The sequence below is a fragment of the Quercus robur genome, chromosome 5, assembly GCF_932294415.1.
Source record: "Quercus robur chromosome 5, dhQueRobu3.1, whole genome shotgun sequence".
NCBI lineage: Eukaryota > Viridiplantae > Streptophyta > Magnoliopsida > Fagales > Fagaceae > Quercus > Quercus robur.
In genome coordinates, this window is record NC_065538.1 from 68,213,480 (window position 1) to 68,356,425 (window position 142,946).

Consider the following 142,946-nt stretch of genomic DNA (forward strand, 5'->3'; position numbering starts at 1 on the left):
CTGTTTGGACTTTGGGTTCAACCTAGGCAATCGATAGTGGGTCCATGCATTTTAAAACTAATCTCTTAAGATTTGAGTGTTTGGCTTGACTTTACTCATCCTACCCAACCATCCTTGGGCTTCGTTTTCGGTAAGATATTCACCCTAATTTGGCATAGATCTTGAGATATTTGCATCTCCTCCTTGCCACCAGCCTCAAATCATGTCATTGTCATTGGAAAAAGTATTTTTTTTTTATTATTATTAAAATCTAATAAATAAGATATGTATGTGCAAAAATAACTCAGGTAGTTATTTTTTGCAGACATATCTCATATTAATTGGATTTTGATACTGCTGACATGATATCATTTGATACCAAATACCTTCTCTTGTCATTGGATTAGCGGTAGGTGTTGCCCTACCTCACTTGATCTTGTTGATTGAGCCTAAAATTAACGCCACTTGTGGATTATCTCTATATTATACCATATTTTAGATTAAGTCAAAGTTTTTATTTTTTTCCAATTAAAGCCCGAAACTTCCGAATCTATTTCAATTTGAAGCCTCCACCTGTCTTTGTTATTCTAGAAACTATATATATATATAAAAAAAAAAAAAAAACTTGACCCATTAATAAGCTTTGTATTTCACTTGGATAACCAACTTTGAACATGTCAACATGGACATGCTATAGCGTTTTGAGTGTTGTACTTCTTAGATAACAAATTAATTATAGGGTACATACTTATAGCACATTGGCATGCTTACAGATGTTATGCACATATACATTATTGCCTACCTTGAGTTTCTTATCCTATGCCTTGGAATTATTGTCTAGGAAAAATTTTGTACTTATGAGAATGATTTTGAAATTTGGAGGTGCACATACCTAGGAGTAACACATTGTGTAAGCATTCTGAATCGTGTATACAAACCTGAAGGTGTCGAGGCTCAAGAAATGGAACCTAGGTTTGAAGCATTCTTGAGGTTAAATTGTCCTACATGGTCTTTAATCTCAAACTTAACTTTTGTTCTTAATGATCGTACTATTTTTATATTTGATAACCTGTATTACATGAATGCAATGGGAGGCCGTGGTGTACTGAGAATTGATGTTGAAATGGTATTGGATCCTTGAACGACTAAAAGTTGTTGAAGCATTTTGCCACTGATCATGGTCATTTCTTTCGTGCATTTTCCACTGCAATTGTTATGCTCTCTGGTCTAGGCATTCTAACTGGAAATCAAGGTGTTAATGTAATTAGAAAGCACTGAATGTATTAATTGAGAGGTTTTGTCGTTTTGAACTACAAGAGACGGCAATTTACTATCTGCTTATTTTATGATTCTCCTGTCATTAATTGATGTAGAGAAACATGGTCCATATATTTTAAAGTTCAAGCCTATGTTTCAAGAAGCTAACAAAATTTTTTTTTCATGCCCAGCTCATTATAATTAATGTTGTCACAACACCTTGGATTACAAGAAGTAATGCTAAAGACAATTTTTTCTGTAAGTACTAATATGGTTTGTTGTTATTAGATAGAGCAACACCAAAAAAAAAAAAATTAGCAACTTACTTTTTCTCAAAACAAAATTACCAAATGAAAAAGTGAAAAGAAGAAGAAGAAGAGAAACTAGCAAACTTGCTAGCACTTTGAGGTTTATATATGTACCATTGAAAAGTAAGATTTCAAAGCAGCAATGAAACAAGAAGCAAACATCTATCTTAGAATTTTAAATTGTATGCAATAGTTACAATATATGACTCACTCGCATTTCACATTCGTAATATCCATACTATATTGGTAACCAAACGGTACGGTGCACCTAAATTCACCTTATTAGCCTAAAGTTATAGGCCAAAAGTGTGAATTGATTTTAAACAAACATTGTTTGAGAACACTAGATCGCATAATACATCATACGAATTATATAAATAAACTCATGAGACTTTCAGGGTCGTTGTGCTGCATGCATGCATGTCATTTGCAAAGCACACTGCCAACAGTTTCTTCTACTTGCTAATGATCAACTTCATAGCCACACAGGTAGCCAATGGGAGCCATCAATGTAATCTATGGATAGGAAGGGAGCAACTTCTTCTTCAGTGAGTTCTCTTGACCAAGCAGCACGCTCTTTTGATTCAGATCCTGGTCCATGGCACTTGTACTCCGCGTGGAATAGATTTCTGTTAAATTTACAATATTTTCAATGTTAGAACCAAATAAAAGTTTGTAGCATAGAAAAGAAAATAGAGAAGATTAGCCCTTGAAATTGTGTGACCTCAGAGCACACTATCTATGAGTTTATGATTTTATTTTAATATCCTATGTACTTGTTTATAAATCAAGTATGATTGGAGAATGAGTAAGGGCAAGTTAGAGCTTGAGCATTCTTACTCGGTGGAGCCATCATAACTCCAATTGGTCCAGCCTTTTGGTGCAATGGTCTTTGAGAGGTATGTTTTTGCAAAAAGCACTCTGGAATGGGGTCCTTTAGCTCTACCCAAGTAAACACTACCAACACCATAGACCTTGCCTTTGACAAACACAAACCCACTATAGTCATTTTCACTTTCCCTGTTTTGAGCTGTGACAGATCCACGAATCTTTACCCTCTTGTCTCCAATCACAAAGATCTCACAGCTCTGCATCCAAAGTTGCACCAAATATTACCATATTAGATATAGATAATCTAGATGATAGAAAAAGGTACAAATCAATTCCAAGATTTAGATTAAATATTACAGATTAAAAATGTGTCTAGTGTCACGACATGTAGATGTCGTGTAATCATGTATATTGTTAGATACAAGATATAAAATTTTAAAAGTAAAGTTTATTTTTTTATAAGTCTAGCATCTAGGTACATAGCCAAAATTTTAGAATATATATATAAAGAAATAAAAGAGAATGAGTTTAGTATAATTACATGGAAGACGGATCTGCCACGGCCAAAGATGAAGTCAACTGAACCTTGGATGTAACAATTGTCATAGTAATGCCTGCCTTTGTAATCAAAGAGAGTGTTATGTGTACTGTAGAATCCGCAATGGTAAAATGCAATTTGGTCTGCGGCAACAAATGCAGCCACCGATTGATTTTGTGAGGTAGAAGCGATTCCAGTGGGAGCATCATTCTGCATTGTTGAAGACAAAAAATAAAAAATAAAAATAAAATCAATACTGAACATTGAATGGCAAATCATTTCTGGAAAAAAAAGAGACAAATTTAAGGTTGATGTTGAATTAGCATATATATATATTGTTTTCACCAATTAATGCCTTATAAATGGATTATGAAAATATGACAAATTTTTCTTTCTAAAATATTAGTGTTTTATGCGAATCAAACGTTAGAAAACATCAACTTCCATATGTTGTTTTATAGCAATAGAAAGCAATTTGCCCCCCTTTTTGTGTCAAAACAAATTAACTGTTATTTCGAAAAACAAAAATGCAGATCAAATGGTTGAGCTCATTTGATTTTACATAGGGGTCTTGATAATTTCAAACCATATCATATTCATAATTCAGTTTTATCGTGTATCTTAAAAACGAAATTAGGATATGAGAATAAGAAATAATGGACCTTGAAGCTAACGCCGAAGGCAATGAAGTGAGGGGCTTCAGCCCTTAAAACTGCAGACTCCACATTATTTATAGAGCTTTCAGACCATACAATGGCTGTTCTTCCTTTTCCATTACCCCTCAAGAATATATAGGGCTTGTTTACTGGTATGTGTACCTTTTCTCTGCCATTCAAAATAAACAAAACTAGAGGTTAATATATAAGATCCTTATAGGTCACGTACGTGCATGGTATGACAAATTTATTACACATCAACATAGGTGGATTAATTACCTGTAAACCCCTTTCCTAACATGGATGATAGTCCAGTGAGCATTGCCTTCAGGAACAGAATCAATGGCCGCCTGAACAGATCTGAAGTCCCCATCGCCATTGATATCAACCTTAATAGTGCGGTTGGTGCCAATTTTTTGTGTCAATAAAGGAGAGTCTATGACTTTTTGAGCATCCAAGCCATGGACAGGATTTGAAAAGTAGATAGAGATGACACAAGTGATTGCAAAGGCAATAGGGAGAGCTGAAGAAGGCCAAGAAGAGGGAGGCATGTTTTTCTTGGGTGGGCTATTTGCTTTGTTGAATTTAGAGTATTTGGAGAAGTAATGGTGTGAAATAGAAATTTGATAAGGCCAATGGGAGGTCCTTAAGTGAAGAAACTTTTGTTCATTTTTGGGGTGTGGTTGTTTGGAAGGTAGAATTGGGTGTTATTGAATTCAAGCGAAAGAGTTGGTTAGGAAGGTCCTCTCTATTTTGAAGGGCCTCCAATGGATTCTTGTGTGGTTCATATGCATGGTTTTGGTTTAACAAATTTTATAAAAAAAGAAAATGATAAAAGCCACAAACTATTTTACAAACAGATTTTTTTGGTAAATGGTTAATGATAGGTAAAAATGTAATATTAGTAGTGAGTACAGCTGAAAACCGGTAAGAATTAGTCACAATAATAGTTTATAATAACTAATTAAAATAGTTTGTGCATATATATAGCATTGCTTTTATAAAAATATTATAAATTACTATTTTTTATTATGAAAAATATTGAACTTGTAGAATTAGGATAAACTTGGACATAAACTCTCAATTTTGAAACATATCCAGGACAAGAAAAGAAAGTGGTAAGGATTTGAATGTTCGGTCAAACTCAAACTTAGGTAAAAGGGAAAATGCTAAAATATTATAAATTTACTACATAAATGTTATAAACTGATATGATAATAAATGTGAATGGTGAGTTTCAACCACTTCATAATTGAATTTTGAATTGTTTATTTCTAATTGGTGACACATCAATTTGTAAGACTAATATAGTAAAACTTGTAGTACCTATAGTAGCAATATTTGGGAAGAAGATATTTTGAATTAAAAAAAAAAATTAAGGGGTATGATTACCATTGGATGATACACGTGGAAAACCAGCACACTCCCAAAACCGAAATCAAACGGGTACTCTCTTTGTCTACTCTTTCTAAATCAAACCTTATATATTTTAGCTTCTTTTTTTCTATTAAAAAAAAAAAATTGTTGCGCTGTTTCCCAAGAAATTGTTGCAAAAAAACGAAGTTAAAAAAAAAAAGAAAAAAAAAAGAAAAATCGAAATGTTGAGATTTTAGGACAAATTTTTTCTAAATATTCTGGATAAGATTCGAATCTAGTGCAAAAGTTAATAGCATGTGATAATGAACCAATGAATGTGATTGAAAGTTGAAAATTCATTTTTAATCTAAATCTTTAAATTTTTAACTTTTTTTTAATTTTTTTTAATTTTTTAATTTTAATTTTTTTTTTATGTTTTAAACTTTTACATCTCACTTTGCCAATAAGTTCTAGTTATTTCAACTGATAAGGTCATTGATAGTTAAATAATAGATTTAAAGTTCAATCTCTGCCTATACCAAAAACCGATTAATATCTTAGTTTAATGATAAAGAGTTATCATCAGAAGCGGACGCCATAAATTAAAACTCTCTTGAAAAAAAAATCTCACGTCACCAGGGTAATTATGTCATGCAATAATTGCATGAGATCCAAATCATTGTTCACAAACCTTGATAATTTGCAACTTCAAAATTGTCTTGTATAATGTTAAAGAGTGCGTTTCTGTTTTGACAGATGGTTGTTGCCACAAGAGGGGTATGTATACATGTAAGCTTTTCTTGCCCTTACTAATGAAATCTTCTTCTATCTATATGGTATAACTGTACAAGTATTAAACAAGGATAAGGTTATTGAAATAGATCCATAAACTCGATCCCAATTAATTAAACTCGAATTAAGGTTTAGTTTTTTTTTTTTTTTTTTTTTTTTTTTTTTTTTTTTTTTTTTTGAGAATGAAACCTGTATAATTTTATTAAGGTAAATGAACTACATCTGAATGTAAAAACAAAACAACATGTGATGGGACATCTTCCATCCAAACTTGAAAATCTGGTATGCTTATAGCATGTTTCGCCAGATTATGAGCTACACTATCACCGTTTCTCTTAATGTGAGAATACGACAAACTAACAAAATTACTTGCAGCCAACTTGACATCCTCTACCAATAGACCTAGTGGAGATAAATTATGGTCGTCTGCCTTCAAAACTTTTATTAGACCAAGCGAGTCCCCTTCAAGTATGGCGTTTTGGAAACCCAGATCGAAAGCCAACTGTAACGCTTTAAGTGCTACCAACGCTTCTCTCTCCTCTGCCTTGTAAGTTTGGTTTAATTTTTCTGCACAAGAGGCCATAACAGCTCCATTATGGTTCCGTATTACAGCTCCAACACCCAACGAGTTTGCATTACTGAACACGGAGCCATCAAAATTAATCTTGACAAAACTAGCTTGCGGAGGACTCCACCTTGTTCCTCTGATGCCGCTGCTCCCAAGTTGCAATTCTGCAGTCTGTGTGGTCATCTAGTATTGCGCCAACATGGCTCTAGCTTGTTTTGCCACTTGATGAAGCGGACTGGACTGAAGGTTCACGCGGACTTTATTCCCCTGACTCCAAATCCTCCAAGCCGTAAATGCAAACAGCTCCAGGGGCATTCCTTTCTCCACCATCCATGACAGCAACTCCTTCACACCTGAGAAACCAACTTCATGCCTGAAACTCCACGGTACCTGATCAGCCCACACCACATCCAACTCCAGACATGACCATAAAGTGTGCTCTGCATCTTCCACATCCAATTTGCATCTTTCACAAATTGGTTCAGCAACTATTTTCCTCTTCATCAGAGCTTGTTTGGTCGGCAAAACATTGTGACAAGCTCGCCAAATAAAATTTCTAATCTTCGGTGGGACTTGCATCTTTCATATTGCTTTCCAAACCTTCTCATCACAGATTGGTGGGGCTTGTGCATGAGCAAGTGACTCTGATTCCTCTTTAAGGAATCTATAACTTGACTTGCACGTGTAGTGACCAGAGGTTGAATAAGGCCAATAAAGGGTGTCTTCAGCTGCACTTCGACTCAGGGGTATTTTCTTAATCATCTCTGCATCCTCTACCCCAAATAGGCCATCTACCAGCTCCTTATTCCAGCTTCTTGAGACCGGATCAATAAGTGAATCCACAGTGTGATTCTCAAAACTTTCTAGGGGACAATTCAGCAGCCATGGAGGGTGTTTTCTTGGCAACCAGCATTGCTGCTAGATGTTAATTTTTTCTCCACTTCCAATCCTCCATATTGCTCTCCTTTGAATAATATCTCTCCCTCTAAGGATACTCTTCCATGCATAAGATCCCATCCTTGAATCAGCAGCCTCCATAAGTGAAGAATTTGGAAAAAAACGAGCTTTAAAAACTTTATATAAGAGTGAGGATGTACTATTCAATAGTCACCATGCTTGCTTTGCTAGGAGAGCATCGTTGAACATAGCAAGATCTCTAAAACCCATACCTCCGATAGTCTTGGATTTTGTCATCTCCTCCCATTTAACCCAATGGATTTTCCTACGGTCACCCCTTTGCCCCCACCAAAACTTCTTAATTAGGGTCTCAATCTCATTGCACAAACCTACGGGCAATTTGAAGCATCTCATAGTGTAAATTGGGATAGCTTGAATAACCGCCTTTAAGAGTACTTCCCTTCCGGCTTGAGAGAGTAATTTGGCTTCCCATCCTTGAAGTTTCCGCCATACCTTCTCCTTTATGTAGTTGAAACTTTCTTTTTTCCTTTTGCCCATAAGAGAGGGCAGCCCAAGATACTTCTCATATTGCATACTTTCTGGGACACCAAGGGCCACCTTAATTCCATGCTTCACATCCTTCGGAATAGAGTTGCTAAAGAACAAGGAGGTTTTACTTCTATTTATTTTTTGTCCCGATGCTTCCTCATACACTCTTAGTATGTCCATCACCTTATTACACTCCTCCAAAGTTGCCCTGCAAAAAATAAGACTATCATCTGCAAAAAAGCAGATGCGTTAGTTTCGGGCCTCTCCTACAAAGGGAGTAACCATGAATGTCTCCTTATAATTTTTCTTTTTTAATTAAACCATTCAACCCTTCCGTACAAAGGAGAAATAGGAAAGGGGAAAGTGGATCTCCCTGCTTAATTCCCCTTGTAGGGAAAATCGTCCCACATGGTTCACCATTTACTAAAACAGAATATGAAACTGTTTTCACACAACCCATTACAAGATTTATCCACCTCTCCCTAAAACCCATCTTCCTCATTATCCCTTCTAAGTAATACCACTCCACCTGGTCATACGCCTTACTCATATCCAATTTTAAAGCCATATATCCATATGAACCCCCCTTATATTTTTGCATACTATGTAAGGTCTCAAAAGCCACCAAAATGTGGTCTGAAATTAATCTATCCTTAGTAAAGGTAGACTGGTGTTCAGTGATAATGCCCATATATAGTGCCAATTTGTAAAACCAACACTTAATTAAGTGGTAATTACTAATTACAGGTTTCTCCACACACACACACACACACACACACACACACACACACAAAACAACAACAACAACAGCAGCAACAACAACAACAACAACAACAACAATTGGATGGTTCATATACTAAGGAAAATTGCAAAATGTAAATTTCTATCTCATTGCAATTTTTTCTCTGTGGAACACAATTTCATGAGAAGAAATTGGTGGCAGATGTCAAGAGAATAGCTAAAAGAAATGAGGCAAATTTTTTGTTCCTGCTTTAATAATTTTCATATTTTCATACACCAAAGAACGTAAGTTGTTACCTCATGGTAAATTGGGATGAAACCATAGTTCTCAGAACTGGACCGAATCGGGAGGTCGGACCTTGAAAACTGGGAACTGGGATGAAAACTGGTTTTTTAAGCATAAAGAACTGGGCATATGTGGCAATTCCGTGAACCCCTAAAACCAGGGTTGGACTGCACGAATTGGTGGCAAGAACCGTGCGGTCCAACCCTTAACAATTTTTTTTTTTTTTTTTTTTTTTTTTTTTTTTTTTTTTATATAAAAACAACTTAACACAGTTTTATTCTACTGAATTAAATTATCCATCTCTTACAAGGAATAAAAAATTTTACAATTAAAATCCTTCAAAGATATTCAACTTTACTTCAAAAATTAATCATAAATTTTAATGTTTTCATGGTTATTATTTTATTTTATTAACTTTCTTATTTAATTATTAAATATATGCTTGAAAATCATTAAATTTCCCTTACATATATAGATATATTAGTCAATTTTGCTAGTTTTATAAATTTAATATCTATATTTAGGCTTTAATTAATTATTAAATTAATTATGACGTCATCATAGTTTGACTCCGGTTCGATCTCGGTTCGATCTCAAAAACCTTGAACCTCTCCATTTTACGGTTCAATGAACAGTCCGAGTCTGAAAAACTTGGATGAAACAGCTAGAATTTGTCAATCTAAATGTCAATGTTAGTGAATTCTCAAAATAAACAAATGAATAATAAATAAAAAGTGAATGTTAGTGAATTTAACCTCGTACCAATGCTTTTCTCCACACACACACACACAAAAGAAAAAGAAAAAGAAAAAAAAAAAAAAACCTTGTATCTATATAATACCGCTTTATGAGGTGTTTTAGATGTATCCTTGATGATCACTTTATGTTGAAGTAAACTAAAAGGCAAGTAATGGCGGAGCTAGGGGGGACAATGGGGCCATGCCCCCCTGACTTTTTGATGTTCCTATCCACAGTGCTATTAGATTTTAAAATTATCTTAAGTTCTCTCTAATTTTACTTATTGGCCCCCCTCGATTTTAAAGAAAAAATAGGATTGGTTTTACTTACTCATTTGCATAGACTTAGGGCCCATTTAGTATGTATGTTTAAACAACCGTTTTTAGTTTTTTTGAAAATACGTGTAGGTGAAAAAGTGTGTAGAAATACGTGTAATGTTGTTTAAAAACTGAAAACACATGTTTAAAATTATGTACTAAAGAGCCCCTTACTCTTCCCTTCAATCCATTTGGGCCTCTCAAATTTTAAAATTGTTAAGAAAAACTTTTTTAGAAAAAGAAAATGATAAGAGGAACCCAAAAAAATCCAGCCCATTCATTGTCCATAGCCCATCCAAATTTCATAATATAAAAAATAAATAAATAAAAAACAAACATACAAACAAACACCAACAAATCTCAAATCAGCAATATTATCCACCAAATTTTTCTATCAATTAGAGCTGGTATAAAAATTCAATTATTTTGTTTTTACTAAAAAAATCTCATATTTGTTTAAGAACAAAATTTAGCTTTAAAAATAGTTGTAATCGAAGACTATAATCTTACTCAATAAAATAAATATTATTACATATTTTGAAAATAAAACCGTTAAATTGCATGTTCTTTATACTTTTAATATACATGTCAAATTTTTTGTCAATCGGATATTATTTACTATATGATCTATAAGCTTATATTTTATGCATAATTTTAAACTACAAAACCTTGCAATTTAAAATTTTTTTAATGACATAGCTATTATTTTTTAATTTTCTAAAAATTTTGTAAGCATGAATAATATAAAAAGAAACTATAATTCAATGATGGATTTGTTAAAATTCATCTCCAATAAAAAGATATTAAATAAGGTTGTAGCCTAAAGTTACAACCAATTTTGTAGCTAAATTTTGTCATTTGTTTAAATATAATTAGGACAAAGTTTAGTTACAAAATTGATTGTAATCTTAGACTTCAACCTTATTCAATATCTTTTTATTAGAAGTGAATTTTGACACAAATCCACTGTTGAATTACATTTTTTTTTTTATATCCTCCATACTTGTAAGATTTCTAGAAAATTAAAGATTAATAACTATGTCATCAATAAATTATTTAAGTTGCAATTTTTTGTAAATAAAAATTATGCATAAAATATAAGCTTGTAGATCATATAGTAAATAATATCTAATTAACACAAAATTTAACATGTATATTGAGAACATAAAGAACATGCAATTCAAGTGTTAAATTTTCAAAATATGTAATAATATTTATTTTATTGAGTAAGGTTATAACCTTATATATACTATAACTAATTTTGTAATTAAACTTTATCCATATATTTATATCTTTACGCTGCCGTAGTCTCCAACTTGAATTGTCTGTTTGCCTCCAAAACTTGCCGGCCTGCCACTACCAATCGCTACCTATGCCACAGTGAAACTCAAATTTTCACTTCGTGGTTCCAGTCGTACTCATTGTGCAGAGATATTTCTCTATCTGTGTTTATGCTTTTGAATTTGAGTCTTTCTACAACTTTCTATATGTCTTGCTGTGCTTTACGACTTGGATATGTTAAAATATTATATTATTTTATACTGTTTTGATTTTTTTGACACTTCACAGTCATGTGTGTTTTGTGTTTAATTGGGTATATGTTTTTGGGTTTAGTGTTTACATCTTCCACCTTGACTAGGGATCTTTATCATCATTAACCATAAGTTTTTCTTATTCATTTTAACTACATTTGGACCTGATTCTCCCCTAAAAAAGTATGCAGCAATCTGCCAAATGTCTGGTGCTAATTATGCACATCACCTTAGGTTAGAATTAACCATAGGCTTAAAATAGAAATATTTGACTTTTTAATCAATCAAAAGATCTCATAGCCGTAATTAAAAGTCACAAAACATCGTGAAAACATAGAAACATTCAATTGTCTAGTTTTAAACATATCCACACTAGAGGCATTCTCCCATTTGTTCTATCTACAAGCATAAATCCCATGGCACATACAAAAAATTCAACATGAACAAAATTCATAACACGCAAAATTGTGCACGAACAAAAATTCTTGTACATTCAAGGATAAGACAATTCAATCAAAGCCTACCCTCAAAAACTAACAATCAAAAAATTTTTTGGACCCAAAGCCCACCTTCCCCAAAGATAAAAATACAGAAATTCAGCATAAACGAAATTCAAAACACACAAAATTGTGCATAAACAAAATTTCTATGCAAACAAAAATTTCTGCACATTCAAAGATAAGACACTCCAATGAAAGCCTACCCTAAAAAATAACAATAAAACAAAATTTTGATCCCAAAGCCCACATTTCCAAAGATAACTCTTAACAAAATATTTGCATCATATGCCTAACTTCGAAACAAACCTATTTTCAAGAAGCATTAGGCCCAAAAGCCCAGAGTTTTTCCAAACAATCAAATCTTGGCCTAAGGACCCATTCTCTTAACCATATAAGTATTTAGATACTAGGCTCCAAGGGCAAAAATGGCCCATTACCATCAATTTTGGAAATAATTTGCCTAGAAACACTGTTTCTGAACTATATAGCAATGTACCACTTTTTCTGGTACTCGAGCTTGGTGAGCTCGAGTACCATGTTTTTTTATCCACTGTCGCCCCATATTCAAGGAGCCCTATAGTGGCGTTTTTAAGCCCTATAGTGACGTTTTCGGGCCCTATAGCGGCGGTTTTAAGCTCCCATACCAGGTTAGGGGGCCCTATAGTGATGTTTTCGGGCCCTATAGCGGCGTTTTCCTGCAAAATTTTTTTTTAAAGTCCCCATAACAGGTTCAAGGGGCCCTATAGTGGCGTTTTTAAGCCCTATAGTGACGTTTTTGGGCCCTATAGCGGCGTTTTCTTGCAAAATTTTTTTACAAGTCCCCATAACAGGTTCAAGGGGCCCTATAGTGGCGTTTTTAAGCCCTATAGTGACGTTTTTGGGCCCTATAGCGGCGTTTTTTTTTTTAGAAGATGTTTGACCATTGAAAAGATGGTACTCGAGCTCACCAAGCTCGAGTACCAGAAAAAGTGGTACATTGCTATATAGTTCAGAAACAGTGTTTCTGGGCAAATTATTTCCAAAATTGATGGTATTGGGCCATTTTTGCCAGGCTCCAAGACTCTAAAAGTTTTCACAAAAAAAGAAAACCTCTGGCCTAAGAGCCCAATGGCCTTTTTCAAATGATATATTCTATCAAAGATTAGTCCAAAAAGTCCAAAAACATTTTTCAAGTGATAGGCCCTTTTTGAAATTAAGGCCTGAAACCCAAAATCATTCACAAATAAAGAAGTCCTTCAAAATTTCAAATCTATAAACTTGAAGTTTTATAAAATATCAAAATTTTCCGAATCAGGCCAAAAGCCCAAAAGTATTTCCAAAAAATGCCCTAAATGCAAGATTTTCAAAAATACCCCACAACCAAATTTTGAGAGAGAGTCATATCCCTTTCACAATCATACAATTTCAACTGCCCCAATTTCAAAATTCCTCACAATCAAATCAAGTGTCATCACGAGCCATACAAAGGTTTTTAAAAGAAAACCTCTGAGGTTGGTTATTCCATTTCAAAATGAAATAGAGAAAATACCTTAAATCATCATAAAATCTCATTCTCACTTTCAATTCATATGACACTCATTTTCAAAATCTGTCTCCAAAATTCAATTACTTCAAGAGGTAAAATTTACCTTCAGTGGTTATAAAACCTCATTCACACTTTCAATCTCAACTTCAAGTCAATCTTACTTATATGAAATTCAATTGCATTTACCAAGATCATACACCACCATGCCAATGGTGCTTGTAAAAGAATCAAAAAGTCAATTTTTTTAACATGTCAAAACATGTGAAATAAGATAACATTAGATAGGACACAAATAAGCAAAAGCTGAACTTCAAATATAGAAATTTGTTTAGAACTCAAAACACTCAAAATGAATGACAAAGAAAAAACTAACTTACATCACAGGTATATATGCACTCAATGAATTTTTATATTTCAATATTTTTCTTTAATTTATATTTTTACATAAGATATTTAATCAATTCAAACATATCACGTTTACTTTTCATATATTATTTTAAAAATCCTAAAGTGATAGGATAAAATAAGTAACCATTTTTATATATAAAATTTTATAAAAACTTCATAAACATAAATAAAAACATATATGTGGGGCCCAATAATTTATGGGTCAGGTCCACTTGCTCGTGGGAAGTCCAAAGGCCCAAGCCAAAGAAGACTACGGCCCAAGCTCAATAACATAAAGCCCAAATGGCCCGGAGATGTTGCCGAGGACAGTTCAGTCCTCGGTAGACCCGAAATTCCACCGAGAAGAGGGGCAAAAACGGTATAGGACCAGACTGGAAAGGGGACCTAAAATATCTTGGGAAAGTTACCCTTACTACCCTTCCCAGATAAGACTCTGCACCTAACAGAGCCGTACTCTTCAGCTTTATCAACCACCCCCAGTGATTCTGGGATTAGACTGACGGGACAAATATCAGTCTTGGAAAGGTTGACCCTACACGTGGACGAAAGACAGCGAGCGTCAGCAAGTATAAAAGAGAAAGTAAGTAATCTGGATGAGGGAGGGAAACAATGGACAAAAAAAACCAGGGGCTCCCATTCTACCTCCAGGAGAAAAACTCCATGGGTGAAAACCCCTTAACAATGTATGCACTCCACATAAAAAAGAAAAACCCACCGCCGGATAACCGAAGGAAGACCTCAATTGTCCTCGGACTAAGTCCGAGGAGTCCAACCCCTCAGGATGTGACGCTATAGGGCTTAAATGTTCAAATCCAACTCCTTTTTTCTACATGAATTCCTCTAAAAACAGGACCGGACCACCGCCCCGTGATCAAAGACAAGCCTTTCGAGCCCACTCTCTACAAATCATATTGTGAGGGATCATTCATGTACGAGCCCAACATCATTATTGGGCCGTTAAAGAAATCGTGTCCTTACAATATACATATACATTAAATATTTATAGGCTAAATTAAAATTATACCCTTTAAACTACCCAAAATTCAATTCATTTTTGTAACTTTGATTTTGTTCAATTTAATCCTTTAACTTTTAATTTTATTCAATTTCATTAGATGATCACCATTAAGCAACTAAGATGTTAAAAAAAAAAAAAAAACAAATATTACACTATAAAAATTCATAAAATTAATTTAATTTTTTAAAAAAATATAAGAAAATTTTTACATCGTGTTGATATCCTTTTTTTGTGTCTCTAGTTGGTGCATTTTCAAAATACAAAAGAAGTTGGGAAAGGTGTGTTAAGCATTGTCATTGGAATATCAAGGACGGCAATCCCACTCTTTATATCAAAGGGGATGCCAAGGAAGTTCAAATATGTTTGCATGCTTATTAATAATTTATCCATGACGCTAAGGGCCTTCTTCAATTACCTGCTCGTTCTCTTTTCGAACATGATGCGGCAATCTATATGATCGAGACAATCCCTTTCCTTTTGAAAAAGTGAAAGATGTTACAAGCCCCAAAAGAGGCAAAACTATTTTTTTTAAAAGGGCGATATTGAGAGAGAGAGAGAGAGAGAGAGAGAGAACATAAATAAGCAAAATATGATCTTCAAATTTAGAAAATTTTATAAAATAAAAATAAATTGATGTCCTAATTCTTGGCCTAAGGGCCTATTTCTTTTAACTATTTAAATATTGGGCTCTAAGACCATCTGTTATTCATAAAACAGGAAAATCTTGGGCCCAAGAACCCAAACACCATTTTCAAATAATATATGACCTTCAAATAGAGAAATTTGTCTAAAACCCAAACACTCAAAACAAATGGTTAGCCTAATGGATTTTAATTTTTCAATATTAATTTAAAATTTTTAAATTTTTTATCATGCTTAATTAATTCTATCATGTTTACTTTTCACATACCATTTATTAATCTTAAAAGGGATACAATGTAGAAAATTAACAACCATTTGCTTTGAATACAATATTTAATAAAAAGTTCACAAACATAAACTTAAACATATACATATACATTTTATTGGCTTAATTAAAATTGCACACACTAAATTTTCCTAAAATTCAATTCCATTCAATTCTATCACTTTAATTTTGCTCAGTTATCCAATGTATTTTTTTGTTGTTGTTATTTTTTGTTATTTTAACACTGAAGATTCATAAATTTAATATAAACTATTTTTTGAAATAATTTAAAAATATAAGAAAAGATATTTAAATGTAAAATTTTATAAAAATATTTCAGATATTTTTTAATAAAAAATTCAATACCAATTTAAAAACTCCAATGACAAAATTGTATCCCAATTCAAAAATCCATCTACAGACTGTTTAATTGGAACTTGCAAAGATTGTAAATAATCTTGAATTCCAACAATCAAAAAGTTGATAAATTGTATTGATTGCAACTACAATCATAGATTCTGATTGATGAACCATACTTTTAACAAAATAGTTGGTATATCGTACTAGAGAATGGAGCTTAACTGAAAATGCAATTAATATGGTTAGTATGGGAGATTAAACATGATTAGACATCCTATGGAGGTATGGGTCAAACTCAAAATCAAACCTAAAACAATAGCTAGTAAGGATCAAGAAAATTCATTTTCCATTCATTTTTCTCTCAATTTTGTCTCAATGAATTGTTGTTAAATCATACTAGGTTGAACATAGTTTACCCTTTTTTATTTGGTTACCATGCATCTTTGTAGTATATCCAGCTTTCAATAACAACACTGAAGTTTATTTTGGTTTACAAATGTATATGAAAAAGTAAACATTATATGTTAGAAACAATCAAGTATCCTATGAAAAAAAAAAAAAAAAAAACCATCACAAAAAATTTAAATACATCTAACGAAAAAACAAATACAAGGGTTTTAAACTATTGACCATTTAAACTTAAATACTTGAATGTATGAATTTTAAATTACACTCTATAAATGGAAACTTATATGGATAATATTTTTTGAAAACGATAGATTCACTCATTCATTGATATGTAAACAATCATAATGCAAAGCATCTATAGCAGGTAAGGGCTCATCCTCCATCCAATACAAAGCATTCACAATGTTCCTGGCAAATCTAGCTAAGAAATGAGCCACCATGTTCCCTTCCCTTTTAACACAGCTAAGGCCCACAAATTGCCAACCCGAAAAATAAGATCTAATGTCATCAACTACATGCCCATACAAGGAATTATTTACTGCAGATGCCGAAAGTGCTCTCATGACATTTGAATTATCTCCTTCAATTACCAGGTTTGAGAATCCAGCTTCCATAGCAAACTCCAGGTTTGAATTATATGGATAATATTTAAAATAAATAAAATTAGCAACTCACACTTTATTATTTGTAAATCTCTATTGAATTTAAAACATAAGTTGCCAAAGGCCTTGTAACTGAATTGACACCTCCCCATGCACAAAATGCTTGGGGGTCTAGGAGGAAAAGGGTTCGAGCTGCGAGGTTAACAACATGTTGTAACTATTTCTCAAAAAAATTTAAAACATAAGTTACAACATAAATATATATATATTTAAACATAATCATGAGTTTTTAATATATAAAAGTAGGCTTTATACACAAGTGAGGAGGTTAAAAAATCATATAATTACAATTATTTTTAAAAAAATTATTCCAATAAACAATTAATGAGTTACTAATTATGTTATCCAAAAAACTGAAAGGAAGATATCAAAACATATAAAATATTCTCATGATTACCACTAATACTTGGAGTATGAATTTAAATTATACCTCACAAATGGAAAGTTATATGGATAAATTTAAATAGATAAAGTAGCAACTCACTTTACTATTTTTAAATCTCTATTAAATTTAGAGCATAATTTCTAACATTAAAATATATTTAGGTATAATATTTAAAAGACTCATATTCTCATTTGAAAATAAATTGGACAAAATTTAGCTACAAAACCAGTTGTAGCATTGGGCTACAAACTGGTCTAATAAGATGACATGTGTAAAAAATAGCATGTGCATTGCACACGATTATTTAAGTAAACTTAACTCAATTAACCCTAGTTAACTACACCACCTATTAAAAAAATAAAAAATAAAAACTAAAAACTAAAAACCCTCAAACATTTTATATGTATGATCTCTCTCTCTCAACTGTAACCCAGAAGGTCCTAACCCAGCTCCAACCAATCACCCATAGCCTCCTATCTCCACCGCCGGCCGGCTAGCCCAAATCCTCCTGTCTCCATTGCCAGCCAACCTCAAATCCTGTACTGTCCCATCGCCGGCCAACCACCTCAAATCCTCCTCTGTCTCCGCTCACCGGCCAGCCCAAATCCTCCTCTGTCTCCACTGCCGGCCAATCTAAAATCCTGTATTGTCTCCACCGCTGGTCCACCTAGTCTCCGCCGCTTCACCAGTTAGAACTAAATTTCCTTTTGTTTTATTCATAGATAACTAAATTTTCCTTTTTAATTCTATTAATTTTTTTCTGAATGAATTGTGTTTGATCATTAATGTGAGTTCTGGATTTTCTGGGTTTTTTATTTTTTTTAATTTTTTAATTTTTATTTTTTTATAATTATTAATGTGCCTTTTTTAGTTTGATTGTTCATTGATAACCTTGATTCCTTCAATCCTCCTCTGTGTCCACCGTTGGCGCACTCAGTCTCCGCCGCTTCACTGGTTAGAACTAAATTTCCTTTTTAATTCCTTTTGTTTTATTCATAGATAACTAAATTTACTTTTTTAATTCCTTCAAGAACTGAAGAGGATTTGCTAGTTAGTTTTTTTAAGTTCAGTTGAGGTTTCAATTTGATTCCTCATCAGCTCTCACTTTCTTCAATTGGGTCAAGAATGATTTAAGTCTCAAACTGTCAAAGTCATTGTTGACATTTTCTTTTGAAGCTACAATCAAAATTTTTTAAACTTTTTTTTCTACCTTTTTATTCTATTTTTGAATTGAAACAAATCTAGAAGGTGTTGGAGAGATCCTATATTCTATTTACAAGTATTGCTTGTGTTTCCTAGTTTGCAAAAGGAGAAATTTTTTTGAATCTTTTTCTAGTCTGTCATCTCAAAAGAACTTGTCTATTTTCTTATGGGTACAATTAGAAGTCAGTTTTCATAAGATTAAAAAATAATAGCTTATATATTTGCTGTTCACAGGTGGCAAATTTGAATTTTTCGGGCTCCTTCTTACCATCTCTCATCTCATGTCAAGTTTCATGTATATCTAAAGAATGAGTTAAAATCTATGCTTAAATTTCAAGTCAAGAATGTGATTTTTTTTTTTTTTTTTTTTGGTTTCTCTCTTTTTGCACAGCAACCATCACTGACAACACTGAATTCAAGAGCTTATACAGAGAGAATATCTCTGTTTCTGTTCCTTCTGCACCTGGTTGCTGTTGTTGGGTTAGTTTGTTTTCTTATATTCAAGGGAATTCAAGGCCAAATACAAGCATCAGAATCTATTAAAACGAAAGAGAAAAGGGTGTTGCAGTTTTATCTGCCACAAGTTGAAGCTGCATCTTTTTTGAGCATTACTGTTGCATTGGCATGGCAAAAGGCAGTCAGGGAATGGGCTTTATTTATGGTTCATTTCATACTATGGAGCTCTTTTGTAATGTCCCTATCTGCTGGAACTCTCCTTATTTGCTTCCAAAAACCTGCCACTGAAGGCATTGGAGTATATTTATTGCCTTTGCAATTGGCAATGGATTGTATGCTTGTTGGGTCACAATGTGAATTAAGTTTTGTTGTAAGATCTTGATGAAAGCACTTGAGCCAAGTATTTAGTCCTTTACCTGAGTGGTACAATTTATTATTAAAATGGTTATTTCTTATCTACTAGTGCAGTAATTTGAATTTCTTTGACAATTATGTGGCAGAGGCATTACCTTGGAAAGTTGAGATGGTGTATAAAATTTAAAACCCAATCTCACTGCATATAGAGCTATAATAGACTGCTTGTGTAAAATAAACAAAAGTATGGAGGGTGAATATGTAATGAAAGAAATGGTTAAATTTGGTGTGCCACCTGATATAGCAATATGCAAGGCATTAACAAATGGATATTGCAAGGAAATGGATATCAATAGAGCAGAATTATTATTGCGCTTCTTTGCCAGGGAATTTCAAATCTTCCATACTGAAAGTTACAAAACACTTGTGGTAAACTAGGATTGCAGAACAAGTAAAAACTAGGACTGTAGAACAAGTGGTACCATTTTGAACCACAAACATCTCTCACAATAGCTAAAATAAAGTCAGCCTAAGCTATATTCCGCCTCACATGACAATATGATTAGTATGGAATCATCAATCTGCCAATGGTCTAACCATTAAAAATAGTGTTCAATATGCCAATGGCATCACAATAAAAAATACTAAAAGTTTAACAATTTGCCAATAGTCTAACAATAAAAAATAGTCTTCAATCTCTAACAAATAAAACTGCATGGTCTTCAATCTCCATCCAATAAAGTTGCACCCTAACTCCAACCTATTTAGTGCTTTTGCCAAAATGGTGCTCTTCTTGGATAACATCAGAAGTAGTTGTTGAAACCTGAAAACAATTGCAAAGAATAATTGTCACATAGACTGTAAACAAATTTATGTGCCTATAAGATTGATATATTACAGTGGAATGTAACAAATCTTACTTTATTTAGGCTTCCAAGTGATTCAACTTGTCTCGCCTCACAAGCTTTTTTTTTGTAAGCCAATGGCATGTTTTTTAGCATGCGTTGTTTTGCTTCGAGATTTACCATTTTTCTTCTCTAATGCAGATTTCAATCTTCTCTTTGGACGCCCAACGGTAGGTTTTGTTTTAATCCTATGCATGCTATCACCTTGTAAAACATCTGCAATAACATCACCATGGACCTCTATGCAACTCTCCATATTACTCGAACGACATTTTTTTTCTAATCTCTTGCAAATCCCTCAGTAATTTTTCAAAACATTCTTTGGTATGTTCATACATTATCTCATTCTCTGCTGCAAGTGTGGAAATTTCACGAGCATTGTGACTCAAATGAGAGTAGCGTTTTCCTATCGAATCTTGAGCATTACCTTTAATATCAATGCCATGATAGTCCTTGATAGAACCAGCCCTTGCATCTTGCGTCCATCTTTTCAATGCATATTGGACAGGAAGTCTTTTAACATTTTTATGTTCAAGAACTTTCAAAGCATGGGCACAAAGAATTCCTACAAAGTTGAACTTCTTGCAACTACATTCCACCGTTGTAGTTGAGGCTTCATATTTAACTAGGTGCTCTTGAATTCTTTGACTGTATTTGACCTTGTATTCTGTGATAGTATCAGATTTATTAGCCTTGTAAATAGTACAATCAGCAATCTTCATATATTCATCATGAAACATTTGAAAAATTTCTGGGGTGTACAGCTCTACAACATGTCTCAACATCTCTACATTTTGAACTCTGTCTGTAGTTCTTGATGTCTCTTATCAACCAAAACTCTAGAGTAATGTTCTGAAAAGCGCACACAATCATGTTTTGGTTTCAAGTATTTCTTCAACACATTGTTTATTGATTCACTACGTTGGGTGCTTTTCATATCAGCAGTGAACATATGTCGACCATATACCATAGCCCATTTTTCTTTCACATCAAATATGCTACATAACCATTTATTATCAGTAAGACCCTATTCCTTAAGCATATAATCCCATGAAATAAGCCATTCATCTTCATCTTCATACTCATACAAACAATCACTAAAATCATTTGCAAAATGCTTAGATGAATGAAATACATGATGTAGATTCTTAGCAGCATTCTGATAAATATGCCATACACACAAACGATGATTAGATTTAGGAAATACCTCTATTATTGCTTTAGCCATTGCTGCAGATTGATCTGTAAGTATAGTTCTTGGCTGCTTTCCTGACATTGCAGTTAAAAACCACTTAAATGACTCTATAGTCTCATCATAAAGTAAAGCTGCACCAAAGATAATTGATTGTTTGTGATGATTAACCCCAACGAATGGAGCAAAGGGACGATTATATCTATTTGTTCGATAAGTTGTGTCAAAACAAACAACATCACCAAAGTGCCCGTAATCAACTATTGATCTAGCATCAGCCCAAAAAATGTTCATGATTTGACCATCATCATCATCAACTTGTATTGAATAAAAATAAGATGGGTCTGCCAATTGCATCTTATGAAAGTACTCCATTATAGCAGGTCCATCTCCTTTCCTCAAAGCCATCCTCCTCTCATTATGTACATGATTCTTATAGTCAACATCCATAAACCCAAGATTTTCACGACCCCCAGCTTGCATGCTCAATAATTCAATGGTTTGTTTAATTGATATTACAGACCTCTCTGCATCATTTGCAATGGCTTTTTGAGCAGATGAAATTTTTCTCTTCGATCTTAACATATGTTTCATTGGTGAAGGAGCAAACTCATGATTATGTTGACCATGAAAAGAAACAACATGTAACATACCATCCTTTTGAAGATGATAGGTCATCTGCGCTAAACAACCTATTCGTGAAATTGGATGACGATAAGATGCATTTTCGCGACGTTTGTCAACAGCTCGTTCACCCTCTTTTGAACAACTAAATGTTCTCCTTATAATTTGCCCTGCATTTCCTCGCTTTACAAAATGTTTCCGTACACTAAAGCCAATTCGGTGAGCATATTCTTTGTAAAATTCATATGCACTCTCATCACAATCAAATTTCATGCCAATTGCTGGAGTATTTGATTTGTTTGGGCTTCCAAGAGTAGGTTCTACTTTAGTCTCCTCTTGTTGATCAGCTATCCAACCAATGAATTCATCTTCCAATACAATTTCTGGTACTTCTACAATTTCCTTGCTATGTCTACTCGGAGTATTCGAATTTTTTGGGCTTCCATGAGTAGGTTCTATTTGAGCCTCCTCTTGTTGATCAGCTATACAATCATTCAATTCATCTTCCAATAAAATGATTTGACTAGTATCCATCACCTGTAGTCAAGATACATATTCAAAATCAAATCAGAAAAAAGGAAAAATTTTATAAACAATTTAAAAAAAAAGTATTCCAATATTCAGGACCCATTAAAGAATACTCTCCATGAATTACTTAGAAAACACTAGAGTTTTAGAATGTATAAATCTAGAAGCCTAGAAAGTTTACTTTCAGTTCTTATACTTTTGAAAATCAAGTTAATATGAACAAAAACAATTTTTTTAGATGAATCAAAGATAAATTCAATACTAAAGAAAAATGAATACAATTTCTACAACTCAGCTAAATTTAGTATCATAACAATTACAACAAAACCATAGTACAAGACAGCAAATAACAATACTATTACATAATAGAGAAGAAATACACATAAATTCAATTTTCTAATAAGTAAATTAAACTAGATTTGGTAACTTATAAACAACCGCTAGAAAATCATCTTCAGTTCTTGAAGGAATCAAGGTTATTAATGAACAATCAAACTAAAAAAGGCACATTAATAATCAAACACAATTCATTCAGAAAAAAATTAATAGAATTAAAAAGGAAAATTTAGTTATCTATGAATAAAACAAAAGGAAATTTTGTTCTAACCGGTGAAGCGGCGGAGACTAGGTGGACCAGCGGTGGAGACAGTACAGGATTTTAGATTGGCCGGCGGTGGAGATAGAGGATGATTTGGGCTGGCCGGCGGGTGGAGACAGAGGAGGATTTGGACACAGAGGAGGATTTGAGGTGGTTGGCCGGCGGTGGAGACAGAGGAAGATTTGAGGTAGTTGGCCGGCGGTGGGACAATACAAGATTTGAGGTTGGCCGGTAGTGGAGACAGGAGGATTTGGGCTGGCCGGCCGACGGTGGAGATAGGAGGCTATGGGTGATTGGTTGGAGCTGTGTTAGGACCTTCTGGGTTACAGTTTAGAGAGAGAGATCATACGTATAAAATTTTTGAGGGTTTTCAGTTTTTATTTTTATTTTTTTATTTTTTTAATAGGTGGTGTAGTTAACTAGGGTTAACTGAGTTAAGTTTACTTAAATAATCATGTGCAATGCACATGCTATTTTTTACACATATCATCTTATTAGATCAGTTTGTAGCCTAAGGCTACAACTGGTTTTGTAGCTAAATTTTGTCCAAATAAATTTTATGATATTCGATACCTATCAGAGATTAAAGAACAAATATATTATGTTTGTACATGTTATTGTTGCATATATGAGTAAAATATTTAGATAGTTTTGGAAATATGTTTGCATATGTGATGATTAGAGTGAAAATTATTGTTGCATATATGATGATTATAGATGAAGGTGGTGCCATTGCCATGACAATTAAGCTAACAAGAACCTCTTGTTTATATCATAAAAATAATTTCAAGACAAAGATATGGTTATTATTACCCTATAATTATTTGTCGGCATAAAGCTAAATGTAGTACTAAAAAAAAATACTCATGCGACTTGGAGAGCGTAACATGTGGGAATATATTAACAATGACATGCGCCTTTTGGCAAAAATGCCATGTGGAAAACACTTGTCACATTGCATTGAAGATGGAGTAGTTAATTCCTACCAATGGCCACCCCTGCCTTGTTTTGTGGGGGTAGATTTGGGCTGGAAAAAACTTCCCTCCATGCCTACTAAATGAGGCTTTGGCAAGAAGAAGAAGACAACCAAACACATCAAAGACAAAAAGAGAACTTCAAGGCAACATGTCTTCTTTTTTCTTTTTCTTTTTTTGAGATAAAAGATAGAAATTTTATTTGATAAAATATGCAAAGAGTACATAAGAACCCTGCAAACAAAACAGGGGAACCTGAACCTTTGACCCTCTGCTAACAGCAAAACAATTATACAGAAAAACAAACTATTTCTGCATAGACCATACCATTACATCAGAATATTACATAGACAAACAGGGGTATTTAACCCCTGCTAACGGCAGAACAATAATGCAGAATTATGCAGAAAACAACTTTTGCAGAATTCAAAAACAAATAAATAGAAACCTATAAAACAAGCATTGGAGTCGGACAACTATTACAACATTACCAGACCTATATTGCAGAAGCAATAAATATGCAAAAAAACAAAATAGTTTCTGCAGAAACAAAAAATTATGCAGAAAAATAACACTATGCAGAAACACATCAGATATGCAGAAACTATCAGATCACATTCAATTGCTTGATTGAGCAATTACCAAATGTTGATACTCCTGCAAAAAACCAAGTGCTTCATCAAGAATAGACTTGGGTTGAATTTGGATACATTCAAAATAATATTTATTTCAAGCATTCCAAATTGCCCAAGCTGTCACCGCTCATCGTTCTAGCTCCTGTTGAGAAAGTTTGTCCATTAACCACCTAAAAAGCATGAATATATCTTGAGCATCATTTGAACATTTTTGAAGCTTCCCTCTGCAAAGGGCCCATACATTTTGTGCAAAAGGACATTCCCAAAGCAAGTGGGCAGCGGACTCCAAGTGCTAGCAATAGAATTCACATCTTGGATCAATGTTAATCTTTCGGCGATACAGATTATCCCGAGTCGGCAAAACATTTGAACATGCCCTCCATTACAAACATTCTTACTTTAGGCGGTACATTTAAGCTCCACAACTTCCTACAAATTTTACGTTCTGCCATCAAACCAGAGTGCTCAACTCGTTGTTGCTGCCCCATACGAAGTGTGACCTAATATGCTGTTTTAACAAAGAAACTTTGAGACCTGTTTTCCTTCCAAACCAATTTATCTCGTGAGGACAGCCTTGACAATGGCATCTACAGAATTTCCATGTGTGTCTTATGAGCAAAAAGATCAAACACCTTATCCCTATCCCATTGTCCAGTGGCATCATGAATCAAGTCCTTCACCAACAGATTAGGTTGAACTTCTCCCAAAAAAATTGGTTTATGTGTCAACCACTTATGATTTGAAACATTAATATATCTTCCATCCCCAACCTGCCACTTTGTATGAGAAAAGAATGAATTGGGAAAAACTAATTGATTTGATTAACTTACCTTCTGCCCTTATATACATCTACAAGATCAGTTAGGAACGGAAACAGAGCACAAGCTCTGATCTAAGCTAACAGAAACAGAATAACCAACTAACAACCTATCTCACGTGTAAGTAACTAACCTACTCACGTGTGATTACAAACGAATGAAAATAAACACTAAGCTACAAGTCGTATATTGCTAATGTAAACTAATACAACTACTAAACGACGAGAGCTTCAGATATGGCTTCTTGAACTTCTGCTATGCAGGTTGATCCGTGTTTCTTCTGCTCCAATTGCTTGCTCTGATCTTGATACTCCCCCTCAAGATGGACTGTAGGTTGATAAATGTTGATGAGTCCCATCTTGGATAGAAGTTCTGAAAACTGTTTATGGCTTAAAGCCTTAGTGAGCAAATCTGCTAATTGGGATTGAGTTCTTACATGGATAAGTTTGATAACTCTTTCCAATACTTTATTCCTTACAACATGGCAGTCAATCTCTATGTGCTTCGTTCGTTCATGGAAAACAGGATTAGAACCTATGTGGAGTGCTGCCTGACTGTCACAGAATAACAAGGCTTCTCTGCTGTGATGAACCTGAAGATCCTTTAGCAAATAAAGAATCCAGACTATTTCACAAGTGGAAACAGCCATAGCCCGATATTCTGCCTCTGCTGATGATCTGGAAACAGTGGATTGTTTCTTTGATTTCCAGGAAATTAATGAGTCTCCAATGAATATGCAATATCCAGTAACAGATCTTCTGGTATCTGGACATGAAGCCCAGTCAGAATCTGTAAAACCTTTTACATGCAACTCTGAATTTGCTGAGAAGAAAATGCCTTTACCCGGTTCATTCTTCAAGTACTGCAAAACCTTAAGTGCTGCTTCAAGATGTGGTTTTCTTGGTTTAGCCATAAATTGGCTTAATTTGTGGACTGCAAAGGTAAGGTCAGGTCTAGTGATGGTTAGGTACAGCAACCTTCCAACCAGTCTTCTGTATTGCCCTGGATCATCAAGTAACAAACCATCATGTTTGCTGAGTCTCAAGCTTTGATCCATAGGAACTTTTACAGGTTTGCACCCAAGAAGCCCTGCATCCTCCAGAATCTCAAGAGCATACTTCCTTTGACATAGGGAAATGCCTTTGTCTGTCCTAGCTACTTCCAAACCAAGAAAAAATCTCAAAGCACCCAAATCCTTCAGCTGGAATTTTTGATTCAACATCACCTTAAATTGATCAACTTGCCCCTTATCATTGCTTGCTATGAGAATGTCATCAACATACACTAACAAAGCAATGAATGAATCTTCTTGTTGCCTAGTGAAGAGTGAGTAATCAGCTTTAGATTGAGTAAAACCAAGCTGAATCAATGTGTTAGAGAACTTGGAAAACCATTGTCTGGAGGCCTGTTTAAGTCCATAAAGTGACTTATTTAATCTGCATACAAGTTGGTTTCCATGCTCCCCCTTGCTGTGAAAACCAGGTGGAAGAGCCATGTAGACTTCTTCATGCAAGTCACCATGAAGAAAAGCATTATTTACATCAAGTTGGCTAAGGAACCAGCCTTTCACAGCAGCCACTGCAAGAATACACTTCACAGAAACCATCTTGGCAACAGGGCTGAAAGTCTCAAGGTAATCTAAGCCCTCTTTCTGAGTAAACCCCTTTGCAACCAACCTTGCTTTGTACCTTTCAATAGCCCCATCTGCCTTGTACTTAATCCTATAAACCCATTTGCATCCTATAGGATGTTTACCATGAGGCAAAGGAGTGATGGTCCAAGTATTATTGGCTTCCAAGGCAGCAATCTCAGCATCCATGGCATCTTGCCACTTAGGATCAGATGCAGCTTGTGAAAAAAACTTAGGCTCTGTGTTGGTACAAATTGAGCAACAAAAGGATTTGTATGTGGGAGATAAAGAAGCATAAGAAAGAGAGGAAGAAAGAGGATGGGAAGTGCCTGATTTGGATTGGTTGAATATGATGGTTGATGAAATTTGGTTGCAATGATAAGCCTTAAGGTAGGAAGGAGGTTTAGGCACCCTAGTAGACCTCCTAGGAGCATCAGGAAGCACAGCTGGAGTAACAGAAGCATCATGATCAAGAACATCAGTAGCAACATGATCAAAAACTTGATCATCTGAATCAAGATCATGATGAATCTGAACAAAAGAATAATCAGTAACAGGTGGGTTAGGATCAAGTAAGGCATGAGGAATGGAAGGAATGCTAGGCAAAGGAATGAAGGCAGATGGAGGAAGGGGAGTGTGTGAAGTAAAAGGAAACACTTTTTCATGAAAAATGACATCCCTAGAGATGAAAATAGAGTGAGATTGAAGATCAAGCAGCTTGTAACCCTTGATATTGAAAGGGTATCCTAAGAAGACAGACTTCCTAGCTCTAGGGGTGAACTTGTGTTTATGGGGATTGACATTAGTAGCAAAACAAAGGCAGCCAAAGGTCCTGAGGTGAGAGTAAGAGGGGATATGATTGAAAAGGACCTCATAAGGAGACTTATTTTGCAGGAAAGGAGTAGGAAGTCTATTGATCAAATAGATAGCTGTGAGGATGCAATCTCCCCAGAAAACAAGAGGAATGTTGGACTGAATTTGCAATGCTCTAGCAGTTGCAAGGATGTGCTGATGTTTCCTCTCCACAACCGAATTCTGTTGTGGAGTGTATACACAGCTTTGTTGATGAATAATCCCATTAGAGTTGTAAAAATCAACCATGTTAAACTCTAGAGCATTATCAGTTCTAATGGACTTAATGGGGGTTTGGAATTGAGTATGGATCATTTTGTAGAATGAAGCAATCAAAGGCCTAACTTCAGATTTGTTTTTCATGAGGAAAACCCAAGTGGCTCTTGATGCATCATCTACAATAGTAAGAAAGTATTTATGTCCAGCAGTAGTAGGAATAGAAAAGGGTCCCCAAACATCCATGTGAACAAGATCAAATGAATGAGTAGCTCTTTTATTATCAAAAGGAAAGGGTAGCCTCTTTTGCTTTGCCAAAGGGCATACAATGCAGTCTTTAGTACAACAATGTTGCAAGAAAGGAAAAAGATGACTCAAAGCATGAACTTTCATGTCAGATGGATGTCCTAGCCTAGAATGCCATAGAGAATACAAGCTGGCATGAGAAACAGAAGAAGAAAAAGCAGTGAAAGAGCTAGACTTATTCTTGAGAAGAAAATCATCAAGAGACTTGGAGGCTTGAGAAAGACTAGAAGCTTGTAACAGATAGAGACCATCATGCATTCTGCCTATTCCAATCGTGTTCCAACAGGTAAGGGCCTGTATAAAACAATAGTTGGACAGAAATACAAGACAAAAGGGTTGAGATTGAGTTAAAGCACTAACAGATATCAAGTTGAAAGAAAATGAAGGCACACAAAGGACATTTGTTAGGGTAATGTGAGATGAAAGCTTAATTGTACCAACATGAGTCACAAGTGCAGCCTCTCCATTGGGTAATTCAACCACAGAATGTGAAATTGCAGTAAAAGAAGTCAATAAATGCATGGAACATACTATGTGATCTGTAGCACCAGTATCTATAACCCAAGTTTCAACACCAAAGGCCTTTCTATTCACAACCTTAGCAGAAAATACTGAATGTGGTGAGCAAGGAACAATACCTGCAACTGTATTGGATGGTAATGACACAGCATTAACCTTGTGAGGCTCTTGAACTGTTGGAGTTTGGTGAGCTCCAATCAATGACAGAAGCTGGTGATATTGATCAGGAGTGAATGCAGGTGCTTGAGCAGTGATAAACTGATTATATTCAGTAGTTGGAGCTAAGCCATGCCCTTGAAACTGATTTGGAATGGGATTATGATCAGAAGTAGAGACTAAGTGATGGCCCTGGAACTGATTATGTCCCTGAAACTGATTTGCAACAGTTGAAACCTGATTAGCCATCATATTTCTGTTCTTGAATTTGTAGCCAGGTGGAAAACCATGGAGTTTATAACATTTCTCCACAGTGTGTCCCAACTTTCCACAGTGAGTGCACAATGGCCTTTCTTTTCCTCTTTGATTTGTGCTTGAGCTTTTGGCAGCCAAAACCGTAGATTCAACTCTAACAGAATTAGTAACTGATCTTTGCATTTCCTCTTGGATGAACAAGGAATGAGCCTTATTAGCAGAAGGCAATGGATCCATGAGTAAAATCTGTGTTCTGACTTGAGAAAACACATCATTGACTCCCATGAGGAACTTCATTGTTGCTTCTTTGATTTGAAGATCCTTCAACCTCTGATTAATATTGCACACGCATTTACCACAAGTGCACTGAGGGAATGGACTAAGATTCTGAAGCTGATCCCACAAAACCTTAAGCTGAGTGAAGTAATCAGTGAGTGACTGTTCTCCCTGATGGAACTCAGCAATTTGCTTCTGGATGTTGAAAATCTTGGTTCCATTTCCTTGACTGAATGTGTCTCGAAGCTCAGTCCAAATCTCAAAAGCAGTATCTTTGTAAATGATACTACCCTGAAGTTTTGGTGATACTGAGTTGATGATCCAAGTACCAACTATATTATCAGCACGAATCCATGCTTGAACAGCAGTTGGTGAATTAACGAGTGGAGAAGAAATGGTTATAGAACCATCTATAAAACCAAGCTTGTTTTTACCAATCAAAGACTTCCTCACTGATCTTGCCCAAGCAGAATAATTTTCTTCTCCAATCAGAGGCTGAGAAGTAAGAACAGCCCCTGGATTTTCTCCTGGATGTAAGAACAGAGGATCGTTGGGATTATATGAATCTTGCGAAGAAGATGAAGATTCAGTGGTAGTGTTAGCTGTTGTGGCAGCCATTAAAAAAAACTTGAGAAGAAAAGAAGCTTGAGAAGGTTTTGAGAAAGCTTTGAGAAAGCTTGAGAAAGGTAACAATGGTGGATGATGAAAGAGAAATTCCCAAATCTGTAAAACCCTAGAATTTCAGACTTTCTAGGAGCTCTGATACCATATGAGAAAAGAATGAATTGGGAAAAACTAATTGATTTGATTAACTTACCTTCTGCCCTTATATACATCTACAAGATCAGTTAGGAACGGAAACAGAGCACAAGCTCTGATCTAAGCTAACAGAAACAGAATAACCAACTAACAACCTATCTCACGTGTAAGTAACTAACCTACTCACGTGTGATTACAAACGAATGAAAATAAACACTAAGCTACAAGTCGTATATTGCTAATGTAAACTAATACAACTACTAAACGACGAGAGCTTCAGATATGGCTTCTTGAACTTCTGCTATGCAGGTTGATCCGTGTTTCTTCTGCTCCAATTGCTTGCTCTGATCTTGATACTTTGAACCTTCCTTAATTAGATCCCTAGCTGCTAGAAGACTTCTCCACACATTGCAAGAATAAATTCATCAACCAAGAATTTATTTTTGTCAAATAAATAATTGGCAGCCACAGTGACAGATGGTATGCCAAATTGGATAGGTTTTTAAGAGTTGCACTTGATGCAATCTATGGCCGTATTAAAGAAAACATGGCCATATTAGATGAACATGAAGAAGAAGAAGAAGAGGTCAGGTGCAAGTGCAAGAAAAATTAAATTAAAGAAAAAGTAGCCATATGGAACCTGCCTAAAGGTTCAACTTTGTGGATCATCTTGACCCAAATGAAGTTTTTGAAAGAAATCGAGAACATTAATCATTCCAAAATTATATGAATATGAACGTAATGAGATACTATGGAAAGAATTTCATGAGATATGTCAATGTCTTCATGAAATTTCACTAAAGGTTCAAACTCAAGAATTAAAATTCAGGGGGCGTGAAGTGTCCCTTGATTTTAATCTTAAGAAGTGCAATTTTGAATGGCAATAAATTGCCAATGAATCAATGGATCAAAACGGTCCATTAGATTCGATGTTCTTATTCGAAGATAGGGAATATGAAAAACTATTGATGTCAAACCAAGTTTCTATCAATTCTCATATCTTTGAAAATTGACATCCATCTTGAGTATTTGGATCTCATGATCTAAAAACTTTTTCAGAGTAGTTGATCATGTTCAAAGATAATGATGACTCGATTGTTGAAACAAATTCTAACCATTTAAATGGCCATATGAGCCATTTGTTTTAAAATTCGGTCACACCACAAGTTCTAGTCTTATTCAATTTGGTCTCAATTTTGAGACCAATCTATTTCGACTTTAAGACCAATATGGGTATGCAGTGTGAAAGTTCAAAAACGTGTACAAAAACACTTTTGAACGTTTAGACCCCTAAAAACCAATTTAATCAACACACGCAATATGTTAAACAACTAGTGTGCGGAAACTTAACATATGCTATAATAAGGAATTGATTAAACAACTATCTATGCCACAACAAAATAAACCACAGCAGATAATGTAAAGGCAGAGATAGAGAGGAAGGAAGATGCAAACACAGCGATAACACCAGATATGTTATCGAAGAGGAAACCGAAGACCTCGGCGAAAAATCTCTCCGCCGCCCTCCAAGTGGTAATCAATCCACTAGAAAATACAGTTGGGATACAAGGACAGCAATAGACCCTCCAAGCCTAATCTACCCAATGCACCTAAGCCCTCCAAGCTTCTTGCTCCAACGAGGTTGCGCCGAACCTTTTTCTTTTCTAGCTTTCCGGATTCCGCTACTACACCGTAGCATCAACCAATGAATATTGGCTCTTTCCTAACTGCTTTCCAGAACTCCAAACGTCTGTCTCACAGAGATGATAATGGTGAGAATCAGGTTTGGTATAATGCCTCTCAAGGATTTGACAATGGAGAGGAAGAGAGTGAGGGAATTTGATGAGACTCTAAGGTAGAGATTGTGGGTGAAACAATCTGGTTTTTTTTTAGGGTTTCTCTCTCAAAATTCTCTCTGGAAGCTCTCTTTCAATCGTGGGTTAAAAGGGTATTTATACTGGAGTGAAGAGGAATGCGAAACGTCAGGTTTTTCCAAAACAGGGGTGGCTCGCGGCTTGACCTCGCGGCTTGACTAAGTCGCGAGTTCCAGTCGCGAGTTAACCGTATGGCCAGTTGTCCTGTTTTGTCCTGTAGTGCTCCAGCTAGCATGACTGTTCATCTTCCAGCATGCTTGGCACGCGTGCATCTTCTGGCGGGTTGAAGCCGCGAGTCCACCCGCGAGTCCCAGCCGCGACACTCTGTTTTCTTGCACACTCTTGAGCAATCTTCACACTATCTCACTCACTACCCTTACAACAATCCCACCTAAATACAGGGTTACTAAATGCTGAATTACAAGCAAATTTGGCACGGAATAAAGCCAATTAGATGGTTGAATAAATTCAACCTTACAAAGTGTGTGGTTCCACTGTTTAAGAATATAATAAATCACATTGGTCTTGAATTTGAAGAAACTAAATAGTTTTTAGTGTAGGCGAGTTCGAAGTCCAAATCTCTTATTCGACAACTGATAGCACAAACAAATCACCAATTAAACTAAATACAGCAGAAATTAAATTTGTCACAGGTTGATTTGTTTACGAATGGGGAAAACCACCAAGGCAAAACCCTTCCAGGTGAATTTAAGGTTACCACTCCCAAGAATCCACTGTTATCAAAACAAGCGGTTACAAGTAAAAGGAATCCTAGTACCTAATACCAACTTACAGTTGAACCCTTACCCCAATACACAATTGGACTTGTAATGTAGTGACAATCTCTCCTTTCAATGCACGGCTCTTAGTACGTGACTAACCAATTAATGCACAGATCTAGATGTTGGTTACAAAGTTCTTCAGTTCATTCAGAAAATGAAGATCAAGAAGTTTCTTGGTTACAAAACTCTTGGCGCAAAGACGCAACAACTTCTACAAGAGAAAGATGAACTAGGGCAAATTGTCTCCAATCACAATTTGAGTGAATAATCACTTTGCATCAAGTTGCATCACCTTAGACGGTCCTTAAAATAATCCTTATATATGTCTAGGGTTGTGAGAAAAGAAACCCTACACAAATATTTTGGATATGCGTGAAAAACAAATCTAGAAATCTGAATTTCGTAATTCTCGATAAATATAGCTTCTGTTGAGAGTTGTCGAGAATTAAACATTAAACCTCAATAGATTTATCTATCGAGCTCTAATGAACAGCACTTCTTCATTTGTTTCTTAGACAGATTTTCATAACTTCAATACTAGACTTGAATTCTTGTTCCTTGAAGTACTAAATCTATCATAGATCTACCTAATTATAAGTAACGTGCATTTTGTCAAAGGATTAGCCAGTTTACAATGATATATGTTCTAACAAGTTCCACATATGTCCTAACAACAACAATAAAATTTATCAATTGAGCTAACTAGAACCCACAACAAGAGAATTTTTAAATAGTGTTATGTGACTTTTTTGTTGAATGTGTTGAGGTCAAAAAAATCATGACACCCAGGCCCAAGGAAATAACACAATGGGCCAACCTCATGACAAGTAATCATAAAAGGGATGAATTCAACACAAAGAAAAAGGATGGTAAGCCCAAAAGTTTTGAAGCCTAAAGATCCACGGAAGGAAAAGGCTTAGCCTGCCAGGATCAGGGAATTGAGGAGAGTCCAACAAAAAGAGCTAGGCCGGGATCCCCAGGGGCTGTCAAAGGCTCGGGATCCCTGGGACGCATAGCACAGTTGAGGTAGGATGGAGACAACTCGGAAGGGGTACCATGAAATACAAGAAACGAAGAACATATATGTCCTTCTCAAGCACCCAGTGGTGTAGCAAAGAACCAAAAAGCTTGGAGAATGACAATTCATGAACAAAAGACTGGTACCTCAAGAAACCCAGAATGAAGAATTATAAGGGGAAGTGGCTGGGAAAACCTTCAACCCAGCAGGAAATGATTCTGACTACTTGGGAAAAATGACAAGAAAAGGGACAGCCAAAAGCTGAAAAGGTAAAGAGCCAAAAGCTGAGGTCAGCTACGTAAGGGCACCTCGGAATGGAAAGTCAGCAAGGGACTTTTAGGGAGACAGCACCAAAAGGAAAAAATTATGAGGAATAAGGAAAGGACCAGCCCTCTGAGTGACTGGCACAGCACGAGCTCTAGTGCTTAGGGGAGCAAAAGAGAGAAGTTAGTGGTACTTCGGAACCTTACCATGACATTATAAAAGGGGAAGGCAGCCAGCGTTGAAGGGGCAAGCAGGTTGTAGTAAACCATAACAGAATCATTGAGAAAACCTTGTCAAAGCTTAGAGAAAGTAGAAAAAATAGAGAGATACTCCCCGGTATCCCGACACAACCACTATAGAACATACTCGGATTCAAAGAGATTCAAACTTTGCAAGTCTTGGAGGCTTGAATAACCATCCAAGTCTGTAATTTTTGAGCTTATTTGGACCTTGTAACATGTCTTAGTGAGCACATTGTAATCCATAATTAAGAAAATAAATCAAATATTTCATATTGACTTGAGGATCCCCAACAGTCTTTGTGTTCTTTTTTTTTCTTTCCTTGTTACATTGTTTTTTCCTTTTGTTGTTATCCTTGTTATTCAATATATATATATATATATATATATATATATAATATTCTTGCTTGCTAGTGTATACATGTTGTAGGATCCTTGTCCTGTGCACCACTTGGTTTGTAAACAACCCATTAGCTGCGGTGAACCAAGCCCAGTCCACCAAACCACAAGTATTTGGCCCAGAATTCTTGGGCCTAGAAGCCAAAAAAAGGCATCCACACAGAATGTTGCATTCTAAAAATTTATTATTGTTTAATATATTTGTAACGCTTTCAAATAATTTTTACCATGTATATATGACAAATAAACAATATGTTAGAATTCATCAAGTCATCCACAAAAAGAAAAACTATATATCAAAAAAAAAAAATTTAATAGAAAATAAAAAAATATTTTAGTACGCACATAACAAATGTATTATTTCGATTCTTTTATACCTAAGATTTAGAGTAGGCTCTAAACTTGTTTTAAATTTTGAAGATACATTTGGTTTCATCTTAGAGCCCGTTTGTTTCAGCTTTTAAAAGCTGAAACGTGCTTTTTGAAACCAAAAAAATAAAATGTGCGTTTTGTAAGTTTTTAAATGTTGCTTTTTCTAAAAAGCTGCGTTTTTATTTGTGAAGGAAAAACCTAAATTGCAAAAGTAGCAAGGAGCTCCATTGCAAAAAAGTGCAAAAGTGCATTTCATATTACCGTTGGAAGTTGCGCAAATTTTCCAAATTGCCCACTAATTTTTCTTAAAAACCCAATTTTATCCCTTTGTTTATAACACAATTTTACAAAGGAACCCAATAATGAAATCAGAACCAAAAAAAAAAAAAAAAAAAACCATCTGACCCATTTCTACCACATGTTGTTGGCAGTGGGGAAGAGATCAACCAGCGGTGGCGAGGAAGATAGGTGGTGGTGAAGGCAGAGTAGATCAGCAGACAACGGAGGCGATTTTCCTCCCTTGGCGATTTCTCCTTCTCTCTATCTTCGTTTGATGAGAATCAAATGGTGTGGTTGTGTGTGACCTTTAAGTTTGTGTGTTTTGATGGGATAGAGGGAAAAAAACTTATAGTCGAAGTGCTAAGAGAAAAGGGAGAAAGGAAGAAAGAAAATAAAAAAAGAAAGAGGAAGAAAGAGAGCTCTCAAGAATGTTTAAGAGTTTGGAGGAAGTGGTAGGAAAAAAAGAGGAAAGAAGGAAAAAAAGAAAAGAGTAAGGGTACATGTGTGGAGGAGAAAAAAAAAGGGAAAAAAAAAAAGGGAAAAAAGAAGGAAATATGGTACGTGTGTGGAGGAGAAAAAAAGGGGGTGGGGGAAAGAAGGAAATGCTATCACATTATTTTCACAATACTTTCACAATAAATCTTAAGTGGTAAGTTATTATTAACTGATATTGGTGAGAAAAAAATAGTTTTTATAGAAAGAGAAAAAAATAATTTTAATAGTACGTTCAAATTAAAATCAGTATCAATTTATCACAGATGATTTTTTGTGAAAGTGTTGTAAAAATATTATGAATGTAGTTTTTAGAAATGAATGAAGAAAAATTAATGAAAGAAGGTCATTGGGATTAGGGTTGTAAACGAGCCGAGCTTTGTCGAGTAGTGCATGTTCAAGTTTGGCTCATCAGGAAAAGTCAAAAGCTCAAGTTTGGTTTGAGCTCGTGACAAGCCTAAAAATAGTGTTTGAGCTTGAGCTTGTAAGAAAGTTAAAAAGCTCAAGCTGAGCTTGGCTTGATTAATTAGTCAAGCCAAGCTCAAGCTTCATATTAAGTTCAAACTCGAGCTTAGGTCAAGTTTTTGAGCTTGAGATCTAAATTAATTACATTATCAAATGCTTAAATCTCTAAAATTAAGAAGAAGAAAAAATATACTCATTTTATCATGTGTCTAGTCCTACTTATGATTAACCATTATTCAAATTAAAATTTTACATAATTAAATTAATTAATTTATCATTCCTTGTCTACTACAATTTTACCAAATATTCAAAATACAATTTTTACATTCACGTTAGATGGTGAAGAAATAGAAAAATACTTGTTTGTAACTATTATGAATAAGAAAATACTAACATGTTTTATAACTTTACTTTAGATGATTGATGGGGAAGGATCATATGCGGCCTACTTAACTAACTAATTTATTTTTAAATGTAACTATGGTCTAAAGTGGTTTTTGGTTAGTTTAGAGGGAAGGAAAAAATTAAGGTAATGGGTAGTGGTCCCATGTTGGTCATGACATTATTAAGATATGCGTAAAGATTATATTTAACTAACACATATAAACTTATAAATGAGTCTATACTTGAATTGTTTTGTATCAAGCCTAATAGCTCACGAGCTTATTTGTGAACAAGATTTTTTGCTTGGGCTTAGCTTGTTTATTAAACGAGCCTAAAATTAAGGCTCAAGTTTGGCTTATTTATAAACAAACAAACATGAACGAATTTTTTATCGAGTTGAGCCCGAGTTGTTCATAATCGGCTTGGTTCATTTATAGCCCTAATTGGGATTCTATTTTAATTGTTGTTGGTTGCGGAGAACTTCAAAGAAAGGGAGAAATGATATGAAAACAATGCAAGAGGAGAGAAAAAAAATCCAAACATGAGAGAGAACTCATTGATGAGAAAAAGATAGCATCAATATCAGCAGCAATGACAACTCTACTATAACTAGAAAGTAGAAATGAGTTTATGCTTGTTTGGATAGAAGCTTAGGTATAATAGGTTTTGATGGATCAAAATTACAATTTAACCCTTATAAAATTTTTAATTACACATTTTTCTTTTTTAAAATTTAAATGTAGGTTTAGATTTTTTTTTAAAAGGATATTTAATTATATGGGTTAAATGAGATCGTGTCAAAGAAGGTCAACCCACTTTGACTCAAATAATTAATTACGTTAATTCAAGTTGATTATGGGTTAAGAATGTCAACCTACAATTAATCAATTTCTTATTCAAAGCAAGACCATGAATGGCACGACCAGTGGCAACTGGCAAGGCCTCAAAATTTGGCTTCAACATGATCGCTAATGGCATTGTCTAATTCAAACCCCCCCCTCTCTCTCCTCTCTCCCCCCCCCCCCCCTTCCTAGACCCTAAGTTTGTCTTATCTTCTCAATCGGTTTGCAACAATTGGCTTTGTTTTTATTTTTTGTCCACGTTGTGCATGTCACATGACTAGAAAATTAGTTTATTAAACGATACACTAATAAAAATAACTATTTGACACATGTATGAAGTTTAGGTATTAATGCTTAAAAAAAAAAAAAAAAAAAATCAAGTGGTGTTAGTGTATCCCTAAAGTTGAGAGTTGTTTTAGGACATTCTTTCCAATTTTTTTTTTTTTCCTAAGAAAAACACATACACACACAGAAAGAGAAATAATGAGATTTTAGTACAAAAGCACACTACAAGCTAATTTAAAATAAAATAAATCCCAAAATCATTTAAAAAATTATCGAGAAAAAAAAGGGTAGACCTGGACACAGAATCACGATTTCCAAACACATCTCGGTCGAGAAAAGAAATGAGTTGGGTTGTGGGGTAAAGTATTTGAAAAAATTAGGGGTGGCAAAGTAAGCCCAAACCTATTTTCCCATTCAAACCCACCCACTCTAATTGAACCCCAATTATTAGTTGGGTTAAATGGGTATCAACCCAATTAAACCCAGTGATTATTGGGTTTTAAATAAAAACCCAATGAGGCCCATCTAACCCAAAAACAATTTACCCAAATTCAACGCAGCCCTTTCCATAAAAAAAAAAAAAAGGAAAAAAAGAAAAAGAAACCTCAGACGTTTCAGGGTTTCAAGGTTTTCATTTTCCTTCATTTTCTTGGCTTCCAAACACTTCTCTCTCTCGCTTGCTCTCTCCCTCTGATCATTCACTATTCTTCTCTACACAAAACCTCATAAAAATACGAAATAAAATACAGAACACAAAAATACAATAAACAAAGAAAAAAATCATAGCTTTTTACCACTGAAACTTGTAGATCTTCGCCATAATACACCGAAATCGAAAATCAAACCAACGATTTCGGCCAAACTCGTTGAATCAGATCTTCATAGAAACCAATCAAAATCACTGTAAAAGCAAAAACAAACACAGTAATGAGAATTAGAAGAAGAAAAAGAAAGTTTGGATTTTCGATTTCCATTTTGTGAGGATGTAGTGGAGAAGAAAATTACTGTGAAGGAGCTTGGTCAAATCTTGGGCAGCATTGGCGGAGGTAGAAGTCGACAAGGAGCCGCCGTCGATGCATTGGCCAAGATTGGAGCAGCAGCCGCCGCCGTAGGCTCTCTAGAAAGAAGAAGAAGATGAGGAGGAGGAAAGATCGTTGTTGATACAGCAATAAGTTTTTTTGCAACTGAGGCCATTGTAAAGAAAAGTTTTTTTTTTTTTCTCGAGAAAGTTTTGAGCTTGAAATGACATTTCTTTGTATTTGTTGTACTGTTTGGTTGCCAAGAAAGTGAGAGAAAATAAAAAAGAAAAGAAAATATTTTTTTATTTGGATTTTTAATATAATTGCTGATGTGGATGTTTTGGAATTTTTTAATCCCAAGAATGGAGATGAGAGAGAGTGGAAAAGGGAATCCAAGAAAGTGTTAGGGTTTTCACTTTAATGGTATTTTGGTAATTTTGATAATTGGGTGAGTTGGGGTTTACCCATTATAATTGAGTTGGGTTGGATTTGGGTTAGAAGTAATTAGTTAAATGGGTTTTAAATACCCAACCTAATTATGTCCACTCCAAACCCACCATTTGACACCCCTACTATGTAATACTTTGTGCAATTTGGATTTTATTTCATGAGAGTAACTTTCACTGCTAAAGAAATTGATTTGAAGTCTTCTACTGTAAAATCTGTTTTTCAATGGAGTTGAAGATGAAGCTATGATCCCGAGGAGTAAGTTGCTACAGGATTACATGTACAAGATTGTAATTTGGAGTTAAGTGAATCATTTCCTATTTCCATGTAAAAGATGTTCCTCAGACAGTTGGGATTAGTCAAGTTAAGTTCAGTTTTTAGTCTGGAAATGTTCTTGTCAATGAAGTAGCTCCTCATATGTCAGTTTTGCCTTTTCTTATATATTCATATGCTAGAGTTCTGACTCAACTGTTGCCTGCGAGCTTTGACTATTCCTCTCACCTATCTGATTCTGGAACGGACTTCTGTGTAAACATCAACCAATAGATCATGTAGTCACTCTCTTCAATAATAGTACCACCTTGTTTATAATGCAGCACCTTGCTAAGCAGCAAATGTTTTGGCATGCGACAAAGAGAACTTTTTAGTTGCTTTAGAGATTTAATTCACACCCTTCACTACTGCTTGGCCATTAAGGATTTATGAAATGGCCATATGAACAACCCTTAAGTTGTTGAAAAATAACCACAAGGCCAACAACAAAGAAGTCAGAGCTGGCTGAAAAATCAAAATATATCTTTTCCGTATTTGTCTGTCATTTTTTCTACCTTTCTAGTAGAATTGTAATAATCTAAAATGACGTTTAGCTTGCAGATGGCCCCAAAGCAGAAAATCAGAATTAAGCTTAGATCATACTGGGTGCCCCTAATAGAGGACTCCTGCAAGCAGATATTGGATGCTGCAGGGACTACAAATGCAAAAACCATGGGTCCTGTTCCATTACCAACCAAGAAGCGAATCTATTGCGTTCTCAAATCACCACATGTGCACAAGGATGCAAGATTCCATTTTGAGATCCGTACAGACCAGCGCCTCATTGATATTCTTTTCCCAACTGCACAAACAATTGATTCCTTGATGCAACCTGATCTTCCTGCTGGTGTTGATGTAGAGTTCAAGCTCTGAAGAAACAGTGCTGCGGCTTAGATAAATTTCTTGAATTTCCAAATTATGAGGTTAACTATGATTTGTAGATTGCTATTTGGGGGAAAAAAGTAGAGAAGAAGACTGTGATAGATGATATTTCTTTTCCTAGTTTGATTATTACTCCAACTTTCATCTTCATTAAGTAAAGCCATCATTCCCAATTTTTTTTGCAAAAAATTGTTGAACTTCCTATGCATTAAAGATAAAGAGTATTAAGGATGTTTGGATTGCTTACCACAATGTTGAGTTCATTCCTAAGAGGCTAAGACTAATTCCTTAAATTCCTAGTTGTGGACTTTCATCTGCTCTACGTTGTTCTTATTGCTTTTAAATAAACTTCTTAGGTTCTTATGAATCTACTGGGTTTGATCGACTAAGCTTCTTAAGTGCAAAAAAGTGGCTTTCCCGACTTTGTTGTTACAACACATCAGCCACTTTTAAAGTTACTGGAAAATGGCACCGTTTGGCTCTATCATGTAATTGTCTAACCAACGAGATGGTGAAAGCCGGACAAAGTGAGCAAGAGAAAACTAACTTTTGAAAACTAAAACTGAAATTGTGTAATATAAAAAACTAATGATTATCAAATATGATGGTTGCATTCTAAATTGAGAAGTTATTGGAAGAGAACTGATGATGGCTGAAGAAGGGCATTTTCAGTGGCAGGTAATTTGTTATCGTGATGTCACTCAGAAATATGATCTTGATAAGGTGTTATTTTGGACACTCAAAGTGCCCTGACAGCTGTTGGCCTTGTATTTCTTTCCTGCTTTATGTGTTGCATCCTGGGACAATGAACTTGAAGAGATACAGCAGAAGCAATTCTATGCTAGTATCTTGCCAATGACCCATTTGGTCTGATGGCACCTCCCTAGGTAGGGGTTGAGGGTGAGGGGAGGGGTATGGGTAGTAGCTTAGGAGATTTCTAACCATTTCAAAAATAAAAATAAAAATTCATGCGAGTATCTCTCCTCATTGTTTGACTATAAGTTCTTTCCAAATGACCTCTCATTGGGGCTGTAGTTCCTTTTCTGTTGCACTAGTATTTCAACTGAATTGATTAGTTCACCATTTTGCCTAAATATTTGAATATAGTCTGTCTTCTATGTAAAAAGTTTTTATCCATAAAATCACCAATATTCTTGCAACAAGATATCTAGCTTGTATTTTATGCTGTTCTTTCACATTTGTACTTTTCTTCTTAGGTTCTGGATTGCTTCCTAGAGCAAATATCCCTTAGAGATGTCATTGTCGAGATTTGCCTAGTAGAGGGGTGATCACGGGAACAAGTTCATTGAACAGTTGGCCTGTTCTCAAAAGTTTCTTTTGTGGATTTCTTGTAAGCAATATCACGTAGAAAATGAAACCGCTGACCTCTTGAAGAAAGGCATGTAGAGTTTCTCTGTGGCATTCTCATTTCCTTGTGCTTGCATTAGTTGTTAGAGCTAGATGAAAAATACCAAGATGCATGACGTCTTGAATGTTTAATGAGCAGTGTTACTATTTTCTAGTTCTTGTCAGATTAGTATGTGCTTTGACACATTATCTTGTCTTTTTTTCATAAATATGAAGTTTATTTAATATAAAAGGTAGAATGAGATGAAAAATTTACCACATGTTACTTATACACGTCTTGTCAAAGTCATGAAGTCCATTAGACTTGAGTGATGAGTCACCTGAATGTTGATTATGTATTTGGTCATGTATCTCAAAATTTACTTTGATTTCATTACCCTATAGCTGGTACCTCTGCCTCTTTCCAATGGGAAGACTGATAAGTGCCGATCTTGAGGCCTAATACTGCTGAAACTATTTGTAGGGGGAAAAAAACTTTGATTTGATGACATCTAATTATCTGATTTTGTACAAAGTTTGATAAAGTTTATTAGAAAAAACAAAGACACACTTTAAGATCTTCGTGACCAGATATTGATTTAACATGTCAACCTAATATTTTAACTCTAAACTATAAATCATAAGTCCCTTTTTTCGAATGTCTCGCTTGAGCTTGTCATCAAAGTATTATATGTTTAGACTTGGTTAATTCTCTTGTAAGGCGAGCTCGAACTTGTTCACAAGCAACATGAAGTAACTTATTATTTTTCTAAATATAGTAAACTCTTACCCCTTCACAAATTTAATAATAACTAAACTATAGTTGAAACTATATTGTTTTGAGTTAATCAAATAGCTTGATTTTCATTTATGAACTTATGAAATATAGATCCACCAACCTTGTATTGTTGAAAGTTAATTTTTTCATATAAATATTATGTAACTTTTATTATGAAATGGACTATTTATATTATAGTAAATTATAAATAATAATTTAATATCTTATGAATTTATTGACAAATTTACACGATTCAATCTTTAGTCTATATAAGTATATACACACACACACACACATACATTCACAAACATATTATGTATACTTAAATCGACTCATGCTCCTGAGCTTGTTTACGAATACATTATTTTGTTTCAACTTATTAATAGTAGAGTCAAACTAGACTTGAGTTTGACTTTTTTATTAAATAAACGGGCATATTTAAGTTCGTTCTAAAGTCAAGTTGGAACTGTTTAGCTATTCATTTCAGCCCTAGTCCTTCTTTGAACTCCGAGGCCTACTAACCAAAAGTGAGTGAAGGCACCATTCGAATACTTCAAAACACAAGGTTTTGGCCCAAAATCCTGCCTTCATCCAAGATGGCTCGGTCAAGTACATGTCTCCATTACAAGCGCTGTCCAAAACTGCCTTGGCACACCCTTTTGTTGTCTCAGATGGGAACCAATCAGCTTGAGTCTAACCATAAATCACATTAAGAAAATGAAAAAGATACCTCTTTGTTTTGAGAGAAAAAGAATCAAAGTGTAAATAGTAGCTAAGTTGGCAATAGAAATCACACATAGTGGGGTCATTACAAAATGGTTAGCACAATTATTGTTAGGCCTAGGCACTCATATTGTCATATACACATCCGGCAGGCCTTCAAACAACAACAATCTAGTCTTAAGTCCAAAAGTTTGAGGTAGGTCATGGATCCTAACTTTATCATCATACCAAGACATCAATTGATTTTTTAGTATAAGTAAGGATTGAACCTCAGATTTCTTATTCAATAACAAGAGACTTTATTAGTTGAGCTAATTGGAACATGCGAATTCGCATATGTAAAATCAATAATATAAGCACAATATTTTCTTGCACATCCACATGGGAGTTTTTTTTTTTTTTTTTTTTAATAATATTTTTGAGAAAGTTCACATGGGAATTGGAAGGGTTTTATTATTAGTATTATTATTATTATTATTATTATTATTATTATTATTATTTTAATTCAAGCTTTGGTTCAATTGATACTGACAGGCTATAAAGGAGAGCTCATTTTTGTCAACCACGAGGAAAAATAGAAATTAGGCATCATTATGTTTTGATGCTCTTCCAAAACCCCTCTCCTCCATTAACCATAGCCATAATACAAATGCAACATACACTAGTAGGGTAAACGATTAGCTATGTTTGATAATTCACATTATACTTTTTCTAAAGCCTACCTCTGATAGATAATCGCTTTGTGTCATTTCTGACTCAATCACTCCAGGATTCACAATTGTAATTCCAATATCCTGTCCAAATTCAGTCCTCAATGTCTCAAAAAAGGATATCAGGGCTGTCTTGCTTGCCTGAAGCCATCACAGATTTTATAAGCAATCAGTGAGAAGGAAAAAATGGGAATAACACAAATTAGGAGGTGAATTTCTTACATTGTAGAAGCTAAATCTTGGAGTACTTAACCATGCTCCAGTTGAAGCAATTACAACAACCTTCACTTTTCTTTTTCTTAGGTGGGGAACAGCATAATGGGTGCTGTACATTGAACCCCAGAAATTTATATCCTTAAAAACATAAAGTTTGTTCAGTCATGGAAAGTATGCAACCTAAAACTAAGACAAAAAATAGGTTAATTCTTGGACAAACACAACTTAACATCAAATAAAAATTTGAACTCTAAAGTGTGCAATGTTGTTGCAAAGTTTTTGTGTATTTGGATGTGAATAGCCAGTAGGATTTGAATTGAACCACCATGCCTATTTTATATTGACAAACACATAAACATTGGAACATGATCCTCTCAGATCTACTTAAATAGAGAAGGTCTATTTCATAGTTAAAATTTTATTTTTTGATTTGGCAGTGTACAAAGTGTCACACCATTTAATCTAAACTATAAAATAGATCTATTTTAAATAGAGAGAATCCTAACATGGTTAACGCTAGGCCTAGAGATGCAATAATATTGGATGATATTATCTAATAGACAATTGGTATCACCATTCATTTTTTAAATTCCAATAACAAGAACTGTTACAGTGTTATGGTCTTATTACCATAACTGAATAGCAATATTAGATAATTGGGATAAATCTTCAAACAAGCGTAGTTGTAGTATTCCAGCGTCATTCACCAAATGGTCCACTGTTCCAAAAACCCCATCCACCATACATAAGTTAAAAAAAAAACAAAAAAATTTCCACAAAGCCATAGAAAACCAAGGGAGATTATTCTTTTTACTATGTAAATTTACGTTGTAGACACAAAAAAGTGACAAATATTGTACACATTGCAAAAAGTGGTAAATATTATACACCTTTTGTGAATGTATACAACATTTACTACTTTTTATGTCTACAATGTAAATTTATATTGCAAGTATAATGTAAATATGTAAAGGTCCGCAAACCAAATTACATATCACACAATTTTCTTCATTGATAATTAAGTTGCACATTCACTCAATAGGTCTTGAAGTCATGATATCAATCTCTACATTACTTTTACAAGGGAAGGATGAGTTGAAACTCATGGTGAAAACATAAATAAAAAGCCAAACACTTACATCGTCCAAAGTGGCTCACTGCCTCATCAACAAATCTCTTACATTCTTCAACTTTGGAAACATCGGCGCATAACGCAATAACCTCTGGTGATCCTAGCTTGCGGGCTTTATTTGCGACTACTCGAAGACAGTCCTCTCTTCTTGCAACAAGGGCTAAACGAGCACCTCTCTTTGCGTACTCGTAAGCAACATGCTTCAAACTCACAAAGTCAATATGCAACATTAATACCCAATGTATAAGGGAGTTAGATATCTATATATTAACAAAGGCTAGAGCCATCACTACGTGAAGTATCTATTTAGTAGTATTTTTAAACTAGTTCCCCAAAAAAAAAAAAAAAAGTCGGAGCCAAGAAATTTCAAAGGGGATAAAGGCTATTTAATAGTACGAGAAATATATTATATACCCTCACGCTTCACATGGCCAAAAAAAAAAAAAAAAAAAAAAAAAGAGTTTAAGAATCCATTTCCTTAATATATAGTAAAAAAATGAAGAATTAATATAACATATACTCCTTAATTGGAGTCTTCTCAAGATATTATCTCGAGGAAGTGTGGGGTGTGCTAAAATTTATATATTGAGAAATTGTATTGATTATAATGAAATATAGTGAAACTGTTTTTTTCGTTTTGCTGAGTTAAATGAATGACATAGATAAGTAAATGTGGTTTAGTAGTGTTGGTTCTACATAGCTCATAGAAGTGTGTGTGATGTGCTAAAATAATTTATAAATTGATAAGTTGGAAAAAAAATTGGCAAATGCCCTTTTTGGGCAAAAAAAGAAGCATTCTGACCTATTTCCTAAACTAATTAGGAAAATACCCCTTTTTTGTAACTCGATAGAACGGAAGTCGAGATTTATTGAAGAACTCGATTATGTTATAGTCGAGTTTATAGTTGTCAAACCGTGAATCGTATCGTGAATCGATTTTTAATTTTTTTGTATCGTGTATCGTATCGTATCGTGTATCGTAAGATACACAAACACTTAATAAAATTTATAAAAAATTATAAATATACATATATAAAGGATATATTTATTATAAAATTTAAATATATTCAACTAATGACTAATTTATTCATCACTTATTTAATAATATCTAACAAACTAACTAAATAAATCAAACTAGCATGTGTTGATAACATACACATTAAAATTACTTAAATTTAAAAGTGATAATATATTACAAATGACTCAAAGTTAATAATTTATTTTCATCATATTCATCAAATTGCCTAATCAACCCCATCTAAGTCAACGCTATCATCATATTTATAATTTTGCAAATTTATTTCTTCATTAAAATTTTTTTCATCGTCATTCGTCATTAACATTTACTATCTCTTCTTGTTCTTTCTATTTCTATAAATTTTTTTTGGCATTCTAGTTTCTTGGACTTATAACAATAACGACAAAAATAAAAATAAAAAATTAAATAAATTTTTAAATGTTAAAGTAAAAGGTACGTGTGTACCATGTAGTCCAATTGAAGGAGAGAGGGGAAAAAAACTTATGAAATATGTTATTTTAGTAAGCAAAATTAAGTAAATTAATAATTTTGTGTTAAAAACAAGTCTAACAACTTGTTAGATTCAAATAAAAGTACAAATTTTAACAAAAAATTTCATTTTAAAACATTTGTCTATGTATCGTACGATACGTACAATTTTACGATACGATACGATTCATACGATACACACACTGTATCGTACGATTCATGAGCACTTACGATACGCCGATACGATATGAAACTTTTTACACACGATTCGATACGTATCGTACGATACGTATCGCGTATCGTACGATACTGACAACTATGGTCGAGTTAGCTTCAACCTTGTGCACACTGCCAAAGCAAACATGGCCTTTTCCAATAAAAAAAATGGTTGTTTATAAACGCATAACTCGGTAATTAGAAAATCGAATTTGCTTTACATTTTTCAAAACCAACGTCTCACAATGCCTGTTCACTCTTTCCCTATTCACTCTCCCTCGCTCTCTGCCATCACTCTCCCTCTACACTCTCCCGCTACACTCTCCCTCACTCTTTGCGATCACGCTTCCTCAGTCTCCCCCACCCTCCATCACCCTCCCTCACCCTTTTCGATCAGTTGACGTTGTCGGTACCCTGGTGCTCTGTCGGTACCCTTTTCAAACCCTCACCGTACTCGCCGCCGTTGATTACAAGTACGTTGCTTTGCCGTTTTACTGTTTTGTGCTGCATTTGTTTTGTGGGAAATGGATGTTTATCAGAGGGGGATCTCGCATTACCAAAATCTTCAATTTTTTTCATTTGTTTTATGGGTACGATGCATGTTCAGATTTTGCGTAGGGAAGAAAAGATGATAATAAGTGTGCTAGTTAAATTTTTTACTATTTGAAAATGGGTTGTTGAAAAAGTTCTGTTTCATATTGCCAAAACAAATGGCTACTGTGGAAGGAGCAAAGTAGCTGTATTTTTGAAGATACAAATTGATTAAACACTCGGTTGGAATCATTGCTGATTAGAACTTTGGTTGATTGGTCTCGTGCCTGGGGTTAGCAACCCCCTTCTTGATTTCACATAATCACTTAGCTTTGTACATAATTCTTTTAGGTTATGGTGTGCTTATCATCATGAACATGAAGTAATATGTTCTATTAATAAATTATCATTATTTATCATAAGACAAATGAACATGAAGTTACCTGTTCTATTAATAAAATGTATTTATTAATATATGAAAGTATAGTTTATATAAATATTTTCCATTTTTGCAATAGGTGTGGACATTGAACTTCATGCTGATATCGTTTCCTTTCATCATTTATTGTGGAATTTGTATTTGCTGCAAACAGTATGAGCGTATGCACTGACATTGAAAATAGAGAATATATTGCTGCTTTCATTAGAGTTCAAGCCATGACATGAATTTCATGATTTCCATTTTGTGAAGTTTCGTATATTAATCTATGCACTAACATTGAAAATAGAGACTAAATGCACATCAAAGTTTGTAACTTTTGTTTTATGATTATTAATCTTCAATTGTTTATATTAATCTTCAATGTTTTTCATTTGTTTTATGATTATCAGAGGGGGATTAATCTATCTTTCTCTTTCATTCTCTTTAATGTGTGAGTTATAATATGTTGACTGTTACTTCAATCTATCTTTGGTTTTTCATTTGTTTTATGTTGACTGTGAATCATATAATTTTATATCTTTTTGTTAAATGCTGGTTCTCAAATCTTCCATCATTCATTTGAATCTTGAACCAAATGAGAAAATCTCTTTTAAAATAGTAAGGCACTTTGGTAATAAGATGTCTCAATAAATTTGCTTTTGTTTGGTACCTTTTTGTTAGTTTCTGTTAATGTAAATTGAATTGCTTTTGTATGAATTCATCAGTGCGTTGTCCCACAAATTAAGATTAATCTTTCAAGTATGCTTTCTTTATTGCCAAAACCAAACAATTTTCACGCTTTCGTTAGTGTTTTGGAATTCTATACTATCTTATTTTATGTTCCTTTTATGAGAGAGAGAGAGGAATAGAAGGATATTTTGAATGCCAAGAGTTGTCCATGTAGAGTCTTAAATTTCAATTAATAGGGTTGTTGTATTATTGGATGTTATTAAATGTGCCTAGACCACCAAAGCTTTCTGTTCTCATAGTATTTGTAATTTGTAGTTTGTACTAGAAACTTAGAGTATACATCCTGTATGCTTCATTGGATTTTGTTGTACCTAGTTTTTATTTGATGAAATTTAAGCCTTATGGTGTAATGTAGAATCCTGACTATTGCTTATAGCTAATACTGGACATGGGTATAGTTTCGAGTCTGATAGAGTCATACTCATATAAATGGATCTAGAACTAACTCCTAAAATAGGGGTATTTCCTTGATTAGTTTGAGAAAGAGGGCACAACGCTGCTTATTTTGCACAAAAAGGGCATTTGCCCATTTTCCCCATAGTTTAGAGTTAAAATATTAGGTTGACATGTTAAATCAATATCTGGTCACGAAGATTTTAAAGTGTGTCTTTGTTTTTTCTAATAAACTTTATCAAACTTTGAACAAATCAGATAATTAGATGTCATCAAATCAAAGTTTTTTTTCCCCCTACAAATAGTTTCAGCAGTATTAGGCCTCAAGATCGGCACTCTCAGTCTTCCCATTTGAAAGAGGCAGAGGTACCACTAAGCTATAGGGTAATGAAATCAAAGTAAATTTTGAGATACATGACCAAATACATAATCAACATTCAGGTGACTCATCACTCAAGTCTAATGGACTTCATGACTTTGGCAAGACGTGTATAAGTAACATGTGGTAAACTTTTCATCTCATTCTACCTTTTATATCAAATAAACTTCATATTTATGAAAAAAAGACAAGATAACGTGTCACAGCACATACTAATCTGACAAGAACTAGAAAATAGTAACACTGCTCATTAAACATTCAAGACGTCATGCATCTTGGTATTTTTCATCTAGCTCTAACAACTAATACAAGCACAAGGAAATGAGAATGCCACAGAGAAACTCTACATGCCTTTCTTCAAGAGGTCAGCGGTTTCATTTTCTACGTGATATTGCTTACAAGAAATCCACAAAAGAAACTTTTGAGAACAGGCCAACTGTTCAATTAACTTGTTCCTGTGATCACCCCTCTACAAGGCAAATCTCGACAATGACATCTCTAAGGGATATTTGCTCTAGGAAGCAATCCAGAACCTAAGAAGAAAAGTACAAATGTGAAAGAACAGGATAAAATACAAGCTAGATATTTTGTTGCAAGAATATTGGTGATTTTATGGATAAAAACTTTTTACATAGAAGACAAACTATATTGAAATATTTAGGCGAAATGGTGAGCTAATCAATTCAGTTGAAATACTAATGCAACAGAAAAGGAACTACAGCCCTAATGAGAGGTCATTTGGAAAGAACTTTAGTCAAACAATAAAGAGAGATACTCGCATGAATTTTTATTTTTATTTTTGAAATGGTTAGAAATCTCCTATGCTACTACCCATACCCCTCCCCTCACCCTCAATCCCTACCTAGGGAGGTGCCATCAGACCAAATTGGTCATTGGCAAAATACTCGCATAGAATTGCTTCTGCTGTATCTCTTCAAGTTCATTGTCCCAGGATGCAACACATAAAGCAGGAAAGAAATACAAGGCCAACAACTGTCAGGGCACTTTGAGTGTCCAAAATAACACCTTTTGCTTCTTTCATCTTATCAAGATCATATTTCTGAGTGACATCACCATAACAAATTACTTGCCACTGAAAATGCCCTTCTTCAGCCATCATCAGTTCTCTTCCAATAATTTCTCAATTGAGAATGCAACCATCATATTTGATAATCATTAGTTTTTTATATTACACAATTTCAGTTGTAGTTTTCAAAAGTTAGTTTTCTCTTGCTCACTTTGTCTGGCTTTCACCATCTCGTTGGTTAGACAATTACATGATAGAGCCAAACGGTGCCATTTTCCAGTAACTTTAATAGTGGCTGATGTGTTGTAACAACAAAGTCGGGAAAGCCACTTTTTTGCACTTAAGAAGCTTAGTCGATCAAACCCAGTAGATTCATAAGAACCTAAGAAGTTTATTTAAAAGCAATAAGAACAACGTAGAGCAGCATCCAATATCTGCTTGCAGGAGTCCTCTATTAGGGGCACCCAGTATGATCTAAGCTTAATTCTGATTTTCTGCTTTGGGGCCATCTGCAAACTAAACTTCATTTTAGATTATTACAATTCTACTAGAAAGGTAGAAAAAATGACAGACAAATACGGAAAAGATATATTTTGATTTTTCAGCCAGCTCTGACTTCTTTGTTGTTGGCCTTGTGGTTATTTTTCAACAACTTAAGGGTTGTTCATATGGCCATTTCATAAATCCTTAATGGCCAAGCAGTAGTGAAGGGTGTGAATTAAATCTCTAAAGCAACTAAAAAGTTCTCTTTGTCGCATGCCAAAACATTTGCTGCTTAGCAAGGTGCTGCATTATAAACAAGGTGGTACTATTATTGAAGAGAGTGACTACATGATCTATTGGTTGATGTTTACACAGAAGTCCGTTCCAGAATCAGATAGGTGAGAGGAATAGTCGCAGCTCGCAGGCAACAGTTGAGTCAGAACTCTAGCATATGAATATATAAGAAAAGGCAAAACTGACATATGAGGAGTTACTTCATTGACAAGAACATTTCCAGACTAAAAACTGAACTTAACTTGACTAATCCCAACTGTCTGAGGAACATCTTTTACATGGAAATAGGAAATGATTCACTTGACTCCAAATTACAATCTTGTACATGTAATCCTGTAGCAACTTACTCCTCGGGATCATAGCTTCATCTTCAACTCCATTGAAAAACAAATTTTACAGTACAAGACTTCAAATCAATTTCTTTAGCAGTGAAAGTTGCTCTCATGAAATAAAATCCAAATTGCACAAAGTATCACATAGTAGGGGTGTCAAATGGGTGGGTTTAGGGTGAATATAATTAGGTTGGGTATATAAAACCCATTTACCCATTAAAATCAATTTAACTAATTGCTTCTAACCCAAATCCAACCCAATCCAATTATAATGGGTAAACCCCAACTCACCCAATTATTAAAATTACCAAAATGCCATTAAAGTGAAAACCCTAACACTTTCTTGAATTCCCTTTTCCACTATCTCTCATCTCCATTTTTGGGATTAAAAAATTCTAGCACATCCATATAAGCAATTATATTAAAAATCCAAATAAAAAAAATATTTTCTTTTCTTTTCTATTTTCTCTCACTTTCTTGGCAACCAAACAGTACAACAAATACAAAGAAATGTCATTTCAAGCTCAAAACTTTCTTGGGAAAAAAAAAACTTTTCTTTACAATGGCCTCAATTGCGAAAAAACTTCTTGCTGTATCAACAACGATCTTTCCTCCTCCTCATCTTCTTCTTCTTTCTAGAGAGCCTACGATGGCAGCTGCTGCTCCGATCTTGGCCAATGCATCGGCGACGGCTCCCGTGTTGGCTTTTGCCTCCGCCAATGCTGCCCAAGATTGGACCAAGCTCCTTCACGGTAATTTTCTTCTCCACTACATCCTCACAAAATGGAAATCGAAAATCCAAACTTTCTTTTTCTTCTTCTTATTCTCATTTCTGTGTCTGTTTTTGCTTTTACAGTGATTCTGATTGGTTTCTATGAAGATCTGATTCAACGAGTTTGGCTGAAATCACTGGTTTGATTTTTGATTTCGGTGTATTATGGCGAAGATCTACAAGTTTCAGTGGTAAAAAGCTGTGATTTTTTTCTTTTTTTATTGTATTTTTATGTTATGTATTTTATTTCATATTTTTATAAGGTTTTGTGTAGAGAAGAATAGTGAAAGATCAGAGGGAGAGAGAGAGAGCAAGCGAGAGAGAGAAGTGTTTGGAAGCCGAGAAAATGAAGAAAAATGAAAACCCTGAAACACTGAAACGTCTGAGGTTTCTTTTTTTTTTTTTTCTTTTTTTTTTTTATGGAAAGGGCTGGGTTGAATTTGTGTAAATTGTTTTTGGGTTAAATGGGCCTCATTGGGTTTTTATTTAAAACCCAATAATCATTGGGTCTAATTGGGTTGATGCCCATTTAACCCAACTAATAACTGGAGTTCAATTAGAATGGGTGGGCAAATAGGTTTAGGCTTACTTTGCCACCCCTAATTTTTTCAAATACTTTACCCCACACCACAACTCATTTCTTTTCTCGACTAAGATGTGTTTGGAAATCGTGATTCTGTGTCCAGGTCTACCCTTTTTTTTTCTCGATAATTTGTTAAATGATTTTGGGATTTATTTTATTTTATTTTTAAATTAGCTTGTAGTGTGCTTTTGTACTAAAATCTTATTATTTCTCTTTCTGTGTGTGTGTGTGTGTTTTTTTTAGGGGAAAAAAATGGAAAGAATGTCCTAAAACAACTATCAACTTTAGGGATACAATAATACCACTTTATTTATTTATTTATTTATTTTAGCATTAATACCTAAACTTCATACATGTGTCAAATAGTTATTTTTATTAGGGTATCGTTTAATAAACTAATTTTCTAGTAATGTGACATGCACAACGTGGACAAAAAATAAAAACAAAGCCAATTGTTGCAAACCGATTGAGAAGATGAGACAAACTTAGGGTCTAGGAAGGGGGGGGGGGGGTGTTGAATTAGATAATGCCATTAGCGATCATGTCGAAGCCAAATTTTGTGGCCTTGCCAGTTGCCACTGGTCGTGCCATTCATGGTCTTGCTTTGAATAAGAAATTGATTAATTGTAGGTTGACATTCTTAACCCATAATCGACATTTTTTTTTTTTATTTTTTTATGAGAAGTTTAGAACTTTTTATTAAAGATCAAATAAGTTTGTTACATCATGGATAAGAGTTTGCTCAATAAAGTAAGGGGTCTCTTCAATCCAGGCAATGAAATCAGAAACACCAATTGTGTGTTTTGCTAATAAGTGAGCTGCTTTGTTCCCTTGTCTCCTAACGTGGGAAAATTCTATTTTGTAGAAAACCTCACACAACTCTTGCATTCCTTGAACGATGGCAGACATAGAGATGGGTAGATTTGAATCGTCACTCAATGCACGATGAATAATGAGCAAGTCTCCTTCAATGACAACTTCTTGAACGCCAATGTCCTTTGCAAATAACAGTCCTGTTTCGTACGCCATAGCTTCGCCCTCCACAGCACCTAATGGTGCATCCAATCTCTTGCTCAAAGCAGCTTCTAGTCTACCGATGTCATCTCTGAAAATCACTCCAATGCCCACTACTTTTTGTTGCGCAAAAACAGCCACATCTACGTTGACTTTAAAGACATTTCTTGGTGGAGGGACCCAAGCGCCCCTAGTATCAGCCTCAGTGACTTTTGAATCCTTGCATGCCGTGGTAGCTTTATACTCCTCCAAGTAGTGCTGAGCCCAGTATACCATCTTCCTACCCATTCGGCCCTTTCCTCCTGTTTGTATCACCTTCCTATTATTCCACATGGTCTAAGCAATACAGACCACCTGAGCCACCTTATCTTCATCTACCCGATCCTCCACCATCAGTTCCCACAGCAACTCTATGAATGACTGCACACTATCTCGACTTGGTAGCACAGCTAACTTCGACCACGACCAGACCTCTCTTGCTTTCGAACACGACCAAAACAAGTGGCCGGTTGTCTCGACACCCACTCTGCATCCATCACAGGTCTGATCTTGCACCACATTCCTTTTCTTAAGACTAGCCTTAGTGGGTAGTACGTCCTTGCATGCACGCCATGCAAAATGGCGTACTTTGTGTGGTAATGTTAAGTCCCATAGCCTTCTCCAAAACAGCCTCATTTTACTGTTATCCAAGTTTGCACCTTTGTCTTCAGGTTTGGACAGTCTCATTGCAACACCATAGGCACTTCTAACACTAAACTTGCCATTAGGTGTCTCTACCCAAATTAGTTTGTCAGGAGGGAGGCGTGAACTTAAAGGAATACCTTTAATCACCTCTACTTCAAATGGCATGAATAGTGCATCATGAGGCAACTTTGTATGTAGAGAATGAAGGTAACCACTTGTCACCCCAAACACGAATTCTATTGCCATTGCTAACTCTCCACCATGCCCCCTCCCTCACCAAGTGTTAGGCAGACATGATACTATGCCATGAGTAAGAAGGGTTTTTGCCAAATGAAGCATCAATGAATTCACACCGAGGAAAGTATCTCACCTTAAGCACCCGGTACACTAAAGAATTTGGGTTGGTTTGGAGTCTCCAACCCTGCTTGGCTAGAAGGGCCAAATTGAAATGCTTGAGTTGTCTAAAACCCATACCACCCCACCTTTTTGGCACACACAATTTTTCCCAACTAAGCCAAGCAATTCTCTTTTCTTCCTTCTGCTGGCCCCACCAAAAGTTCCTTGTCATGCTAGTCAATTCTTCACATAGTGCATCCGGTAACCTAAAGCAGCTCATGGTATACGTTGGTATAGCTTGTGCAACTGCCTTAATGAGTACCTCCTTTCCCGCTTTTGACAGCATCTTTTCCTTCCATCCTGCCAACTTTTTATAAAGTTTCTCATTTATCTCATTGAAAGTATTTCTTTTGTTCTTTCCCACTAATGAAGGTAGCCCCAAATACTTCTCATGTTGCTTTATAACTTGTGCACCAAATCTTTGTTTAATCTCCTCTTGGATAGCCATGAGGGTATTTTTGCTAAAGAAAAGTGATGTTTTGGCCCGATTAAGCTGTTGGCCCGATGCTCTCTCATAGACTCCTAGAATTCTTTGAAGAGCATTGCATTCAGGAATAGACGCCTTGCAAAAAATTAACCTGTCATCTGCAAAGAAAAGATGTGACAACTTTGGGTCACACGACACACAGCAACACCTTTCAACTCTTTATTTGTAACAGAGGCTTGTATCATTGCCAAGAGACCTTCTGCACATAAAATAAAAAGATAAGGTGATAAAGGGTCCCTTTGACAGATTCCCCTAGATGGAATAATATTACCCCTAGGCATCCCATTAATTTTTACAGAGTAAGTGACAATTGTGACACACTACATAATGAGTTTCCTCCATTTAACATCAAAACCCAGCTTGTCCATAATTTTATCCAGGCAGACCCACTCCACTCTATCATATGCCTTACTCATATCAAGTTTCAGCGCCATCTCTCCCACCTTCTCCCTTTTTTTTTTTCTGGCTAATATGGTGCATAGTTTCGAAAGCTACAAGAACATTATCAGTAATTAACCTGCCATGCACAAAAGCACTTTGGGTATCATTGATAATATAAGGTAAAATTTTCTTTAACCTATTTGCTATGGCTTTGGATGCAATTTTGTACACGACATTACACAGGCTAATAGGCCGGTAATCAGTAACCTTCTTAGGCATCTTTATTTTAGGAATAAGTACAATATGTGTTTTATTAAAGCGAAGAGGGATAATACCATGGTTAAGAAAATTCAATACTGTTGTTGTGACCACCTCACACTTATCGCCCAAAATTGTTGGAAGAACAGAAGAGCATGTCATCCGGTCCTGGCGCTTTTAGAGGGTACATTTGCTTCAAAGCTAGTTAACTTCAGTTGCTGTAAAGTTTTTGGTCAGTTCCTGGTTCATTGAAGAAGTCACCTTTGGCTGGATGGCTTGGAGTAGTTCTGAAAATTCGGTGGGCTAACTTGTGGTAAACAACTCATTATAGTATGCCACCACCACCTCCTCCACCTTTTCATCATCCTCCTACCAAGTCTCATTTTCATCCAATATTCCTTCAATGAAATTCTTTTTAAGTCAAGCCAAAGCTTTCGCATGGAAGAAGCTCATGTTTCTATCCCCTGACTAAAACCAGTTAAGTCTTGACCGTTGTCTCCACATATTGTTCTCCTTCTCTAACCAAAATTAAGCTCAATATGGACACCCTTTAGCTCCTTGTTGATTTCATGGGATGGGGGTTGAAGTTCAAGCCACTCAAGCTGTTTCTGCAACTCCGCTATCTTCCTTCCCAAATGCCCAAACTCTCTTTTATTCCAGGCTTCTAAATTGACACGGAATTGGCCTAAGCAATTTTTAAGAACACCTCCTGTGCTAATCATCATTCCTTCCTCCCATGCCTTCTTTACCACCTCCTCACACCTTTGGTCTTTCAACCACATTGACTCGAATTTGAACATCTTCCGCATCTTCCTTTTCCTCCATTTCTTCACCATTCGAAGAGCTAGGGGTGAGTGATCCGATACTGAGGAGGAAAGATGGAAAAATTTGGCCTTAGGGAACAAGTTCATCCACTCTGGTGTTGCCAGGGCTTTGTCTAGCCTCTCCCTTATTTGCATGCCATCAGCCCAATGATATATCCACGTGAACTTTGGGCCGTTAAAACCCAAGTCACAAAAACCGCAAAAATTAATGGTATCGATGAAGTTCTTCATATGTTGACGTGGTCTATCACTCCCACCCTCCTTTTCTGAAGCCCTTGTGATTTCATTAAAGTTGCCAATAGTGAGCCACGACAACGTTGAAGTTCCTTTCAGATGTTTGAGTTTTGCCCACGACTTCGGCCTCTTTGTTGTGTAAGGTTGAATTTATTCAACCATCTAATTGGCTTTATTCCGTGCCAAATTTGCTTGTAATTCAGCATTTAGTAACCCTGTATTTAGGTGGGTTTGTTGTAAGGGTAGTGAGTGAGATAGAGTGAAGATTGCTCAAGAGTGTGCAAGAATACAGAGTGTCGCGGCTAGGACTCGCGGGTGGACTCGCTGCTGCAAGCCGCCAGAAGCTGCACACGTGCCAAGCATGCTGAAAGATGAACAGTCATGCTAGCTGGAGCACTACAGGACAAAACAGGACAACTGGCCATACGGTTAACTCGCGACTGGATCTCGCGACTTGGTCAAGCCGCGAGCCACCCCTGTTTTGCCAAAACCTGACGTTTCACATTCCTCTCCACTCCAGTATAAATACCCCTTTAACCCACGATTGAAAGAGAGCTTCCAGAGAGAATTTTGAGAGAGAAACCCTAAAGAAAAACCAGATTGTTTCACCCACAATCTATACCTTAGAGTCTCTTCAAATTCCCTTACTCTCTTCCTCTCCATTGTCAAAACCTTGAGAGGCATTATACCAAACCTGGTTCTCACCATTATCATCTCTGTGAGACAGTCGTTTGGAGTTCTGGGAAGCAGTTAGGAAGGAGCCAATCTTCATTGGTTGATGCTACGGTCTAGTAGCGGAATCCGGGAAGCTAGAAAAGAAAAAGGTTCGGCGCAACCTCGTTAGAGCAAGAAGCTTGGAGGGCTTAGGTGCACTGGGTAGATTAGGCTTGGAGGGTCTATTGCTGTCCTTGTATCCTAACTATATTTTCTAGTGGATTGATTACCGCTTGGAGGGCGGCGGAGAGGTTTTTCGCCGAGGACTTCGGTTTCCTCTTCGATAACACATCGCGTGTTGTCTTTGTGTTTGCATCTTCCTTCCTCTCTATCTTTGCCTTTATATTATCTGCTGTGGATTTTATTCTGTTATGGCTTAGATAGTATTTAACCTATTTCACATTATAGCATATGTTAAGTTTCCGCACACTTGTTGTTTGACATATTGCTTGTGTTGGTTAAGTTAATTTTTGGGGGTCTAAACGTTCAAAAGTGTATTGGTACACGTTTTTGAACTTTCAATTGGTATCAGAGCGGGTACACTGCTGTTGGTTTTATTACCTAAGTGTGATCCTAGACCCCTGAGTTGTGGTTGTTGTTTTCGTTTATACCATGCTGAATTGTAGCTCAAGTGTTTGTGAAAATGTCTCTATGCATATGTCTGAAAGGTGTCTTACTGATGATCTTGTAGAGTTATTAAAAACTAAGAAACATGCTAGAGTTTTTGTTCACATGCTGGAATATCTTGAGAATCAGAATCTTGTCTTACACAGTAGCATATCTGAATCAAAATCATTGATTAAGAAATATAAAAGAAAGAATAGAATGTTGTGTGAGATGATTGAGAATCTGAAAATGAAAAATCAATCTAAAAGTAGCATGAAACCTGATGATGAGTTTGTGTTTGAAGGTCAAGATTGTCTGTCACATGTGAACCTATTTGTGCATACCTCATTAAAGGTGTTTAATGCATGTTTGTGGTATCTTGACAGTGGGTGTTCTCGCCATATGACAGGGGATAAGTCACTGTTTAAGTCACTCAAAGAAAAGGTAGGTGACTATGTGACCTTTGGGGATGGAAGCCATGCTCAATTCCTAGGCAAAGGAACCATTGAGATACCCGGTTTGCCTCTGTTGAAAGATGTGCTATTCATAAAAGGGCTGAAGGCGAATTTGCTGAGCATCACTCAAATTTGTGATGACGATTTCCTGGTACAATTCTCCAAGAAAGGATGTTTGATCATCAATGAAGAGGGGATTCAGGTTTTGGAAGGAAATCGGACTACGGATAATTGTTATGGAATAGTTCCCACGGCACCAATATCATGTAGAAGTGCTCGGGTGGATATGTTGGAGCTGTGGCATCACAGATTTGGGCATGCCAACTTCAAACAAGTAGCAAAAGTCTCCAAACTTGAAGCAGTCGATGGACTTCCTAAGTTTGGAAAAGTAAAGAAGACCATTTGTGGTGCATGTCAAATGGGGAAGCAAACTAAGGCAAGTCATCACAAGGTAAATGTGATAGTCACCTCTCGTTGTTTGGAGTTACTTCATGTTGATCTGATGGGGCCCACCAGAACTGAAAGCCTAGGGGGAAAAAGATACATTATGGTCATTGTGGACGACTACTTAAGATACACTTGGGTTGAATTCCTTAGAGAAAAATCAGAAGCTTGTGAGAGGCTGGAGATTCTGTGCAAGAAACTACAAAATGAAAAGGGGATTCCAATAGCCAAAGTTAGAAGTGATCATGGGAGAGAATTTGAGAATGCAAGATTCGAGTCCTTCTGTGAGAAGAATGGTATTAAAAGAGAGTTTTCAGCTCCCAAAACTCCACAACAAAATGGAGTGGTAGAGAGAAAAAATCGTGTGATTCAGGAGATGGCAAGAGTCATGTTGCTTAACAAGCAAATACCTCAAAAATTTTGGGGAGAAGCTGTCAACACCTCGTGTCACATTGGCAATAGGATTTTCTTTCGAGTTGGTACAAAGAAGACTGCATATGAGATATGGAATGGGAAGAAGCCTAAAGTGAAGTATTTCCAGGTATTTGGAAGTAAATGTTATATCTTAAATGATCGAGAGAATCTTGGGAAGTTTGATGCAAGAAGTGATGAGGGTATTTTTCTTGGCTACTCTACTACAAGTCGAGCGTATAGAGTGTTTAACAAGAGAACAAAGACTGTGATGGAATCCATAAATGTCAAGATTGATGATGCCTTACCTAAGGTGGAAATGATTGATGATGTAGAAGGGCCGAGCACCGAAGAGCGTGATGTTGAGGTAGAAGCTTTGGATATAGAAGGTGAAGAACCTATACCAGAAGTAGAATCGACTCCCATCAACCCAAGAAGGGAAACGAGATCGATGTCTAGAACTTCAAGTCCTCTTACTCCTCCAGAAGTTCATCCTCCTATCTCTCGTAGTGATGAAGTTTCCACTTCAAAAAGGCCATCTTCAAGAATTATCAAGAATCATCCGGAAAGTAATATCATAGGATCACTTGATGACGGTCTTCGCCTCAGGAAAGGAAATATTCTGCTAGCCAATCATGTAACATATCACTGTTATCTTGCACAGTTTGAACCAAAAAGGGTTGAAGAGGCTCTTCAAGATGAGAATTGGGTTGAGTCAATGCATGAAGAGCTGAATCAATTTGTGAGGAATGATGTGTGGGAACTTGCTCCACGGCCTGAGAACGTTCATGTTATAGGCACAAAGTGGATTTAAAAACAAAACTGATGAAGATGGAGAGATAATTCGAAACAAGTCTCGGTTAGTGGCTCAAGGATACACACAAGTAGAAGGGGTGGATTTTGATGAATCATTTGCTCCGGTAGCAAGACTCGAATCCATTCGAATCCTCATGTCCATTGCGTGCACTTTGAATTTCAAACTTTATCAAATGGATGTTAAGTGTGCTTTTCTGAATGGATATCTAAATGAAGAGGTTTTTGTTGAGCAACCAAAAGGATTTGAGGATCCTCATTTTCCAGATCATGTATTAAGATTGAAGAAAGCACTTTATGGCTTAAAACAAGCGCCTAGAGCCTGGTACGATCGTCTTACACATTATCTTCTAGATAGAGGTTTCAAGAGAGGGTACGCCGATCGAACTCTGTTTGTCAAAAATGATGAAGATTATCTCCTTGTGGCACAAGTCTATGTTGATGACATAGTGTTTGGAGCAACTATTGAAGATCGTGCTACTGAATTTTCTGAGGAGATGAAGAAGGAGTTTGAGATGAGCATGGTGGGGGAGCTCACATTCTTTTTGGGTCTTCAAGTCAAACAACAGAAGGAGGGTATATTTGTATCTCAAGAGAAGTATGCCAGAAACATTGTCAAGAAGTTTGGCCTAGACTCCAAAAAACATGCCTCCACTCCCATGAGCTCTTCCACTAAACTGAATGTGGATTCATCAGGAGTTGAAGTAAGTCCTACATTGTATAGGAGCATCATAGGAAGTTTGCTCTACCTTACAGCAAGTAGACCGGACATTGCTTTCAGTGTGGGCGTTTGTGCCAGGTACCAAGCTAATCCGAAGGAATCTCATCTGACTGCTGCTAAGCGAATCATTCGATATGTGAACGGTACTGCAAACTATGGTCTGTGGTATTCAAAAGACTCAAATGCGTGTCTTGCTGGGTATTCAGATGCTGACTGGGCTGGCAGTGTAGACGATCGGAAAAGCACTTTAGGCGGCTGTTTTTATCTTGGTAACAATCTTGTTTCGTGGATGAGCAAGAAGCAGAATTCAGTGTCTCTATCTACTGCAGAAGCAGAATACATCGCTGCTGGAAGTTGCTGCACTCAGCTTCTTTGGATGAAGAAATTACTTCATGACTATGGAATTCCTCAAGAAACGATGTGTGTCTTCTGTGACAACACCAGTGCCATCAATCTTTCCAAAAATCCTGTTCAGCATTCAAAATCCAAACACATAGAGATACGTTACCATTTCATTCGGGATTTGGTAGAGGAAAGAGTTGTGTGTCTTGAGTTCATACACACCGACAATCAAAAGGCGGATATATTCACCAAGCCTCTCGATGGTCCACGGTTTGAATCACTCTGTAAGTAAGACCATTGGTGTCGGTACAATTCCTTGACTCTCTTGTGTGTTGTGTGCTTCACATTTTTATAATATGATAAATCTGTCTGTGTTGGGGCACACATTTTTTTGCCGTTTTGTGCAACATGTTTCTTGTTTGTTTGTCCTTTTGTGAATACTGCTGGTTATTTTTATGTTTGGTCAATCATTTTTGTTTCTTGTGTCAAAAATCCAAAAATCACATAAAAATTTAGAAAATCAAAAAGCTTGATTGACTTTGTTGAGTTTTGTCTCAAAACTTGTTTTGCCTTGTACCTTTGTGCTAATGGTTTTGTGCATTCTCGAGCATTGCTTGTTTTCATGCACTTTTATCACTGTGGGAAAAATCTTGAAACCTATGTGATTGTTGTAAATAGATCTTCAAACTTGTCATGAATGATTAGTGAATGGCTATGTTGATCTTGTAACATGCATAGACTTGTGTCTATATATCCTCCCACTTTTTATTTTTGTTTTGCTAAAAAGAGCTCACCAAATGTAAATCTCCAAATGAAAAGAGATATTGAACTGCAAAAGCCTGTCGCACATTCTAGTATTTGACTAGGAAAAAGGGTAAGCGACCTTATATTAAAAGTGAAATTTCATTCAAAAAGGCCAAAGGCCTGTTCTTCAAAGAGAAATGTTATCTATCCCTCTCACAATGAGAGACGATTGCCTCAAAAGATCAAAAAGATCAAATGTTATGATTGATAGTGGAGTCAAATGAAAAGCTCCAAGTTATGTTATCAAGATGTGTGGGAGGTCATATATTCATATTTCTATAATTGAGATTGGTCACATGATCTAGTGCTAATTGTGTATGCCTTGGTTGAATTGATCATTGAAGCTTCATATTAGACAAAGGACTATCTCATTGTTGATATCCACACACAACACACAAGTTTATGTTCAATAAATGCCATATTCATTTGTGTGATTGTACTTGATAAAATGTGTTTTCACATGCTCAATCTTTGTTAATTCAAGCACAAAAAGATTTTTGAGTGTTTTAGGTGTTTTTGGAAAGTATTTTGTTTGAAAAATCTAAAAATTTCAAAAATACTGTTTTGCCCTGTTTTGGCGGCTCAGTCGCGGGTATGTCAAGTCGCGAGCCTCAGTCGCATTCTCGCTGGTCATTTTTGGCGACTTGTTCGCGAGTGGAAGGTCCAGTCGCGAGGTTCACTCAGAGATTTTCGCGGCTCAGCTCGCGACTCACTCGCGGGTAGACCTTCCAGTCGCGAAAAACACTTAGAAAAATTTTTCAAAATTTTGTTCTTCAGTGTTTTGGCGGCTTGATCTGGCGACTTTTTGGCGACTCGTTCCAGTCGCGAAAATCGCGTGTTTTGGATAAACAGGGGCAGTTTTTTAAACTTTTTATTTTTCCCTCGATCTTTTGTGACTGTTCATTGTCTTTCTCATCTGCTCTTGCACTGTGTCACTGTGCCTCCATTTTCGATCTCCCATACTTGTCTCATTTCAGCTCAAAATCATCGACTAACAGGTATGGTTTTCTGTCCTGCAGTATATTTTACTTGTTGTTATGGTTTTCCCTCTGGTTCATTCTCAGTTGATTGTGTTTTTGTGTTGGGTTTTTAGCTCAACTATTATTCTGTGTTCTAGCTTCGCTTGGATGCTTGAGTTTCTGTGTTTGAGCTTGCTTATGTTGGTGGTTGTGTTCTTCATCATGTGCTTAGCTAGGGTTAGCTAATTTTTGTCTGATCTGCTGTTGATATCATGTTCCACTATGATCCTGTGTGGTAATCCATTGATGTATTGGTGAATGTGGGTCCTTTTCCAGCTGATTATGTGGTTATTTTTGGCCTCCCTCTTCTGTGTTGTTCAATTTGGGCCATGTGTGTCTCTCATTGTTATTGTCTGACCATTTTCATCCAGCTGTTAGGGTTTCTTCATTGTCCCTAAATTTTCACTAACCCACTGCTGATATAGTCTGTTGGATTGTGTTCTGTCATTTCCCTTGTTTATAATGCAGACTGGTCATGTCTCCATTCAAAAAGGCTGCTGTGAAAGGAGGTTCTTCCAAAGGAAAGGAACCCGTAATTGATGTTGATGAAGACACACCTCTCCCGAAAGTGACTCGCTCTTCATCACAGCGATTCGATCCCAATAAGTTCAGATCATATGCAGCCTATCAGTCATATGAGAATTTTTTTCTTCATGCCATTCCATTACTAGAAAGAGCTGTGGATCTGTCCTCACTTCATAACACTGACATTCCGAAATGGTTTGCTCACAAGGATTGAAATTACCTTCTCTCTGATCCGGATATCGTGTATGAAGAGTTGGTTAAAGAATTTTATGCTAACGCAGTTGTGGAAGGAGATGAACTTAAGTGCTGGGTTCGGCAAAGGAGCTTTTCTGTCTCTCCTACATACCTGGCAGAAATTCTTCATATCAACAGACCCATTTTTCGTCATTCACCGGTCTATGATGATCTATGTCCTGATGAGGAGCTTCTCAAACAAAGTCTTGGTCAAGACTTGGAGTTCTCACCCAATGGCAAATCCATCAGTGTTTCCTCCCTTTCTCCGAAACTGCGAGTACTTACAATTGTGATGTTTCACAATTTGTACCCTTTATCAAGTACTGGGTATATGAACCTCGGACGTGCTTTGTTTCTTCATGATCTAATCTCTGATGAAGAAATCGACATTTGTGCTCATATCTTTCATGTTCTGCGCAAAACGGTTCTTCGAAGTGAGTCTCGGATATGCATTCCTTTCTGCAGTCTCATTTCACGGATCTTAAAGCTCAAGGGAATTTATCCAACGGCTGATGAGTCTCCTATCCCCAAACCGAGTCCAATCAACATGCGTACATACAATGCAAGTGTTGGACATAGTCGGAAGAGAGCCAAACCAGAAACTTCTGCCTCTCACAATGACTCTCAGTTCAGCAATCTCTCCCTCGATGAGAAACTTGATCGCATTGTCTCCTCTGTCCACGAGTTGAATACAAAGATGTCTGGACTTACTGCTTCTCTACACCATCAAAGCAACCGATGGGATATGAAGTTTACTTCTCTTCAAACTCAATTGGATCAAATTCAGAGGAAGCTAGAAGAGGATGACTAGCCTATTCCATGACAAAAAGGGGGAGTGATAGGCATAATCCGAGGGGAAGGATATTACCCTAAGGGGGAGTGTCTTTATTTTTTTTCCGTTTCATTTTTCTCTTTAAGTTTGATATATTGTGTTTTGTAAAACTGTTATTCAGGATATTCTGTGGTTTGTACCCATGTGCTTTTGTAAGATTTTAGGGTTAATGTTTTATGCATAGTTTGTAGGTTTTATGGTATGTACCTTGCTTAAGTGCAGCCTTTATGCTATGTTGAAATCAGTACTTTAATCTAAATGTTCTGCATTTTGGTTTATGTACTGTCACTCTTGTGCCCTTGTAGGATTGTTCCTAGATGCATATGCCTTGTGTGCTATGCATTGGTTGAGTGTTGAGCATACAAGTGTCTTGCCTTGTACTTGTTAACTTGTATGTCCTTGTGTTCATTCCAAGTGTGAATGAGCACTGTGATCACTACCTTGTGGTGTTCACTTGTTGATCAAGCCATGGTTTGTTTATTAACTCCATCTTTGCTTGATCTCATATTGCCTGTTTCATATGCATTTATAATTTTCTGCTTACAATGATCATGGTGTATTGTTGTGTTTCAGGAGTTTATATTCATATGATTCAAGTGCTTCACAGCTTCTAGAGTTAGGTGTGAGTGAGTTTTGTTCAACTGTTCCCAACTCACATGTTAAGTCTAGAGTCTGTTTTAGGGTTTTGTCACGGAATAGCCAAAGGGGGAGATTGTAAGGTTGAATTTATTCAACCATTTAATTGGCTTTATTCCGTGCCAAATTTGCTTGTAATTCAACATTTAGTAACCCTGTATTTAGGTGGGTTTGTTGTAAGGGTAGTGAGTGAGATAGAGTGAAGATTGCTCAAGAGTGTGCAAGAAAACAGAGTGTCGCGGCTGGGACTCGCGGGTGGACTCGCGGCTGCAAGCCGCCAGAAGCTGCACACGTGCCAAGCATGCTGGAAGATGAACAGTCATGCTAGCTGGAGCACTACAGGACAAAACAGGACAACTGGCCATACGGTTAACTCGCGACTGGATCTCGCGACTTGGTCAAGCCGCGAGGTCAAGCCGCGAGCCACCCCTGTTTTGCCAAAACCTGACGTTTCACATTCCTCTCCACTCCAGTATAAATACCCCTTTAACTCACGATTGAAAGAGAGCTTCCAAAGAGAATTTTGAGAGAGAAACTCTAAAGAAAAACCAGATTGTTTCACCCACAATCTATACCTTAGAGTCTCTTCAAATTCCCTTACTCTCTTCCTCTCCATTGTCAAAACCTTGAGAGGCATTATACCAAACCTGGTTCTCACCATTATCATCTCTGTGAGACAGTCGTTTAGAGTTCTGGGAAGCAGTTAGGAAGGAGCCAATCTTCATTGGTTGATGCTACGGTCTAGTAGCGGAATCCGGGAAGGTAGAAAAGAAAAAGGTTCGGCGCAACCTCGTTAGAGCAAGAAGTTTGGAGGGCTTAGGTGCACTGGGTAGATTAGGCTTGGAGGGTCTATTGCTGTCCTTGTATCCCAACTATATTTTCTAGTGGATTGATTACCGCTTGGAGGGCGGCGGAGAGGTTTTTCGCCGAGGACTTCCGCCGAGGACTTCGGTTTCCTCTTCGATAACACATCGCGTGTTGTCTTTGTGTTTGCATCTTCCTTCCTCTCTATCTTTGCCTTTATATTATCTGCTGTGGATTTTATTCTGTTATGGCTTAGATAGTATTTAACCTATTTCACATTATAGCATATGTTAAGTTTCCGCACACTTGTTGTTTGACATATTGTATGTGTTGGTTAAGTTAATTTTTGGGGGTCTAAACGTTCAAAAGTGTATTGGTACACGTTTTTGAACTTTCATGTTGTATCTGGGTTACAATAAAACCCCGTTAAATGCCACTACCCTACACCAACCCCACCATCCACTAGAGCATCGATATGTGTTTGAGAATACATCTGAACCTCCATCGTTGTTCCTTCCTTCCAGAGTAGTGCGAGGCCCCCACTCTTTCCTTCACTAGGTACAATCAACCCATGTTTCATATTACACTTGTCCTTAACCATCTTTATCCACTCTCTATTTGATTTTGTCTCCGTTAAGAAGACTATAATGGGATCTTTGTTGCTAACCACCTTTTTCAAGGCTTTAACTGACTGGAGGTTCTTAAGTCTCTGACAGTTCCAACTGATGAGACTTATTAGACCCGGTGGGACTACTCAACAGCCTTCGTCGATCCCATGTGTGCTGCCATAAGAATGCTCAAGCTTCTGGTTTCCTTGTCTAATTTTAGTTTCTTTTCCATGCACGTAACCTCAAAAAAGTCAGTTTTAAGATAGTCACGTGTTCTTTTTGGGTCACTCTCCAAATAAGTAAATTCCATTCCACCTTGGTTCGTTGAAGCCGGATGTGTACTAACCCAACCTTCTGTTGTTAGGTTTTCTTTAGATACCACTTGAAGCCCCACATGCCCAATATTCGGCCCAGTAGATTTATTTGGAGAGGTTGGGGCCTTATTCTTAATTTTCTTAGGCCCACTTTTACTATTCTTCCTACCAGCAGTAGTCTCGTCCCAGCCCACTTCAAATTTGACCTCCCTAGGTGACAACTTAGATATTTGGGAAGGTAAGTCAACTATTACCTTTTTTGGTGACTTTAATGGAGATCCCAGAATTTTCCTTGTACTACCGTTACTCTCGATATTACGCTCCTTGCCTGAAATTGAAAGATATGGGTCCGGATTTGAAATGTTTGATTTCAAAACGGTAGGCTCAGCATTAATTGCCACATCAATCTCCTTTATTCTGGCCTCAAAATCCAAAATTTTTGTACGTGGGTCCCCAATGTCAGTGCCATTCACGTGACTATCTCTTTGAGCACCGCCGCTTCTACTTACTTCCACGGTCATCGACGCTGGCTGGGATTCAGTGACTCCATTTCCAAACTCTTCATGCTCCACCCCATCACCCTTTACTCGTGCTGTCATGTTCATATGGTGGGCCAAAACCCGATCCTCAGTTCGCCGTGGTATGGGTCGGTTGGTACCCACGTTTTCAAATCCTTGCACCTCTACTATCAGTTTCTTCGCTTGACTAAACTGTGGTGCTCTAAGCCATGAGCCAAACTGCTGCTCCTCCACCGATAGAGTGCCCTTACTGTTCAGCCATACATCACACTCTTTATCATTATGTGTAAGGAGTCCACACTAGTAACAAATGTTCAGCAACTGCTTATACATGAACGAAACCTAGCCCTCTCTACCTTGATCCCATATAATCATTCTGCCTCTACTCAATGGTTTTGTGACATCCACGCCACTCTGACCCGCTTGAAGTTGCCACCTTTCATTTCGGCACCATCCTTTGGTCTGGAAACCGTACCCAGAGTTGATCCGAGGCTTATCGTGGCCTCCACCATCATCAACGAAAATGGCAAATTATGAATCTGTACCCAAAAAACGAAGTTCCATCAAAGCTTAGATCTTGGACTGGGCATGAACCATTGTACTGTTGTAAGACTACCGAGTGTTTGTCAAAAGCCCATGGCTCTCCTTGGAGAACCTTCTCCACATCCACCTCCAGTTCAAAGGATATTAATAGGATGTTTTCACCTGCTGCGCTCACCACAAAGTTTCTTTTAGGATGCCATATTGGTCTAAATGTTCTCGCTACAGCCTCAATATTAACTAATCTCCTAGTGAAAAACTTTGCGGCAAGTACAAACTCCGCTTCCTTTCTGTCTTTTGATAAGTCACACATCGTACCCTCTGCTTCGGACAACGACAACTTCCTCCACCGCTGAGCGAGATCCTCCATGTTGCATCGTTGGTAGCGCACTAGACAAACTCCAGCCCTCCTAGTTCTACGTACTAGAGGGAACGAACGTCCTTCTCAAAAAGGAGGCAAACTATGCTACAGGCGTCACCTTGAGAACTTTTCTCCGTATTGATGTAACCCATGAACAACTTGAACTAACGTAATTTATTGTTTGAGTCAAAGTGGGTTGACCTTCTTTGACAAGATCTCATTTAACCCATATAATTAAATATCCTTTGTAAAAAAATCTAAACCTACATTTAAATTTTAAAAAAGAAAAATGTGTAATTAAAAATTTTATAAGGGTTAAATTGTAATTTTGATCCAATAAGACCTATTATACCAAGCTTCTATCCAAACAAGCATAAACTCATTCTACTTTCTAGTTATAGTAGAGTTGTCATTGCTGCTGATGTTGATGCTGCCTTTTTCTCATCAATGAGTTCTCTCTCATGTTTGGATTTTTTTTCTCTCCTCTTGAATTATTTTCATATCATCTCTCCCTTTCTTTAAAGTTCTCCGCAACCAACAACAATTAAAATAGAATCCCAATTAGGGCTATAAATGAACCAAGCTAATTATGAACAACTCAGGCTCGGCTCGATAAAAAACTCGTTCATGTTTATTTGTTTATAAATAAGCCAAACTTGAGCCTTAATTTTAGGATCGTTTAATAAACAAGCTGAGCCCAAGCAAAAAATCTTGGTCACGAATAAGCTCGTGAGCTATTAGGCTTGATACAAAATAATTCAAGCATAGATTCATTTATAAGTTTATATGTGTTAGTTAAAGATAATCTTTACACATATCTTAATAATGCCATGACCAACATGGGAGCACTACCCATTACCTTAATTTTTTCCTTCCCTCTAAACTGACCAAAAACCACTTTAGACCATGGTTACATTTAAAAATAAATTAGTTAGTTAAGTAGGCCACATATGATCCTTCCCCATCAATCATCTAAAGTAAAGTTATAAAGCATTTTAGTATTTTCTTATTCATAATAGTTACAAACAAGTATTTTTCTAATTCTTCACCACCAAACGTGAATGTAAAAATTGTATTTTGAATATTTGCTAAAACTGTAGTAGACAAGGAATGATGAATTAATTAATTTAATTATGTAAAATTTTAATTTGAATAATGGTTAATCGTAAGTAAGACTAGACGCATAATAAAATGAGTATTTTGTTTTTTCTTCTTCTTAATTTTAGAGATTTAAGCATTAGATAATGTAATTTTTTTAAATCTCAATCTCAAAAGCTTGACTTAAGCTCGAGTTTGAACTTGATATGAAGCTTGAGCTTGGCTTGACTAATTAATCAACCCAAGCTCAACTCGAGCTTTTTAGCTTTCTTACAAGCTCAAACTCAAACACTATTTTTAGACTTGTTACGAGCTCAAGCCAAGCTTGAGCTTTTGACTTTTTCTGATGAGCCAAGCTTGAACATACACTACTCGAAAAAGCTTGACTCGTTTACAACCCTAATCCCAATGACCTTCTTTCATTAACTTTCTCGTGTATTTTTTTTTTTTTTTTTTTTAAAGTAGTGATATTGCTCTTTTGGCTAGTGTGGATTGTGGACACTCTATTTTACACTGATTTATTAAAAATCCCTAGTCTCAATAATGAAACTGGCCTAATCCTCTCTCATCAACTATAAAAACAAATAAAGTTTTGTTTTTACAACTAAGGTATACTCAAGTTTCTATGTTTGAATACATTATAAATAATACTAACCTAACTCTAAACAACTATCAATAAAAGTACAAGTAAAAAAGTATCACACTAAGGGTGAGTTTGGTTTAGCTTTTTGATATTGTGCTTTTTGAAAAAGTGGAGATTTTAAAAAGTGCAGTATGAAACTGGGCTTTTTGAAAAAGCTGAGTATTTGGTAAAAGCTATTAAAAAGTGTTTTTTGAAAAAGCTGAGTGTTTGGTTAGCATTTATAAAAGTGGTGGTTTGAGTGGTAAATTACCAAAAAGGACAATGTATATATAAAGGAGTTTGTTTGATACTTAAATCAACTACTTCATAATACTTAAATCAATTTTTCTTCATTCATTTCTAAAAACTACAATCATAATATTTTTACAACACCTTTACAAAAAATCATTTGTGATAAATTGATACTGATTTTAATTTGAACGTATTATTAAAATTATTTTTTCTCACCAATATCAATTAATAATAACCTACCATTTAAGATTTATTGTGAAAGTATTGTGAAAATAATGTGATAGCATTTCCTTATTTTTTTTGCCCCATCTTTTTTTCTCCTCCACACACGTACCATATTTCCTTCTTTTTTCCTTTTTTTTTTTCTCCTCCACACATGTACCCTTACTCTTTTCTTTTTTTTCCTTCTTTCCTCTTTTTTCCCTACCACTTCCTCCAAACTCTTGAACATTTTTGAGAGCTCTCTTTCTTCCTCTTTCTTTTTTTTATTTTCTTTCTTCATTTCTCCCTTTTCTCTTAGCACTTCGTTTGCAAGTTTTTTTCCCCTTTATCCCATCAAAACACACAAACTTAAAGGTCACACACAACCACACCATTTGATTCTCATCAAACGAAGATAGAGAGAGGGGGAAATCGCCAAGGAAGGAAAATCGCCTCCATTGTCTGCTGATTTGCTTTGCCTTCACCACCACTTGCCTTCCTCCCCACTGCTGCTTGATCTCTTCCCCACTGCCAACGACATGCGGTAGAAATGGGTCAGATGGTTTTTTTTTTTTTTTTTTTTTTTTTTTTGTGTTCTGATTTCATTATTGGGTTCCTTTGTAAAATTGTGTTATAAACAAAGTGGGTTTGAGCAATTTGGGTTTTTAAGAAAAACTAGTGGGCAATTTGGGAAATTTGCGCAACTTCCAATGATAACATGAAACACGCTTTTGCGCTTTTTTGCAATGGAGCTCCTTGCTGCTTTCACAATTTGGGCTTTTCCTTCACAAATGAAAACACAGCTTTTTAGAAAAAGCAACTTTTAAAAACTTACCAAACGCACATTTTATTTTTTTGGTTTCAAAAAGCATGTTTCAACTTCAAAAAGCTAAAACAAATGGGCACTAAGATGAAACCAAACGTATCTTCAAAATTTAAAACAAGTTTAGAGCCTACTCTAAAACTTAAGTATAAAAGAATCAACATAATACATTTGTTATGTGTGTACTTAAATATTTTTTTATTTTCTATTAAAATTTTTTTTTATATATAGTTTTTCTTTTTGTGGATGACTTGATGAATTCTAACATACTGTTTATTTGTCATATATGCATGGTAAAAATTATTTGAAAGCGTTACAAATATATAAAACAATAGTAAATTTTTAGAATGTAACATTTTGTGTGGGTGCCTTTCTTTGCCTCCTAGGCCCAAGGATCCTGGGCTAAATACTTGTGGTTTGGTGGACTGGGCTTGGTTCACTACAGCTAATGAGCTGTTTACAAGCCGACTGGTGCACAAGGCAAGGATCCTACAACACGTATACACTAGCAAGCTGGAATATATATATATATATATATATATATATATATATATTTATTGAACAGCAAGGATAACAGCAAAAGGAAAAAACGGTGTAACAAGGAAAGAAAAAAAAAAGAACACAAAGATTGTTGGGGATGCTCAAGTCAATATGGAATATTTGATTTATTTTCTTGATTATGGATTACAATGTGCTCACTAAGACGTGTTACAAGGTCCAAACTCTTTGAATCCGAGTATGTTCTATAGCGGCTGTGTTGGGATACTGGGGAGTATCTCTCTCTTTTTTCTACTTTCTCTAAGTTTTGACACGGTTTTCTCAATGATTCTGTTATGCTTTACTACTGCCCGCTTGCTCCTTCAACACTGGCTGCCTTCCCCTTTTGTAATGTCATGGTAAGGTTCCAGAGTACCACTAACTTCTCTCTTTTGCTCCCCTAAGCACTAGAGCTCATGCTGTGCCAGTCACTCAGAGGGCTGGTCCTTTCCTTATTCCTCATAATTTTCTCCTTTTGGTGCTGTCTCCTTGAAAGTCCCTTGCTGACTTTCCATTCCGAGGTGCCCTTAGGTAGCTGACCTTAGATTTTGGCTCTTTACCTTTTCAGCTTTTGGCTGTCCCTTTTCTTGTCATTTTTCCCAAGTAGTCAGAATCCTTTCCTGCTGGGTTGAAGGTTTTCCCAGCCACTTCCCCTTATAGTTCTTCATTTTGGGTTTCTCGAGGTATCAGCCTTTTGTTCATGAATTGTCATTCTCCAAGATTTCTGGTTCTTTGCTACACCACTGGGTGCTTGAGAAGGACATATATGTTCTTCGTTTCTTGTATTTCGTGGTACCCGTTCCAAGTTGTCTCCATCCTACCTCAGCTGTGCTATGCGTCCTAGGGATCCCGAGGCTTTGGCAGCCCCTGGGGATCCCAACCCAGCTCTTTCTGCTGGACTCTCCTTGATTCCCTGATCCTGGCAGGCTAAGCCTTTTCCTTCCATGGATTTTTAGGCTTCAAAACTTTTGGGCTTACCATCCTTTTTCTTTGTGGTGAATTCATCCCTTTTATGATTACTTGTCATGAGGTTGGCCCATTATGTTATTTCCTTGGGCCTGAGAGTCATGATTTTTTTGACCTCATAAAAAAAAAATACATATACTCAATAAAAATCGCCACATGTTTCTCAAAAAATAAATAAAATAAAAAACACCACACGTTCTATCTTATTAAAAATTAGAAAAAAAATGATCATAAGTAGTATTAAATTTAGGTAAAATTTTTAATATGTGACTAATTATATTTACTTAAAAAAAATAATTTGACTAATTGTCTATATTTTATGATAAAAATTGTGTTTAATTTTAAATGTATCTATATATATATATATATATGCATGAATGCATGTCTTACATTTTTTTTTTTGAATAATAATTTGACTAATTATTTATATTTTTATAATAAAAATTTTGTTTAATTTTAAATGCATCCATGCGTTTGCATGGAGTTACATGCTAGTTATAATTAATGGATGCAAATTATTAACATGTACCCCAAAAATAGAAGAGCCTCTGAGCACGCGTTTAATTTATTTACTCACAGGTCACAACTTTTGGTTGTTAGCCAATTGTTAAAAAAAATGTGTTTCACATCATATTCATCTAACTTATAAATCATAGAATGTATGATAGGTGATTTGAGAATATATATTGTAGATTCCATATTTTTAGTTTGTCAAAATGTGATCAAATATAATCCATTTATAGTGTTTTTAGTGAGTTTTGAGTGTCTTAATGGTGCATTTTATAGTCCAAGATAAAGACCCAAGTTCAGCTCAAGAAAAACTCAAGATCAACACAAGAAAAATAAAGTTTCTATAATTTCAATTGTATGCTTGACTAGTTCAACCTACTGAGATTTACGGATCTGCAAAAATCTAAAATGTTGAGAAGCCTATAACTTGCTTGTTTCAAGCCCAATTCTAATCTGTTTATTGCGCAATTTAAAGGACATCATATATAAGCCATCCCTAAAGAGGATTTTAAGAGAGAGAAATCACCATTTGTGCTGCTAGGCTTTGTGTAACTAAATTTCTCTCAATTTCACTATACTAGAGACATTCAAAGTAGATCTGAGCCTCCACCTATTCAAGCTGTGAGAGTTCAAGAGCATATAGAGAAAAATCAATATGATGTTACCGCTGCCCTGGTGCAAATCTTGTATGAAGCCATAGAGCAATCCATTCTACAATAGTTTGTATGCAGTCAATTAACCACAGTTGCTAATTAAAATCTTTGAGTGGAGATCTTAGAGTCACGACCATGTTATGTAATACCCAGGAAAAAAAAAGGGTATTTAAGTAAATTTGTTTATGGGGTCAATTTTATAATTAATTTTTATAAGGGGGTTTTTAGAAAATAAGGTTATAACCCTAGCTATATATAGTCTAATTTACGTCAGTATATAATAACAAATATTTTGAGAGAGGAGACTACTCAAAATACTCAAGTAGAGAAGGTTTGACTACACAATTGAGGTAAGAGCTTAAGAATCTCTTTCTTATCAAATCTAAGCCTTATTTGAAATTAGAGAATATTTTATGTGGGTATTTTTTACTAGAAGTGAAATTATTTAAATACTCAATGAATTTATGATGTGACCGAAAAAGGGATTAAATTATATTTTTGGTATTTGTACTGTTTCGATAATAGTTATTTTTCTCCTACGCCATTGTTGCGTTAAGTATAGATGGATCTCCAGAAAATTAGGTTGGTCATGGTGGGTCCGATTCTACACAGTTTATGCCTTAAGAAGTTGTACTTTTGGTGAATAGGAAAGTCGATGCAGCTGCAGCATCATATTGATGATGTGAGTGTGTCAGTATAGATGAGGGCTAAAACAAGAAACAAAGTAGCCTTAAACTGGCAAAAATGGGAATTTAACCATAATTTTTCAACTATATAGTTAGTAGTTCCAGTTCCCAAACTATATTATTTACTAGTATTTTGAGTCTAAAAGACTCGATTTTGACCTATAAATCGAGTCTCAAAGACTCGATTTCCATGGTCCGATGTGGCATATTTTTCCACGTGGCGACCACATGGAAATTGAGCCTCTAAGACTCGATTTATAACCCTTATAACTTTACACCGTAAGGAACCCATAACAGAACATCAGAGAAGAACCCAGGAAAAAAAAAAAGAAAAAAAGAAAAAAGAAAAAGAGAGAGAGAGAGAGAGAGAGAGAGAGAGAGAGAGAGAGAGAGAGAGAGAAGATTGAGATTGGAGTAGGTGAGCCAGGCAGACCAACACCGTGCGTGACCCAGGCCGCAAATCGTGTGTGACCCAATGTACGACGCAGGCCATGCAAGACCCAGGCCGTGCGCGACCTAGGCCAAGCGCGACCCAGGTCGCATGCGACCTAGGCAGTGTGCGACCCAGGCCAAGGGCAACCCAAGCTTGCTTCAGCTCCTATCTAATCTGAGTCTTCTTTCTCCCTCTGATCTAATTGTATTGGGATTTGAGATTCTTTCTCCCTCTGATCTGATTGTACTGGATTTCTTAAATTTGTGTTTTTGGATTTCTTAAATTTTTTTTGGGTATTTCGACTTGTACGAGAGACAGAGACTTAAAATTTTTTAAAATTTTTTTGGTTTATAAATCAAGCCTTAGAGACTTGATTTCCAGGTGGGAAAAAAATGCCACATCAGATAATGGAAATCGAGTCTTTGAGACTCGATTTATAGGCCAAAATCAAGTCTTTTAGACTTGAGATGCTAGTAAATAATATAGTTTGGAAATCGGAACTACTAACCATATAGTTGGAAATTATGGTTAAATTCCCATTTTCGCCCCTTAAACTTCTTTTTATTATTATATTTTTTTATTGGATTTGGTAAAGATGAATAGGGAGTCAATGAAGTCTAACAAGTCATAAATTATAGTGAAAAATAAAAAAAAGATTTTTTTTTCCGTAAGGCACATGGCCTAGCTTGTACTTGGAGTTGTCATCATCTCAAAAGGTGTGTTTTTTTGTTTGGCCTAGCTTGTACCTGACGAGGAGTCCACATGTTGCTCTTCTTTTACAAGTGACTTTTACCCGCATTCTATAGGTCTTATCCTAGGGTATTGAGATCTTCGGTAGATGCAAAAATTTTGTAAATTTGTATATTTAAAACTTATTTTTTCTATTTTATACTCTCAATTTTACAAAGCATCCACATCAGTTTGTCTATTATACACATCAATTTATTTAAATAATAATTTTTATTATTATTTTATTATATAACTCTTCATTAATATGTCCCTCATCTCTCTCATCCCAAACCCCCTGCCCCCACATGCGGCCACATAGCTCTGGCGATATTAGCAGCTCTAGCGGCATCAGTAACTTCGGCGACATCGACGACCGCTCTAGAGACAACAGTGACATCAACAGCTACAGTGAATCTGCCTCTTTCTCTCTCTCTCTCTCTCTCAATTTTGTATGGGTTTGATTTTTAGTTGATTTTGTTTTGGGTTGATTTTGAGTTGGGTTTGGGATGGGTTTTCCAATCGGATTTGAGTTGATTTTAAGTTGTTTTGTGTTGATTTTGAGTTATTTTAGGTTTGATTTTGTTGATTTTGTGTTTGGATTATCAAATGTTGAAATGGGTTGTGGTGGTAGACCGGTGATAGTTGGGTGGTGCTGGGGTGATATGGTGGTGGTGGTGGCCGGGTGGTGGTGATCATCTGGGTTTTGGTTAATTTTGGCTTTGATTTCGTCTAGGTTTTGCTTGGTTTTATAATAGGTTATTGTTAAATTTAGTTTTGGGGTTTTTGTATTTAGGTGATACTTTCTTGACTGGTGTTGGTTTGTAACAGAGGAGCAAGAATATGAGGGAGAATAGAAAAGCCTGAGTTCGTTTCAAAGGAAGAAGAGAGAGAAAAAATGGAGCCAAATTGGGAAATTCATAAAATAATAATATGCATTTATGCATATTATTATTGTGCATTTATGCACAATTTTACACCCACTAATGTGGGTGTTTTTTTAGGTCAAAATATGTAAAATTACTTACTTTTTTGTATTTTGCAAGATTATGCAACCATTGATGTGGTTCCTCTAATAGTGGTAGAAAGTAAAGAAAATATATACGGTGAATACGTGGATTTTTTTCCATTGAGATAATAGTGGAAAATTATGGGATATTTTTAGTAGTCTCTCTTTTGGCCGGGAACCATTATAAGTTTTTCTTGAATTGTTTGATTATTGAGTAAATAGTGCTTGAAAATTGTTCAGGTGATATCTAAGGATTTTAGAGGAACCGTTAGGGAAAAGTTCTTTTGTGGTGAGTTAGCTAAGGTAAGTAATCTTATCCTAATTGGTTTTATATTGCGTATTTTAACTGCTGAAAATTGTTTATAATTGTTACAATTTTATTTTAATTGTTTTAGCTACATTGATTTAAAATAAAGAATTATCACAAATATATTTGATAACTGAGTGTATGATTTTATATATGTATTTGAGTGAAATATATTTTTGTTTGAACTATGATTGGATATATATGATTTTTAGACAATCTGACTATGTTTTGACTATGATACCTAACCAATGAGGGTTATTCATTGGTATTCTGATACCCAGCCAATGGGAGTTATTCATTGGTACCAAAACTAGTTCTATCTAGGGCATCACGAGCCTATCATGTTTTTGGACCCAGCTAATGATGGATATATATTAGCACAAAACTAGTTTCATCTGAATCTGATGCCCAATTACGGGGATATAGCGTGACCATAGTCGTAAATATTGTTAAGAATATGAATTATGTTGAATATTTGAATTCCTTAAAATCCTTGAATCTGCTTATGTGTTTTTGGAACCTATTGAAAATTATAGCTTTGATATATATGGAAAATTGATTAATTTCTAATTCATCTATAATATATTTGTAAGATTTAAAATATTCGATCTATATACAACTTATTATTTTACAGATCTATTTGCTTGATAGAACTTTTTAGGACTTTGGTTATTTATTAAGTTGTCAACGCACTCCCCCTCTTTCTCCTTTTAGATTCTAGTCAGGAAAAGTAGCATGTATTTGGCCTTCCACTGGGATGTGCGTATGAGTGAAGTTTAAGAATCATTAGAAATAGATTTGGACTTTTAGGTTTAACACTGTCTTTTGCTCAGACTTTAGTCTCAAAGATTTAGTTTATTTTCTTTATGATGTTGGAAGATTATTATTTTGGAGATCCTTTAAGAATTGCACTATTGAAGATATTTTTGGACTTAGTGATAAAATTTTCTTTGAGGGTAATTATTTAATTGTTAAGAAGGTCTTTCACACTTGTAGGGTGTAAACTTTATAAGTGTATGATTGTTGTCACATGCCTAGCTCTTACTTGGGTTTGGGGCATGACATGTTAGTTTGTGTACAACAAACCATAATAAAAAAGTTCATAGATTCGAAACTAATTGTAGTAACGGCAATAAATACTACATGAGATAGCAATAGATTTAAAGTTAAGCACATTGTACAACTTCAATTCTATTAGTTAATATGTTGCCTGGAGGATTGTTTAGGTTAAATCCTTCTTATTAGATTTTTTACCATGAAACAATAGTTCTATTGGTTTTCCAAAGGTCATCATTTACGGTGTCTATATGATATGTGCTTGATTGATATGTTACTCAATTTAATCAAGTGCATAATTAATTAGTAATTTGGTTAAAAGTTAATGAATTTTGGGACAGCCGAGGCCTAAAACTCAAACATATATTCATACACATATTGCTTATGTATATGATTCAGTTAATCATTCCCCCACGAATTTTTATGGCTCCGCTACTACGTACGTATGTATGTAGTACGTACAACATAAAAAGTCAACAAGACGCGTGATTTGTCACCACATATCTCGATGACAGAAAATGTCATTGAATTGTACATGTGTGCCATCTGGCCAGCTGTTTGTCTTTCATGTCACCAATGTGTTGTCCGAGCATTTGCGTCTATAACATTTTTTTTCACAATACTTTCACAATAAAATCTTGTCTATAACATTTTTTTTCACAATACTTTCACAATAAAATCTTGTCCATAACATTTTTTTTTTCATTATACTTTCACAACAAAATCTTATATGGTAAGTTGTTACTAGTTCTAATTTAAACCCACCATTTAAATTATATTTTTACTCACCAATATCACCTACAACAATCTATCACTTCAAATTTATTGTAAAAATATTATAAAAATATCATAGTAATATTACTCAATTTTGACTTCTTATTCCTTATATTATTTTTCTTCCTTTCTTTAGTTTCTTTTTTCATCCATACATTTTTTCTCTCTTTTTTTTCTCTTGTTTTTTCTCTTCCACTCACGTACACCTACCCCAATATCAATCTTCACACTTTTTTTGACTTTTTCTTTTTGTAGTTCATGATCTCTAGAACATATCTCCACTTCTCCCTCTCTCTTTCTTTCTCTTTCTCTTTCTCTAACGCACACATACAAAGAAAAAGAGAAAGAGAAAGTGTCAATGCCAAAGAAACAGTGAATTGGGTTTATTCAACTCTTTCCGCTTTCACTTGCTTTTTTTTTTTTTTTTTTCATTTTCAAATTTGGTTGGTAAATTGGCCTATTTAACACACTTTTTATTTTTAATTCTTTTATATACATATGAGCTATAGTAAAAAAAAATATTAACACAAAAAATTGCAACAATAATTTCAGAATTGTTGAGGTGTTAAATCCTGATAGGTCAAAATAAAATAATAACATATCATACAGGAACCAATCAACACAAAAAAATAAAATTATTGTAAAAAAGAAGGTGCGACATCCATAACATTTTTCACAACACATTCATAACAAAGCATAGTAGGCAAATTGTTATTGGTTCAAATTTAAGTTTACTAATGAAATTGCTTTTATGCCCACCAATAACAACCCATAACAACATATTACTTATGATTTGTTGTGAAAATATTGTAAATATAGCATTTATCTTTTGAAAATACTAAGACAATTTGCTGTCATCATAATATTTTTACAAACACTAAAGTATCAATTCTTTACGAATCAAAACAAAATATAACAAAATTATTGAACCACAAAAATGTCATACTATTCTGTTGTGTTTCTAGAAAAAGTGTCAATGCTAAAGAAACAGTAAATTTGGTTTACTCAACTCTTGTCGCTTTCTCTCTTTTTTTTTTTTTTTTTTTACTCTTTTATATACATATGAGCTACCTATATATAAAAAATGTCAATGCTAAAGAAACAGTGAATTTGGTTAATTCAACCCTTTCTGCATTCACTTGCTTTTGTTTGTTCTTTTTTTTTTTTTTTTTTTCATTTTCAAATTTGGTTGGTAAATTGGCCTATTGAAAATGCTTTTTATTTTTTATAATTTTATATACATATGAGCTACTCTAAAAAAAATAAAATATTAACACAATAAATTGATACAATATTTTCACAATCGTTGAGGTGTTAATTCCTTATAGGCTAAAATAAAATAATAAAATATCATATTGAAACCAATCACAGCAAAAAACAAAGCATAGAGGGTAAATTGTTATTGGTTTAAATTAAAATTTATGAATGAAGTTACTGTTTTGCACTCCAATAATAACCCGTAACAACACCCTACTTATGATTTGCTGTGAAAATATTGTAGAAATTGCAGTTCTCTTGTGAAAATATTAAAAAAATTTGTTATCGTCACAATATTTTTACAATTACTAAAGTATCAATTCTTTACGAATCAAAATAAAATATAATAAAATTATGGTACTACGAAAATGTTGTTCTATGATGTTGTGTTTCTAGAAAAAGTTTCACGGCCAAAGAAACAGTGAACTTGGTTTAGTGAACTCTTTTCGCTTTCACTAGCTTCCTTTTTTTCATTTTTAGACTCGGTTGGTAAATTGGCCCGTTGAACACGCTTTTTATTTTTTATTCTTTTATATACATCTGAGCTACCTATATACAAAAAGTGTCAATGCCAAAGAAACAGTGAACTTGACTTACTGAACTCTTTTCGCATTCATTAGCTTCCTTTTTTTTATTTCTAGACTTGGTTGGTAAATTGGCCCATTGAACACGCTTTTTATTTTTTTATTCTTTTATATACATCTGAGCTACCTATATACAAAAAGTGTCAATGCCAATGAAACAGTGAATTGTGTTTATTCAACTCTTTCCGCTTTCACTTGTTTTTTCTTTTTTTTCTTTTTTTTTTGGGCGTAAATGCACTTTTAGTCCCTATATTTTGGCATTTTTTCATTTTAGTCCTTACATTTTAATTTTTCCACTTTTAGTCCCTAATTCAATTAACACGTTCTATTTTGATCATTTCCATTAAGCCACCAACGGAAATTGCTTAGGTGGCAAACTGATAGTAACGTGGTCAATTAAAAAATAAAAAATAAAATTAATTAGCATTTAAAAAATGCCACGTTAGCTTTTTAATATAACAAAATTTATTAATGAATTTTAACAAAATTTTAAAAAAAATTAAAAACAATAAAATACATCAGATCTAATTCATTTTGACCAAGAACACAATCATAAATTTAAACATCAACACAAGAACGTGAAGAACAAACCCAGAACAAAACACAAAACACAAACATTAACGCAAGATCACAAACACAAAGAACACAATTAAAAAAAAAAAAAAACATAAACTCCTGAGACCCATAAAACAAGATCACCACCTAAAACTCACCATCAACACCATCACAACGCCATCCACAACCCACAATCCAAAATCAACCAAAGACCCACACCATAAACCCACAAAATCAACCCACAACCCAGAAACTCAGATCGGTGAGGGGCGAGACCAGTGGCGAGTTGGCGGCATGTAAGGTCGGTAGCGGTGAGATCGGCAACTTGTAAGGCAACGGTGGTGAATGTATTCAACCTCTGATTCAATTCCAAAACTCAACCCAAAATTAAAGTTGAGCATCACCAAAACTCCTCGAACAGAATCATCCACCACCACCGCGAACAAAACCCCAGCAACCGAAACTCAAACAAACCCCCAATAACAACCACTAAAACTTAAAGAAACCAACCCAGCAACCACCGAAACTTAAAGCAGCCGGCCGATTTAAACCCATAACCACCGATTCAATCCCACCCAGCAATCACAAGCAAAACCCAGCCAATCCATTATCGTCGCTAACTCGCCTCCACCACTACCTATTACCCACCACCACCACCACCACCACCACCAAACAGCCACAAACACAGCAAATCCAGATTAACAAACATGTCCCACATACAAATCGACGGACAATCTTGGTCTTCGTTGCTCTTCGGGCTTTGGTTTCAGAGAGAGAGAGAGAGAGGGGGGGGGGGCGAAGGATGATAGAGGAGATAGAGGTGAGATTTACTGATCGATTGATTGAGTCTAGTGACTAGTGGGTTCGACTCTAACGTGGTTTGCACAACTTTGAAGCCCAGGTATCGATGTATTGATGAGAAAGTTGTCGCTGGGTGGTTTTGTTCAGATCTGTTGGTGGTGTTGGTGGTCAGTGGAGTGGTGGTGAGTTGGGTTTTGCCAATTTATTGGTGGTTGCTTGGGTTTGCTGGGATGTGAGATTTGCAGGCTCAAATTTCATTTTACTAGGTTTGAATTTAATTTTTTTGGTTTTAAATTTGCTGGGTTTGTGTTCTTGTTCAAATATATAATGTGTTCATGTTTAATTTATCAATTTTCTCTGGGTTTGTTTTTTTGATGTGGATTTTATTATTTTTCTGAGTTTATGGGTTTGATTTGTTAGAGGATTCGGTGGAGGAAAGGGATTTTGATTATTTTAATTTTTTGGGCAACCCTGAAGAACATGAAGAACATGTTACTTTGTTCTTCCGAAAATAATGAAAAGAAAAAAAAAGAAAAAATTTTAATTACTCTTTTTAATTGGTTTATGTTTGTTATTGTGTTCTTTGTGTTTGTGTTTATGATCTTGTGTTAATGTTTAAATTTGTGTTTGTGTTTTTTGTGTTTGGTTTTGGGTTTGGGTTTGTGTTGTTGTTTAAATTTGTGATTGTGTTCTTATTCAAAATGAATTAGATCTTAATTGATGGATTTTATTATTTTTAATTTTGTTTTTTGTTTTTTAATTTTGTTAAAATTCATTAATAATTTTTTTATTTAAAAACTGACGTGGCATTTTTTAAATGCTAATTAAAATCTTTTATTATTTTTTAATTGGTCACGTCAGTGTCGGTTTGTCACCTAAGTAATTTTCGTTAGGGGCTTAACGGAAAGGACGAAAATGGAACGCGTTAATTGAATCAAGGATTAAAAGTGGAAAAATTCAAATGTAGGGACTAAAATGGAAAAAAGTCAAAATGTAGGGACTAAAAGTGCATTTACGCCTTTTTTTTTAATTTTCAAATTTGGTTGGTAAATTGGCCTATAGAACAAGCTTTTTATTTTTTATTATTTTATATACATATGAGCTACTATAAAAAATTAAATACTAACACAATAAATTGATACAGTATTTTCACAATTGCTGAGGTGTTAATTCCTTATATGCCAAAATAGAGTAATAAAATATCATATTGGAACCAATCACAGCAAAAAATAAAGGTATTGTAAAAAAAATGCAACATCCATAACATTTTTCGCAACACTTTCATATCAAAGCATAGGGGATAAATTATTATTGGTTTAAATTAAAATTTATGAAAAAAATTACGGTTTTGCGCTCCAATAATAACCCGTAACAACACACTACTTATGATTTGCTGTGAAAATGTTGTAGAAATTGCATTTCTCTTGTGAAAATATTAAAAAAATTTGTTGTCGTCATAATATTTTTACAATTACTAAAATATCAATTCTTTACGAATCAAAATAAAATAAAACAAAATTATGGTATTACGAAAATGTTGTTCTATGATGTTGTATTTCTAGAAAAAGTGTCATTGCCAAAGAAACAGTGAACTTGGTTTACTGAACCGTTTTCACTTTCACTAGCTTCATTTTTTTCATTTTTAGACTTGGTTGGTAAATTGGCCCATTGAACACGCTTTTTATTTTTTATTCTTTTTATATACATTTGAGCTACCTATATACAAAAAGTGTCAATGCCAAAGAAACAATGAACTTGGTTTACTGAACTCTTTTCGCTTTCACTAGCTTCCTTTCTCTCATTTTTAGACTTGGTTGGTAAATTGGCCCATTGAACACGCTTTTTATTTTTTATTCTTTTATATACATCTGAGCTACCTATATACAAAAAGTGTCAATGCCAAAGAAACTGTGAATTGTGTTTATTCAACTCTTTCCGCTTTCACTTTTTTTTTTTTTAATTTTTTAATTTTTTTTCATTTTCAAATTTGGTTGGTAAATTGGCCTATAGAACAAGCTTTTTATTTTTTATTATTTTATATACATATGAGCTATTATAAAAAAATAAAATACTAACACAATAAATTGATACAGTATTTTCACAATTGTCGAGGTGTTAATTCCTTATATGCCAAAATAGAGTAATAAAATATCATATTGGAACCAATCACAGCAAAAAATAAAGGTATTGTAAAAAAAATGCAACATCCATAACATTTTTCGCAACACTTTCATATCAAAGCATAGGGGGTAAATTGTTATTGGTTTAAATTAAAATTTACGAATAAAATTACGGTTTTGCACTCCAACAATAACCCGTAACAACACACTACTTATGATTTGCTGTGAAAATGTTGTAGAAATTGCTTTTCTCTTGTGAAAATATTAAAAAAATTTGTTGTCGTCATAATATTTTTACAATTACTAAAGTATCAATTTTTACGAATCAAAATAAAATAAAACAAAATTATGGTATTACGAAAATTTTGTTCTATGATGTTGTATTTCCAGAAAAAGTGTCACTGCTAAAGAAATAGTGAACTTGGTTTACTAAACCCTTTTCACTTTCACTAGCTTCATTTTTTTCATTTTTAGACTTGGTTGGTAAATTGGCCCATTGAACACGTTTTTATTTTTTATTCTTTTATATACATCTGAGCTACCTATATACAAAAAGTGTCAATGCCAAAGAAACAGTGAACTTGGTTTACTAAACTCTTTTCGCTTTCACTAGTTTCCTTTTTCTCATTTTTAGACTTGGTTGGTAAATTGGCCCATTGAACACGCTTTTTATTTTTTATTCTTTTATATACATCTGAGCTACCTATATACAAAAAGTGTCAATGCCAAAGAAACTGTGAATTGTGTTTATTCAACTCTTTCCGCTTTCACTTTTTTTAAAAAAAATTTTTAATTTTTTTTCATTTTCAAATTTGGTTGGTAAATTGGCCTATAGAACAAGCTTTTTATTTTTTATTAATTTATATATATATGAGCTACTCTAAAAAAAATAAAATATTCACACAATAAATTGATACAGTATTATCACAATTGTCGTGGTGTTAATTCCTTATAGGCCAAAATAGAATAATAAAATATCATCTTCGAACCAATCATAGCAAAAAATAAAGGTATTGTTAAAAAAAATGCAACATCCATAAAATTTTTCGCAACACTTTCATATCAAAGCATAGGGGGTGAATTGTTATTGGTTTAAATTAAAATTTACGAATGAAATTACGGTTTTGCACTCTAATAATAACCCTTAACAACACATTACTTATGATTTGCTGGGAAAATGTTGTAGAAATTACATTTCTCTTGTGAAAATATTAAAAAAATTTGTTGTCATCATTATATTTTTACAATTACTAAAGTATCAATTCTTTACAAATCAAAATAAAATATAATAAAATAATGGTATTACGAAAATGTTGTTCTATGATGTTGTGTTTCTAGAAAAAGTGTCAGTGCCAAAGAAACAGTGAACTTGGTTTACTAAACTCTTTTTGCTTTCACTAGCTTCCTTTTTTTCATTTTTAGACTCGGTTGGTAAATTGGCCCATTGAACACGCTTTTTATTTTTAATTCTTTTATATACATTAGAGCTACCTGTTTACAAAAATTGTCAATATCAAAGTAACAATAAATTGTGTTTATTCAACTCTTTCCGCTTTCACTTGCTTTTTTTTTTTTTTTTTTTCATTTTCAAATTTGGTTGGTAAATTGGCCTATTGAACACGCTTTTTGTTTATTATTTTATATATATAAGAGCTACTCTAAAAAAATAAAATACTAACACAATAAATTGATACAATATTTTCACAATTGTTTAGGTGTTAATTCATTATTGGCAAAAATAGAATAACAAAATATTATATTGGAAACAATCACCACAAAAAATAAAGGTATTGTAAAAAAAACAAAATGCAACATCAATAATTATTTTCGCAACACTTTCATAACAAACCATAGGAGGTAAATTGTTATTCATTCAAATTCAAACTTACGAATGAAATTACGTTTTTGCACACCAATAACAACTTGTAACAACACACTACTTACGATTTGATGTGAAAATGTTATAGACATTGCATTTCTCTTGTGAAAATATTAAAACAATTTGTTGTCATCATAAAACTTTTACTACTACTAAAGTATCAATTCCTTACGAATCAAAATAAAATATAACAAAATTATGGAATTACGAAAATGTTGTACCATGATTTTGTGTTTCTAGAAAAAGTGTCAGTGCCAATGAAACAGTGAACTTTGTTTATTGAACTCTTTTCGCGTTAACTTGCTTTCCTTTTTTCAATTTTAAACTTGGTTGGTAAATTGGCCTATTGAACATGCTTTTTAATTTTTATTATTTTATATACATATGAGCTACTATAAAAAAATAAAAAATTCACACAATAAATTGATATGGTATTTTCATAATTGTTGAGGTGTTAATTCTTATTGGCCAAAATAGAATAATAAAATATCATATTGGAAACAATCACAGCAAAAAATAAAGGTATTGTTAAAAAAAAATTGCAACATCCATAACATTTTTTGCAACACCTTCATAACAAAGCTTAGGGGATAAATTGTTATTGGTTCAAATCAAAATTTATGAATGAATTTACGTTTTTGCACTCCAATAATAACCCATAACAACACGCTACTTATGATTTGCTGTGAAAATGTTGTAGACATTGCATTTCTCTTGAGATAATATTAAAACAATTTGTAGTCGTCATAATATTTTTACAACTACTAAAGTATCAATTCTTTACGAATCAAAATAAAATATAACAAAATTATGGTATTATGAAAATGTTGTTCTATGATGTTGTGTTTCTAGAAAAAGTGTCAGTGCCAAAGAAACAGTGAACTTGGTTTACTGAACTCTTTTCGCTTTCACTAGCTTCCTTTTTTTCATTTTTAGACTTGGTTAGTAAATTGGCCCATTGAACATGTTTTTTATTTTTTATTTTTTTATATACATTTGAGCTACCTATATACAAAAATTGTCAATATCAAAGAAACAGTAAATTGTGTTTATTCAACTCTTTTCACTTTCACTTTTATTTTTTTTATTTCTTTTTTTTCTTTTCAAATTTGATTGGTAAAAATTGCCTATTGAACACGCTTTTTTTTTTTCCTTGACATACATATGAGCTACTCTAAAAAAATAAAATATTAACACAATAAATTGATACAATATTTTCACAATTGTTGATATGTTAATTCCTTATTGGTCAAAATAGAATAATAAAATATCATATTGAAAATAATCACAGCAAAAAATAAAGGTATTGTAAAAAAAAAAAAAAAAATGCAACATCAATAATTATTTTCACAACACTTTCATAACAAACCATAGGAGGTAAATTGTTATTTGTCCAAATTCAAATTTACAAATGAAATTACGTTTTTGCACACCAATAACAACCTGTAACAACACACTACTTATGATTTGATGTGAAAATGTTGTAGACATTGCATTTCTCTTGTGAAAATATTAAAACAATTTGTTGTCGTCATAATATTTTTACAACTACTAAAGTATCAATTCTTTAGGAATCAAAATAAAATATAACAAAATTATGGTATTACGAATATGTTGTACCACGATGTTGTGTTTCTAGAAAAAGTGTCGGTGCGAAAGAAATAGTAAACTTTGTTTACTTAACACTTTTCGCTGTCACTTGCGTCCTTTTTTTCATTTTTAAACTTGGTTGGTAAATTGGCCCATTGAACATGATTTTTATTTTTTATTCCTTTATATACATCTGAGCCACCTATATACAAAAAGTGTCAATACCAAAGAAACAGTGAATTGGGTTTATTCAACTCTTTCCGATTTCACATGCTTTTTTTTTTTTTTTTTTCATTTTCAAATTTGGTTGGTAAATTGGCCTATTGAACACACTTTTTATTTTTTATTATTTTGTATACATATGAGTTACTCTAAAAAAATAAAATATTAACACAGTAAATTGATACAATATTTTTGCAATTGTTGAGGTGTTAATTCCTTATAGGGCAAAAGAAAATAATAAAATATCATATTGAAACCAACCACAGCAAAAAATCAAGGTATTGTAAAAAAAAATGCAACATCAATAACATTTTTCGCAATACTCTCATAACAAAGCATAGGGGGTAAATTGTTATTGGTTCAAATTCAAATTTATGAATTATATTACATTTTTTCACTCCAATAACAACCCGTAACAACACACTACTTATAATTTGATGTGAAAATGTGGTTGACATTGCATTTCTTTTGTGAAAATATTAAATCAATTTGTTGTCCACATAATATTTTTACAACTACTAGAGCATCAATTCTTTACCAATCAAAATCAAATAAAACAAAATTATGAAATTATGAAAATGTTGTTCTACGATGTTGTGTTTCTAGAAAAAGTGTCAGTGCCAAAGAAACAATGAACTTGGTTTACTGAACTCTTTTCGCTTTCACTAGCTTCCTTTTTTTCAATTTCAAACTTGGTTGGTAAATTGGCCCATTGAACACGCCTTTTATTTTTTATTCTTTTATATGCATCTGAGCTACCTATATATAAAAAGTGTCAATACCAAAGAAATAGTGAATTGGGTTTATTTAACTATTTCCGCTTTCACTCTTTTTTTTTTTTTTTTTTTTTTTCATTTTCAAATTTGGTTGGAAAATTGGCCTATTGACCAAGCTTTTTTTTTTTTTTTTTTTTTTTTTTTTTTTTTTTTTTTTTTGTAGGTTCCAGTTAGCTTAACTGGTAAAGTCTCTAACGGTTATATAAGAGATCTGTGGTTCAATCCCCGCATATACCGAAAACTGATTGGTGTCTTGGTCTGATGACAAAGAGCTATCATCAGGAGTGGATTCTATAGGTTGAAACTCTCTCAAAAAAAAAAAAAAAAAAGCAAGCTTTTTATTTTTTATTATTTTATATACATATGAGCTACTCTAAAAAAAATAAAATATTAACACAATAAATTGATACAATATTTTCACAATTGTTGAGGTGATAATTCCTTATAAGCCAAAATAAAATAATAAAATATCATATTGGAACTAATCCCAACAAAAAATAAAGGTATTGTAAAAAAAAAAATGCAACATGCATAACATTTTTCGTAACACTTTCGTAACAAAGCATAGGAGGTAAATTGTTATTGGCTCAAATTCAAATTTACGAATGAAATAACGTTTTTGCACTCCAATAACAACTCGTAACAACACACTGCTTATGATATCCTGTGAAAATGTTGTAGACATTGCATTTCTCTTGTGAAAATATTAAAACAATTTGATGTCGTCATAGTATTTTTACAACTACTAAAGTATCAATTCTTTACGAATCAAAATAAAATATAACAAAATTATGGTATTACGAAAATGTTGTACCTTGATGTTGTGTTTCTAGAAAGAGTGTCAGTGCCAAAGAAACAGTGAACTTTGTTTACTGAACTCTTTTGACTTTCACTTGCTTCCTTTTTTTCATTTTTAAACTTGGTTGGTAAATTGGCCCATTGAATACGCTTTTTATTTTTTATTCTTTTATATACATCTGAGCTACCTATATACAATAAGTGTCAATACCAAAGAAACAGTGAATTGGGTTTATTCAACTCTTTTGGCTTTTTTTTTTTTTTTTTTCATTTTCAAATTTGGTTCGTAAATGGCCTATTGAACAAGCTTTTTATTTTTTATTATTTTATATACATATTAGCTACTCTAAAAAAATAAAAAATTAACACAATAAATTGATACAATATTTTCACAATTGTTGAGGTGTTAATTCCTTATAGGCCAAAATAAAATAATAAAATATCATATTGGAACCAATCAAAGAAAAAAATAAAGGTATTGTAAAAAAACAAAAAGCAACATCCCTAAAATTTTTCGCAACACTTTTATAACAAAGCATAGGAGGTAAATTGTTATTGGTTCAAATTAAAATTTACGAATGAAATTAAGTTTTTGCACTCCAATAATAGCCCGTAACAACAAACTACTTACGATTTGATGTGAAAATATTGTAGACATTGCATTTCTCTTGTAAAAATATTAAAACAATTTGATGGTTTTTAGACCCCTTAAACAATTGATTTAACCTAGGTAATTTAGCCAAGTTGTTATTTAGTCCAATTTCACAAGTCTAGGTTATCACAATAACAAAGATCAAATCAAGCAAAGCAGCGGAAAATAAATAACACAAGATATGATCACCTAGGAAACCAAACCGGTAAAAACTTGGGGAGGATTTGACCTAGCTATCCGCAAGGTAAACTTGAATCCACTATCTTAAAAGAATCGAAGTTCATACAATAAGACTTACAAGTCTCCACGCTCGACTTCTTATTGCTACCAACCAATAGAACTGACTGACACGACCACGTGCAAGCTCTGAATCCACGGACTCCTTCTTTCTTGGATTCACCACCAGATTCAAGCACACCCGCTTGTGTTTTCTTTAAGCTTCAATGGCAGCAACTGAATTGATCATCAAGGTGTAGATAAATCTTCTCTTTGAAAACCCTAAGTTTGTGTAAATGAAAACTCCTCTAGACCTCACAAGAGATTTACACAAACCGCAATTATGAGCAATACTAAAACGTGGCTAGGATTTGCCTTTTATACTTAGGACAAATAAGAAACCCTAAAAACGTTTTAAAACACTTAGGGCTGAGTTGGAAAAATCTGCAGAAAATCATTCTGCCCGAGCTTCGATCGATCAAGCCTGTTTTTCGATCGATCGAGCCAGGCCGAAAGGCACAATGCTTTCTTGCTTTAACTTGATTCCAACTTTACATAAATGCACAACTTTGAGCTAGACTAAAACACTTCTAAACACATTATTTTGATCATGGTTTGCCAACAATACAAGTTAGAGTTCTAAATACATAAATCCTAAGTCTTTAGTACCTAACACAATTTGTTGTCGTCATAATATTTTTACAACTACTAAAGTATCAATTGTTTTTGAATCAAAATAAAATATAACAAAATTATGGTATTACGAAAATGTTGTATCATGATATTGTGTTTCTAAAAAAAGTGTTAGTGCCAAAGAAATAGTGAACTTTGTTTACTCAATTCTTTTCGCTTTCACTTGCTTACTTTTTTTCATTTTTAAACTTGGTTGGTAAATTGGCCCATTGAACACGCTTTTTTATTTTTTATTCTTTTATATACATCTGAGCTACCAATATACAAAAAGTGTCAATACCCAGTGAATTGGGTTTATTCAACTCTTTTCGCTTTCACTCGTTTTTTTTTCATTTTCAAATTTGGTTCGTAAATTGGCCTATTGAACAAGCTTTTTATTTTTTATCATTTTATATACATATTAGCTACTCTAAAAAAATAAAATATTAACCCAATAAATTGATACAATATTTTCACAATTGTTGAGGTGCTAATTCGTTATAGGCCAAAATAAAATAATAAAATATTATATTAGAACCAATCAAAGCAAAAAATAAAGGTATTGTAAAAAAACAAAAAAGCAACATCCCTAACATTTTTCGCAACACTTTCATAACAAAGCTTATGAGGTAAATTGTTATTGGTTCAAATTAAAATTTACGAAAGAAATTACGTTTTTGCACTCCAATAATAACCCGTAACAACACACTACTTACGATTTGATGTGAAAATGTTGTAAACATTGCATTTCTCTTGTGAAAATATTAAAACAATTTGTTGTCGTCATAATATTTTTACAACTACTAAAGTATCAATTCTTTTCGAATCAAAATAAAATATAACAAAATTATGGTATTACGAAAATGTTGTATCATGATGTTGTGTTTCTAGAAAAAGTGTTAGTGCCAATGAAACAGTGAACTTTGTTTACTGAACTTTTTTTGCTTTCACTTGCTTCCTTTTTTTCATTTTTAAACTTGGTTGGTAAATTGGCCCATTGAACACGCTTTTTATTTTTTATTCATTTATATACATCTGAGCTACCTATATACAAAAAGTGTCAATACCAAAGATACAGTGAATTCAGTTTATTCAACTCTTTCCGCTTTCACTCACTTTTTTTTTTTTTTTTTTTTTTTTTTTCATTTTCAAATTTGGTTGGTAAATTGGCCTACTGAACAAGCTTTTTATTTTTTATTATTTTACATACATATGAGCTACTCTAAAAAAATAAAATATTAACACAATAAATTGATACAATATTTTCACAATTGTTGAGGTGTTAGTTCCTTATAGGCCAAAATAAAATAACAAAATATCATATTGGAACCAATCATAGCAAAAAATAAGGGTATTGTAAAAAAACAAAATGCAACATCTATAACATTTTTTGCAACACTTTCATAACAAAGCATAGGAGGTAAATTGTTATTGGTTCAAAGTAAAATTTACGAATGATATTACGTTTTTGCACTCCAATAATAACCGGTAACAACACACTACTTACGATTTGATGTGAAAATGTTGTTGACATTGCATTTCTCTTGTGAAAATATTAAAACAATTTGTTGACGTCATAATGTTTTTACAACTACTAAAGTATCAATTCTTTATGAGTCAAAAAAAAATATAACTGATGGTTTTTAGACCCCTTAAAACACAATTGGATTAACCTAGGTAATTAGTCAAGTTGTTACTTAGTCCAATTCAACAAAACTAGGTTATCACAATCACAACAATCATATCATACATAGCAGCAGAAAGATAAATAACACAAAGATATGATCACCCAAGAAACCAAACCGGTAAAAACCTGGGGAGGATTTGACCTAGCTATCCTCAAGGTAAACCTGAATCCACTATCTTGAAAGAATCGAAATTCATACAATAAAACTTACAAGCCCCCATGCTCGACTTCTTATTGCTACTCACCAGTAGAACTTACTGACACGACCACGTGTAAGCTCCGAATCCACGGACTCCTTCTTTCTAGGATTCACCACCAGATACAAGCACACCTGCTTGTGTTTCTTTAAGCTTCAATGGCAGCAAATGAATTGATCATCAAGGTGTAGATAACATCTTCTCCTTGAAAACCCTAAGTTTGTGTAAAGGAAATCTCTTCTACATCTTACAAGAGATTTACACAAACAACAATATGAGCAACACTAAAACGTAGTTAGGGTTTGTCTTTTATACTTAGAAGAAATTAGAAAACCTTAAATGTTTTAAATCAAACTAGGGCTGAGTTGGATATCTACAGAAAAACGTATTCTGCCCGAGATTTGATCGATCAAGCGTAAGCTTCGATCGATCGAGCCAGGCCAAAATGCATAGTAACTTCTGCATTAGCTCGATTCCAACTTTACATAAAAGATACAACTTTGAGCAAGTCTAAACACTTCTAAACATATTGTTTTGATCATGGTTTGCCAACAATACACATTAGATTTCTAAATACATAAAAACTAAGTCTTTAGAACCTAACAATAACAAAATTATGGTATTACAAAAATGTTGTACCATGATGTTGTGTTTCTAGAAAAAGTGTTAGTGCCAAAGAAACAGTGAACTTGGTTTACTGAATGCTTTACGTTTTCACTTGCTTCCTTTTTTTCATTTTTAAACTTGGTTGGTAAATTGGCCCATTGAACACGCTTTTTATTTTTTATTCTTTTATATACATCTGAGCTACCTATATACAAAAAGTGTCAATACCCAGTGAATTGGGTTTATTCAACTCTTTTCGCTTTCACTCATTTTTTTTTTCATTTTCAAATTTGGTTCATAAATTGGCCTATTGAACAGGCTTTTTATTTTTTATTATTTTTTATACATATGAGCTACTCTAAAAAAATAAAATATTAACACAATAAATTGATACAATATTTTCACAATTGTTGAGGTGTTAATTCCTTATAGGTCAAAATAGAATAATAAAACATCATATTGGAACCAATCATAGCAAAAAATAAAGATATTGTAAAAAAAAAAAAAAAAGCGACATCCATAACATTTTTCGCATCACTTTCAAAACAAAGTGTTGGAGGTAAATTTTTATTGGTTCAAATTAAAATTTACGAATGAAATTACATTTTTGCACTCCAATAATAACCCGTAACAACACACTACTTATGATTTGCTGTGAAAATGTTGTAGACATTGCATTTCTCTTGTGAAAATATTAAAACAATTTGTTGTCGTCATAATATTTTTACAATTACTAAAGTATCAATTCTTTACGAATCAAAATAAAATATAACAAAATTATGGTATTACGAAAATGTTGTTCTATGATGTTGTGTTTCTAGAAAAAGTGCCAAAGAAACAGTGAACTTGGTTTACTGAACCCTTTTCGCTTTCACTAGCTTCATTTTTTTCATTTTTAGACTTGGTTGGTAAATTGGCCCATTGTACACACTTTTTATTTTTTATTCTTTTATATACATCTGAGCTACCTATATACAAAAAGTGTCAATGCCAAAGAAACAGTGAACTTGGTTTACTGAACTCTTTTCACTTTCATTAGCTTCCTTTTTTTCATTTTTAGACTTGGTTGGTAAATTGGCCCATTGAACACGCTTTTTATTTTTTATTCTTTTATATACATCTGAGCTACCTATATACAAAAAGTGTTAATACCAAAGAAATAGTGAATAGTGTTTATTCAACTCTTTCCACTTTCACTTGCTTTTTTTTTTTTTTTTTTTTTTTTTTTTTTTTTTTTCATTTTCAAATTTGATTGGTGAATTGGCCTATTGAACATGCTTTTTATTTTTCATTATTTTATATACATATAAGCTACTCTAAAAAAATAAAATATTAACACAATAAATTGATACAATATTTTCACAATTGTTGAGGTGTTAATTCTTAATAGGCCAAAATAAAATAATAAAATATCATATTGGAACCAATCACAGCAAAAAATAAAGGTATTGTAAAAAAAAAAAAAAATGCAACATCAATAACATTTTTCACAACACTTCCATAAGTTCATCTACGGGGATTATAGAGTCTAGAGACAAAGGTTTTATATTAGATCTGAAACTTCTCTTTACTATAGTGGATTGCTTTTTTGGACGGTTTCCCCCCAAATTTTTTTTTTCTTGGTGAAACTTGTTTGTTTCATTAGTTTTCATGTGTTATCATATCTTGTGTTATTTACTTTTCCGCTATGCATGATATTGACATGATATTGATATTTGTTTGTTTTAACAAGGTTTATTTATAATAAATCTAATTACCAACTTGGGTTTAAAACTTGTTAATTCTAACAACTGGGGTCTAAATTTCCTGAAAGTTCAAAAACGTGTACAAAACACCTTTGAACGTTTAGACCCCCAAAAACAACTTAACCAACTCAAGCAATATGTCAAACAACTAGTGTGCGGAAACTTAACACATGCTATAATATGAAATTGGTTAAACAACTATCTAAGCCATAACAAAATAAAACCACAGCAGATAAAATAAAGGCAAAGATAGAGAGGAAGGAAGATGCAAACACAAAGACAACACGCGATGTGTTATCGAAGAGGAAACCGAAGTCCTCGGTGAAAAACCTCTCCGCCGCCCTCCAAGCGGTAATCAATCCACTAGAAAATACAGTTGGGATACAACGACAGCAATAGACCCTCCAAGCCTAATCTACCCAGTGCACCTAAGCCCTCCAAGCTTCTTGCTCCAACGAGGTTGTGCCGAACCTTTTTCTTTTCTAGCTTCCCGGATTCCGCTACTAGACCGTAGCATCAACCAATGAAGATTGGCTCCTTCCTAACTGCTTCCCAGAACTCCAAATAACTGTCTCACAGAGATGATAATGGTGAGAACCAGGTTTGGTATAATGCCTCTCAAGGATTTGACAATGGAGAGGAAGAGAGTAAGGGAATTTGAAGAGACTCTAAGGTATAGATTGTGGGTGAAGCAATCTGGTTTTTCTTTAGGGTTTCTCTCTCAAAATTCTCTCTGGAAGCTCTCTTTCAATTGTGGGTTAAAGGGGTATTTATATTGGAGTGGGAGAGGAATGTGAAACGTCAGGTTTTGGCAAAACAGGGGTGGCTCGCGGTTTGACCTCGCGGCTTGACCAAGTCGCGAGATCCAGTCGCGAGTTAACCGTATGGCCAGTTGTCCTGTAGTGCTCCAGCTAGCATGACTATTCATCTTCCAGCATGCTTGGCACGTGTGCAGCTTCTAGCGGCTTGCAGCCGCGAGTCCACCCGCGAGTCCCAGCCGCGAGTCTCTGTTTTCTTGCACACTCTTGAGCAAACTTCACTTTATCTCACTCACTACCCTTACAACAAACCCACCTAAATACAGGGTTACTAAATACTAAATTACAAGCAAATTTGGCACGGAATAAAGCCAATTAGATGGTTGAATAACTTCAACCTTACATTTCCCAACACAAGATTAGACTCTATTCTCAAGCAACTCACGGGCGTGACTTGGTCGTGAGTTGCTCATTAGCTACACTGAAAAAGGTTGTTCCTTTTTCTACCATGTGTCCATCTCACGGGCCGCACTCTATCTCATTAGTGAACCTTTCTCCTCAAAGCAATAGTGGTCAAGGCTCAAGTACTTCTATCCAATTACAAATTAACCCAAAATACATGAAAATTGAGAAGAAAATACAAATAAATTTGGCATGCAAATAAGTCAACAAAAACAAGGACTTAACAGAACTCAAGCTTAACAGAGAAGAAGTTTGGAAGTGCAACAGCTACAGAGAAGCTTTAAAAAAAAATTTATTAAAAAAAAACTATATTATATGCTTTGAGTGGAGAGTGACAAAATTTTCAGCAATTTGCACCAAAAAAATTTTAAAAATTAAGGTTTGAGATTATTTTTTGATTTCAATATTTTTTGTTGAGAGTAGTGTGTGTATATTTTAGCTTCTGGGAGATTAAGAACTTTTACATTCTAAAACTCCATGGAGAAAACAAACGGATAGTATCACATCCAACGAAAATATTTTTTATCAAATTTTTTTTTTTTTGAAAATGTTAATTTACTACAATTTTTATTACAAAATGCTTACAAGACTAACGTCACAAATATGATTGGTGACATTTCAATCATATAATAAATGAATGTCAAAATTAAGTTTCTGCAAATGGTGAATAATCAAAATTTGTAATATCTCTAACATCTCTCTTCTTTTTCTTTGATAATAATTTTTACTTGTCGGCTAATATTTGAGTCTTTATTAATACTCACATATAAAGAGATACACTTATCATTTAATATTTGGGGGTCTAATTCCACCTGGATTCTTTGGTGATCGCTTAACTCGACTAGTAATTGGGTCGGCATTGTTTTTAGTTACATAATTTTTTTAATTAATCATGTAATTTATCTATATATACATATAAAACCGAAGCTTTTGGAGCTCCCACAAATTTCCACGTCAGCATAATATTTAAAAAAAACATAAAAAAAAACAAAAAAAAAAACGTAATAAAAGTTTTCTAAAACCCGATGCTCTGCCATCGCTTCCCTGCCTTTCTCTACCAACTCCTCCTCTACCAGCTCCTCCTCGATCAAACTCATGGTAAACCAACAGCAAGCATCGCATCGCGTTGCATCTAAAGACCCACAAACATGAAAGCTTTGAAAACCCCGACTTTTTTCTGTCCAACGTCTCTTATGCTCTTTGATAAATTCTTAACTCTTTGACAACTTCAGAAGCCAGAAATACTTCCTTAGAATTATCCCAAATCTGCCAATCTGATGCTTCTCTTTTTGTATCATGGTCTCTTCTCTTCTTCTACTTTGTTTCTTGGGAGCTTTGCAATACAATTTTTTCATTGTGGTCTCTGCGTGTTCCTCTGCTCTCGATCTTCTTCATTTTTTCTATCAGATCTTTCTCTGTTGGTTACCGCTTCTCTCTATTGGATTTTGAGTTTTGCTATGGGTTATCAAGTTATGACTGACGAAAGGTAAAAAAGCCAATCCCGTGCATCTCACGGGTTAGCGATTAGTTTAAATAATACATATGGATGATCTTATAACTTGTTAAAAAATATTCCCCCAATGTCCAAATCAATTTAAAAACAAACTTTGTCCCTACTTGAATATTTCCAGCCAAAAACAAATATTAGGCTCAAGCTAACCGAGTTAATGGTTTAATTGAAGCCACGTCTTCACATATACAACATCACTCTCACATCACATTTACATGTACCTTATCTCAAGTCCTTCATGTGAGATCCCAAAGTAACGTAAAGCCACCTCTTCGCTAAATTGACAAATTGGTGATCATTTTGAAGTTGTGAAAGCTATAAATACCAAAATCTTATCCAAATTATAATGAACGTTATCCAGTTGAAACCTCTTTCTTTTGTTAGGTTCCCAATTCCTTGGAGTTTTTAATATCTCTCTCTTTCTCTCTGTTCATTGAAGCAAAAATATGGATTTGCTTCACAAATTCTTGAACATTGTACTCCTTCCTATTACTCTCACCGTATTACTGCTCTTCATGCCACCATTTCTTTTTCTCAAGTTTCTTTGGTCCTTAAAAAGATCCATATATAGAGAAAATGTGGCTGCTAAAGTCATACTCATCACTGGAGCTTCTTCAGGAATTGGTGAGGTAATTTTTTTATATGTATATTTAGTCAAACCAATAATTTTCTAAATTCTATTTCAAATAAAAATTTTCTAGCAATTTAAAATAAATTAATATTTAGTTTAATTACTTTGGATGAAGTAGCTCAATAAATTTACACATTACATACCTTGCTTGGATGAAGTAGCTCAATAAATTTACCTACTACACTTCACAAAATTAATGTGTTTTTTTATTATATGATTCACTAATTATTAATATAACTTTAATTTATTTATATATAATTCTCAATTAAGTCGTACATCGCACATACATTATAATAGTTTTAATAAAATTTGACACAAAATGACATGTTGTAATTGTTAGAATTGTGTAGTTAAATTATTAAATTTATCATGTCCCAATATCTTAAACTTTTGGGAGAATCAGAGATTTAACATGGTATCAGAGCAGCCCATGTCTCCTTTGCTCTACCTCCCTTTTAAAATCCCACTCGTTAGACCTCATCTGTTAAAAAGGTAGTTTCGGCCCACAAGTGAGGGGAAGTGATGGAATTTGTGGTTAAATGATTTAGTTTACTATATCCCAATAACTTTAGCTTTTGGGAGAATCGGTACATAATTTAACATTGATTAATACTAACTATTTGTCTAAACAAGTCTAAACAAGACTAAAATGTTTTGATCATGGTTTGCCAACATTACAAAATGAAGTTCTAATACATTAGTTCCTAATTCCATAGAACCTAACTGTCATGCCCCAAACCCAAGTAAGAGCTAGGCACGTGACAACAGCCACACACTTTTAAAGTTTACACTCTACAAGTGTGTAAAGCTCTCTTAAATAATTAAATAATTATCCTCAAGAAAATTACATCAATAAATTTAAAAAATTATCCTCAATAAAGAAATTCTCAAAGATCTCCAAATAATAATCTTTCAGCATCAAATAAAAATAAACTAAATCCTTTAAGTCTGAAGGATTACACAAATGGTAATCTTAAAACATAAAAGTTCAAATCTTATTCCATTGATTCCTAAACTTCACTCATGCGCACATCCCAGCGGAAGCCCAAACATATGCTACTCTTCCTGGTCAAAATCTGAAAAGAGAAAGAGGGGCGGAGTGAGTTGACAACTCAATAAATAATCAAATCCGAATAAGTTCTATCCAACAATAGATCTGTGAAGTAATAAGATGTAATATGAATCTTCAAAAGTTATACTATGCTATGGGTTTTCAAAAATAGCTAAAGGAGTTTCATGATCTTAAAATAATACTTTGCAAATAGATCACATACTTTAATCTCACAATTATATCATAGATGGTTTAGAAAGTAGTCAGTTTTCCATATATCAAAAGTTATAACTTACAATAGGTTCCAAAAATACATAAGCAGCTTTAAGTGACTCAAATTAGTTAAATACTCAAACATTTCCAAAATCACATATGTAGTTTTAAGGACTCAAAAGGGTTCAAATACTCAAACGTAATTCATATTCTTAACAACCTTATGACTATAGTCACGCTATATCCCCGTGACTGAGCATCAAAGTACCAATGAACAACTCCCATTGGTTCGGATATCAGAGTACCAATGAACAACCCCTATTGGTTTGGGTATCAGAATACCAATGAATAACCCCCATTGGTTTGGGTATCAGAATACCAATGAATGACCCCTATTGGCTGGGTATCAGAATACCAATGAATAACCCCCATTAGTTTGGGTATCAAAATCAATTCATAGTCAATTTGTCCATAATCATATATATATATGAAATCATAGTTTCTAACAAAAATATATCTTATTCAAGTACATATATATACATATATAATCATATTTTCAGTATTCAAATATATTTATGATATTTCTATATTCTGTACTTCAAATCAATATAGTTAAAGGAACAATTAAATAAATAAATCATATATTCAATGCTCATATTTATTTGTGGAATTTATCCATTCTTTACTTGAAATCATTAATACAATAGAAATAAATAGTAACAACTGTAAACAATTTTCAGTAGTTAAATTATGCAGAGACAAAACTAATTAGGATAAGGTTACTTATCTCAGCTAGCTCACCACAAAAACTTCTCTCCAACACTTTCTCTAAAATCCTTAGATTTCACCTAACAATTTACAAGTACCATCTACTCAATAATCATAAAATTCAAGAAAGACTTATAACGTATCAGAAAATCTCTCATAATTGTCTGCTTATCTCACACCTAAAACTCCACCTAATCATAATATTATATATATATATATATATATATATATATATATATATTCTGCCACCGCTTACAAGATTAAGCTAGCACCTAGGAGTAGTGTAGTACTATGTCACTCAAGGATGACATGGGCGTGTACTACTCTTACTTTACAGTTTCCTTCTTCTTCATTATTTTTATTTTTTATTTTTTATTTTTTATTTTTCCAATTCTATCAATTTGGGTACAGTTCCTTAAACAACCAACTGTGTAGAAAGTTGACCTTAGACCTCACGCCTAAAATCCACAACTTCCAGCTACTTATCGCATTGGAGCATATATACATAAAAATTTTAGATGCTAAGCACAGAGAAATCTGCAAGTTGTAGCATCCAATTTACTAAAATATAAATCAAAACTTTTCTTCATTTGCATCATTAAAATCCTTGAATAAATAAATAGTTTCACCATTGATTAAAATACTCACATAAATAAAATAATCTAATTCTAAAAAAAGTTTAGATTTGACAAGCAGGGATTTTTAGGCTCTTACCTCTATTGTGCAGTCAAATCTTCTCTACTTCAGTATTTTGGGTAGTCTCCTCCCTCAAAACATCTGTCAATATACGCTGACTTAAAATTAGACTATATAAACTAGGGTTTCAACCTTATTTTTTAAAAACCTCTTAGTAATATTAATTATAAAAGTTGACCCCATAAACGAATTTACTTAAATACCCCTCCTTTTATTTATTTTTTTTGAGTATTACACTAACACTAACAAAATAAAGTGATGTCAATGACTCAATGGTGGAATCATGTAAGAGTGTAGATACTTCAATCACAATATCATGTGAAAATTTTAAGCTTTTAATTTTTTTTTTTTTTTTTTTAACTTTTCAAATTCTTTTACTATATTTTTGCCTTTTAACATTAATAATCCACATCCGCTTATCTATGTCATCCATTCAACTATGTTGGAAAAAAAAAAAAAAAAAGTTCTAATAAGCACTATATTTCATTATAATTAGTGGTTTCTAAGACCTCATGAGATTTTGGGTTTGAAACCTCTTGTCAACGTCTTGGTGCCACCCTTAAGGGATTCCTCCCTATAATAAACCGGTGTGTGTGGGACAAGGAGATTGCATACAGCCGAGGGAAAAGTCAGATACTCGAAGAGGTTTAGATATCCTTGATTTTTTTTTTTTTTTTTAAATCATCAATTTATTAATTTAACACATTTATAGTGTCTTGTCACTTGACTATGAATGGTTTTACAAATAATTAATACAAACATTTCTCGTACCACTACATAGACTTGGCCCTAGTGAAAATTTTCTAGTTGTGCCTTTGTTAATATATAGATTGATCAATGATAGTAATGTGACAATAATTATGTGGGTTTGAAGTATGTTGCTTATGAGTATGCAAAGAGAGGAGCTCGTTTAGCCCTTGTTGCTAGAAGAGAAGATCGTCTTCAAGCAGTGGCAGATAGAGCTCGTAAGCTAGGGTCACCAGAGGTTGTTGTGGTTCATGCAGATGTTTCCAAGGTTGAAGAATGTAAGCAGTTTGTTGATGAGATAGTGAACTATTTTGGACGATGTAAGTGTCTTATTTTTTGTTTTCACAATGTCTTAACTCAAACGACACATTTTCCCTTGTAAAAGTAAGGTAAAAGATTATATCGTGAATTCAATACCTATTGAGTGCATGTGTATATAATTAACTTATCAATAAATAATATTGTGCAATGTGTTTTCATTTTCTACAAAATTTTGTGAAAAAATAAATAAAAATTGTAACTCATGTGTTATGGTTGGTGTGGCTTTTGGAACAGTGGATCATTTGGTGAACAATGCTGGGGTAGTACAAATACGCTTGTTTGAAGTGTTCACCCAATTCTCTGATATTGCTTCAGTTATGGTAATAAAACTAGCATGCATGATTGTTATTGTGATTTTTATTAGAATTTAAGAATGAATAGTGATAGCTATTGTGTTTTAAATAATGTCAATTGTTAACCATATAGAAACAACAAAATATTGAAAATTAACGCATGTCTAGGCTTATTGTTAACGGTATTAGGAATCTTTGCAATTAACCTTTAGATCTAAATGAAAGCTTGAATTTGTGTGAAAACACAAGAGCTGTTTAGACCCCCAAATAAAAAATTACAACCTGATTAATTTTACTCTAACTCAAACTAAATGTGGAATAGAGTAAATGCAAGCAAACAAACAATAAACTACTCTAAGCCATATTCATAAAATGTCAACAATAAAATGAAAGCTAAAAGAGTAAGGAAGAAGGATGCAAACACAGATAACACCGAGATGTGTTATCAAAGAGGAAATCGAAGTACTCGGCGAAAAACCTCACCGCCACCCTCCAAGTGGTAAATCGATCAATTAGAAAATAAGTTGGAGTACACGAATAACAAAAGACTCTCCAAGCCTAGTCTACCCCATGTACTTGAGCCCTCCAAGCTCCTGCTACCAACTGACTTGACGAAACCTTGTCTTCTCTAACTCTCTGGATCACGCAATTCAGCTCGATTGCATCCACAAAACAAATGGCTTCTTCCAATGCTTCCTAGCTGCACCAAAACCTCACTTTACACTCAGAATGGGTGTGGTAAGTGTTTGGGCTATCAACCTCTCAAGGATTTGGATATGGAGAGGTAGGAGTTGAGGGAAACCACAATGGATTGTGTAGAGGATTGTGGGTATGACAATCTCTAACTCTAAAAGGTTATGGCTAGGTTTTTCTCTCTAAAAAGCACTCCTCTCAATATGTGGGTAATGATAGTATATATAGTGTGGGTGAAGACATAGTGGAGTAAATATGTCAAAATAGCAAAACAGAAAGTTTCATGGGTATCTCGCAAAAAGGCCTTACTTGTGAAATACTCGAAAAAACAAGTTGTCATAACTCTTTGCATTCCAGTCATGTGCTATGCATATGGCTTCACTTCGCAGGAAGTCTTCTCGCGAGCTACCCGTGAAAAATCCTTTGATCTTCAATGTTGTCTTGAGTCTTCACACTCTTTCACACACACAACCCATACACTGGAATCCCACATAAAATATAGGGTATATAAGATTGAACAAAATTACAATCAAATTTGGCACGAAATTAAAGCCAACACAAAATAGTTGTAAATAACAACTTTACAACCTCCCCCTTTGGCTATTCCGTGACAAAACCCCTAAAACAGACTCTAGACTTAAACGTGAGTTTGGGAACAGTGGCAAAATTCACTCACACCTAATCTAGAAGCTGTGAAGCACTTGCACGTATACACCTGTCTCCTGAAATACTTGCACACAAACAAAACTTTCATTAAACTTATGACAAGTTGAATACAAGGTACGTATATAAGCAAGTAAAATGCGATCAAGGTAATAAAAAATATATAAACAATGAAGCATAACTTGATCAAACAAAAACAGTCATTAAAGAATGACTACACTAAACATTTAGTAGGTAAATGATCATCTAGACACGCAATGCAATTAAGAGCAATGCAGAAATCAATTGCGTGTCCAACACACAACCAATGCAAAATACAAGAAGTATTTGCACCAAGGATACACGATCCAATAAAGGCACAAGTGTGCAGTACCAAAGATAATGCAACATAATCTAAAAGTAATTAAAAATGCTACAAAGCAAAGATACAAAACACAAAGTACTAAATATAAACTGAAGTTTTGAACTAGAGTACTTTAAAGCTTTAAAAGAAAGCAATGTAAATATCAAAGAGTTATAAAGACTATAAAGATAAATGAGAGTAAACTACTAAAACCAAAGTAAACTACTAAAACACCACCAAAATGAACCAATGTCTGTGGAATGTAATGCTATGCTCCCCCTCAAAATGTAATGCTATGCTCCCCCTCAAATTGTGCATCTCCACCTCAAACTTTCTCCCCCTTTTGACTGAAATGGCCAAAGAGCCTAGAACTGCTCAGATTCTGATTTAGATCCCTCTTGTTGCTGCCGCTGCTCCATTATCATGTCTTCAATCTGAGACGATAGCGTAGTAATCTAGCCTTCGATATAGGCAAACTGATCTGAGGTGTGCTGCACATGGGATTCCAACATACCATACATCTACTCAATCCTTGCAATGAGATGATCAAGACGATCGAGTCCCCGTGCTAATGCTTGGGAAGATGGTTGTGCAGAGCCCTTCGAGGCTGATGTGAACCTGTCAATCTCTTCCTTCGTGTCCCCACCTTCTTCCTCAACATTGTCCCTTGGGATTTGAGAAATGCCAGTATTTGGTCCGGTTATGTGGGCTTTGCTTTAGGTCACCATTTAAGCACCAATCGGATAGTCCCTTTGCATGATGGTAAGACCGCTTGGAATCTTCAGCCTTATTTTTGCTATGAAAGCCATAATAAGACTAGGGAATGGCAAGATTGTTCTTGAGTTCCTCTTGGTGATGCTTTTGGTTAGGAGGTAGTATATGCGACCGCATATGTCGATCTCCTTATGTGTGAAGAGATCATACAGGAAAATAGTTCTTGGTCCGGACAATGTGGTCAAGTTCATCACTGGGTAGAGGTTGTGGATCATTATATAAGCCAATGTCCTCATCTTCAGGTGAAAGGAATTGTGTTCATTGACTTCTTTTTTAGAGAGCCACCGAGGAGATTCACCATTGGCTCAAGAGAATCCAATCTATCATCATATTGTATAGAAATTTGTTGAGATGGTGGACGAACTTCTAATACCTCTTGAATGGACTCCCTTGTGATAATGAATTCTCTTTGCCTTACCCAACAGTTTATGCGCTCCCCTTCCACAAAGGCATTTGTAAAGAATTCCCTTATGATGTCGGCAAAGACATTCCCACTTGGGTTCAACAGCTTTGTCCATGTCCTCTCCTTGAATACCTCAAGAATGGAAGTATTTTCAAGGGTCTCCATTCTTACAACCCTTTCCATGATGATCGTTGCCTTTTTGTAGAAGTCGTTGTAGGCCATGTTTACCTCAATGCTTCGAAAATTCGCTGAGTCCGAGCATGGATGATTTGATGATTTCTTTGTGGCAGAATTCTTAGTAGGAGACATCAGCAAAAACATTCACGAAGCAGAAAGGAACAAGTGCAAAAACACAGAACAAAAAACACAAACTTGATTAGTAACATAGTCCATAAAACAAATACAAAGTCAAAAAAAAAAAAAAAAACATAAACAATGTCACCAAATCATGTTGTAAGAGCTAAACATGTAATAACATATATCTAGCATGATTGATATGCAAAACATGATAAGTGAACAAGTGTGTTCATCAAGTATACATGTGGTGTGCCTATGTGATGCATGTGTAAGGCATGATGAAGCACATTTAGGTCAAAGTGTATAAAACATGCAACCAATGATCAAAATATGATAAACATGTATAATCATGGTAATCCCCAAAGTTTGGTACTTACTGGAGTCCAAGACAACACCAAAATGCCTTTTGGGCATTTTATCAAACACTTGGTGTGCACCAACACAACTAGCATGTAAAGAATACATGACCATGAGTGAATCTTGCCTAAATACATGTTAAAATGCCACAAAGGGCCAACACAAACACAAACAAACCAAATGGGACAAAGCCCAATCAAGAAATTGAATTTTTTTTGACAAAACTTAAAGTTTCCCAACCCTTGTTCAAACCGAACCCAACTCAAGCAAAACCTAGAATCTAAGGCATATTCTAAGTAAATAAATAGAAAAGATTGAATAAACATACCTTAGAGATGATTATGAGAAGATTGCACTTGAGATTTGATTGGGTTTTTGAGTGAAAACAGGTTTTGGGTTGAGAGAGGCTCGAGGGAACCAAAGTGAAGGAAAAATAATTGTGTTTGAAAAACTGTCTTCATCAACCCTTTAAAACTGAAAACACGTGTTTTTCACAAGTTAGCTTCTCGCAAAGTTACTTGCAAAAAATGCCTTTGAAGCACAAAAATTTTCATGTGTACCTTTAGTCGCGAAAGTTTCTGTCTAAAGTTTGGTGTTTTCATCCTTTGCCTAGCCTATTTTCGCCGGAAGAACTTACTCTCAAGCTTCTCACAAAAAGGCCTCTGAAGGAGTTTTTGATGACAAACATGAATAATGCAATTTGAACAAAAACTCAAAACACAAAAGTATAAAAAAAACTTTCAAAAACATATAAAATACTCAAAAATCTTTTTGGGTTTGATCGACAAGCAATTGAGTATACACATCACATTTGAACATGTACAATCACACAAATGAAATAAGCATTAATTGAACAAAAGTCTTGTGTGTTGTGTGTGAGTATCAAATGTAAAATAGTCCTTAGTCCAGAGTGAAGCTTTAATGAACAATTCAATCAAGTCATACACAACTAATACTAAGTCAAGTGGTATATCTCAGTTATAGAAATGAACAAATATGACCTCCCACAAGAAAATGATTACATAATTTTGAAGCATTTCTTTTGGCTTCAATCAACTCATAACTTTTGATCGTTTAAGAATAGTACATCTCATTTTGAGATCGATGCCTGAAAATATTTGATATTTCAATTTTGAGAGTAAGCCATTGGCTTTTTGGGCACCATACATTTCAATACAAGTCACTTTCCTTTTTTCCTAGTCAAATACTAGTATGTGCGACGACTTTTGCAGCTCATTATCTCTTTTCAAGATTTGACATTTGTTGAGCTATAAAGCAAAAACATAAAGATGTGGGAAGATATATAGGCACAAGCCTATGCATGTATCAAAACCATCAAGAATATTGACTAATCATTCATGACAAGCTTGAAGATCAATTTACAACAATTACACATAGATGTCAAGATTTTCCCCCACAAAGATAGATGTGCATATATAACAAGTTAAGCTCATAAACGCACCATGCCATTAGTATGAAGGTACTAGGCCAAACTCACATGTGATATACACAACACAAGTGATCAAACCTTTTGGAGATTTTTCAATTTTTAAGGGTTTTTGAATTTTTCAACACACTAAAAAACAGAACATGAAAAGTAAGATCAACAAAATAAGAACAAAACAAGCTTGAAAAGAGACATGCTAAAATAAAAAATAAAATAAAATATATATATATATATATATATAGGTGAACAACCAACCATAGACACAACATATAGGAAGAATTAATGCATGGACATGGTCTAATACTTATGCATGTGTACCCTTCTTCATCCACATGGCATGTGCGTTTGGGGTGATATCCCTAGAGGATCGGGTACTAGAGCTGTGATTCTCAAACTTTTGACTGAGGCTTGCCAAACAAGAAGTGATGGTATCTATTATCTTCATCACATCACCAAAATCGAAATCAGCTTCTCGCCCTTTTGATTGCTTGGTGTTCCAATTCCCCTTTCCTTGTCCTCTTAGCCTTTGAGAATCTACTTTCTTCAATGCATGAAGTTTATAGCAGTTAGTCTTGTGTGTCCTCAAACTCCACAATGGTGGCAAAAATGTTGAACTTAAGGACCTTTTTGAGACTTTGGGAGAGACTTCCCTTTAGCATTTGGTTTGGCCACAAATGGTTTTTGAGGTTTTGAGGTATTGTCAAAACCTTTTGAGCAGTTCCATTTGGTTTTTTTTTCCACCTTCACATTCTCAACACTTGGAGTTGCTACCATTGGTTCCTTAGCCTTAACAATCTTCATCTCCTTGGACACATTGGCACTTGAACTACTCTCTCAAATATATCCTAAACTAATTTTGTCAGAAGCAGGCTTTTGATGAGCAAGCACTTCATCAAGCTTCTTGGAGGCAACCCGCTTCACTTTGGCATTAGCTTGAATCACTTCAAACTCAAGAAACTTGATCTTGGAGTAGGCTTCAGTTAGTTCTTCATTCAGTGCCTCAACTTCACACTTCGTTTCTTTATACTTCAAGAGTATGCTCTTGTAGTCTTGTTCATCTTTCTTCATTTTTCTGATGGCTGCCTTAGCCACTCTCGCATACTCTTTGATCTTCTTAAGAAGGGAATATAGGATTCTTGCAATCCCTTTGTTCCTTTGTCTTCATCATCGAATTCTTCCCCAATTTCTATAGACCCTACTTCGGTGTACTCACCAAATTCTTCCATTAGAAGGCTCAAATCTTCCAATGAGTCCACTGGTTCAATGGCCATAAATACGAAGTAATTTCCTTCTCCGTCACAACTTTGTTTCGAATCTGAATTAGAGCCATCTAAGTCACTAAAGGTAGTTGCAAAAACTTTACCCTTTGCTTTCAAATACGTGGGGCATTCTTTCTTCACATGCTCATGCCCTTTACACTCAAAGCACGTGACCGTTTGAGATGGAGAGGAATCTTTTGAATCCTTCTTCTTGAAGTCTTTCTTGTCCTTCTTGAAATTCGAGAATTTGCCCTTCTTAAATGACTTCCCATCTCTCTTGAACTTTAAAAACTTATGGAAGTTCTTAGCAAGGTACGCCACATCCTTTTCAACCTCATCCTCATCCGAGGAGTCTTGAGCTTTCAATCTCTCATTGATTTTCTTAAGAACAAGAGATTTGCTCTTCCTTTGTGATGGTAGAGATAGCTCATAGGTTTGAAGAGAACAGAAGAGTTCTTAAATTTTAATCTCATCAAGGTCTTTGCTCTCTTCAATGGCAGTGACCTTTGCACGGAAGCTCTCCGGCAATGATCGTATAATCTTCCACACAATCTTGGAGTCCTCCATCTTTTCTCCCAAGTTGAATTTCCCAATTACCACTTCATTTAGCTTCCCATAAAATGAGTCGAATGACTCGTCTTCACTCATCTTTAGCACCTCGAAGCATGTGGTATGCATTTGCAACTTGGTGTCCTTCACCTTTTTGGTACCTTCATCAGTCGTCTCCAGGATTTGCCATGCCTCCTTGGCAATTATAACATGAGAGATCCTGTGAAATTCATCAGGAGAAACACTATAGAAAATAGCATTTAAAGTCTTGCTATTAGCGTTAGTTGCCGCAAGGGTTGCCTTATCCCATGAGGATTTTGCGGACTCTGGCCTAGTCTATCCTATCTTGACAGCATCCCAAACACTATCATTGATGGAACATAGAAACGCCCCCATACGGACTTTCCAAAATGCATAATTACTCCCATCAAAGTATGGAGGAGCATTAAGTGATTGAGATCAATCCATCTCAAAAAGGGTCTAGGATCGCACTTAGGTAATGAAACCACAACAAATGCACCCGCTCTGATACCAATTGAAAGCTCAAATTTTTGTGAAAACACAAGAGCTGTTTAGGCCCCCAAATAAAAAATTACAGCTCGGTTAATTTTACTCTAACTTAAACTAAGTACAGAATAAAGTAAATGTGAGCGAACAAACAGTAAACTACTCTAAGCCATATTCATCAAATATCAACAATAAAATGAAAGCTAAAAGAGTAGGGAAGAAGGATGCAAACACAGATAACATCGAGACATGTTATCTAAGAGGAAACCGAAGTACTCGGTGAAAAACCTCTCCATTGCCCTCCAAGCGGTAAATTGATCACTAGAGAATAAGTTGAAGTACATGAATAACAAAAGACCCTCCAAGCCTAGTCTGCCCCATGTACTTGAGCCCTCCAAGCTCCTGCTACTAACTGACTTGACAAAGCCTTGTCTTCTCTAGCTCTCCGAATCACGCAATTCAACCAGATTGCATCCACCAAACAAATGGCTTCTTCCAATGCTTCTAGCAGCACCAAAATCTTACTTTACACTCAAAATGGGTGTGGTAAGTATTTGGGCTATCAACCTCTCAAGGATTTGGACATGGAGAGGTAGGAGTTAAGGAAAACCACAATGGATTGTGTAGAGGATTATGGGTATGACAATCTCTAACTCTCAAGGGTTATGGCTAGGGTTTTCTCTCTGAAAAGAACTCCTCTCAATATGTGGGTAATGATGGTATATATAGTGTGGGTGAAGACATAGTGGAGTAGATATGTCAAAATGGCAAAACATAAAATTTCGTGGGTATCTCGCGGGAAGGCCTAACCCGCAAAATACTTGCGAAAACCAACTTTCATGACTCTTCGCATTCCAGTCATGTGCTGTGCACATGGCTTCACTTCGCAGGAAGTCTTCTTGCGAGCTACCCGTGAAAACTCCATTAATCTTCAATGTTGTCTTGAGTCTTCACACTCTTTCTCACACATAACCCATACATTGGAATCCCACATAAAATACAGGGTACATAATATTGAACAAAATTACAATCAAATTTGGCACGGAATTAAAGCCAACACAAAATAGTTGTAAATAACAACTTTACACTAAAAAACAAAAAACCTTAATAGTGAAATAAACTTTCTCCATATTTCAAGCAAAATTTAGAGAATCATATTCCAATATTTACATATTTGTCAAAGTGAAATAGGTATTGTGGTTCAATTCAAATCCTTCAGGCTATTCACACCAAAAAACTTTGCAACAAAATTGCAAACCTTAGAATTCAAAATTTTAAACTATATTTTGTCTGAGTTTTAGGTTGCATACTCGCCCTAATTGACTCAAAATTCATGCTGTTAAGGACATAAATTTCTGGGGTTCAGTGTATAGCACCCATTATGCAGTTCCACACTTAAGAAAAAGCAAAGGGAAGATTGTTGTAATTGCTTCAACTGCAGCATGGTTAGGTGCTCCAGGATTGAGCTTCTACAATGTAAGAAACCTCGTAATTTGTGTTACTCCCATATTTTCCTTCTCACTAATTGCTTGTGAAATCTGTGATGGTTTCAGGCAAGCAAGGTAGCCCTGATATCCTTTTTTGAGACATTGAGAACTGAATTTGGACAGGATATTGGAATTACAATTCTTAGTCCTGGAAAAATAGAGTCAGAAATAACACAAGGCGAATTTTTTTTACAGGTAGGCTTTAGAAAAAGTATATTGTTAATTATCTAACTTAGCTAATTGTTTACCCTACCATTTTTTGTTGCATTTATATTATATGCATTGAGGTGTTTAACCCATACCAAGAGGTTTCTAAGATCTTTGAAAATATGTTCTTTCTAAAAAGCATCAGCTATTGGTATATGGCTAGAGTTCATGGAAAAGAGGGGGAAGGTTTTGGAAGAACATCAAAGCATAATGATGCCTAATTTCTATTTTTCACCTATGTTAGACAAAAATGAGCTCTTCTTTATAGCCTATCAGTATCAATCAAACCAAAGCTTGTATTCATATATATATATATTTTTAAATATTTCCAGCCCCCATGTGGATGTGCAAGAAAATCTTGTGCTTATATCATTAACATATGCCAATTCCTCAAGGGATTGATGGTGAACTTGATTTTGTTTTGTGAATATACCTATTTCATAACACAAATTACACTGTTCAATTCTGACCATAATTGATCTGTTGAGAATCTATAGTCAACCTCAAATTTTTGAACTTAAGACTTGATAGTTGTTTGGAGTTCGACCAGATGATTATCTGACAACATGAGTACCTAGGCCTAACAATAACTATGCTAACCATTTTGTACCCTGTTCAGCATAAAAATTGGTAATGGCCTCTACTATGTGTGATTTCTATTGCCAACTTAGTCAATTGTAAGGTTGAATTTATTCAACCATCTAATTGGCTTTATTCCGTGCCAAATTTGCTTGTAATTCAGCATTTAGTAACCCTGTATTTAGGTGGGTTTGTTGTAGGGGTAGTGAGTGAGATAGAGTGAAGATTGCTCAAGAGTGTGCAAGAAAACAGAGACTCGCGGCTGGGACTCGCGGGTGACTCGCGGCTGCAAGTCGCCAGAAGCAGCACACATGCCAAGCATGCTGGAAGATGAACAGTCATGCTAGCTGGAGCACTACAGGACAAAACAGGACAACTGGCCATACGGTTAACTCGCGACTGGATCTCGCGACTTAGTCAAGCCGCAAGGTTAAGCCGCGAGCCACCCCTGTTTTGTAAAACCTGACGTTTCACATTCCTCTCCCACTCCAGTATAAATACCCCTTTTACCCACGATTGAAAGGGAGCTTCCAGAGAGAATTTTGAGAGAGAAACCCTAAAGAAAAACAAGATTATTTCACCCACAATCTATACCTTATAGTCTCTTCAAATTCCTCTACTCTCTTCCTCTCCATTGTCAAACCCTTGAGAGGCATTATACCAAACCTGGTTCTCACCATCATCATCACTGTGAGACAGTTGTTTGGATTTCTGGGAAGCAGTTAAGAAGGAACCAATCTTCATTGGTTGATGCTACGGTCTAGTAGCGGAATCCGGGAAGCTAGAAAAGAAAAAGGTTCGGCGCAACCTCGTTGGAGCAAGAAGCTTGGAGGGCTTAGGTGCACTGGGTAGATTAGGCTTGGAGGGTCTATTGCTGTCCTTGTATCCCAACTGTATTTTCTAGTGGATTGTTTTCCGCTTGGAGGACGGCGGAGAGGTTTTTCGCCGAGGACTTCGGTTTCCTCTTCGATAACACATCGCGTGTTGTCTTTGTGTTTGCATCTTTCTTCCTCTCTATCTTTGCCTTTTTATTATCTGCTGTGATTTTATTTTGTTATGGCTTAGATAGTCTTTAACCAATTTCGTATTATAGCATGTGTTAAGTTTCCGCACACTAGTTGTTTGACATATTGCTTGTATTGGTTAAGTTGTAATTTTGGGGTCTAAACGTTCAAAGGTGTTTTGTACACGTTTTTGAACTTTCAATTATCTACAATTCAATTCTTATTCTCTCAAAAAAAAGAGGTATCTTTTTCATTTTCTTAATGTGATTTCTAGTTAGGCTCAAGCTAACTGGATCCCAACTGAGACAACAGAAGGGTGTGCCAAGGCAATTTTGGACAGCACTTGCAGTGGAGACATGTATTTGACTGAGCCATCTTGGATGAAGGCGGGATTTTGGGTCAAAACCTTGTGTCCTGAAGTATTTGAATGGTGTTTCCACTCACTTTTTGTCAATTGGCCTTGGACTTCAAAGAAGGACTAGTGCTGTAAATGAATAGACAGTTTGAGCTTGACGTGAGAAAAAAACTTAAATATGTTCATTTGTTTAACAAATAAGCTAAGCTTAAGCTTATTTTACCCTCAACTATGAATAAGCCAAGCTCAAATAAAATAAAGTATTCTTGAACAAGTTCATGATTATGAAAGTTTGAGTTAAGTATATATGACATTATATGTTTATATGTATAGATGTATAAAAATATACTTATATAAAACTTGATATTAGATTATGTAGGTTTGTAATTTTTTTATTATTTAATGTATGTTTGTATTAAATTCATAAGAGATTAAATCATTATTTATAACTTAATGATAATATAAATAGTTTGATTTGTAGTAAAATTATATATAATTTATAAGTTCATAAACATAAATTATTCTAACTTATTAACTAAAATAATATAATTTATGCAATAACTTTTATTTATTTATTATTATAGCATATATTTGTGAACAAGTAATAAATTTTAGTTGTAGTGTACTAGTTTTTATTATATATGGAAAAGAAATAAGTTAATCAAGGAAGTTGAGTAGTATTAGGTTGGCAAACCATGAACAAATGTATCCATATTGAAAAGTAGTAGTGTGTCTTCAAGTGTGCTTGAAGTCTTTTTCAATTCCAGGACAAGACCGAGATTCAACTCAAGAAGAACGGCTAGTTATGTGATCTTGATGCATGTTGGACACCAGGCAGCTTGACCGATCAAGATTCATTAAACTTGATCCATTGAGATCAATTCTCAACCAATCAAAAATATTGTTGAACAAAATCCATGTTTAATTAAGTTCTTAGGAAATGATGGATTTAATCACTTAACCACATAATTCTAACATCACTCGTAGAAGAATTCATGGTCTTGGAGGTTGGTAACTAAGCCCACACAGTTATTTTTCCATCTGTTTTTTTATATCACCATATGTTGTGTTATTTATTTAGTTGTTCATTGTACTCCATATAGTGTATGTTATACTATATGGTAATTAATCTTGAAATCAATCTAAATTCATAAAAAATAATTTGTTAAAGTTGATTAATTCCGCTTTAAAATAAAGGTGAAAATACATTGTTGGTCCTTGAGGTTTACTTAATAAGCGTTTTTGGTCCTGAAATTTCAAATGAGCGCTATTGGTCTAGTTTAAAAAATGAGTACTATTGGTTATTATTTTAACTTTAATTAGCATTTTTGCTTACATGGTTAATGAAACAATGAAGTGGCGTCTTTTAAGTGATGTGGCAGTACTTAGTGACTTGAATTGTATTTTAACCTAAAGAAATCTAGGGGCCTAAATTAGGCCCAATACTCACCATTCACTCAGGAATCTAGCCGAAAAAATATGTATATATAGGTGCTAGATTTGACAAAGTAGGCCGCAAATTTTATTTCATCATTGAATTCCAAAACGGCACTTTAATATTGCTCACCAATGAAATAAATATTAGGTTGAAGCTAACTGAATGGCTAATTAATTGTTTCTCAAAAAAAAAATTAATAAATAATAATGGCTAATTAATTCAAGCCACATTTTCACATGTACAACATCATTTTCACATCACAATTCACATGTACTTCATCCAAAGTAAGTTAATTGAATCCTCTTTCTTTTGTTAGGTAGCCAAGTCCTTGGAGTTTTTAATATATATATATATATATCTCTTTCTCTCTGTTCATTGTAGCAAAGCTATGGATTTGCTTCATAATTTATTGAACATTGTGCTCCTTCCTTTAACTCTCACTGTGTTATTTCTCTTCACGCCTCCATTTCTTTTTCTCAAGTTTCTTTGGTCCTTAAAAAGATCCATATACTTTGAAAACGCGGCTGACAAAGTCATACTGATTACGAGAGCATCTTCAGGAATTGGCGAGGTATTTATATTAATATATATAGACAGTGGCAGAGGAAGCTTATTTAATCCCTCCTATTTTTATCAAATTCATTCCCCAACTTAGAGATTTTATATATTTATATGTATAAAAGTAAAAAAATATAATGTTTAATATTATATAGATAGAGTCACAACTATGAGACTCGATTAAACAAGTTGGTGACGGAACAAGCTCACAAAAACATTATTATGTTTGAACTCAACTTATTTAATAATTGACCTTAAACTTAGAGTTGAGATTGACTCATTTTATAAATTAATGAACACAAACAAATTTTTTTGCCCGAGAAATGTAAATTATTTTATAAACAACTTAGTTTATTTACAAAATAAGAAGTTACTTTGCAAATCTGACTGATACTGAGTAAATTTGCCTTCAGTCCATCAACATACCAAACATCTTCAAAGACCGGTAACCTTGGGATGTCCACAGTTCCAATGCCTCTGATGATAGATTTGCTTCCATCTCCAAAAGTGGCTGTCCCAATCTTTCCTTCAAAAAGGGTCTTGAATAATCCTTTGTTTCCTGTCATATGCTTGGAACAACCACCATCCAAATACCAAAGACAAGAATCACGTGCTTGTAAGGTGGTTAAGGCAGTATAACACAAATAATTATTACCACATATGATAAGACCAAGACGTCCAAGGAAAGATTTAACTAACTCAACAAGAGACAAATACACAAGATAAGCAAGTTGATGAATAAGCAAAAAGAATTTCCAAGAATCCATAACAAAGGGGTCAAGGATCAGCTCAGTGATCAAAAGATCAACAACAAAAGAGCAACCCGCTCTGATACCACTTGATGGTTTTTAGACCTCTTAAAAACAATTGATTTAACCTAGGAAATTAGCCAAGTTGTTACTTAGTCCAATTTAACAAGTCTAGGTTATCACAATAACAAAAATCAAATCATGCAAAGCAGCGGAAAATAAATAATATAAGATATGATCACCCAGGAAACCAAACCTGTAAAAACCTGGGGAGGATTTGACCTAGCTATCCTCAAGGTAAACTTGAATCCACTATCTTGAAAGAATCGAAGTTCATACAATAAGACTTACAAGCCCCCACGCTCAACTTCTTATTGCTACCAACCAGTAGAACTTACTGACACGACCACGTGCAAGCTCCGAATCCACGGACTCCTTCTTTCTTGGATTCACCACCAGATACAAGCACACCCGCTTGTGTTTTCTTTAAGCTTCAATGGCAGCAACTGAGTTGATCATCAAGGTGTAGATAAATCTTTTCCTTGAAAACCCTAAGTTTGTGTAAAGAAAAGCTCCTCTAGATCTCACAAAAGATTTACACAAACCGCAATTATGAGCAATACTAAAACATGGTTAGGGTTTTCCTTTTATACTTAGGACAAATAAGAAACCCTAAAAACGTTTTAAAACACCTAGGGCTGAGTTGGAAAAAACTACAGAAAATCATTCTGCCCGAGCTTCGATCGATCGAGGTAGGCCGAAAGGCACAATGCTTTCCTGCTTTAACTCAATTCCAACTTTACATAAATGCACAACTTTGAACTAGACTAAAATACTTCTAAACACATTGTTTTGATCATGGTTTGCCAACAATACAAATTAGAATTCTAAATACATAAAATCTTAAGTCTTTAGAACCTAACAATTTTAAATAGAGAGAATCCTAACGTGGTTAACGCTAGGCCTAGAGATGCAATAATATTGGATGACATTATCTAATAGACAATTGGTATCACCATTCATTTTTTAAATTCCAATAACAAGAGCTGTTACAGTGTTATGGTCTTATTACCATAACTGAAGCAATATCAAATAATTGGGTGAAATCTTCAAACAAGCAGTGTAGTTGTAGTATTCCAGCGTTATTCACCAAATGGTCCACTGTTCCAAAAACCCCATCCATCATACATAAGTTTTTTTTTTTTTTTTTTTTCCACAAAGCCACAGAAAACCAAGGGAGATTCTTCTTTTTACTATGTAAATTTACATTATATATAGACACAAAAAAGGGACAATGTTGCACACATTTGCAAAAAGTGGTAAATATTATACACTTTTTGTAAATGTATACAACATTTACTACTTTTTGTGTCTACAATGTAAATTTATACTGCAAGTATAATGTAAATATGTAAAGGTCTAAAAACCAAATTACATATCACACAATTTTCTTCAATGATAATTAAGTTGCACATCCACTCAGTAGGTCTTGAAGTCATGATATCAACTTCTACATTACTTTTACAAGCTGAAACTCATAGTGAAAACATAAAATAAAAAGCCAAATATTTACATCGTCCAAAGTGGCTCACTGCCTCATCAACAAATCTCTTACATTCTTCAACTTTGGAAACATCGGCGCATAACACAATAACCTCTGGTGATCCTAGCTTGCGGGCTTTATTTGCTACTACTCGAAGACAGTCCTCTCTTCTTGCAACAAGGGCTAAACGAGCACCTCTCTTTGCGTTCTCGTAAGCAACATGCTTCAAACTCACAAAGTCAATATGCAACATTAATACCCAATGCATAAGGGAGTTAGATATCTATATATTAACAAAGGCTAGAGCCATCACTACGTGAAGTATCTATTTAGTAGTATTTTTGAACTAGTTCCCAAAAAAAAAACCAAAAAAAAAAAAAAAAAAACACAACAAAACAAAGTCGGAGCCAAGAAATTTCGAAGGGGATAAAGGCTATTTAATAGTACGAGAAATATGTTGAATATATTATATACCCTCACGCTTCACATGGCAAAAAAAAAAGTTTAAGAATCCATTTCCTTAATATATAGTAAAAAAATGAAGAATTAATATAACATATACTCCTTAATTGGAGTCTTCTCAAGATATTATCTTGTGGAAGTGTGGGGTGTGGGGTGTGCTAAAATTTATAAATTGATAAATTGTATTGATTATAATGAAATATAGTGAAACTGTTTTTTTCGTTTTGCTGGGTTAAATGGATGACATAGATAAGTAAATGTGGTTTAGTAGTGTTGGTTCTACATAGCTCGTAGAAGTGTGTGTGATGTGCTAAAATAATTTATAAATTGATAAGTTGTATTGATTATATATATATATATATAACTTTCTTTTGTTCTGCTTAGTTGAATGAATGACATAGATATGTAAATGTGGTTTATTGTTGGTTCTACGTCCACTCAAAGAAGGAATTCTCAGTAACTTATACACTTGTAAGCTCGACTCTACACCCATTACAAAGTGGAACTTAATCCACAGGATGGAATATGTCCTTCCCGGTATGCTTAGCCTCACATTGCGAAGAAGTGAAAATTAACTTCTTATTTTGTAAATAAACTAAGTTGTTTATAAAATAATTTACATTTCTCATGCAAACAAATTTGTATGTGTTCATTAATTTATAAAATGAGTCAATCTCAACTCTAAGTTTAAGGTCAATTATTAAATAAGTTGAGCTCAAGCATAATAATGTTCTCGTGAGCTTGTTCTGCCACAAACTTGTTTAATCGAGTCTCATAGTTGTGACTCACCATCTATATAATATTAAACATTATATTTTTTACTTTTATACATATAAATATATAAAATCTCTAAGTTGGGGAATGAATTTGATAAAAATAGGAGGGATTAAATAAGCTTCCTCTGCCACTGTCTATATATATATTAATATAAATACCTTGCCAATTCCTGAAGATGCTCTCGTAATCAGTATGACTTTGTCAGCCGCGTTTTCAAAGTATATGGATCTTTTTAAGGACCAAAGAAACTTGAGAAAAAGAAATGGAGGCGTGAAGAGAAATAACACAGTGAGAGTTAAAGGAAGGAGTACAATGTTCAATAAATTATGAAGCAAATCCATAGCTTTGCTACAATGAACAGAGAGAAAGAGAGAGAGAGATATATATATATATATATATTTATTTATTTATTTATATTAAAAACTCCAAGGACTTGGCTACCTAGAACATTCACAACAGTGTAGCTGTAATGTTATATTGCGATGTAAGAATGATGTTGTACATGTGAAAATGTGGCTTGAATTAATTAGCCATTATTATTATTATTTTTTTTTTTTGAGAAACAATTAATTAGCCATTCAGTTAGCTTCAACCTAATATTTATTTCATTGGTGGGCAATAATAAAGTGCCGTTTTGGAATTCAATGATGAAATAAAATTTGCGGCCTACTTTGTCAAATCTAGCACCTATATATACATATTTTTTCGGCTAGATTCCTGAGTAAATGGTGAGTATTGGGCCTAATTTAGGCCCCTAGATTTCTGTTTTAGGTTAAAATACAAATCAAGTCACTAAGTACTGTCACATCACTTAAAAGATGCCACTTCATTGTTTCATTAACCACGTAAGCAAAAATGCTAATGAAAGATAAAATAATAACCAATAGTACTCATTTTTTAAACTTCAAAGACCAATAGAGCTCATTTGAAATTTCAAGGACCAAAAACGCTTACCTCAAGACCAACAATGTACTTTCACCTTTATTTTAAAGCGGAATTATTCAACTTTAACAAATTATTTTTTATGAATTTAGATTGATTTCAAGATTAATTACCATATAGTATAAGATACACTATATGGAGTACAATGAACAACTAAATAAATAACACAACATATGGTGACATAGAAAAATTGATGGAAAAATTACTATGTGGGCTTAGTTACCAACCTACAAGACCATGAATTCTTCTACGAGTGATGTTAGAATTATGTGGTTAAGTGATTAAATCCATCATTTCCTAAAAACTTAATTAAACATGGATTTTGTTCAACAATATTTTTGATTGGTTGAGAATTGGTCTCTGTTAGGTTCTAAGTACTTAGGAACTAATGTATTAGAACTCTAATATGTATTATTGGCAATCCATGATCAAAACAGGTTTTTAGTCTTGTTTTAGACTTGCTTAAAGTATGTGTTTTATGTAAAGTTGGAATCGAGCTGCTGTAGAATTCATTGTGCAATTCAATCTGGCTCGATCGATCGAGAATTAGACTCGACCGATTGAAAGTCAGGCAAAATGTTTTTTCTACAAAATTTCCAACTCAACCCTAAGCCCATATGACGTGTAGGGTTTTATGTTTTGCCCTAGGTATAAAAGGGAAACCCTAGCCACGTTTTTGAGGTTGCTCTATTTGCTGTGTGTGTGAATCTCTTGTGCGATCTGAGAGGTGGTTGCCTTCACACATGCTTAGGATTATCAAGAAGGAGATTTCATTGAGAGTTTGATGATCATTCAGTTGCTGCAATAAAATCTTAAAGATACACAAGCAGGAGTGCTTGTACTTGCTGGAGAATCCAAGAAAGAAGGAGTTCGTGGTCTCGGAGCTGTCACGTGGTCGTGTCAGTAAGTTTTCTACTGGTGGGTAGCAATAGGATGTTAGTGGTCTAAGTCGCTATTGTAAAACTTCGATTCTTTCATAGTGGATTCAAGCTTACCTTGAGGATAGCTAGGTTAAATCCTCTCCAAGTTTTTACCGGTGTGGTTTCCTAGGTCATCATATCTTCGTGTTTTTTATATTCCGTACTTTACATTGATATGAGTATATGATTGTGTTAACCTAGATCTGAAATTTGAACTAAGTAATCACTTGGCTAATTAACTAGGTTAATCCAATTATGTTTTAAGGGGTCTAAAAACGTACAGTCTCAATGGATCAAGTTTAATGAATCTTGATCAGTCAAGCTGCTTAATGTCCAACATGCATCAAGATCACATAACTAGCAGTTCTCCTTGAGTTGAATCTTAGTCTTGTCTTGGAATTGAAAAAGACTTCAAGCACACTTCAAGACGCACTAAGACTTTTCAATATGGATACATTTGTTTATGGTTTACCAACCTAATACTATGGACTCAACTTCCTTGATTAACTTATTTCTTTTCCATATATAATAAAAACTAGTACACTACAACTAAAATTTATTACCTATTCACAAATATATGCTATAATAATAAATAAATAAAAGTTATTGCATAAATTATATTATTTTAGTTAATAAGTTAGAATAATTTATGTTTATGAACTTATAAATTATATAATATTTTACTACAAATCAAACTATTTATACTATCATTAAGTTATAAATAATGATTTAATCTCTTATGACTTTAATTACAAACGTACATTAAATAAATAACAAATTCAAACCTACATAATCTAATATCAAGTTTATATAAGTATATTTTTATACATCTATACATATAAACATATAATGTCATATATACTTAACTCAAACTTTCATAATCATGAACTTGTTCAAGAATACTTTATTTTATTTGAGCTTGGCTTATTCATAGTTGAGGGTAAAATAAGCTTGAGCTTAGCTTATTTGTTAAATAAATGAACATATTTAAGTTTTTTTCTCACGTCAAGCTCAAACTGTCTATTCATTTCCAGCACTAGTCCTTCTTTGAAGTCCAAGGCCAAATGACAAAAAGTGAGTGGACACACCATTCAAATACTTCAGGACACAAGGTTTTGACCCAAAATCCCGCCTTCATCCATGATGGCTCAGTCAAATACATGTCTCCATTGCAAGTGCTGTCCAAAATTGCCTTGGCACACCCTTCTGTTGTCTCAGTTGGGATCCAGTTAGCTTGAGCCTAACCAGAAATCACATTAAGAAAATGAAAAAGATACCTCTTTTTTTTTAGAGAATAAGAATTGAATTGTAGATAATGGCTAAGTTGGCAATAGAAATCACACATAGTAGAGGCCATTACCAATTTTTATGCTGAACAGGGTACAAAATGGTTAGCACAGTTATTATTAGGCCTAGGTACTCATGTTGTCAGTTAACCATCCGGTCGGACTCCAAACAACTATCAAGTCTTAAGTTCAAAAATTTGAGGTTGACTATAGATTCTCAACAGATCAATTATGGTTAGAATTGAATGGTATAATTTGTGTTATGAAATAGGTATATTCGCAAAACAAAATCAAGTTCACCAACAATCCCTTGATGAATTGGCATATGTTAATGATATAAGCACAAGATTTTCTTGCACATCCACATGGGGGCTGGAAATATTTTTTTTTTTTTTAAATATTAATACAAGCTTTGGTTCGATTGATACTTATAGGCTATAAAGAAGAGCTCATTTTTGTCAAACACAAGTGAAAAATAGAAATTAGGCATCATTATGTTTTGATGTTCTTCCAAAACCTTCCCCCTCTCCTCCATGAACTCTAGCCATATGCCAATAGCTAATGCTTTTTGGAAAGAACAAATTTTCAAAGATCTTAGAAACCTCTTGGTATGGGTTAAACACCTCAATGCCTATAATATAAATGCAACAAAAAATGGTAGGGTAAACAATTAACTAAGTTAGATAATTAACAATATACTTTTTCTAAAGCTTACCTCTGAAAAAAATTCGCCTTGTGTCATTTCCTTTTTTTTTTGTTGAGAAAACCTTTGTATCATTTCTGACTCTATTATTCCAGGAGTAACAATTGTAATTCCAATATCCTGTCCAAATTCAGTTCTCAATGTCTCAAAAAAGGATATCAGGGCTGCCTTGCTTGCCTGAAGCCATTACAAATTTCACAAGCAATTAGTGAGAAGGAAAATATGGGAGTAACACAAATTACGAGGTTTCTTACATTGTAGAAGCTCAATCTTGGAGTACCTAACCAAGCTGCAGTTGAAGCAATTACAACAATCTTCCCTTTGCTTTTTCTTAAGTGTGGAACTGCATAATGGGTGCTATACACTGAACCCCAGAAATTTATGTCCTTAACAGCATGAATTTAGAGTCAGTTAGGGCGAGTATGCAACCTAAAACTCAAACAAAATATAGTTTAAAAATTTGAATTCTAAGGTTTGCAATTTTGTTGCAAAGTTTTTGTGTATTTGGGTGTGAATAGCCTGAAGGATTTGAATTGAACCACAATACCTGTTTCACTTTGACAAATATGTAAATATTGGAATATGATTCTCTAAATTTTGCTTAAAATATGGAGAAAGTTTATTTCACTATTAAGGTTTTTTGTTTTTTAGTGTAAAGTTGTTATTTACAACTATTTTGTGTTTGCTTTTGTTAGGACATATGTGATTTAATTGTTAGGAACATATGTCACTATTTTATGTAATTAGCTAATCCTTTGAAAAAATGCACTTTACTTGTATTTGGGTAGATCTAGGATGTGTTTAATACTTCAAGAAACAAGGTTTCAAGTTTAAGTGTTAAAGTCATGCAAGTTTGTCCAAGATTCAAGTGTGAAAAGTGTTGTTCATTAAAGCTCGACAGCTAGCAATCTATCGAGCCTTGAAGAGTTGTTCTAGCCCATGGCTCGACAGCAGCTAAACAGATAGGTATCTATCGAGGTTTATGAAGTTTAATTTTTTCAGGACTGTTTTTCATTCAATCCATGATTGTATGTTTGGGCTTTCTTTTCTCACAACCCTAGACATATAAAAGGATTATTTTAAGGGTTGTTAAAGGTGACACAAGTTGCACAAGTGTTGAGCAAAGTTTGTTCATGCAAATTGTGACCAGAGACAGAATTTTCCCTACTTCATCTTTCTTGTGAAGAAGCTGCTGTGTTTGTGCACCGTAGGGTTTTTTAACCAAGGAGCTTCTCGATCTTCATCGTGTGATGAATTGGAGAACTTTGCAGCCAACAACCTTCTCTAGTTGGTGATTGAAGTCGCGTATTGGGATCCACGCAATTGGTTAGTCACGTCCTGGGAGCCATGCATTACAATGAGAGATTTTCACTACAGAACAAGTCCAATCGGGTATTGGGGTAAGGGTTCAACTATAGGTTGGTATAAGGTACTGGGATTCCTTTACTTGTAACCACTTGTTTTGATAATAGTGGATTCTCGGAAGTAGTGACCTTAAAATCACTTGGTGGGGTTTTTACCGTGTTGGTTTTCCTCATTCGTAAACAAATCACCATGTCAATTTAATTTCCGCTGCATACTTAGTTTAATTGGTGATTTTTTTGTGCTACCATGCATCTTGCATGTTAATTTGATTAATTAACAAACTTGGCTAATTAATCAATTAATTTATCATAAGGGGTCGATTCGTTTTTAGCCTATCAGCTTTAATTTCGTGCCAAATTTGATTGTAATTTTGTTTAAACTTATGTACCCTGTTTTTATGTGGGATTCCAATGTATGGCTTATGTGTGAGAAAGAGTGTGAAGACTCAAGACAACATTGAAGATCAAAGGAGTTTTCACGGGTAGCTCTCGAGAAGACTTCCTGTGAAGTGAAGCCATGTGCACAGCACGTGACTGGAGTGTGAAGAATCATGATAGCTGGTTTTCGCGAGTATTTTGCGAGTAAGGCCTTCCCGCAAGAGACCCACAAAACTTTCAGTTTTGCTATTTTGACATATCTACTCCACTATGTCTTCACCCATACTATATATACCATCATGGCCCACATATTGAGAGGAGTTCTATTCTGAGAGAAAACCTTAGCGATAACTCTTAAGAGTTAGAGATTGTCATACCCACAATCCTCTACACAATCCATTGTGGTTTTCCTCAACTCCTACCAAGGTTTCGTCAAGTCAGTTGGTAGCAGGAGCTTGGAGGGCTCAAGTACATGGGGTAGATTAGGTTTGGAGGGTCTTTTGTTATTCATGTACTCCAACTTATTCTCTAGTTGATCGATTTACCGCTTGGAGGGCAGCAGAGAGGTTTTCGCCAAGTTCTTTGGTTTCCTCTTTGATAACACGTCTCGATGTTATCTGTATTTGCATCCTTCTTCCCTACTCTTTTAGCTTTCATTTTATTGTTGATATTTGATGAATATGGCTTAGAGTAGTTTATTGTTTGTTCGCTCGCATATACTCTATTCTGCACTTAGTTTAAGTTAGAGTAAAATTAACCGAACTGTAATTTTTTGTTGTGTTTTTACACTTGTTCCTTTGTGCTTTGTGAATGTTTTTGCAGATGTCTCCTGTTAGGTTCTAAGGAATTAGGAACTAATGTATTAGAACTTCATTTTGTAATGTTGGTAAATCATGATCAAAACGTTTTAGTCTTGTTTAGACTTGCTCAAAGTATATTCTTTTTATGTAAAGTTGGAATCGAGTTGCTACAAGATTTACTGTATAAATCTGCCTAGCTCGATCGATCGAGAATTAGACTCGACCGATCGAAACTCGGGCATAATGTTTTTTTACAGAATTTTCCAACTCAGCCCCAAGCCCGTTTGGCGTGTAGGGTTTTATGTTTTGCCCTAAGTATAAAAGGGAAAACCTTAGCCACGTTTTAGGTTGCTCCTTATGTTGTGTGTGAATCTTTTGTGAGATCTAGAGGTGTTTGCCTTCACACATACTTAGAGTTATCAAGAATCAAGATTATGTCAAGAACTTGATGATCAATTCAGTTGCTGCATTAAGAGTTTAAAGATATACAAGCGGGTGTGCTTGTACTTGCTGGGAATCCAAGAAAGAAGTAGTTTGTGAACTCGGAGCTATCACGTGGTCGTGGTAATAAGTTTCCTACTCGTGGTAGCAATAGGATGTTAGTGGTCTAAGTTGCTATTGTGTAAACTTCAATTCTTTCATAGTGGATTCGTTTTACCTTGAGGATAGCTAGGTTAAATCCTCCCCAGGTTTTTTATCGGTTTGGTTTTTCTGGATTATCATATCATTGTGTTCTTTATTTTCCGCGCTTTACAATAATATGATGTGTTTGTGTTAACCTAGATCTGATAATTTGACTAAGTAATCACTTGGCTAATTAACTAGGTTAATCTGGTTATGTTTTAAGGGGTCTAAAAACGTACATCTCCTACTAAGCATTCTGCCACAAAGAAATCATCAAAGCATCCATGCTCGAACTTAGAGAATTTCCGAAGCATTGAGACAAACATGGCCTACAATGACTTCTACAAAAAGGCAATGATCATCATGGAAAGGGTTGTAAGAATGGAGACCCTTGAAAACACTTCCATTCCTGAGATATTCAAGGAGAGGACATGGACAAAGCTGTTGAATCCAAGTGGGAATGTTTTTGCCGACATTATAAGGGAATTCTTTGCAAATGCCCTTGTGGAAGGGGAGCGCATAAACTATTGGATGAGGCAAAGAGAATTCATTATCACAAGGGAGTCCATTCAAGAGGTATTAGAAGTTCATCCACCATCTCAACAAATTTCTATACAATATGATGATAGATTGGATTCTCTTGAACCAATGGCGGATCTCCTTAGTGGCTCTCTAAAAAAGAAGTCAATGAACACAATTCCTTTCACCATGGAGATGTGGACGTTGGCTTATATAATGATCCATTACCTCTACCTGGTGACGAACTTGACCACATTGTTCGAATCAAGAACTATTTTCCTGTATGATCTCTTCACACATAAGGAGATCGACATATGCGGTCACATATACTACCTCCTGACCAAAAGCATCACCAAGAGGAACTCAAGAATAATCCTGCCATTCTCAAGTCTCATTATGGCTCTCATAGCAAAAATGAGGCTGAAGATTCCAAGCGGTCTTACCATCATGCAAAGGGACTATCCGATTGGTGCTCAAACAATGACCCGAAGCAAGGCCCACATAACCGAACCAAAAATCGGCATTTCCAAATCCCAAGGGACAATGTTGAAGATGAAGGTGGGGACACAGAGAAAGAGATTGACAGGTTCACATCAGCCTCGGAGGGCTCTACACAACCATCTTCCCAAGCACAAGTACAGGGACCTGATCATCTTGATCTTCTCATTGTAAGGGTTGAGCAGATGTATGGTATGCTGGAATCCCATGTGCAACACACCTTGGATCGGTTTACCTATATCGAAGGCTAGATTACTGCGCTATCATCTTAGATTGAAGACATGATGATGGAGTAGCGGCAGCAACAAGAGGGATCCGAATCAGAATTTAAGCAGTTCTAGCCTCTTTGGCCATTCCGATCAAAAAAGGGGAGAAAGTTTGAGGTGGAGATGCACAATTTGAGGGGGAGCATAGCATTACATTCCATAGACATTGGTTCATTTTGATGGTGTTTTAGTAGTTTACTTTGGTTTTAGTAGTCTACGCTCATTTATCTTTATAGTCTTTATAACTCTTTGATATTTACATTGCTTTCTTTTAAAGCTTAAAGTACTCTAGTTTAAAACTTCAGTTTATATTTAGTACTTTGTGTTTTGTATCTTTGCTTTGTAGCATTTTTAAGTACTTTTAGATTATGTTACATTATCTTTGGTGCTACACACTTGTGCCTTTGTTGGATTGTGTATCCTTGGTGCAAATACTTCTTGTATTTTGCATTGGTTGTGTATTAGACATGCAATTGATTTCTGCGTTGCTCTTAATTACATTGCGTGTCCAGATGATCATTTACCTGCTAAATGTTCAATGTAGTCATCCTTTAATAACTGTTTTTGTTTGATCAAGTTATGCTTCATTGTTTATATATTGTTTATTACCTTGATCGCATTTTACTTGCTTATATACGTACCTTGTCTTCAACTTGTCATAAGCTTAATGAAAGTTTTGTTTACACTCATTTATCTTTATAGTCTTTATAACTCTTTGATATTTACATTGCTTTCTTTTAAAGCTTTAAAGTACTCTAGTTTAAAACTTCAGTTTATATTTAGTACTTTGTGTTTTGTATCTTTGCTTTGTAGCGTTTTTAGGTACTTTTAGATTATGTTGCATTATCTTTGGTACTACACACTTATGCCTTTGTTGGATCTTGTATCCTTGGTGCAAATACTTCTTGTATTTTGCATTGGTTGTGAATTAGACATGCAATTGATTTCTGCGTTGCTCTTAATTACATTGCGTGTCCAGATGATCATTTACCTGCTAAATGTTCAGTGTAGTCATCCTTTAATGACTGTTTTTGTTTGATCAAGTTATGCTTCATTGTTTATATATTGTTTATTACCTTGATCACATTTTACTTGCTTATATACGTACCTTGTATTCAACTTGTCATAAGCTTAATGAAAGTTTTGTTTGTGTGCAAGTATTTTAGGAGACAGGTGTATACGTGCAAGTGCTTCACAGCTTCTAGATTAGGTGTGAATGAGTTTTGCCACTATTCCCAAACTCACGTTTAAGTCTAGAGTCTGTTTTAGGGGTTTTATCACGGAATAGCCAAAGGGGGAGATTGTAAAGTTGTTATTTACAACTATTTTATGTTGGCTTTAATTCCGTATCAAATTTGATTGTAATTTTGTTCAATATTATGTACCCTATATTTTATGTGGGATTCCAGTGTATGGGTTGTGTGTGAGAAAGAGTGTGAAGACTCAAGACAACATTGAAGATCAAAGAAGTTTTCATGGGTAGCTCGTGAGAAGACTTCCCGCGAAGTGAAGCCATGTGCACAGCACATGACTGGAATGCAAAGAGTCATGACAATTGGTTTTTGCGAGTATTTTGCGGGTAAGGCCTTCCTACAAGATACCCGTGAAACTTTCTGTTTTGCTATTTTGACATATCTACTCCACTATATCTTCACTCACATTATATATACCATCATTACCCACATATTGAGAGGAGTGCTATTCAGAGAGAAAACCCTAGCCATAACCCTTGAGAGTTAGAGATTGTCATACCCACAATCCTCTACACAATCCATTGTGGTTTCCCTCAACTCCTACCTCTCCTTATCCAAATCCTTGAGAGGTTGATAGCGCAAACACTTACCACACCCATTCTGAGTGTAAAGTGAGGTTTTTGTGCTGCTAGGAAGCATTGGAAGAAGCCATTTGTTTGGTGGATGCAATTGGGTTGAATTGCGTGATCCAGAAAGCTAGAGAAGACAAGGTTTCGTCAAGTCAGTTGGTTGCAGGAGCTCGAAGGGCTCAAGTACATGAGGTAGACTAGGCTTGGAAGGTCTTTTGTTATTCGTGTACTCCAACTTATTCTCTAGTTGATCGATTTACCGCTTGGAGGGCGGCGGAGAGGTTTTTCGCCGAGTACTTTGGTTTCCTCTTCGATAACACGTCTCGGTGTTATCTATGTTTGCATTCTTCTTCCCTACTCTTTTAGCTTTCATTTTATTGTTGATATTTGATGAATATGGCTTAGAGTAGTTTATTGTTTGTTCGCTCGCATTTACTTTATTCCGCACTTAGTTTGAGTTAGAGTAAAATTAATCGAGTTGTAATTTTTTATTTGGGGGTCTAAACAACTCTTGTGTTTTCACACAAATTCAAGCTTTCATTTAGATCTAAAGGTTAATTGCAAAGATTCCTAATACAGTTAACAGTAAGCCTAGACATGCGTTAATTTTCAATATTTTGGTGTTTCTGTATGGTTAACAATTGACATTATCTAAAACAAAATAGCTATCACTATTCATTCTTAAATTCTAATAACAATCACTGTTAAGAAAGTAGGATAGAGGTTCAATCATGCATGCTGGTTTTATTACCATAACTGAAGCAATATCAGAGAATTGGGTGAACACTTCAAACAAGCATATTTGTGATACCCCAGCATTGTTCACCAAATGATCCACTGTTCCAAAAACCACACCAACCATAACACATGAGTTACAATTTTTATTTATTTTTTCACAAAAAGCTATAGAAAATGAAAATAGATCGCACAATATTATTTATTGATAAGTTAATTATATACACATGCACTCAATAGGTCTTGAATTCACAATATAATCATTTACCCTACTTTTACAAGGGAAGAATGTGTCATTTGAGTTAAGACATTGTGAAAACAAAAAATAAGACACTTACATCGTCCAAAGTAGCTCACTATCTCATTAACAAACTGCTTACATTCTTCAACCTTGGAAACATCTGCACAAACCACAACAACCTCTGGTGACCCTAGCTTACGGGCTCTATCTGCCACTGCTTGAAGACGATCTTCTCTTCTAGCAACAAGGGCTAAACGAGCTCCTCTCTTTGCATACTCATAAGCAACATACTTCAAACCCACAAAATTAATGTCACATTACTATCATTGATCAATCTATATATTAACAAAGGCACAACTAGAAAATTTTCACTAGGGCCAAGTCTATGTAGTGGTAGGAGAAATGTTTGTATTAATTATTTGTAAAACCATTCATAGTCAAGTGACAAGACACTAGAAATGTGTTAAATTAATAAATTGATGATTTTTTTTTTTAAACAAGGATATCTAAACCTCTTCGAGTATCTAACTATTCCCTCGGCTGTATGCAGTCTCCTCGTCCCACACATACTGGTTTATTATAGGGAGGAATCCCTTAAGGGTGGCGCCAAGACGTTGACAAGAGGTTTCAAACCCAAAATCTCATGAGGTCTTAGAAACCACTAATTATAATGAAATACAGTGTTTATTAGAACTTTTATTTTTTTTGTTCTACATAGTTGAATGGCATAGATAAGCGGATGTGGATTATTGACGTTAAAAGGTAAAAATATAGTAAAAGAGTTTTAAAAGTTTTTAAAAAAAAATTATAAGCTTAAAATTTTCACATGATATTGTGTTTGAAGTAACTTCACTCTTACATGATTCCACCATTGAGTCATTGACATCGCTTTATTTTGTTAGTACTAATCAATGTTAAATTAAGTACCGATTCTCCCAAAAGCTAAAGTTATTGGGATATAATAAATTAAATCATTTAACCACAAATTCCATCACTTCCCCTCACTTGTAGGCCAAAACTACCTTTTTAATAGATGAGGTCTGACAAGTGGGATTTTAAAAGGGAGGTAGAGCAAAGGAGACATGGGCCACTTTGATGCCATGTTAAATCTTCGATTCTCCCAAAAGTTTAAGATGTTGGGACATGGTAAATTTAATAATTTAACTACACAATTCTAACAATTACAACATGTCATTTTGTGTCAAATTTTATTGAAAACTATTATAATGTATGTGCGATGTACGACTTAATTGAAAATTATATATAAATAAATTAAAATTATATTAATAATTAGTGAATCATATAATTAAAAAAAAAAAAAAAAAACACACATTAATTTTGTGAAGTATAGTAGGTAAATTTATTGAGCTACTTCATCCAAGCAAGGTATGTAATGTGTAAATTTTATAATATCAAAATGTAAAATTATGATATATAATCAAAGTAATTAAACTAAATATTAATTTATTTTAAATTGCTAGAAAATTTTTATTTGAAATAGAATTTAGAAAATTATTGGTATGACTAAATATACATATAAAAAAATTACCTCACCAATTCCTGAAGAAGCTCCAGTGATGAGTATGACTTTTGCAGCCACATTTTCTCTATATATGGATCTTTTTAAGGACCAAAGAAACTTGAGAAAAAGAAATGGTGGCATGAAGAGCAGTAATACGGTGAGAGTTATAGGAAGGAGTACAATGTTCAAGAATTTGTGAAGCAAATCCATAGCTTTGCTTCAATGAACAGAGAGAAAGAGAGAAATATTAAAAACTCCAAGGAATTGGGTACCTAACAAAAGAAAGAGGTTTCAACTGGAGATAAGGTACATGTAAATGTGATGTGAGAGTGATGTATATGTGAAGATGTGGCTTCAATTAAACCATTAACTCGGTTAGCTTGAGCCTAATATTTGTTTTTGGCTGGAAATATTCAAGTAGGGACAAAGTTTGTTTTTAAATTGATTTGGACTTTGGAGGAATTTTTTTTAACAAGTTAAAAGATCATCCATATGTATTATTTAAATAAATTACATGATTAATTAAAAAAATTATGTAACTAAAAGCAATACCGACCCAATTACTAGTCGAGTTAAGCGATCGTCTAAGAATCTAGGTGGAATTAGACCCTCAAATATTAAACAAAAAGTATATCTCTTTATATGTGAGTATTAATAAAGACTCAAATATTAGCCGACAAGTAAAAATTATTATCAAAGAAAAAGAAGAGAGATGTTAGAGATATTACAAATTTTGATATGTCACCATTTGCAAAAAAGTAATTTTGACATTCATTTATTTTATGATTGAAATGTCACCAATCATATTTGTGACATTAGTTTTGTAAGCATTTTGTAATAAAAATTGTAGTAAATTAACATTTTCAAAAAAAAAAATTGATAAAAAATATTTTCGTTGGATGTGTTACTATCCGTTTGTTTTCTCCATGGAGTTTTAGAGTGTAAAAGTTCTTAATCTCCCAGACGCTAAAATATGCACACACTACTCTCAACAAAAAATATTGAAATAAAAAAAAAAAATTCAATCTCAAACCTTAATTTTTAAAATTTTTTGGTGCAAATTGCTGAAAATTTTTGTCACTCTCCACTCAAAGCATATAATAGAGTTTTTTTTTAATAAATTTTTTTAAAAGCTTCTCTATAGCTGCTGCACTTCCAAACTTCTTCTCTGTTAAGCTTGAGTTATGTTAAGTCCTTGTTTTTGTTGGCTTATTTGCATGCCAAATTTATTTGTATTTTCTTTTCAATTTTCATGTATTTTGGGTTAATTTGTATTTGGGTAGAAGTACTTGAGCTTTGACCACTATTGCTTTGAAGAGAAGGTTGCACTAATGAGATAAAGTGCAGCCCGTGAGATGGACACATGGTAGAAAAAGGAACAACCTTTTTCAATGTAGCTAATGAGCAACTCGCGACCAAGTCACGCCCATGAGTTGCTTGAGAATAGAGTCTAATCTTGTGTTGGGATATTTAGACCCCGGTTGATAAAATTAACAAGTTTTAAACCCAAGTTGTTAATTAGATTTATTATGAATAAACCTTGTTAAAACAAACAAACATCAATATCATGTCAATATCATGCGTAGCGGAAAAGTAAATAAGACAAGATATGATAATCTAGGAAAACCAATGAAACAAATTCGTTTCAAAAAAAAAAAAAAAAAAACTTGGGGGGAAACCTTCTCGAAAAGCAATCCACTATAGTAAAGAGAAGTTTCAGATCTAGTACAAAACCTTTATCCCTAAACTCTAAAATCCCTGTAGATGAACTTATAATAGAAACATTCTACCGCTTCAAAACCTCTGAACTCTTCAATATATGAATGTCACCCTTTTGCATGGATCCCAGTATGTGATTAACCAATGATGCACGACTCCTAGTACATGACTAACTCCAGCAACTTGAAGATGTTATTGGCTGCAAAGATTTTCACTTCATCAACAATGAAGATCAAGAAGCATTTGGTTACAAAACCCTAAGGCGCAAAAACGTAGTAGTTTCTTTCAGAGAGAATAAGGCACTCGGTCACTTTCTGTATGTGTTTTCTATGTATTCTCCTATGTGATAGCCTTTAAAATAAGCTTTATATATGTCTAGGGTTGTGAGAAAAGAAACCCTACACATACATGTCAGCATGGGCCGAAAATCAGATCTGGAAATTCTGATTTCGTAAATCTCGATAGATTTTATGTCGAGCTTCGTTCATTAAATCTTGATCTCGAGCTTCTGTCAAGCTTCTATCCAGCTTTAGTGAACAATTTTTCTTAACTTGTTTCTTGGTCCAATCTTCATGGCTTTAACACTTGACTTGAACAAAATGTTTCTTGAAGTCTTAAACCATCCTAGATCTACCCAATAACAAGTAAAGTGCATTTTGTCAAAAGATTAGCCAATTTACATAACATATGTTCTAACAAGTTCCACATATGTCCTAACATCTTGCATTCTTATCCTTTAGCTAGTTCAATTCCAATCAACTCTACCCCATTCCAATCAGTAAGAGCTGGTGAGAAAATCCCTAAAGATCTTTGAGAGTTTGTTAGAGCATTATTGAGTTCATCCATTTGAGAGAGAGAACCTATGTTCCCTCATTCCTTTATTCTCTTTCTCACTTACCATTTCCAAGCCATGAGAGGAGTTTTTCCAAACACTCCATATTACCTTTTAGGGATCTTTGGTTGAGTGGTTGGTGTTGGGAATCATTGGAGAGTAATACCACAATTCCAAGAGAACTTGGTAGCTTGCTTCCAGCCACTCCGCATGCGTACTCTAAAGACAAGGTGAAGAAACAACTCAACAAAGTCAGTTGCGAATAAAAGCATGGAGGACTCGATTTCTAGGCTTGAAGATCTATTGTAAATCTGTATTGCAACTATTCACTAGTGGAAGTTTGACAGTTGTGCCACAGAGAGATTTTGACCCCGAGGGCTTCAATTTTTATTTTCAATAAAACATTCGATGTTTTCTTGTGGTTTGCATTTCTTTACCTCTACTCAGGGGTGTCAAATGGGCGGGTTTGGGTGGGTTTGGGGTGGGCATAATTAGGTTGGATATATAAAACCCATTTACCCGTTAAAACCCATTTAATTAATTGATTCTAACCCAAATCCAACCCAACCCAATTATTATGGGTAAACCCCAACTTACCCAATTATCCAAATTACCAAAATGCCATTAAAGTGAAACCCCACATACTTTCTTGGCTCCACTCTACTTTCCAAGAAAAAAAAAAAAACAAACAAACAAACAAAGAAAAAACTTTTCTTGGATCTAAAATTTCTTTTTCTTTCTCCTCGATTGCCTCCCCACTTCAATTCTGACCAAAAACTCTCACTTCTGCTCTCTCTGTTTGATTTTCGATTAAGATTTGATCCGAAATTTCTAGGAATTTTTTTTTCTCAGAGATTTGCTATGGCTAGCAAGAAGATCGACGATCAAGATCGCGTGAACCAATACGACGGCGAGAAATACAAAGAGTCCTCATCGTCGTCGATGTCGATGTCGATGGAGATATTCTGGTTGTGCGGTGTTGGATCCGGAGCGAGATTGGGCTGACGAAGCGTTTGACGGATATTCTCGTGGACAAAGGGGATGGAGATCTGTTGCTTCAGCGGAGCGATCGAGAGGACCGCGTTCTTCAATGATCTATGCTCGGTCAAGGCGGACAGCAATACGGTGCCATGATCAGCGATGGCAAGAATTCTAGGTTTGTGGGTTTCGATATGTTTTTTTTTTTTTTTTTTTTACTAGTGTTTTTGGTTCTTCTTTGCATGGGTTTTTTGGTGTTTGATTTTTTTTTGTGCAAATTTTTTTCTCAGATCTGAAAATCTCTCAATGAAACTGCTGGGTTTCCGATTAAAACTTGATTGGAGGCCGAGAAAATGAAGGAAAATGAGAAAACCCTTGTGAAACCCTAAAACGTCTGAGGGCTGGGTTTCTTTTTTTTTTTTTTTTAATTATGGAAAGGGCTGGGTTGAATTTAGGTATATTGTTTTTGGGTTAAATGAGTCTCAATGGGTTTTTAGTTAAAACCCAATAATTACTGGGTCTAATTGGGTTGATGTCCATTTAACCCAACTAATAATTGGGTGGGTTTGGATTCAATTAGAGTAGGCGGGTTTGGGTGGGCAAATGGGTTTAAGCTTATTTTGCCACCCCTACCTCTACTTTATTAATTTAGTTGTGTAAACACCCCATTTTGCAACTTATATTTAACCTCATTTCATCACAACAATCATTCCACATCTTAGGGGTAAAACTAATATTTTGACTATTTGATTTCTAATTGTATTGCATGAAATAAATCTTGAAGTCATAATGATTAAAATCAAAGGTCATGAGCCTTAATCGGACAATTTGATTGAAAGATATCATTAAATCAAGTTTTAATGGTTAATGTGCACTTGCATGAATTAAGTCCCGACCACACATGATTATGAACCCTTAATATTTTTTTTAATATAAGTTAGAAATTCTACTCTAGTCTAATCTAAGTGTATATGTGTGTGAAACTTACTTTTGAAGACTTAAACCCCAACCCTTGCCCCCACACCCCACAAGCACTTATATTTGTGAAGTGACCACCGCACTAAAGATGCGTGGTGATGAACTCTTAATTTTAGTTGTTCTAATTTCAGTCCAAATTAAATATAACAATGTCTTGTAACACTATTGATCGAGGATATAATTTATTGTGGAATTGCATACATATAATTCAATCCTAGGACAAAGTATTAATTAATTACTAAACTTTGGATTTAATTAATATTAATATTACTTTATTCAGTCCAATTTGATTCATTTTATTAGGATTTTTTACCAAAAAAAAAAAAAAAAACACTTTATTAAATTTTTTTATTTATAGTATACTTATATTTATAATAATATATATATGTATCCAACACGTAACTTCGGAACGGTGCATTGGCCCACACCAATACCAGAATATTCCATTCCCACGATCAACCTAAAATGACATCTGGAATGGAATTCAAAGCTTTGATTGACACTTCTTTGTTTACCCAACGAAGGCATTTAAGATTTAAATTCCCCTACACCCACCTATCAATGTATCAAAAAATTATTTAAATTTTTATTTTATTTTCTTCACTTGAAACTCACTAACACATTTATACTCAATAATTTAAATTGAGTAATGTCTATTATACACACTACTTTTGCATAGAACTCGTGACTTCTTAGTTCAATAACATGTGCGTATGTATTGTGTGTGTGTGTGTAAAAGACATTTCCCATTTATATTTATCCAAGTCCACGAGTCTACCTTGAAACCTTAGAGCACTAATATCAATGCATTTATAATAGAAAAATGTCATATTTATATATTTAAGTCCAAAAACTATCCACATCAATCAATTTATAAATGTGTACATTTACATTGCTGTCACAATAACTATGTATATTTACATGGCCGTTACTATTCACTTGTAAATCTATTATTTAGTAGTATAATGAAATGTAGTATAAACTAGATAATTTGATACGGGTGTTTTTGAAAAATTGTTGTGTAAAGTAAATAAAATAGGTTCTTACATTGAAATAGATAGAAATTTTTGGCGAACGTAAATGCTCTTATAAACTTCCAAGCATTTATTCAGTCAGAAAGTTGTGGAACCATCCAAATGAGCCGTAATTTGAATAAGAGTTCCAACTAACCAGTGACTTGACTGCTCTTAAGAATTGGCCACAAAAGCCTCACCGTGAATAATGTAAATTGTAGAAACAAATAGCGTATTCTGCTTTAAATTTTGATAAAGAGTTCCAACTAACCAGTGACTTGACTGCTCTTAAGAATTGGCCACAAAAGCCTCACTGCTCTTAGAAACAAATAGCGTATTCTGCTTTAAATTTTGATAGAGTTCCAACTAACCAGTGACTTGACTGCATAGCGTATTCTGCTTTAAATTTTGATAGAGTTCCAACTAACCAGTGACTTGACTGCTTTTAAGAATTGGCCACAAAAGCCTCACTGCTCTTAGAAACAAATAGCGTATTCAGCTTGAAATTTTGATAAAGAGTTCCAACTGACCGGTGACTTGACTGCTCTTAAGAAATGGCCACAAAAGCCGCACCGTGAATAATGTAAATTGTAGAAACAAATAGCGTATTCTGCTTTAAATTTTGATAAAGAGTTCCAACTGACCAGTGACTTGACTGCTCTTAAGAAATGGCCACAAAAGCCGCACCGTGAATAATGTAAATTGTAGAAACAAATAGCGTATTCTGCTTTAAATTTTGATAAAGAGTTACAACTGACCAGTGACTTGACTGCTCTTAAGAATTGGCCACGAAAGCCTCACCGTGAATAATGTAAATTGTAGAAACAAATAGCGTATTCTGCTTTAAATTTTGATAAAGAGTTCCAACGAATCCAGTGACTTGACTGCTCTTAGGATTTATTACCCCAAAAAGATCTGGCAATACAAAACGTTTCAGTCCATTTTCGCAACAAGTCCTTGATAAACTTTTCTTTCTAATGCTCAAAGCGTGTACAGTGGGATACAAGGGATATCGTAGTTTTGTATATGACCTACTAACTACAATGCCCTTGGGTCAAACTTTCAATTCATTTTAGGCCGGATGAATCGGGGTTATACAATTCATATTGACATGAAACATAATTAGGTATAATTCTTTGTGTTATAACTTAGGTTTCTGGATTAAATTCAAGCATAGAGCTTATTGGTTGATAGAGTACAAATATATGGTTTATTGACTTATTGGCCAATGCATTTTCTTGTGAGTATTTATAGCTTCTAAGATCACATGATTGAATTTAAGTGGAGAACTTAATCATGGTTTTCATATTCGAATCGTTCAAAAAACTGGTAAAGAGGGAGGTTTAAGGTTTTTAAGGTTGGATTGAGATTCGACTAAGGATGAATAGTGATGATGTCATAATTAATTTAGAATTAATTAAAATAAAATAAATGTATTAAATTTGTAAATATTTGAAAATTTGACTAAAAGTATCTTTAAAAATTGAAACAAACTTTCTAATAAATTTTCATGATATTATATGGTTATCATAAAATAGTACATTATAAGGTTAATTGAAAATAGTACAACATAAATAAGCATAAAAAATATTGTATAATAATCATTCAAGTAGAAATCATTTTGACCAAATAAAAATCACTTAAAAAAAAAACTCATAAATAGTAAATTTCTATGCAAAGGAATTATTCGTAAATCACAAGTTAATTTAGCAATGAAAATAGAATTAGTTATATTTAATAATTGAGAGAGAGGTGATATAGAAGTTTAGAACTATAACGGTCTGTTTGGATTGAGGGAAAGGGAGAAGGAGTAGAGTAGAGTAAATTTGGCCCAAAATTAACTTATTTTCAGTCAACTCTCCTTTATTCCCCTCCGCTCTCCCTCCTTCCCCCCTCAATCCAAACACTACCTAAATCATATAATTTTAATATAAATTTAATAATACTCCGCATTTCTTACATGCCCAGTTCTCACATAAAAAATAAAAAACGGTTTCATTAGCGGTGATTAACCTAGTCGGACTAGTAAATCCACTTTAGATTTGAAAGCCATTTTGTGGTTGTTAAGCCAGAGGTTTTGAATTCTGATCCTCTTAAGGATTTAGGTAAAGTGCCATTGAGCATTGGCGGCTCCACATTGATGTCAGGGTGGTCAAAGGACCACCCTAACTTGCAATATATATATATATATATATATTTACTAAACCAACCTATTAAGATCATCCTAAAAAATTGTTGAACCCCCTAACATGAAAATCACAATAATTTGAGTTTAACAAAAATAAGAGTAATACTACGTCTACAATTTATTTACAATAATTTCAAGCAAATCCTATGTAGTAAGTTGTTACTAAATCTAATTTGGATTCAACAATTCTCTTACTTTACTTGTCTTTTTCTCTCTCTTTTTTTTCTTCTCTTTGTTAATAGAAGGTTGCAATAATTCATATATTTGGGTTTTTTTTTCTTTATTTTTTATACGTTGATATATTCAAGTATTTTTTTTATTTATTAAATTATGTATAATTTAAACTTTTTAAGTGACCATCTTAAAAAAAAAAAATCCTAAAACCGCCACTTTCATCAAGATTGTTGTAAGAAAGTTAGAATCTTGAAGACAGAGGAAGGATCCAACGAAATCTGATAAAGACTCAATAATGATTGCGTTGCTAGCATAGAAGTGACTAAAATAGTGGCCTGAGTCAACTCGGTGAGGATGGTCCAAGGTGCAAGATTAAGGTTTTGGCTCAAGGTTAAGGTCTGTTTTTGTGTCCTTGGTAGAAACCTGAAGGAATGGAGGCGAAATTGTTGTTGTCAAGGTAGAGACTTTGGAGAGAAGTGAGGTTGGCAAGGGAAGGGAGAGGTCTAGAGAGAGAGTTGCCTTGGAGAGAGAGTGGTGAGTTTGTTGAGAGTGCCGAGATTGGAAGGAAGAGTCCCCGTGAGAGACTGAGGAACCAAGTTGATGAAGGTGCCATGGTTGCTTCCGTCGCAGTTAACGTTTTTCCACTTGCAGCAGTCTGTGGTGGTGGACCAGCCTCTTGGGGCGGTTCTAAATGAGGCTAGGAGCTTGGCCATGACTGTGGTGTCCTCGGCAGATGAAACAGTTAGAAAGGAGAAATTATTATTTACACGGAAGGCTGCTAATGTGGTCCTCTCTAATCAATGAGATGACATCATTTATGCAAATATATGTATGAGCTTCCTAATTAGCATAAAGAATAAAAAATAAAAATTACCAGATAATATTATATTTGCATAAATAACAACATTTTATTGGTTAGGAAGTCGGAGACCACATCAACGTTCCCTAATGAACCTAATAATTTCTCGTTAGAAAGGAGAATATGAAGGCAGAGAGATCGATCAGCCAAACCATTTGAGAGAGAGAGAGAAATGGGTTTGAAGTCTGGCAATCTCGATGTTCAGTTTGGTTTTGTTTTGTTTTGTTTGGGCTGTTGGGTATTGGACTTTTTTCATTTTTTGTACCTAAGAAAGTAGGGAAGGGCCAAGTTAACTGTGTCAAATTAGGAGGGCCAAGTTACTGTTAGAAATTTTCTCAAAAACAAAAAATTGTCACGGTTAGAAATTGGCAACAAAGCTGACCTCTAGAGAAGGCTGCCACCATCATTTTGAATTAGGTCAAGAGAAAGTCTAAAAACACACCCCAAAAAAAAAAAAAAAATGACAACTACTAATGTGACATATTATTAATGGCAAGTAAAAAAAATTATATTAGTAATGAGTTCAGATAAGAATCAATAAAAATTTATCAACTCAATTGATATAAAAAATGTTGTCAAATTTTTTTGTATATAGCATTACTCTTTAGACCAATCTTTGAATCGGGGCTAAGCTTACAATGAAGACTTGACATTGAAACTTATCTTAAATCATTCTATTCTTTGTTGGGAAAAGAAAGTTGCACAATGATTTCTGTACTTGGACTTTATGATGGAAGACTTTAGGTTATTTCGGACCATCTAGCTGATCTTTTGAGAGCTTGCTCAGCAATGCTTTTAACTTGTCAAAAGTCTTGTAATTTAATTGATTGACACTTCTTAGTATTATCAGCGGAAATATGCAAGGTTTAAATCCCCCCCCCCCCCCAACTATATATATACTTGAAAAAATATTCTTCTAGTTGCGTTTTTACAAAATATGCTATAATATGAATTCTCTAAGTTTTGTATAAC

The 142,946-nt window shown here is 34.5% G+C and overlaps 7 protein-coding genes across 9 annotated transcripts; 2 read left to right on the plus strand and 5 right to left on the minus strand.

Annotated features, from left to right (window-relative positions):
• Positions 1 to 1,811: 1,811 nt before the first annotated feature.
• Positions 1,812 to 4,135, minus strand: LOC126729154 (probable pectinesterase 67). Its single transcript, XM_050434848.1, has 5 exons — positions 3,849 to 4,135; positions 3,576 to 3,738; positions 2,917 to 3,123; positions 2,385 to 2,632; positions 1,812 to 2,173 (listed from the first exon to the last, which is right to left on the minus strand). The coding sequence occupies exons 1-5, from the start codon at positions 4,118 to 4,120 to the stop codon at positions 2,020 to 2,022; spliced, it is 1,044 nt and encodes a 347-aa protein (XP_050290805.1). The 5' UTR covers positions 4,121 to 4,135; the 3' UTR covers positions 1,812 to 2,019.
• Positions 4,136 to 5,919: 1,784 nt separating this feature from the next.
• LOC126728604 (uncharacterized) lies at positions 5,920 to 6,468 on the minus strand. The gene has a single exon (XM_050434402.1). It carries the CDS (start codon positions 6,466 to 6,468, stop codon positions 5,920 to 5,922), a length of 549 nt encoding a protein of 182 aa, XP_050290359.1.
• Positions 6,469 to 21,463: 14,995 nt separating this feature from the next.
• On the minus strand, positions 21,464 to 22,786 carry LOC126728605 (protein FAR1-RELATED SEQUENCE 5-like). Its single transcript, XM_050434403.1, has one exon. It carries the CDS (start codon positions 22,784 to 22,786, stop codon positions 21,464 to 21,466), a length of 1,323 nt encoding a protein of 440 aa, XP_050290360.1.
• An 18,022-nt stretch (positions 22,787 to 40,808) lies between these two features.
• LOC126729155 (30S ribosomal protein S10, chloroplastic) lies at positions 40,809 to 41,375 on the plus strand. The gene has a single exon (XM_050434849.1). The coding sequence runs from the start codon at positions 40,809 to 40,811 to the stop codon at positions 41,118 to 41,120; it is 312 nt and encodes a 103-aa protein (XP_050290806.1). The 3' UTR covers positions 41,121 to 41,375.
• A 2,368-nt stretch (positions 41,376 to 43,743) lies between these two features.
• LOC126728606 (11-beta-hydroxysteroid dehydrogenase-like 3) lies at positions 43,744 to 120,954 on the minus strand. Its single transcript, XM_050434404.1, has 6 exons — positions 120,772 to 120,954; positions 119,405 to 119,597; positions 118,904 to 118,992; positions 44,910 to 45,041; positions 44,700 to 44,828; positions 43,744 to 43,947 (listed from the first exon to the last, which is right to left on the minus strand). The coding sequence occupies exons 1-6, from the start codon at positions 120,952 to 120,954 to the stop codon at positions 43,744 to 43,746; spliced, it is 930 nt and encodes a 309-aa protein (XP_050290361.1).
• Positions 99,667 to 115,408, plus strand: LOC126726811 (11-beta-hydroxysteroid dehydrogenase A-like). 3 transcript variants are annotated; one of them, XM_050432177.1, is made up of 6 exons: positions 99,667 to 100,071; positions 103,676 to 103,868; positions 104,104 to 104,189; positions 112,799 to 112,930; positions 113,008 to 113,136; positions 115,010 to 115,408. In XM_050432177.1, the coding sequence occupies exons 1-6, from the start codon at positions 99,889 to 99,891 to the stop codon at positions 115,211 to 115,213; spliced, it is 927 nt and encodes a 308-aa protein (XP_050288134.1). In that variant the 5' UTR covers positions 99,667 to 99,888; the 3' UTR covers positions 115,214 to 115,408. The 3 variants fall into 3 exon arrangements, with proteins under 3 accessions (XP_050288134.1, XP_050288135.1, XP_050288136.1); XM_050432178.1 differs by having other exon boundaries at positions 103,676 to 103,826; XM_050432179.1 differs by having other exon boundaries at positions 99,883 to 100,066.
• Positions 120,955 to 123,316: 2,362 nt separating the features above from the next.
• Positions 123,317 to 133,542, minus strand: LOC126726812 (11-beta-hydroxysteroid dehydrogenase-like 4A). The gene is made up of 6 exons (XM_050432180.1): positions 133,261 to 133,542; positions 131,809 to 132,001; positions 131,487 to 131,572; positions 124,719 to 124,850; positions 124,477 to 124,641; positions 123,317 to 123,715 (listed from the first exon to the last, which is right to left on the minus strand). Exons 1-6 carry the CDS (start codon positions 133,441 to 133,443, stop codon positions 123,512 to 123,514), a joined length of 963 nt encoding a protein of 320 aa, XP_050288137.1. The 5' UTR covers positions 133,444 to 133,542; the 3' UTR covers positions 123,317 to 123,511.
• Positions 133,543 to 142,946: the final 9,404 nt, after the last annotated feature.

Excerpts from the sequence above, each read along its gene's own strand:
- LOC126728605 (XM_050434403.1), bottom strand. The coding sequence starts at position 22,786 with ATGGATACTAGTCAAATCATTTTATTGGAAGATGAATTGAATGATTGT.
- LOC126729154 (XM_050434848.1), bottom strand. The coding sequence starts at position 4,120 with ATGCCTCCCTCTTCTTGGCCTTCTTCAGCTCTCCCTATTGCCTTTGCA. Across the intron at positions 2,633-2,916 it reads GTGGCAGATCCGTCTTCCAT|AGCTGTGAGATCTTTGTGAT; the intron begins GTAATTATACTA and ends CTTTGGATGCAG. Across the intron at positions 2,174-2,384 it reads AGTTATGATGGCTCCACCGA|AAATCTATTCCACGCGGAGT; the intron begins GTAAGAATGCTC and ends TAAATTTAACAG.
- LOC126728606 (XM_050434404.1), bottom strand. The coding sequence starts at position 120,954 with ATGGATTTGCTTCATAATTTATTGAACATTGTACTCCTTCCTTTAACT. Across the intron at positions 119,598-120,771 it reads CATCTTCAGGAATTGGCAAG|CATGTTGCTTACGAGAACGC; the intron begins GTATTTATATTA and ends GTGAGTTTGAAG. Across the intron at positions 45,042-118,903 it reads TTGATATTGCTTCAGTTATG|GATATAAATTTCTGGGGTTC; the intron begins GTAATAAGACCA and ends TATGTTTTTAAG.
- LOC126726812 (XM_050432180.1), bottom strand. The coding sequence starts at position 133,443 with ATGGATTTGCTTCACAAATTCTTGAACATTGTACTCCTTCCTATAACT. Across the intron at positions 132,002-133,260 it reads CTTCTTCAGGAATTGGTGAG|TATGTTGCTTATGAGTATGC; the intron begins GTAATTTTTTTA and ends GTGGGTTTGAAG. Across the intron at positions 131,573-131,808 it reads AGTGAGCTACTTTGGACGAT|TGGATCATTTGGTGAACAAT; the intron begins GTAAGTGTCTTA and ends TTTTTGGAACAG.
- LOC126726811 (XM_050432177.1), top strand. The coding sequence starts at position 99,889 with ATGGATTTGCTTCACAAATTCTTGAACATTGTACTCCTTCCTATTACT. Across the intron at positions 103,869-104,103 it reads AGTGAACTATTTTGGACGAT|TGGATCATTTGGTGAACAAT; the intron begins GTAAGTGTCTTA and ends CTTTTGGAACAG. Across the intron at positions 113,137-115,009 it reads AAGGCGAATTTTTTTTACAG|GCTCAAGCTAACTGGATCCC; the intron begins GTAGGCTTTAGA and ends ATTTCTAGTTAG.
- LOC126728604 (XM_050434402.1), bottom strand. The coding sequence starts at position 6,468 with ATGACCACACAGACTGCAGAATTGCAACTTGGGAGCAGCGGCATCAGA.
- LOC126729155 (XM_050434849.1), top strand. The coding sequence starts at position 40,809 with ATGGCCCCAAAGCAGAAAATCAGAATTAAGCTTAGATCATACTGGGTG.